Source organism: Perca flavescens, chromosome 9, assembly GCF_004354835.1.
Source record: "Perca flavescens isolate YP-PL-M2 chromosome 9, PFLA_1.0, whole genome shotgun sequence".
NCBI classification, from domain to species: Eukaryota; Metazoa; Chordata; class Actinopteri; order Perciformes; family Percidae; genus Perca; species Perca flavescens.
The window spans coordinates 13,262,101-13,406,279 of NC_041339.1; the positions used below are offsets into that span (position 1 = coordinate 13,262,101).

Genomic DNA, 144,179 nt, shown 5'->3' on the forward strand with positions numbered 1-144,179 from the left:
TTTTTTTATTTTAAATAAAAGCGATAACAAAAGGAAATGTTTACTGTTCATGTTTTTTTATTGTATGGAAAAATCTTTTTATATATGTCAATGGAAAAATCCCACTTAAAAAAACAGACCGCCATTACATTTTTCCTCTTGCGCACCCCCTGGTGGCAGCTCGCGTACCCCTGGGGGTGCGCGTACCACACTTTGGGAATCCCTGCCTTATCACATAGTATATTATACTAATATTTTGTCATAAAACAGTTGTATCATAATTTAAAAAAAACATTTACTTATGTAAATATTTTGTGCATTGTCATTACTATGAAGGTATGTTTACTTACAGTCATGTGGGCACTAAGTGCAGTATGACTCATTCTTCACATGATAGCAGCATGACAACATAACTGCCTGACAACAAGCTTTCAGCATCCAGCAGATGCAGCCCTCAGCTCCCTCTTGTGCAGTGACTGATTAGAATTAAACAGAAAAAAGGCAAAACCCTCATGCAATACCAATAAGATGGCTTCCATCAAAAACGATGATAAAATCTTTTAAATGTTCTTCCCTGGAGAAGTGAGGGGTTTACTGTTGGCCTGATCAGCAGAATATGAAATGCTCAAATTTACTTGATTTTTAGCTACACTGCACATTTTTAAATTGCAGCATTGCAGCAACATTTATCTTTTGTGAAAAGCCTATATATTTTTGTAATAAGCAGTTTAGTCACGCATACGTACTGTACGTATCTGTTATGTATCTGTAGCAATGTGTATGTAAATGCATGTATTTGTAATTTGCCTGTGTGTTCTGTGTCCTTCTCGTTTGCGTCCTTCTCTTTTGTTGTTACATCCTTTCCTCCAACACATTTCCTGATATATTTTCCCCCCACTCTGTTGCACTGTGTCCTGTTAGCTAACCAACTGTGACATCTGGAGCCAAATTGATGTAAACGCTGTAGACAGAGGCCCGCTGGAATTATAGACCCACCTAAAACACAGCAAAACATCATGTTATTCACTTCTGGCTGGTTTCAGTGGTGCTATCAATTCCCAGTCAACATTGGCCACATAATGATAGAGCACTGACACTGATTAAACGCTGTCTCGTGCTGCCACAGTAAAGCATTGTGGTCTTTTGGTTTACAGCCTTGGAGAAAAGCAATTATTTAGTCACAAACAGCAGAGAGTGGTAGGAAGACTGTCCTCTTCATGGCAGGGTTTTATTAGTCAGACTTGTTCCTTCGTATCTCAGCATTACCGGTGGCGGCGGTTCTAATTATGCCGTGTCGTTTTCTTCTCCTCTTTTCCTCTTGTCTGCAACCTCTCCACCTTCACCATCTATCCTTCACTTATTTTTGTTATGTTGCCATAATAGCTTCGACCTCTCTCTCTTACAGCTTATTTTCTCATTTTCACTTTTATTACAGCCCCACAGAGCGATAAAGGGTTTTCAACAATATCAATCTTGCTGCTTACTGTGTTCCACACATTTAAGACCCATTGTTCCAACGTTATTATGAATGCTTTGAACACCCAGTTACGGTTATGGAAATGCCTGTTTTTCTGCTAACATTCAAGACTCTAATTGAGTGGTTTGTTACAACAGCCAATACTCATGATGAATGCTCCATGTTGAGGTCGGATTCCTCCACATCATGATGCCCCTCAGCTACACAACTCCAGCTGAAAGACTAAACATGGATCTATGTGTTTACTACATAATTATATATTATATATAAATTATATAAATGCCTTGCCCATGCATTGTACAGAAACACATTTGTCCAATTTGTTTGGGCAGGTGAACTGACAGGCTTCTGTCTGCAAATCAAGCATTCATGCTTAGTGTTTAAAATTTCACACCTGTACTGTAAATCTGAAATTATCTAGACAGTACCCGGTGGAGCTGTATGTGAGAATGCAAATGTCCAAATCAGTTGGATCAGACATCCTCAGCTGTCTTTACAGCATGTGACCCTGAAGTGCAAACCACGACAACACTCACTCTTGTGTTATGTGGTGATTTGCTGTCGTGTTGTGTTATTTGCTGTCGTGTTGTGCAAATTGCTGCCGTGGTTTGCACTTCAGGGCCACCGTAATTTACCCTGCCAGCTCACTAGTACTAACTCCATGTAATCTCGGATTAAGCCTCTGTGTGAATAGAGCAGGTCATTGTGCAGAGTATTCAACTCGAAACCGGAAGAAAACTAACATCTGAGGGCGAAGAAGAAGGGTGATTTACACAAAGAAACATAGAAAATCGAAAAATCATAGAAAAATAAAAAAGTCTAACTGGAGAGACAATGAGATTTGGGAACTTCTCTTGGTAAAGGCCAACGCTGAAATCGTCAGATTCAAGGAACGGCAAGAGACTTTGTTGTTTATGACCAAACTGTGAACGGCTCCGTGCCGCAGTGCAATCTGCATCATGTCCTGCCTCTTGCAAGCTTTACCCAGGCGCCACCCCTCGCCTAAACCAAACCGTATTTATAATAAGTGAGAATGCCGTGAAATGTCCGCATCTGATTCTCATAACATTGTCCGGAGTTCATTTGAGAAAATGAAAAAATGCAATTGCAAATTTCTGGTAGCAATAGATTAATAGCCTTAGTTTTTTTTTTTTGGGTGGGAAGCCAATGAAGGATTGTGCCCTTGTCACTGTGCTTGGGTGTTGTGTTACAGGCATAACATAAGTCCTCTCTGTGAAACTTGTCAGTAACAGGTGAAAAACTGAGTAAGGAGGGAAGTCAATTCTTTTTAGATTAAAGCTTTTAAAGATTAAAGACAGGAAAACAATTGACAGTCCAACCAAACCAAACCCCAATCACTTTTAGAGGTGATTGTGGATGCATTCGATTGCATTGTTGATCTAAGGTGAACCACCAAAATTACAATTCCACTCATGGAAGCAAGCAAGTTGAACTGGTGGATGCTAAAATGGATGGTCTTTTTGTGGGTCAGTTACTGTTTGGATATAAAGGGGCATACTGAGCTCTTTTTCTCCAGCATGCTCATTATGGGCGGTCACATATCTCTTGGAGCGTTGTTGCTATGGCACCGGGGCTGTCCATAAGGGGCACACTGGGGGAGAAAATGAGGTTTACCTTTCAGTTAAACCATCATCAGCTGGCTGCAAAGAAACATTATGTTGACATTTGTTGATGCTGCGTGTGAATACGGTCAGTCACTCTGAGGTATATTATGGATCTATCTGGAGGTAGAGAGACAGACAGATTCAAATATAACCCCAGCCAGGCCACATCTCTCTCCAAAGACAAGCTGTTCCTCCTGAAGCACAAAGCACTGATACATTGTTGTCATTAAACTTCAGGTCACTTGGTAACACAGATAGGTCATCAGTCTGTCGTGTCCTGGCTGCCGGCCTTATAAATTGCTCTGCCTCCAGTAGCTGGAGGACAAGACCCTATCTCAGTGGAAATGTATCGGATGTGACAACATACGCCTCGCATTTTGTGTTGCTGATGGCCCCTGGCCCCCTGGTTTTATTGTGGATAGTCTGGATAACTGGGTCAAAGGATCAAAGAGCACTGGGTGGGTCACGGGATTATGTAACCTGTTATTACATGTGGGTGTGCCCCTCTCATGTATGTCTTGTGCATCTCTGTGTTTGAGCATGTGTGGGTGGGTGTGAGTGCTCCTCCATCTAGATAAAAGTCCTTCTCCTTTTGCAATGCATGCCATCTAAAACAGAATAATGGAATAGACCTGACTCATGGATGGACATTTTTAGCTCACAAGAACACACACTCACAGGAAATATAACACAGAAATGAGCTTGCCAACACCTGTGGCTTTAGGTAAATATGATCCATGTTCATGGCTGGGGGATGAAATGAGTTATGAGAGCAAGATGCAGGAGCCACTGATTGAGATTAGCTAAAGCATGTCTGTCTCATCGTACCGGATATGAGGAACATGAGCAGACAGCTAAACTGATTAAGCCTGATTTAAAAGAATGATGCGCCTGTAGATAGTCATATGGATGTGACTCTCTCTCTCTCTCTCTCTCTCTCTCTCTCTCTCAAACACACAGCCGCACCTAAATTATTGCCAAAGGAGACTTGAAACAAAGTGAATCATGCCATCCTGATTTGATAAGAACTGAGCAGCATGAAGGGGCTCATGCTGGGCAGTTAGAATGAGACCATATGGAGGCGCAAGGGCAGCTCCTATGTGCCAGCTAAGGCTGTTTTTCAGACACTCCTACTACTGTGGCACCTGATCCACCCGCTCATAATCAAATTGTGCAGAGGGAAACATAACACGTATCTTTATTGCTTCCAGCGATCTACAAATGTGACACCATAAACACCTCGTAATAACTCCTGCTCGTTCGTGTTTTGGGCCAGTAATGCTGTGATTATACTAATTATTCCAGGATTGTAGTAATCTCAGCTGGAACATGGTAATGCTGCACTATCCAAACTGCATATGCTATGTACTCAGATAGCAAAGACAGAAAAGAAACACTTACATAACCAACACATTCAGACATAAACTCATATACTGTAGGGCATTGTTCTTTTTATTTAAGATATGTTTTGTGTGGCCTGATGTTTCTTTTGTTTTGCTCGAGTAACTGCATTGTTTAAAGTGCACGCTCATGTCATTGCATGCATTTGTTCCCCTCTGATGTGTCGCTATTTGCTGGTATTCCCATTAATGCCTTTTTAAAAGTCATTTTCAATTTTATTCTCATTTTTACCAAAAAAGATAGATCTCTGTTCTCTAAACTTGAAGCAATTTGGATCTGAACCATCCTACATTTCTCTGTTGCACTCCCCTTTACATCGCCTCTTTACATCGCAGGACACACTCCAGGAGGTGTGACTGATGATGAAAGGTGTCTTGAGATGACACGTGTTAAATTAGATGATACACACACACACACACACACACACACACACACACACACACACACACACACACACACACACACACACACACACACACACACACACACACACACACACACACACACACCTACCTGGGAAAGCCTACTGCTAATCTTGTTTAATGGCAGGGGATCCATCCTTCAGCAACATAGTACAAGCTATAAGGCTTTGTAGGACATAAGCATCAGAATGATGCCAAAATTATGACCAAAACCTTTTAGCTGGAACAAAGCTGTCCACACAGACAGCGTGTCCATAACGAGATTATCTTCAGGGTACTGATGAAAGTGAGGCTTAAGATGAGTAATAATAGCTTTACCTCTCTGCTTATATAGTGGTAAAAAGCTACATTCTGCAATTGTCCTCTTAAGACATTCCTCAGATAAAAAATATGTAGGTAAAGAAGATGCAAAACACGGAACACACACAACAGATCAAATCAACCAGGGTGAGTCATCTCCCATGTGCTCTCTGTTTTCTTTTTCTCTGCGTGACTCTTGTTGCCACCCCTTCATCTGCCATCGCTCTGGTTCAGTGAAGTGCGAACCTAATAGAAAATGGTAAGCTAAGGTGAGTGAGAGATCAGAAGGACAGATCAGAAAAGTTGGAGATCAAAGGACAGGGCAATGGAGAGAAAGCATGAGTGAGGTGAATGAAAGGAGTATGCCGATATAAGAGAGGAGGAAATAGCAGAGTGAATATTTTCAGCATCTCTTGCTGCACTTTTTGTACCACAGAATGTTACACAGGTCAGAAAGCTCAGCCTAGGTATATATTTGCATCACCATGTAGAAGCTTCTTTTGATATTTATCATGGTTGAATGAGAAATCCTGTGTTTTGTGACCAACTTTTCTAAAAAAAGGTTTTGGTCAGTTTTACACCGTTCACACGGAACGTCACAGGCATAAAAATACAATTGACTGAGATTGTTGCAGAAAAGAAATACAGGAAAACAAATGAAAGAGACCCAGAGCAACCAAGAGCATTTATAGACAATCAACATTAAAAAAATGAAGATTGGGAAGAGAGGACGCCAACTGTTAAATATGAAAACTATGCAGGGGTTTCCATCTTACAATAATAATTCTCTTTGCTGCTGTAATGCCATAAAAAGGACCTTCTGTAGATATGATGACAGATTAAAGAGTGAATATCACGCAGAAACACAATGCTTCGTAAGCAATCTATGCAAACCAATAATTTATCTGATGTATTGATTACTTCTTTACACCAAAAATATATGCATAGATGTGCCAATAGATTTGTGGTTACAAAGGGAACATATTGGACTTTAACTGACACCTATAAGTTGATAAATAGTATCTATGAATCATTTTATACTGTAATAGTTGGCCAATGAGTACTTGGCAGTGTAATTAATAAAAATGTAAAAGATAAAGCAGGCAATTATTTCTTGTATATATTTAGTGACAAACAACACATGCAGAAACAGTTTTCCAATGAGATGTTAGTACTGAGACACTGGTTTCCTTAGATTTCATGTTGAAGGTTTTCCACAGATATTGGTTCTTCATCAAAAATTTAGAACACATCAATTACTGTATGCTGGCGGATTTATTCCTGAAAGAATCCTACAGCAGCAATTGTAGCAAACACAAAAGCTTTCACTACCTATTTAGGCTGAATTATCTCTGTGTTCTATTAACTGTAGACAGCAGCAAAATAGATGTTAATGAATATGGACATGTCACAGATTTGTATACTATAAAGAAGACAGAAACAGACATACAAAGATGTCCTTCTTATCAACATGTTGTTTGATGTGGTGCTTTATTTGCGATTAAGGGCCTGAAGTATCATTAAAAAGGGTTGAGTATGAGATAGAACGTGAAGTGGACAGTTACAGTAATGGGAGAGAGGACAGGCACAGAGTGGGATAGAGAAGAGGGTTGTGGACCTAATGGACACTGTGTTTTTATTCTGTCTGTCCTCTCCAACACAGGGATCTGACTAATATTACCTGCTCTTTATTTGGCCAGCACAGTTCCCATCACGCATGCACATGGCCTTCTACTAGTGGGGACAGTTTAGTTAATTACACAACAGTAAATCTGGAGTAGCCAGCAGCTGGGCTGTACCATCACTTTTAATGAGGCAAAGTGCAAACAACACATCCAACAACAAGATAAAAATAATGAATGTTAGACTACTGTCGTCCAGGAAAATTGTTTTCTTCTTCATGTCTTCATGAAAGTACCTCTTGCTTTGGCAGAGAACAGTTCCGTTTGTTGACGAGGCTAATTTTACATCCATGCTAGCAGCTCTGTGACGCTGTACCAAGGCACGGTGTAGTCCTATGAGCTAATGTTAAAGTTAGCATGCTAACATAATCACAATGACACTGCTGACAAACTTTTAGCAGGAATAACTTTTGTATTTTAACCCTCTCAGTGTGGTATGTTAGCTAACATTTGCTTGGCATGCCGCTAGCTTAGCTAAAACATAACTCAAAGATATTATCAAGTGTGACGAGAGGTAGGCTATGTTCATATGCTCTTAATTTATTTGCCAGAAGTTCTTTGGTATTTTTGTAAAACAAAATTATCCATTATCCATCTGTTTCTCTATAATTCTGCTTTGAAACATAGCGCTCCCCCTGCCAAGTGTAGTACAATGAGAGTTTGGAAAGATATCAACAGCAATATTTTACTTTCAGTTATTTTAATCACGCTGCTTATCTCACCAGCAGGTCATGCTGAAAAGGTGGAAATGAGGCAAATTGAGAGGGAGGGGGTGGGAATGTGGTTATTTCAGTCTTCCACTGTTAGAAAAGTAGAAGCCCTTCTGATATTTAGTGAAGAATTCATCTCTCATATGATACAAGGATGCACAACACATACCTTATGAGTGTTCTGTTGCAGGGCTGTTGCATTGGGTTACATTATATTTAACAGGTGTTTTTTTGTGTTCACCCATTGCGTTCATGTGGCATGTTGCTATATTTTCTCCAGATGAGAATGTTACATAGGCTACAACATATACCTCTAAATGCCTTATGTGAGTTATTTCTTTCAACAAATATGTTGGAAAGAATGAGAGCTGATGATGAAGGACTAGTGTTGCTCATTTTTTGTACACTTTGTAATTGTCACACTTTCATCCACACATTATAATTTATTCATGTGTTGAAATTTGCATTTTAATGTTTTTACGACCCCAAACTTTTCCATTATTGTTTAATATATATTTTTTATCTTTGCTGTATACACTCCCAGTATTTGCTACCGCAGTGTCCTCATTCCCCCATAGGAACCATTAACGTTTCATTTTAGCTTATCTCAGTGCTACAATGAAGATGACACACTGCTGGAGCACATCACACGCAGCATGGGGAACTCAACCCTCCCTCCAGGGGGAGAGGCTGCTGGCTGCTAATGTGCTGTGGCTACAGGTGCAACACAAGCTAATACTCATAAGACCCTATTTTCTCTGCAGCTGCTCTATGCACGCACGCACGCACGCACGCACGCACGCACGCACGCACAAAATTTTTTTGTTCTTTCTAAATCAAGGGCAGGGTTATATCTGCATACCTGCTTTTCTTTAGAAGCAATTTGGTTTTGAAGCTTTCAGCAAGGTTTTTACTCATTCATTCATAGTTACAGGTAAACAAATGGTTGAATTAATAATAATGATAAGCGCATATGCATATGATGAGCCAGCGCTGGTAATAATAAAAAAAAACATGCAGTATGTGGCATGAAACCATCTGCCATCTGTTTTGAGTCTATTGTGAATGCTGTGTGCTGCTCCCTTGTGGTAGAGCCTCTTGGCTAACGCAAGCCACTGAGCAGTACACCCACAACACTGTTCTGTCAGAAATGTTAAGGATCAAGAGTAAGTGCCTGTTCAGCACCACCACCATGTGATAGTATCAGTCCTGGGTTCAAAGTTCTCCACCAACCAGCATCAGCTCCGCAGATTTGGGATTTCTTTACATAATTTAGACAGTTACCCTTTTCGGTTTTAAAGGCAACAAAAGAAAATAGCCTATCCCCATGTAGAATCAATTTGGCTCAATTAAAACTGTAAGGAGCTCAGGTGCTGCCGGGTGCAGCAAACACAGAGCGAACCCTGTGGACTTAGGTGAACTTTCTAAAGATCAACTTGTCACAGTGACTCAGGAAACATCCCTGAGGTGAGCCATGGGTGACAGCTGCTGCCGCTCCACTGGCACAGGTAAATGCCAGAAACCCCACTTAGTCACAATGGCTTGCACACACACACACACACGCACACACACACACACACACACACACACACACACACACACACACACACACACACACACACACACACACACACACACACACACACACACACACAGCATAACCCAGAGATTCAGATGCAGCCCTTCAGTGTAATTGCTCAGCACAAACAGAACATAACAGAAGTGTTTTTTTCTGTTTCTTCCTGGAAATTGGAGCTGAAATTGGGCAGACAGTGGCATAATACAGCATTGTTACTACATAAATGCCAAAAGAATTTCCATCACACTTCTAATCATCTGTATGCCAATGTCTAATATTATGAATCCATTGTATGGGGTGGTTACATATTCTGTACACGTCAGTATCTAGTTATGTAAACACACAATGTAACAAGAAAAAGAAAAATGTAACCTAAAGAAAAAACTTATGCAGAGAGCTCTTCTCATCTTTTCTGAAAGGTAAAGATTTGAAGTGGAGCAGAGCGACCCTGTTGCGGCAGTGCTGATTAGAAGCATAATATGGATGATGTGCATCGACCCCTTTATCATGTGCTCTTATTGGTCTGTGTTAGTCTGATAAAATGAAGGGTAGACGCAAACATATAATCACTCTTTCATCCTATTTTAGCTGCTGCATTATTCCTTCTGCTGTAGGGTTTTCTCACGTCTCTCTGACATGTTTTAAAGTACAGCAAATGGGGAAAAAAAATGAACACAGCCAGTCTTGTTTCTAATTGAAAGTAATTGTTTCATCATCCAATATTTCTTATTGAGCTGCAGTACTGAGGAGGACCACCAGGTGTCTGTAGAGTAAAAGGAATATATATGACGTTACAGAATCAGATCCCTAATAAAGACCTGCACACACACACACACACACACACACACACACACACACACACACACACACACACACACACACACACACACACACACACACACACACACACACACACACACACACACACAGAGAGCAGCCAGAGGAAGCAAAGGGACAATCAGTTCAGAACCAAACAACCATGTGTGAACATTAAATTACAAATATCATAACTAATGCTGAAATCACATCGTCAGGTTGGGTTTACATATACACAGGCACAATTTGGCAAAGGCCACAATTCAGTTCATCACCCACTTGTTCTGTTTTGAGTTTCTTGACCGTGTTTTCCAGAAGCTGTGAAGGTTTGAGTAGACGTTGACATATAGAAAGTCTTAAATATTCACCTAAAGCAACACTTGCTGCTTATAACAGGCATGCGACAACCACTTAAGCATGTATGCCTGTAAGCAGACCAATTTTACTGTTTTAAAAACCTTTTTAGTGTCTCATGGGTCACTGTGTTATTCATACAACCACTCAATTATGTATCATTTCAAAGAAATGCTACCTTGTATACGCCTGCTATTACCTGTAGTGTAGCGCTGCCATTTGTGCAGCACATTCAGGCAAAAAGGACATTTCTTTCACACTACAGGCACTTTAAATTATGTGCGTTTCTGCTGGTGGGCTAAATGATGTGTGAAGCCATTTACAGAAATGAGGCTCAGAGCATACCAGTGACGACATGATTCTCTTTCTAAACACCTCCACTCAGTTATGCTGATTATCATTTTTATTGACGACGATGATTATGAACCATACCTCTCTCGTTAATACTATGTTGTGTCTTATTCTGTGTCTGACAGTAAAGGGGAGGCCGCAGCTATCGAGACAGAGCTACTGAGGGACTACAGGTTTGGACAACAGCAGCTGATAGAGATTTGGGGACAAGCATGCGCCCACGCCATCACTAAGGTCAGCAAACCTAATTTCCAGATCTCCTTTGTTTCTCAGTCTGCATGTCTTTGTTTCGGTCTTTCTTCTCTAAGTAGGAGGTAGAACACAACCCAAGGCAGACTCTTTTTATGTTTTTAATTTATTCATAATCCCCATCCATCCTTTTCCATCCAACCATCTAAACGTATGTATGTGGTCATGGGTTGATCCATCCGATACTATTGCTATAAATAAAAGCTCAGGCAAATAACATCATTCCAGTATGTTTTTATGTTTTAGTTTTTATTGCAAAATAGACCTTTGCTTTAATGGGATGTTTTGCTTTCAAAGCTCTTTCCTTTGGACCATTAACCCAATGGCACCAAACCCTGAACAGTCGTCATTTAATGTGATGTGATGTGATGTGTGTGTGTGTGTGTTGGGTCTGCATTTAAGTATGTTTAGCAGTACTCTTACAAACCAGCAATTACATTTTTCTTGCATATATTTTATATGTTTTCCATGAATTGAGGAGTTGTAGCTCCTCTTCTGCTCTGCTGTCTTTGTATTGAATAAAACAGGAAAATGTAATATTTAATAATTGTTTGTTTTTTAATAATTATTCTTTTTTTATCATCTGTCCTTTTACCAATATCGTAGCTGTAAGTATTAACACAAAAAAGAATGGTCAAATGGAAAAGGAAGTCATGCATATTTTCCAATTACTGTCACTTTCTGCATGAAGCCATTCAATCCAGAACCACCGTTACAAGTTCAGGTCCAATATAATCAAACTGTATAATTCTGTTTAATAGCCTACCTGTGTATCATTCAGCAAAACCTTATTTATTTATTTATTTTTTAGAAAAGCTGCACATTCTGTCCTTCTGGGCCTCAGTACTCATTAGAACCCTCAGAGAGACCCTGGTGTGACTGTGACGGTTGTACAAGAGGGCAAAAAGTCACAGCTGCTGCAACTTACACTTTCCTAATTTGCGTTGCATTCCTAAATTACAAAATGTATTATGTGGAAAGGAAATGTTCTAACTTTCAGTGACATTTACTTCCAAACATTTGAAGGGGCTCACCTCGAGGCGAAACACCTGAGCTCACTCTGTGGCAGCATTCCTAACCTCACCGGTCCAGAACCACAGCTCTTCTTCTCTGTGGTCTGGACTGTGTCAAGCCAAGAGTGTGTGTCAGTGTAGGGCTGTTAGGAACACATATGGTTCCCTTTGACCAGACCACTGGCTTGGTTTAACGCCACAATGGTTTCCTCAGCGGAGTCTTCAACAGGCTGTGATGAATAAGAGTCTGAGCTACAAGACACATGAAACCCTGCGTTGCTGTCAGAAGGAGGGATGAAGAGAAAAAGAAGGAAAGAGACAAAGACAGAAGCAGAGACACAAATGAGTGGTTTACAGTAACAAAGTTACAAAAAAACACATCAACAAAAGCGATAAAAGCAGTTTAATAGGATATATTTTACATCTCTCCTCAGAAAAAGCAAGGAAGAGACAGACACATGAAAGAGAAGAAGAGAGACAGTCAGGGAAGACGGACATATCAGAGATATCTGACCGGAGCACCATTATTAGACTGTGAAAATCTGAGTAGGGAGGAGATCGGGGTGATTCATGGGTCCCAAAACACAGGACTTTCAACCTGGGGAGAGGAGTTTGTGTCCTGGAAGAATCTACAGGAAAAAGACAAGACTTCACCCGGAAATGGATGTTCGTGTCCCGGAAGTACTACTTAAGGGGACTGAGGTTTTTACACAAGCCACAAACTATTTTTCTTTTCTTAACTAGTCATTTTAGTCCATCCATCCATCTATCTTCGTCCGCTTATCCGGTGTCGGGTCGCGGGGGGAGCAGCTCCAGCAGGGGACCCCAAACTTCCCCTTTCCCGAGCAACATTAACCAGCTCCGACTGGGGGATCCCGAGGCGTTCCCAGGCCAGGTTGGAGATATAATCCCTCCACCTAGTCCTGGGTCTTCCCCGAGGCCTCCTCCCAGCTGGACGTGCCTGGAACACCTCCCTAGGGAGGCACCCAGGGGGCATCCTTACCAGATGCCCGAACCACCTCAACTGGCTCCTTTCGACGCGAAGGAGCAGCGGCTCTACTCCGAGCTCCTCACGGTTGACTGAGCTTCTCACCCTATCTCTCTGAGGGAGACGCCAGCCACCCTCCTGGGAGTATGCCCAACCGGTCTACATGTGTTTTGTGGATTTGGAGAAGGCGTATGACCGGGTCCCCCAGGAGATACTGTTGGAGGTGCTGTGGGAGTATGGGGTGAGGGGGTCTCTACTCAGGGCCATCCAATCTCTGTATGACCAAAGTGAGAGCTGTGTCCGGGTTCTCGGCAGTAAGTCGGACTCGTTTCAGGTGAGGGTTGGCCTCCGCCAGGGCTGCGCTTTGTCACCAATCCTGTTTGTAATATTTATGGACAGGATATCGAGGTGTAGTCGGGGTGGGGAGGGGTTGCAGTTCGGTGGGCTGGGGATCTCATCGCTGCTCTTTGCAGATGATGTGGTCCTGATGGCATCATCGGCCTGTGACCTTCAGCACTCACTGGATCGGTTCGCAACCGAGTGTGAAGCGGTTGGGATGAGGATCAGCACCTCTAAATCTGAGGCCATGGTTCTCAGCAGGAAACCGATGGAATGCCTTCTCCAGGTAGGGAATGAGTCCTTACCCCAAGTGAAGGAGTTCAAGTACCTTGGGGTTTTGTTCGCGAGTGAGGGACAATGGAGCGGGAGATTGGTCGGAGAATCGGCGCAGTGGGTGCGGTATTACATTCAATCTATCGCACCGTTGTGACGAAAAGAGAGCTGAGCCAGAAGGCAAAGCTCTCAATCTACCGGTCAGTTTTCATTCCTATCCTCACCTATGGTCATGAAGGCTGGGTCATGACCGAAAGAACGAGATCCAGGGTACAAGCGGCCGAAATGGGTAGTCATTTTAGTGCCTAAACTTAACTGTCACGTTGCCTTTTACAGTCACCTTCTGTTTACTAAACGTAACTCTAACTAACGGCAATTTCATAAGATATCTTATGAATTGTTGTAAATTTTTGTACAATGTCATACGAATCCATTGAAGAAAATGCGTTGCAGTTAGCAGGATTATGGAAAAACTACTGGCCCAATTTCCATGTAAAGTGTCTCGGTGGAAGGGTGTAGCATGGGCCATGGAAGGATCCGAATCACAGGGCGGATACACAAATTATTTTTTACTTTCGTTAACATGGTGAGTTAGGGTGTTTGTGCTTCATTCATTGACAATCTAATTGAGCATTTAACAGCTAAAAAGCCAGATATTTCCCCTCAGGAATTGGTGGAGCCAAACCAGAGCTAAAAGGAGAGGTAATACATTCGCCAGGTGGTAAAAGCAACTACAAATTAATTGCTCCTTGTCTACTGGATGTATAAATAAATAACTATCTGCTAACATGTCAACTTTATAAGGTGATAAGTCAATATTGTGTTTGCAGCTTGTTGCGCTTCCCCCAAGTGGCCAAGAAAACAAAATCATTAATGCAGATTAAACTAGGGTTTGTTTTAGTGTGTCATTTGAGTCCTTATTGCATTCATGATTGGAGCTAATTTTATGCTTTTAATTTGTTTGATTATATAGGTATTTTTATTACAACACTACAACTGTATTATTGTTTAACCAAACAAAGCTATTACATTCTTGGGGGGTGAGAAACATGCAGACACAACAGCAACAGCTTAAAGAAAGTGAAATGGAAAAGAGAAGAAGTAGAGTCTGAGACAGGCAGAGTGGCAGCATCAGAGACTGTGTGTTCTCCCCTCAGAGTGTGTGATTTAACCCACCACATCCACTTCCCCTCTATTATCATCAGTCACCGCTGGCCCCAGGCCTGGCCCTCCACCAACAGCCCCAACAGCATAGCCTTACTAGACAAACATGGCCTGGACGCTGCGGATCGCTGCTGCCCACAGCACGCTACTGCTTACATGACATCACTGCTATTTAAGGAAAATTACAGTAGAAGGAGATGCAGACAGTCTGATTTCGCTGGTTTCACTGCTGGCCTACTGCTGTTGGCTTCCAAATGTACCACAAAGAAACACCTACGCTGGCTAGCTGACACACAAAGACACACACACACACACACACACACACACACACACACACACACACACACACACACACACACACACACACACACACAGGTCTTGTGTAAGTCATCCCTTTACTGTTCCAACAGCTGCAGCCACCAGACCAGTTTGTGTGTTTCTGTATCAGTCTGAGGCTTTTCAACACCTGAATGGAGACAGGAGATGTTTTTGTTACCACACAGCAATGCATTAGTCTATAGTTCACAGGAGCCACTAGACTGTAGTTTAGTCCTCTAGTACAAATATTAAAGACACTGTTTTTCTGCATTATGTGAGTTTATTTGGGTTTCTAGGACCATGGTTGTGTTTTCTCAGGCTTAGTGTATGTTTCAGGTTAATTAGTGGTGAAAGAACATGTGCCTTCAACATTTGTTTCAAAGAGACCCTTGGAGACCTTATTACAATCAAGACAGCCATATTTTTAGGTGTGTGTGTGTGTGTGTGTGTGTGTGTGTGTGTGTGTGTGTGTGTGTGTGTGTGTGTGTGTGTGTGTGTGTGTGTGTGTGTGTGTGTGTGTGTGTGTGTGTGTGTGTGTGTGAGTGTGAGGGGGGTCCTGTTAGTGCTCTGGACTATCCAAACCTTTCTTAATTTGGACCCTTCCTAAATCATCCTCCTAAAGCTCACAGTGTATTTCATTATTACAATTAATGTTTTGCAAAACTATTATGAGTATTGGTTTAGAAGCCTGTATTGGAGTGCCCTTTTCTATATAATTCATTTATTTTTTATTTTTGGAAATATAAGGAAAACTTAGCTGTAGACCTTAAACCTTAAACTGAGAAAATGTCAAAGGTTTTCCATATGAGCAGATAAAAAGAAGCAACCAGCGCACAAACCTGCTGAACAGATGCAACAAACCAGCTGTCTGCACTTGTAGTAACCTCCTCCACATCAAAAATATCATAAATATCTCAAACACTGGAAAACATTTCAACAAGTTTATTGGCCTAAAACGGAGTCGTAAAACCTTATTTTTTCTAAAATAATACTGTGTCATTTGTTGGCAAGGCAGTTTGAAATGTTTTTTAAAAGAAAATACATTGGTCCGGAATAAAGTACTTTTTTTCTGAGGCTCTAATACACCAGCGAGGTCATACTATATAATGACTAAAGAAGCTATCAAATTCAGTATCTACCTAAAGAGTGCCCCGGGAATCTCTCTGTTTTCATTCTACAAATAGACAAACAAAAAAAGCACTTTCAGCAGCACCAACACTTATCTTTTGCTAATTGCATTCTCCATTTCAGCGACCCATGTGGAGGCTCGATATCAGAATAAATGAGTTAGAATAGAGAGGTGTTAGAGTAAATCAAACTTCTTTTCCAAGCGAGATGAGACAAATGCTTCAAAACACATCAGAGCGCTGCCTGAATTGATTCAGCCTGCTCCCTTTATAGCTGCTTACCTTCAACAGTGTGTGGCTCTAATGGTTTCTCCAGCAGCATGAAATGGCTCCAGCATTGATATCAACGATCCTCCCGGGCTCTTAACATTTAGAGAAAAGGCCATTACCTGCTGATGTGCTCTTTTGGATGTCGCATGAAGGGAAGCAAGAAACAGAGAAAGAAAGAGTACAAATGAAGAAAGACTAAGCTACTGTAGTATTTATTTATTTTTTTGTATTTTAAAGGTGCATTATGGTTATAATGGCTAAAATGTTAGCAAACAATTGTCTATTTACACTTCCAGGAGAGACGGAGAAACTTTAGCATTCATTTGACTTTAAGTTGTGTTTCTGGCCACCTGGCAAATTCATGTCCAGTATTCACTCTCCTTTTAGCTTTGCTTTGTCCACCAACTCCTACTGTAAGAAAAAACTTTACCTTGAATAATGTTAACTGTGTTCACCAGCTAGTCGCTAACTTAGTCTGTCTGCCATTTTGAATTGAAAAAGTTGTATAGAGTGGGCTTATCAGAGGGATTTTGCTGAAAATAAACCAAAAGACAGTCTGTAAAATCTGTTAGGAACTACAGAGTAGGTTGATAATTAACGTCTTTCATAATCCACATAGTAATTTGATCCTTTATTAGCATAACAAATATTGATTGGTGCAGCTTTAACTCTACGTCTTTGTTCCTTTAATCCATAGATGTTTTATTTTAGTATACAGTAAGCAATCATGTGTTCGCACACCTGATGGCTGTGTTTCACAGAATGGCTCATAGGTGTGGTAATTTGACAGTCAGTGCTTTGGAATTGCAAGGAAGTGACATCATGATATACTTCTGTGTCTAATGTGTAAGTGTGTTTAGTGTTTTGCAAATCACTGTGTGTAGTGTTTTGCAGTGTGAGGCTGACATTATGTGCTTATAGTGGTGCACATCTGGGTCAATGTTTTGCTACTTGTGTGTAAGGTTTTGATAACTGTGTAATACTTTTGATTTCAGTGTGTAAGCAATCGGCAAAAACTGTAAACACCTACATGGGCGAATTCACAGTGGGCGACAGATGGCTAGCCTTTAATAGCTGGTTGCAGTAATTGTGTTTCAGCAGCACAGTATTGTTATCCAATTCTTGCGTACGACTTTCGGTCGCCTACTACGTCTGCATACTTTGTTGTACCATTTATACTTTTTCTACCATTTATACTTTTTAAAATTTTCAGCTTTTTTTTTTTTTTTTTTTTACATTGAAAGTCATGTGCGTGGCAGAAAAGACAAGAAGTTTTATGTTAAGTTTTTTGGTATCTGGTCCTTTGTTATGAACAATGGTGTCTTGTAAGCCCATTTGGGCTGGGGAAACTTTTATTGTATGCATGACACAATAAAAAAAAAAGTTCATTCATTCATTCACTTACTCTGACTTTTTATCACTATTTTCAACATACTATACTATGAATTTTTCCATTTACTATACAATTACTTTTTTATCACTTTTTTGACATACTATACTATGACTTTTTAATCACTTTTTTCGACATACTATACCATCACTTTTTATCACTTTTTTTGACGTACTAAACTATGTGTAACTTTTTAATGGCTTTTTTTCAACATACTATGCTATCACTTTTTTCGACATGATGAATTTTTTTATCACTTTTTTCGACATACTGTACTATGACTTTAATTTCTTTTTTTTTCCGACAGACCATACTATAACTTATTTTGACGAACTATACAATGACTTTTTTTTCGACATACTATAATATGACTTTGCATCCCTTTTTTTCAACATATTAGACTGTAACTTTTTAAGTTTGATTTTCAGTGGCACAATGGCTCAATGGTTAACAATTCTGCCAACAAGCAATCTGAAAGTTTTCACTACAGATTCATACCCAGGTTCAATACACATTCCCAGCTGTACTTTTTCATGATTTTTTTTTTCGACAAACTACACATGGAATTTCTAATGGCTTTTGTTTGACATACTATACTATGACTTTGTTATCACTTTTTTCAACATACTATACTGTAACTTTTTTATCACTTTTCTCAACATACTAAGCTATCACTGTTTCAAAATAAGTTCTTTGGTGGCCCAATGGCTCAATGGTTAACACTGCTGCCAGCAAGTAATCAGCATGGATTCTGACACAGGTTCAATACCCAGCCTATGCTTTGCCCTCTTATGATGTTTTTTTCAACATACATACTATGACTTTTTATCACTTTTTTGACATACTGTACCAAATATCCTTTATACTAAAGATGCATTTCAAGCATCGCCAATGGTATGAAACGGTACACACTTTCTGTCTCCAAAAGAGGTGTTGCCTCGTTTGAACGTGTAGTGAACTTCATGTGGATGAATGAAAAGTTATATTTGAATAATTATTAAAATATGGTCTTTTACTAACGTTAGATATTTACAAAGCTAAAAGACAAATTTAGCATCACGGAGATTAGTTTTGTTAGGGCGTTCACGAACGTTAGCTGATGTTAGCTTCTCTGTGTTGCCAGATCTCGCGAGACATTGGTCCTGAGATAGAAAAAGTGTCTCAAACTAAGTACATTTTTTCAATTTTAGTGTCAGAATGCTCTGGAGATATGTGGCTTGTGAGAAATGGGATCAATATCTACTTTGGTGACTATGGGGCGAAAGGATCACTCATAATCTGTGTTCAGGTCAATTCTCCCATTGGAATCAGCATACTCAGACCTGCCGCTAGTCTCCTTAAGAGGCGTGGCAGTGGTGGCGACCACGTGACAAAGATACAGGAAACTAGCTTGAGCTAGTCTCCTTAAGGATGCCCCGCCTCCCTGGGAGGTGTTGGCACGTCCAGCTGGGAGGAGGCCTCGGGAAGACCCAGGACTAGGTGGAGGAAAGATACAGGAAAGAAAGTTGAGTCGGGAAAGGGGAAGTTTGGGGTCCCCTGCTGGAGCTGCTCCCCCCGCGACCCGACACCGGATAAGCGGACGAAGATGGATGGATAGCTTGAGTTTCTCGGTTCTAAACCGTCTCTGACTCTTTTTAATCAATTTTTCCTACATACTATAGTATGACTTGTATATCACTTCTTTTGACTACTATACTATGACTTTTTTATCACTTTTTTCAATATACTATACTATTACTTTATCACTTTTTTCAAGATACTATACAATGAATTTTTTATCACTTTTTTCGACATACTGTACTATGACTTTTTCTAACTTTTTTAACATTCTACACTATGACTTTCTCGACATACTATTCTATGACTTTGTTATCACTTTTTTCGGCTTACCATACTATACATTTTTTCAACATACTATACTATGACTTTTTTCGACATACTATACTACGACTTTTTCATGACTTTTTTCAACATACTATAGGCTACTTTTACTTTTTAATCACTTTTTTCGACATACTATACTATGACTTTTTTTTTATCACTTTTTACAACACACTATACTATGACTTTTATCACTTTTTTCGACATACTCTACAATGACTTTTTAACAGACATGTATAAAGTACTAGACACCCAGACTTGAATAAAAGTACAAGTGCTCTATCAAAGAAGTGACTTGAGTAGAAGTTGAAGTGCTCCTTAAGCACCACACTTAAGTGGAAGTACTAAAGTCAACTTTTTTATGACTTATTTCGATATACTTTTCACTGTTAAGTTTTATTTTTAACATTCTATTCTATGACTTCATACAATATTGGTATTATTCAGCTTTTTTAAGACATTCTTATTAATTAGAACCATATCTACTTTTCCGTACAACTTCACCTTCTTACACATTTCAACCAGCAATTCAGTGTAGTGACAGCTTTTCAATAAAACCTTAAAATAATCCACTTTTGTTTGATACATTATTGGTATTATTCAACATTTCAATGCAAGTCATATTAATTGAAACCATTCCCACTTTCCCAACTATTTTCATTTCTTAACCTTCTTCTTACGCAATTATGCCTGCAATCCAGTTTAGCTTTAGCAATTTAGCTTTTCATCATTCGCAACCATTTTCTGCAGGAAATGCATTTTCTAGTTACAGTTAGCATTTCCCTCTATAGGGAGCAGCTTATAACGGAGAGCTTGACATTATGCCACGCACACTAATTAACTCGGTGCAATGTTTCATTAACATCAGATTAGACAGTGTGAAACTCAGTTAGAGCGTTTGTGTCATTGGATATAAAAATGAAAGATGCTGTCCTGTTTTACCGTCTTCCACTCCGTCTCTACTTTCTTTTCCTCTCAACACTCCCTGCTCCTCTCTCCTAATATTACCATCAGCCCCATGGCCCTCAGCGACTATAACACTCTCTCCTCCATCTCATCGAGTCTGTGTGAGGATTTCTCAGCTGAGCGGTTATGATGGAGGCTGCTGTCTCTTCTCCTGGATTCATCGCTCCAGTCAATGCACCTTGAGTATTGTTATTGGCAATTATACAATGTGGTAAATGACTTATTTCTCCATATGAACTTTCTCCTTTACTGAATAGATTAGTGGAAGTGGAAGTAAATGGATTTTATGTGCGTTGGCAGAATCTCTGCCAATTTTTGAGCTCATCTCCAAACTTTGGAGGCCAAGGATAAACAATGTAATTTCATATACTATAATCATTTTATGGGGGTACAATAAAACATTGACTGAAAGCCTTGTAATAAAGGGGTAACAACTCGTAAATTCTGGTGTAACTACTTTCTGATTATAGGATATTTATGAAATAATAACATGGTACAGTGATGTAGTTAAGATAAACCACTAAAAAGGAGCCCAGGAAACATTTTCTTTATTATGAGGAGCTCATAAATTCATTATTGGATACAGTCATGTACTTATGAATAGACAAAACAAAGATGTAGCTGGCCGACTGTAGGTAAATTATACAGCATAGATTTAAAGGCATTGTACCCCATAATCATATATGAAAAACATACATCATTATTAATTTAGTTCTGAGTACTTTTACCCTTTTATTTTCAGACTTCTTGTTTTGTTCCATTAATACGTTATCATGTACTTTCTTTTATATGAGCCCCACAATAACAAAATACTTGCACTGCCATTTATCCAAACCATTACTGTGAACTGCGGCCGTGGACTATTTATGGCGGTGACAGACCTTGGCTAATTGTTTTTACGGCTTGTGTTTTGACACACATTTAATTGGACAGGATTTCCAGAAGTCTGCGTCAACTGTCTCCCTCAGTTCAAGTTATTCTTCTATGAAAATTATGCTGTGGCCTTTACAATGATGAACAATCATTCCTGTATAATGTAATAATGCAGAAACTCTCCACTGAACAACTGTGGAAAATGAAGGCAGACACCTTCAGGGCTTTCAGTTAGTGAGTGCGCACGCACGCACACACACACACACACACACACACACACACACACACACACACACACACACACACACACACACACACACACACACACACACACAGCACTTCTGTTTAAGTGTTGGAGATGGAAGATTAGCCACTCAGGTTGACAGTTCCTCAGGCAAATACCTGTCTCGTTTAAGAAGGTGCAAGGTGATTTACAAGGGAATATGTGGCCAGCGAACGAGGCAAATGCCAGCAGCCTGTTGCAGCCGAGGCCGAGACGGAAAGTGTATTACACATATGGAAGCATCCCATGGCGAGGACACTGGTATTTTTTCCACTGCTGCCAGGGTTGTTTTAATTAGATTGGACCTTTCTCATAGACGGAAGAGACAATATAGCTGGGGCCATTTCCACCCTTGTCTGGCATGACTGGCATGATGCATTCAGGCCCTCTGAGTATGATGGAGAGGCAGAGGCACAGATCGTATGACCTGCGCTGAGTCTGAGGGATAAATACTGCATAGTGATGACCAGCTATCTGCCTCTTGCTTTTGTCTCACTATTGTTCTCTGTTAATAACCCCGTCTATTTTCCGTACATCTCTTCTATCTCTGTGTCTTATGCTTTCCTCTCAGTCATGATCTTCTGTTTCTAACTGCCTATACCTCTCATTCTGTCTCTCCATCAGGCCTACCCTCTCAGCTCCCTATCAAAGAAGCAGCCAACAGTGCTGGTGATCTGTGGTCCGGATCAAAACGGCTCCATCGGCTTGGTGTGTGCCCGGCACCTGCGCATATATGTAAGTAAACTACCGCAGTGCACAAAAGCAACTTTTCAGCATATCTCTTTTATATTTAACGACACCACACATGATCCATTGTAAAACACAGTCTGCTGCTTACCAAGTCATTTAGATGATATCACTATAAAAAAAAAACTAAATAAAAACTTAAACTCACGTCAGGACTAACAGGGTATCCCCTATACAGGCCCTCTGCGCTTTACAGAATTTCATTTTAGCTCCTGTAAATGGCTAAGAGCAGTTATCCCATTACCCTCCCCGCAAGGGCACACAGACAGTCATGATATCATGCTATTGTTACTCTCGTTAAAGCCGTCTGCCTCTTACGCTCCACAGCCACGATATGATGTCATGACCATGATGTCTGCCCCTTAGGCCACATACTGACTGACATTTTCAAGACTAATTGTTTTTGGAGGCCGGATTCATCCTCTCTAAACACATTACAGATCACGACTTTCCTTTTTCACAGTTTATTTCAGTACTCGCTGCTGTAGCCCTGTCCCAGAGATGACTTTATTGGAAGGGAAATATTGGATATGTGTTTTGGGGATCTTTGGTTTAGGATGGAATGCATCTATACACTTTACCATATGTGTCTGACACAGTAGATTTATAGTGCATTGATAGTTCTGATTAAAACCATGTTAGATGGACTCTGATGGCTCTCTGTGGAGTCTCTCTCTTCCCTAGCTTCCCACCCTGTCTTTTTCCTTCTTAAGGCCAAGGATGAGGTCAGAGGTCCGCTCAGAAGAAAATATTTGTTGCCCTGGCATTGCAGAAATAAATATAAAATAAAATATAACTCTCATGTTTTCACCTGCTGCTGCTGTCTCCTCCTGTGTATTTGTCGCCTCTTGTGAAACATTTGACTGCATCTTGAAATGTCCTATATCAAAACAGTTTTATTATTAATATTTTCAAAACAGTTTTATTATTAATATTTTCAAAGTGACTGCACTCTACAATAGGACGACTGGGACTACATTTGTCTGACTTTGCTCTAACTTGAGAAACTTGAGTACTTACTTTGGACTGTGAATCGCTCTCCTGGTGTAAGAGTGTGTGTTTTTCATGGTGCGATGTGATCCCTGTCAGCAGGAAGACATGCAAGCATACACGTGAGACGCGCACATTACAGTAACACACACACACACACACACACACACACACACACACACACACACACACACACACACACACACACACACACACACACACACACACACACACACACACACACACACACACCTTGAGCCCCTGATGCAGAGCTGTAAATGTGATTAGACAGAGCATAGAAATGAATGATCAGCTGCAGGCAAACAGGCCAACTTGCTTCTCACGTCACTCCAAGAAGTCCGTGTTCACAAAAGCAGGTTGTGTTTGAGTCTGTCGTGCATGTTTGATTGTTTCCACTGTTAGGTATGGGACAAAAAAAAACACAATGTTGCATACCGGAAGACACAGATATCCCTTGATCAAAGCTAATTTTGGATGAGAACAATAAACACGTCTTATGCACATTAGTTCCGCTGTATTGTTCGTATTACGACAACTGGACATGATGTTATGTTTGGCTCACTGAATTGTGCTCTATAGACAATCACTGAATGAAAAATTCATGTCTGATGTTAGTCACATTATAATGGCATGAATGGCATGAAGAAAATGCAAATATTCTTTATTATATAATAAAGGTGTCGCACCCAACCCATTGTCACCTTAATCTGCTAAAGTGCACACATAACTTGTGTGATGATGCGATTGTTTTGTTGATAACTCACTCTCTCTTTGATGTGCGCTCGTTGCATTGCTAAGGCTGGACTAGCGTCTTAATTTTTGCTTCAGACCTGGAACTGTCATAAGTAACTTTTGCAGTTCTTTAAGAGAGGACACAGTAAACTAGGCTGGTAGTTTTTTTTTCTTCTTCCCAACAAGATAAGGGGTGTTAGAGGGCCAAGGTTTAATTGTAAAGGTTCGCTTCTGAAAAAAATCCAAATACCACAAGACACCATCATCCCTCAGGGAGAAGAAGTGTAACCCTGGAAAAAGTCCTTGTTTGTAACCCTTTTCATGGTTCTGTCTCGCGCTTCATTTCTGCTCATGCTCAGTGACACTGACAGTCATTTCGAGCCCTTCTTTAATTTCACACGGTTAGATGGTGTAACTGCTGATGAGGTCAAGGGCATACCGGGGGCGGCTGGCTAACCCCAAGGGAAACACACACACACACACATACAGTGGATTGCATTTGGTCTGGTTGCTCGCTCTGCGGAGATCACAATGGAGATGACGTCAAGTGATGAGTGGCTGTGGTTGTTTGAGTGGTTTAGGATCCCCAAGGAAGCAGCAGTCTATCTCACCGACAGATCACTTCCTTTGTAGGCAGACTGTTTTTCACTAAAAGACACAAATCTCAACCTCTTTGTGGCACTAGAGAAAAAGACTAAAGATCACCAAATTCATTGGGATGCATCCTCTGGGGACCATGAATGGCTGTACAAAATTGCAGAATGGGCAATCCATCCAATAGTAATATTAAGATATTTCAGTCGGGACCAAAGTAATGGACCAACAGTCCAACCAACTGACCAGCATTTTCAAGCATAGAGCCATAGTGGTGGCAAGGCTAACAACTACGACAGCAATTCGATTGCAATGTGTCTTTCCAGAAACAATGACCCAGTTACTCTGCATAGGCCTCGCTATCAACAGTTTTCATTGGAATTACTTTCTACCGAAGAAATATTTCTTATGAATCCTGCTGACAGTGTGTGCTGTGGATTATCCAGAGTAATGGCACTTTGTTCTAAATAGATCTTACTTTTCTCTTTTTAAAGTAATGTTTAAAAGCTATGAGCACTCCATTGGTGCTTTGGGATGGATAAGTGGATGGATATCTCAGCCCTGGGCAAAATAAAACAAGACCTATTTGCATGGCTTGATACCATTAGGTCTAAGTGAGAGAAAAATGGGATATTAATTAATATTATTAGAATATTTAACAATGACCACACAAACACACGCACGCACGCACACGCACGCGCACGCACGCACGCACGCACGCACGCACGCACACACACACACACACACACACACACACACACACACACACACACACACACACACACACACACACACACATACACTTCTGACAGTGGTTCCTAGGTTTTAAGATTTATATTGGGACCGTGTAAAGGTCACAGGTGCTTCCTGCTGAGCATCACAGACTTTTCAGACTGCGGGTGTCTGGATTTCTACTCCTCTCAGCTTCCAGTTTATAAGGGAAGTATTCATTCAGGAAGCAGAAAACCACCAAAACTTCTGATCACTGGTCCACAGTATATTTACTTGTCATGAACTGAAGGCCAAATCTATCATACACATTCAATCATGTCAGTGTTGGCTGAAATAGAAGTGTTGATATTACGTAAACTTTTCTCTATTCTTGTTTATCTCCTCCTTTGTGCCCCCCCCACCACACACACACACCCCACCTTTGTTGTTTGTCTCTGTTGCCTCGTCTCACACAGGAATATGAGCCTACCATCTACCACCCTAAACGCTCCTCTCAAAGTCTACACCAGGACTTTACAGTTCAGTGTGAGAAGATGGACATCCCTTTCCTCTCCTATCTTCCCACAGAGGTCAGCAGCATTTTTTACAGAACAAAACAATTTACAAGAGCTTCAGTGGTCTTGTAGCTTGTTGCTATAAAGATACATTAAAACTGTATAATTTAATTTAAAGTATGAACTGTTGATTCATTTGTAAAATCGCTTTGATTAAAACATTTTGGGAAATGTGCTTATTCACTTTCTTTCGTGTCCAGAGTTAGATGAGAAGATTGACACCACTCTCCCATCTGAGAGTGGTATTAATATTCTCATCTGTCGCTCTGCAAGAGAGAAAACAAGCATATTGCCTAAAATGTCAAACTTTTTTAGGAATGCTTTGAATTGTGGCATTGGATTAGATCAATAAAAAAGTTAAGAAACACCTATTTTTTATGTGACCCTTTTGAATAAAAGTGAAATGTCTACTACTATTACTACTACTTGTGAACCCTTATTGATGATTATTTGAGTTGCTTTTCTATGCTGTTATTCATCTTGCAACCCCCAATTATTCATGCTGGGATGTGTTATGTTCAGGTGCAGCTCATAAATGATGCCTACAACCTAGTGATTGATGCCATGTTGGGCCCAGATGCAGACTGTGCCAACATTAAGGAGCCCTACCCTGGCATTCTGGTCACCCTGAAACAAGTCAAGATCCCCATTGCCAGTGTGGATGTGCCATCAGGTAAGTGTTTATACAAACTATAGATATCAGGCTGGAGGCTCAGAAACACAACTTGATAAATTGGCCTCCGGGCAGCTCCCTGGGAGCTTTGGCTCGGCAGGACTTTTCCAAAATCTGGAGGCCCACATGGAGGATAAATCTTACACTACAGTTGCCTCAGTGTGAGCTCATCATACCCCAAATGCACTCCCTGCTGAGTTTGAGCACAACAGGCAGAAAATTACCACAATCCTTCTCCCTTTAAATTCCTCTCCTCCTCCTTTCTGTCTTTTTCTTAGGATGGGACGTAGAAGAACCAAGTCAGGATGGCATTAACCCAGAAGTTCTCATCTCACTCACAGCACCAAAGAAGTGCGCCATGAGTTTCTCTGGGAAGCATTTCTTGGCCGGACGCTTCCTGCCCTATGACATCCAGAAAAAATATGAGCTTAACCTCCCAGACTACCCTGGCACAGACTGTCTTATAGAATTGTAACACATGGGAAACATAAGAGCCAGTGTGGCCGCTGCTCATTTTCAAAAACGTACAGTTGATCTATTCTCTTGTTTTGTATTTTATAGATTTAATGTTAACAGCTCAGTTGTGTAGATCAGGCTACACCTTAGCCAAATATGCTGTTGAGCTAAAGTAAAAGGATAATATTTAGAAGCTGTGGTTTGAGTCTTTTTAGGGAATGGCATGTGGAGTTTTTGTCAGTCTACTTGTAAAAGCTGTAGCATTACACTGTTTTCTGATTACTTTGCAAAAGACAGAAATATTTTTTTCCACAGTCAGAAAAGAGAGGTGATATTTCTATGATGCCAACCACTGGAAAGTTTTTTTTCTTCACAAAATGTTCATGTTCTAATGGTCTTATGTTTAACTTTCTACTGAAATGTGCTGCTGAGATGAGATGTTGTGTAGGTTGGCCATTTTGATTTTTCTGTTTATGTGTTTTTGGTTTGTTTTGTCAGCCTGCACTTCGGCATTACTTTTGTTTCAGTTACTTCATTAGCTGTTAAAAAAAGGCCCAGACAGTTGTTGTCTAATAAAAAAAAACGTCCTTTTTAAGGATTCAATTTCTGGTGTTCTGGTGTTTTCCTTCACGTGAAGCTGCATTGATCAATATCTTTTATATTAACAATGACTCATGGTTGTATGCCTCCGTTTTTGAAGAACATAATGATGATGATGTCACAGTGAAGTTGACCTTTAACCTTCTGGGTAAAAAATGTCACCACTTCATCATTTTATACTATTAGACATTTGTGTGAAATGTTGTCATAGTTAGCGTAGGAATTCTTGAGTTGTGGCCAAAAAGGTTGACACAATGATCTTTGAACGGCAAATTCTAATCACTTAATTTTTTAATTGAAGTGGACATTTGTGCAAATTCTGAATAAATTCTATCTAGGTGTTCCTGAGATATCGCGTTGACGAGACGGACAATCCAAAAACTTAATGCATCCAGCTATCATCGGCACGGAGGCATAAAAATGACTACATGTAATGTGAAAGGGGGTCGCTCCTAGAGACAAACCCGCCAAGAATCACCGACCAACTCTGCAGCTTCCATGGTGCCTTTTGCCTATTTTTAGATAATTGTTTTTGGTTTTCTTGCCCACAACTCTGCTCTCATCAAGCATGTGTCCAGCTGCGTGAGGCAGCTGTTTTCAGCAAAAAGTTCAGATAACCCCACTGTGACCCACCTGATCAACAATAAACATCAGACGGACACAGTTAGCAACTAGTTAGTGAACATAGTGGAGCAGTTAGCAGCTAAAATACCAGATATTTTTCTCAGGAGTTGGTGGAGACCAAAAACGTAGAGTAAACATTGGACTTACATATTCATAATGTGTACAAAAACATGACTCAATCAATTTTATTTGACACATGAAATTGTGCAAACTTGTTATCCCATAAGCTCTTCAACTCGTGCATGATTCATCATCAAGCAGAATGTGGCTGCCAGATTGGAACACGAAGAGTCACCCGGTTGAATGGCACCAGCACTCCAGGATCCAGCCAAGTCTCGGCAAAAGGACACTAACAGCTCCATGCCGCTGATGGCGGCATGGAGGCCACCCAGCTCACCGTCCGATGCCTGCACACTGGCTAGCAGGATCAGAGAAGTCATAATTGGTGTTTAATTCCTCCATGCTTGCATCTGTGCCCCCTCTGATGTACAGATGGAGATAGACGCAGAGATGGTCTTGCTTGTCCCCGTAGTCAGAATCGTGGCCATAGGTCTTAGCTGGTTACATGCTGCCAGTCCAACATGCTGCCACTCCGACATGCTTGTATTCAGACATGTCGCTATTCCGACATGCTGCTATTCCCTAATGGAAAGAGTGGTGGGACATTTAAAAACAATGGAAGTGCCGCCACTCCGACAATTAGACGTCAATGTCGGAGTGGGGGTATGTCGGAATGGATGGCGGAACCTGTCTCAGCTGATAGCCATCTTTACCTTTTCCTCTGTGCTTACTCTGGTGTTTACATTTGAAAAAAAACTTGACTGGCCAGGCTAGCAAAGGCAGCAGCAGACTGTTGAGTTGATTTCCCTATCCTGATGAGTGACTCGTAGTCATGAGATGGACGCAGAGAGTTGGTCTTGCTAGCTTGAGATTTTCTCCACCTTTTCCTCGTGTTTACTCTAATGTTTGCATTTGAAAACTTGACCGGTCAGCTGGCTAGCTAGCCCAGGCTAGCAGGACGTTAGCAGGGTCGGCAAGAGAGTGGCAAGTTGATTTGCCGATCCGGATGAGCGACATGCCATCCCCACTGATAATATAATTTCTTTAATGAATTATGTAAGTTTCAAGTTTATTTCATTTATATAGCACTTTAAAAGCAAACACGTTTTGCTTCACAAAGACAAAAAACATATTTACACCAGCATAAAACACACATAGATTTGATCTTCAAAGCTGGAGTAAAAAAATCCCCTGTGGCTGCTAGTGATGGTGTCCTCGGGTGTCTTCAGCAGGGTAGCTGCTTGCTAACACAGACCCTGAACACAGCTCGTTCTGTTAAATAACAGTCTCTAATCACGAGGCCACCTAGCTGTGTTACATGCACATCACATGCAATTAGTGTTGTGCTTCTTAGGTGAGCGCATGCTGTTACTTGTGTTTATCGGTTCCCAACTGGATTTGATTTGGTAATGAAAGCCACAAACACGTGTGATCATACTATAATCAGCTGGAGAGGAAGGCCTCTCATTATTGAGCTCAGGGCTGCGGGGCTTCAATAAGAATGACTAAGCGAGACTTCTGTGCTGTTTATGGATGAGGTAATGTGTATGTTCATGCAGGACAAGATAGTGTATTTATACGAAGTTAAGGAGCTTCTTCTGAATACTAATGCACTAATGCCCGGTGTGTGTGTGTGTGTGTGCACATGTGTGAGTGGGTGCAGAAAGTCAGTGAAAAGGAATGTCGATTCGGTTGTGCTCGGTGGTATTAAATCTGTCAGAGGCGAACAGACGAGGGTTGTAGAAATATGTCTGAGTGCTCAGTGGTCCTGTCTTTTAAGGCTGTCCAATCCCTGTCAGGAAACAACGACTTGTCACCACTCTGTCGTCTGTGCTTTTCACGAGAGCCGCTGAGTAATGAGCTTCAGAGTCGTCGGTGGCCCGTAGAATTGAACAATCATAACTGACAGCGGCACTTGTAATATCCAGTGAGAGTCTTACATGGAGAAGAAATGCAGTCCAATGATTTTGTGGAGTGAGGCAGAAAGTTTAAATTAGTGCTTGCGTTGTACAACACACACAATTTACAGGGTCTTGCAGGGCTTTAAAGACAAACAATCATGGCATGTGTCATATTCTTTAAATGTGTGTTCGTTTTACATATTGATCCCCTGAATAGAGAAAGATAGATATGTTTATTATCTAAAAAAATTAAAGACTTATTTCTGCTCTTGATAATTCTTAATTGTGACAGTGTTGGAGGAATATTCTTCACTTAAGTAAAAGTAATAATACAACAATGTAAAAAATAATCCATTACAAGATAAAACCCTGCATTCTATAACCTACGTAAGTAAAAGTACATAAGTATTATCAGCAAAATGTACTTAAAGTATCAACATTAAATCTACCCTGTGGCTGACATACAAAGTATTATGAGTGGGTAGGTAGCTTAGTCAAGATATATCTGAGGGGTCATGAGATAATTAATGGAAGAGAGAAGAAGAAACAAAAGTTCTGCGACATAAATTTATATCTACAGCTTGGACTTTTCACTAATCTTTATATTTGTGAAATAATAGACAACATATTTATTTATTATTATTTATTTGGCGGAACTGTTAACAACTCATAGACACCTGCATTGTCACAACAAGGAGCCAACAAGTTTGGAAACCACTGTGATCTTTAACAATGTAGGCTGTTAGTGTGTGTAAAATCATTCAAAGCTAACCAGTAACTATATCTGTCAGTACTGTAGTGGAATAAAAATTACAATATTTATTATAGTGGAGTAGAATTAAATGCTCAAGTAAAGTACAAGTACCTCAAAATTGTACTTAAGAACAGTACTTTAGTAAATGTACTTAGTTCCTTTCCACCGCTGAACTGTTTAAACTTTGTCAGGGCTTGAACGAAGAAATCCTGAACTTATTTCCATCCTTGTGCCACCAACCTTTATCAAGATGGAGACAGGCATCCAGTTTGTGACTCATGTTAATGTATGTGAACATCTTTCTCAAGACGTGCCTTTATTTTGAAAAGAAAAATTCTTTCAAACACCTTTTTCACATTTTGACCTGAGAGGGATTTGTAAGAGAATGTATGCAAAAATTTTTAATTTCCATGGATATATATATATACAGACACGAGAGGTGCTTATGACGTGCAATGTACTCAGGCTCCTTTGCATTATGTCAACTGTTTTTTACAAGCGTCATTGCTAAATTGCAACAGTTGACATTATGCAAAGGAGCCTTAGTACATTGCACCTCATAAGCACCTCTCGTGTCTGCATTCTGAGGAGTTTTTCCTGAATGGCATGCCATATGACGACACTTCCATTTTCTGGCAGTGCATCGCCCCGCAATCAGCGACTGTTAAAAAGTTACAAAACTAAACCAGAAGTCGAACCAGAGGCAGAGCAGCATCTGGCACTGTCCTGTGTCTGCTGGAGAGACAGATAAAAAAGAGTGAGACAGAGAAAGACAGATGGGAGGTAAGGGGCAATGAAGGACATGGCATTTTACAGAAAAAGATTGGAAGGAACCGCTTGCCTTATTTAACAAAGTCTTCAAGAAAATCATACATTTTGTTTCAAAACAATTTCCCATATTTCGAATGTTAAAAAAAAGCCCACAGCAAATAAAACATGATACAAAATAAAGTATCCAAAAGCTTCTCTGTATATTTTCACAGATGCACGCACACACCTGCTCTGTAGATAAAGACAACGACACTGGAGCTAAAGAGGATTACAAATCAATGAAATAGGAAAATATTGTTGCAAAACACACACACACACACACACACACACACACACACACACACACAGGTTTGTGGCACTATCTTTGTGGGTACCCGTCATTGACATAATGCATTCCCTAGCCCCTTTACCCTAACCTTAACCATCACAACTAAATGCCTGACCTTAACCCTTACCCTGACCCTAACCTAATTCTATCCGTAATCCTACAACCTCAAACAGCCCTTTAAACTTGTGGGGTCCAGCATTTTGGCCCCACAAAGCTGTTGGGACCCCACAAGTATACTGGACTCACGGTTTTTGGACCCCACGAATATAGTTAAACAAGCCCACACACACACACACACACACACACACACACACACACGCACACGCACACGCACACGCACACGCACACGCACACGCACACACACACACACACACACACACACACCCTCCCTCTGTGAGTGTCTCCCTCTCTCTCTACCCCCACCATACCCTCACCTTTTTTTGGAAGATGATATGGGGGACCCAGATGTTACATTTCACTGGCCAATGGTGAGCAGAGAGGGGCTGGATTGGTGTGCACTCCCGATGCCCCTTCTTTTAAAAACGCCTGAGCTCCTGTCTCCAACTCAGCAACTAAACTCACATGAGAAAAGGGCAGTGGCTCTGCTCTGCTCCACCAGCAGCATCTCCACTCACACCTGACAAACTGAAGCAGCTACTCTCAGCTCTATCTGAAGAATTAGCACTTTTTTCTTAAATGAATGTTATAGAGGATCTGAGAAATCTGTAACTGAAGGTGTGGTACCATGTTGGAATTAAATAAGGTGGCACTCCTGCTGTCTGTCCTGGCTTCAGTGGCTCTGGGCCAAGGTAAGTGAAGACTGAAAATTCAACTGTTATTATTGCTATTTAAAAAAGAAAAATGGATGCCAGAACAACACATACACAGGAAAAGTATTGATAATCTAAAGATTCCAGCAAAATGTTATCTGAAAGACAACCAATTTTAAGATGACTTTTGTTAGAAGTTTTTTATTTATTTTCCATCTCCCTTCTCATCATTTTTAGTAATCACATACTGTAAGATCAGAGGGCTGGTGTATGACTGCTCACACATACAGTATATGCACAACAACTAACATAACTGTAGAGTTTTCTAAGTTGACGGCATTTCCCTGAGGATGTCTGAGCAGGAGGACTCTGGTGGTGAGCTCATGTGATAAGAGTGTGTTTTTGGCTGTGTGTGTGTGTGTGTGTGTGTGTGTGTGTGTGTGTCTGTGTATGTGTCTGTGTGTTGTTTTTTAGACTGCCTGAGTAGTTCTTAATCTCTATAGTTAAGTAAGCAGCACATTTCCCCAGCCGGCTAATCAACAACACGTGGTGATAGAAGAGGAGGAGGTCCCCTTGTAAGTTCAATCATAAAAAAACGCTCTGTTGATGACAGTAAGAGTGCTGCTGGTGACTAAAGGTTTTGTATTCATAATGACAAACTGCAGCACAGTAGCCGCCACTATCAGCGAGCACACCGCTTCTCACAAAGAGCCAATTCAAACTTATGCTTTTCCCCCTAATTTAATTCACTGTTTAACTGTGGTGAACTGTAGGCCGTACCATAGTTTACGCTCTTATCACCCTTTAAACGCGCACTCTTCCTGAATGACAGGAGCAGCAGCACTTTTTCTAAAGCTGTCACTTTCTGTTTCGATGACAGCTGTTCCCCATTAACTTTTTTTTTTTAAGAAAAAGGAGCTGGCAGTTCATAAAAGCAAATGAGTGTCGCCTTAATAGTCTCCATATCTTGTCAAACTTAGAGGCCTCAGAGTCTTAAATGTCTTGCAGAGGCTTTGCGCCATCTACTGATGAGTATGTCTTAAAGTCGGTTTGGTGAGGAAAAATGGGGTAAATGCATAAATGGTGATTCAGACGAAAACTGTGGAACTGTGGAAAACTGTGTTACAGCTGCGATGGAAATGCCGGCCTTTAAATGGATTGTAACATTTAACACTCTGTGCCACGCTCCTTAAGCGGTACATCCACATCTTGCAGTAAGGTGTTGCATTTTGTCCTCACTTCACCCTCAAACGTCGTGCCAGCAGTCCCTCAAGACATAAACCCAGTCACCTTGGAAACAGGAAGCAATAATCACAAACCAAGCGACCCACTTTCCCACCTGCCGGGTTTGTGCTCGGCTAAATGAGAAAATGGAATAAAAGGGGGGATAAAGGGCGCAGGTAAAATTACTTTACCGTCCTCTTTTCCCCGGTCAACTCGGCCGGCATGTCACTCCCCCCTGCTGCATTCAGTCCACCACTAAAGTAATGTCTCCATCCGTCCTGTTCTTTCTAATCTGTCTCCCTCAGGACTTTCTTCACAAATACTTTCCCCACCTTTCTCCCCTCTGTCTCTCCCTCACTCCATCACACCACCTTTCTCCACCTATTTTTCTCTGCCCTACTTCATCAAACGCTCTCTCCTCGCCTTGTTCTCTGTCACTCTCTCCATACACTTCGGAGCTTACAGATTTATGAGCTGTTTTCCTATTTAGAGGCGGCAACTGTTGCTGAATGCCGGCTGTAAGTCAGAGGGGAACGCTGTGGCATTACCACCGCTTAGCATGAGTCTTGCTTTCAGCTCCAAGGTTGTTTTTTTTTTTTTTTTTTTTTAAGTTACTGTAATGTGCCCTCTTTAACCACAGGACCTACAATCTTCTCTTCTTCTCTTGTTGCATTAGCGCCAGGCAAAGCTAGTTGGTGTATGTGAGCAGCAGCTGGAAGGCCGTTCTCCAGATGCTGACCACTGTCTGCTCCAAACACAGAGCTGTCTGGCCAGCTGACTTTAATGACTGAGACAGGGATTACAATGGATCAAAGGAGAAGGCGCAAATTCCCATTAATGACAAGCTCCAAGCCATTTCACATCTTTCTTCTTTTCTTCTATTTATGTGTACATGCGTGTGTGGGTGTGCCAAGATATGATTTATTGCAGGACTAATCAGCTGCTCTCAATTGAGCTATTTCCAGCTCCTGGCTCTGTACCTGTGCACAGGTGCAGAGGTTCATGCAAGGACTAACAGATATTTTTGATGCAGAAATAATTCAACGTGGCCCAATTGTGTTTTTAATAGCATCAGGGATGAAATGCTTGAAAGCACAAAGCCTCTGTTATACCTTCGTAAATCCTTAAATCATGTGGATGATTTGCATCATTAGTTAATGTCAGGGACAGAATTGCCGATGTTAATGAGCAACAGATGTTTTAGGAATCAGATTTGGATTTTTTTAAAGAGAGAGATACATGCAGAGAGACAAAGCAGACTCCACTGCAACCACACACACCTAAGAAGCTAAGAAGCTAGCCAAACACATAAACAGCTTCCATATGACATGGCAAACAGATCATCACATACGCAGGACCACACACAGACACACACACACACACACACACACACACACACACACACACACACACACACACACACACACACACACACACACACACAACACACACAAACACACACAAACACACAGTGAATTCATGCATGAAATACTGCTGTTTTAGACTTCGTCAAGTCTTCACAAATACTGCATAACCTCGTTCTCTTAGCGAGCTTTACTTTGTCCAATAGGTTACATAACGTGGAGAGGAGGGAGGGATGGTTCTTTCACGTCTTCTCCCTCTTGTAAGGATCAGGAATATTATAAACAGGACCCAGACCTTCTATTTGAGCCCTGTCTCTCTGCCAACGTACATCTGGCACAACCATACCGCTCTAATCTGACTGAGACCATTCTTGGTGCAACTTCATAAAGTCCTGTATCCCCCCCCCCCCCTTTCCTCTATTCAGCAGACTTTTATTATTGGATTCTGGCGATGGCAGAAAACTCCCACTCAGAAAGTGAAGCAGAGAGTCCTGTGCAAAGGCACTGGTGATTATTAATAGAGGGTTTGCCTTTGTGTAGCCTGGCCTATAAGTACGTCATTTCAGAACGAACCTGTTTGACGTAAATCGTTATATACCAAAATAGTCCTCTAAAATAAGATTTGCAGTTGTTACCACCGACTTAAAGAGGGGAGAGATGACAATGAATGCAGTGTGGGATACAAAGTAATCCAGTAGCTATGTTTCCGACATGTTGTCTGGCATTCAGGTGCTTGCCACGGCTATATGTGGAACAGAAATTCTAACCAGCCCACAGCGGCAGGTCTCCTCTAGTATATTGGTGCCACTATAGTGTGTCTTGTTACCTTGTCCATGGTTTATGAGGGTCTTGGTGAGGCGGCTGAGGATTAGAATAACCGTCACATGGCAGGGTTCATGTCAAAGGTGAAACTGGGAGAGATAGAGACATCTATATGTGAATTCACGACATGGGCTGTGAAAAGTCAAAATCGTAAAGAGAATTTTATGGGCAAAGCACAAAACCAAGCCAGCGAAGGTGAGACCGTCCTCCAAAGAACAGCATCAGGCGTTTCAGTGAGGTTCAAGTGACAAAGACCTCTAGCGACCGTAGAAATGATGACGAGCACGAAGGAGGAAGTCAGGTGATGTTATAAACAAAGTCCGCACAGGGAGGAGGAGGTCAGTGTGGATGGATCGGTCAACCGAACATCGGACATTGACACAGGAGAACTATGTTCACTTCCATTTTTTAACAACATTATTTGGACCATTGATCGTTCCATAACCTTAACCACGTGTTTATTATTGTGTTCATGAAGAAGAAGGACGCCCAACCTGACTCATTGACTCACTCAAGTCCTCCAAATTACAAGACATGTTGTTTGCCTTCTAGAATGACATCATGATGGTTTGGTTAGGTTTAGGAACAAAAACAACTTGGTTATGTCTAGGGAAAGACCATAGTTTGGTTAAAATATGACTTTGTTAAGGTTAGGGGAGCTTCATCATCATTGTTACAATCATAACCATGTGGTTAAGGTTAAAGCTGTGGTAGGCTAAGGCACTTTATTTTTGGCGGTGTTGGGCAAAATCTCCATAGTAATCTTTCAGCATATTGTAATTCAAGTGGTCTGAGAGAAAACTAGACTTCGGCACCTCCTCTTGACTCCGTTTCCAGGCTTTAGGTAATGTAGCCGTGAAGGGAGACTTTGGCCAATCACAGGTCAAACAGCAGTTTCCTGTGTTAAAGACAAGTGTTTTGTTGACCTGTTCATCTGCCCCGATCTCCTCCCTACGCATCTCTAACATAGATTGTAAAAAAAAAGAAAAAAAGAAAAAAAGAGGGGCGGATATACACTTTCTCCCACTGAAGTGAAGCCAAAGTCTGCACAGTAGTTATCGCCCGATCAAACATCAGAGTGATAAAAACTACCTAAAATGACAGAAACCATCTTTGGGAAAAATGATTTAAAGTGATTTAAAGATGTTTTTAGTTTGGCCCATGTCCCATCCATTAACACGGAGGGGGAGAGGCTTATGACCTATACTGCAGCAAGTCACCTGGGACGATCCAGATGTTTTGGCTTCACTTTTAAAAACTGCTGGTCTCTAACAACGCCACCTTACTTCCTCCTTTGCTCTCGTCACAACGCCATGTCAAATAGAAGGCTCTGTCACTCATTTTGAGCCTCTTGCTCAAATGATGGTTGGGCAGTCTCTTATTTGAACCCAAACCACGTTTCCTGAAACCTAACCAAAAACCTTTACCAGAGACATGGTCACATCATAAAACAGATTCATTTTTCAACAGTGATTTTTAACAGACAAACAACGTCATCCTGCCAATAGGGGGGTCAGATCAGAAAACGCTTCTATGCGTCGTTCCAGAGGGCATGGACGACATGTTTTGTGGAGGACTTGTTGGTTCTATTACATTACATTGCTGCTGCAAGTTAAAAAAAAAAAAAGAGTTATGTGTCAGCAAAGCACGAAACTAAACCCACACAGAGCACATGAACAAGGACAAAGAAGATATACTGTACCAGCGAGCACTTTAAGGAGGGAACTAAAGAGGGAATCATAAGTTCTAACCTGTCTCCCTCTGGCTTGAAAAACTTACTTCTTGATGAGGTAAATTCTCTCACATACCAGCCGTATTAAGCAGCGCCCCAATAAAATCTCCCGGCTTTTAAAATTCATACAGTGTTAACATGCCACTCAAAAGCAAAATAAGCTCTGTAAGTCCGCCACGGGAACTCGGGCCAGTTCATTCCGGCCATAACTGAGGTCACTACTCCAACATTTGCCTCCTGTTAACGCTAATCTGGGTTTCCTCTGTTAACTTTCTAAAACCTTCACCTCATAAAACTCAAACAATCGTTTGCTGTTTTGTTTTCATTGTCAAACATCTTAAAATGATAATTGTGAGCCAAATGGTTGTGCTGTGAATTCCCTTTGTTTTGGTGTGAGCGAGGATGGAATGTGACAAGAGCAGGAAAACTTCTTTAAAATTTCTTACAAATAAATGGATGCACTTTAGAGTGGTGCGGGTAATTAATTAGCCACAAGTCAGTGAAACAAAGGGGTTGTTTACGTCCCTTTACCACATGCTTTCCGTAAGAAAAGTTTTCAGCGTGAACTTTAGAGCATGCTGATTGTAAACACACAGCAGAAATGCTCTGTCCAATGGCAGAAAAAATGTAATCAGGACAGACACGGAATTCAGGAGACTGAAGGAGAAGGGTGGAAAAACTATGTGATTTGATTTACTAAACTAAACCTGCAGGCAGAGCCACATCTGCCCAGCAGATCATTGTGAAAGCATTTGCTTCTGTTTATCCAGCTATTCCAGTGTATCAGAGAGTCAATACGTAAAACCATCAATGGTTTTTAAAGCCACGGGCATAAAAACACTAACAATCATGAGGGTCAGCTGACTGTCTGTGTTACCCTAAAACTTATATAATACATTTTTGGACAGTGGATCTTTGTTCTGTTGAGCTGCTCTCCTTCTTTGCTAAATCTATCAAAAGGGTTGAAAAGAAATGGGCTGGCATGACAACAAAGACTTGAAGTGAGCCGTTAAAACCTGTGGTGACTGGGATCGATACTGGCCTCTGTGCTGGGAGTCTCTGCTCGTAAAGTCAGCACTGTCTCCCCGAAAGTGCTAAGTGCTTGCACATATCACACACACATAACACACATACACACACACACACACACACACACACACACACAAAAACTGAGCTGAGGCTACTTTCTGTCACAGACCATGACAGTTATTTTTACCCGGTAGATGAAATGTCAAGCAAACAACATTTTTGTAAAACATAAAAAAAAAGAGTTCAAAATGAATCATTAAACTTCAAAGCATGAGGGAAAACGTGTCATGGTGCATGTTTCATAATTCAAAGAGTCAAATGTGCAATGAATGTCAGGTTTCTCTTTCTAACAAGGCGACATTTACCTTCGCCTGATCCTCACTGTGGGGCTGTTGTGGGTTCAAGCACATGCATGAAAGATGACGATGATGTAAGAATGACTCAGTGATACAGGCATGCTATGTGTGTGCATGATATGTGTATTATAATCATATATCTTTAAGATCAAAAAAGAAATCAGCAACAAAATGCTGCATAAAAGTATGTGTGTGTGTGTGTGTTTGTGTGTGTGTGTGTGTGTGTGTGTGTGTGTGTGTGTGTGTGTGTGTGTGTGTGTGTGTGTGTGTGTGTGTGAGAGAGGTGATGGAGCAAGTTAGAGTGAAGTTTTCTGGCTATGCCGCTGGTGAACAGATGAATGCGTGCACTGATTTGTCACAGCTGGAGCTTGATTAGCATCCTCAACATCGGCTGCCTGTTGATGGATCAAGAATGGAAGGGATGAGAGGAGGACAAGAAGACTGGGGGGCAATAAGGAAAGACGTATGACAAAGAGCATGGAGGGAGATGATGGATGGAAAGACAGAAAAGGGGGTGGAGGGTGGAGGTAGAGATGTTAGATTGATGAACGCTTGCAAGAGAGGAAAGAAATAATAAATGGACAAAAAAAGCAAACAATTTCTTGCCATTTTCTCCCTCTTAAGTCGTCCCAGAAGCCTATAACCTTTGTTCCGGCACATAAAAAGGACAGAAGGCCTGTGACTAAAATGAACAAAGTGAAAGAATGGAGAGAATAAAAAATTGAGGGCAGAGGGAAGGCGTGTAATTAGAAAAGCCTTTATGCCATGAAGAAAAAGCAAAACGTGCTTAGACTGAGTGAGCGTGTGTGCGTGCATACAAATGTTGGGCTCTGCTACTACCCTCATGTTATACTAGTTGAACTACATGTTGGAAATGCCTACATTTAAGGCCATAACCTGTAGGATTGAATAGCCTAATTTGCATATTTCTTGATATCCAGATGTTTTTCTTCCTGTCTGCAGGACCTGTGAGGACCAGGAGCCAGTCAGACAGGAGTAGTAGAGCGGCCTTCAACGCATTCACTGACACACAGACAACAGGTACTGAATCCATCAGCAGTGATCTTAAGAGCCGGTTGTATGACAAAATGTGAGAGTCGAAGGGCAGGCGCTGAGGGAGAGCCGTGAGGCAAACTTACACTGTGTGAGATGAAAGAGACAGGTGTATACTGGAGCTCACAAAACAACAGGAAATTGGTAATTGTAGTTTGACCCGCTGATTTGTCCCGTTTATCAACAGGGTCAGCAGTTGGAGCAGAGGTGTTGATGACTTAAAATCCTGCTTTTATTTGAAGAAAAGAGCAGCAGCATTACTGCATTTAGATTGTTGTCCCATCATTACTTTGTGAACGAAATAAATAATCAGCCGGTTGCTAATGCATTCGTTTATGTTGAATTCCTCATAATTCTCCTAAAGAAAATGTTTCAGAACATGCGGCAGACTAAAACCCTAGACAATTTGCCTCATCAGTGAATCCAGGGGGGTTGGAAAGAAACCGGACAATGCAAAGCTCCCTGGGGTGCATGAAGTCAGTTTCAAATGATGGTAGCAGACCTCCTCTTAAAGTTTGTAACCCATCCCTGCTCGTTTCCTCCCTCTTGCTTTTTCTTGGTTCTGACCCATATCTCCCCTCCATGTAAGACCAGCTCCAACCCCCTCCCCTCCTCCCCTCTCTTATTTTTGGATCCTGAGAATTGTTTTCTCTCTCTTCCATTCTTTTGACTTTCATCCATGTCTCCCCTCCACGTGGCTCCAGGCGTGACAGAGTGGACGTCTTGGTTCAACATCGACCATCCTGGAGGTAATGGAGACTACGAGCGCCTGGAGGCGATCCGATTCTATTACAGGGAGAGGGTCTGTGCTCGGCCCATGGCCATGGAGGCTCGCACCACAGACTGGGTTGCAGCGGCAGACACCGGGGAAGTGGTCCACTCCAGTCTGGAGAAGGGTTTCTGGTGCATCAACAGGGAACAGCCCCAGGGCCGCGTCTGCTCCAACTACCATGTCCGCTTTCAGTGTCCCCCAGGTAGCTCTGACGGCAGCAGCTAAGGCCCGTGCAAGCTGTCACTTTACAGATATGAACATTCAGCCACGCATGCATGTAATCACTTGCTCAAGGGAGGAATCACCCATTATGAATGCTCTTAAATAATGTTAAATAATGTGTTTGTTACTTCCTGTTCCTGAACCTGCTTCACAACAGCAGCGCATAATGCCAGCTTTCACACCCTGTTCTTCAATGTGTGTGTTTAGTGCAGAGCTACTGGAGTGACTGGAGCGAGTGGGGTCCCTGTTCAACCACGGTTTGTAATGACGTAGGCATCCAGGTCCGCCAGAGGAAATGTGTGAACACCCAGCCCATGCCTCTCCTGTTGGTGCCAGCGTGCCAGGGGCACCATTCAGAGAGAAGAGAGTGCTCTAACCCTCCATGTACAGGTGAGAATCCCAAGATTTCACCTACTTTGCCAGTACCTTAAGTTACACAATGTGAGACGTGAAACAACAAGTAAGTAAGCTGCTCTGTATTTGAGCTGCTAACCTCTGACTTCCCTTGTGAAGGGTTAATTAAAAATTAAATTGGCCCCGTCAGACACCGCCTACCAAGAGTCTGGGTCTGCCGAGGTTTCTTCCTAAAAGGGAGTTTTTCCTTGCCACTGTCGCAATAGCCACTGCTAATGCTTGCTCTTGAGGGAATTACTGTAATTGTTGGGGCTTTGTAAATTATAGAGTGTGGTCTAGACCTACTCTATCTGTAAAGTGTCTCGAGATAACTCTGTTATGATTTGATACTATAAATAAAATTGAATTGAATTGAATTTAATTAATTAGGGAGGTGGATAAAATACCATATTGCTTTATTCAGCTACTGTATGTTTAACAAATGTCGTGTAATGCCTACCCTCCAGAGAAGAACTTTGTAAACATTAGTTCAAGTGTTCTTGATTGAGCTCCTTGTAATCAGCAATCTTTCAACTGCAGCTATTTATTCAGCTTTTTCATACTTCTTATGCCCACAATACTGGATAATTGCACCATTTAATAACTAATAATTCTGACATGGGGCGCCTATGCACAAGAGAGGTAACAACTTTCATTAGACCACTCTGTATGATGTTTGAATAACAGAATTAATGAAAAGATTGATCACAAATTGAAGCCAAAATACTGGTATGTATTCCAAACTCACGTCAACCCTGTCTCTTTGTGTGATCAGCCAAGTGGAGTCCGTGGGGTCGGTGGGGGGCGTGTTCAGCGACCTGTGGCGGAGGCCGCAGGATTAGGAGGAGGACCTGTGCGAGGACCTCAGTGACGGTTCAGTGTACTGGACGGCCTGTTGAAATGCAGAAGTGTGGGAAGAGTCCATGCCCAGGTGTGCCGAGTCTACACTGTGAAAGTTGTGATATCTTGCTTTGTATTGGCGCCTTTGTCCGTCCGTGCTCACATCTCTGTGTCTTTGTTACACAGCCAAATGTCAGCTTGTGTGCGCCGAGGGTCGCCCCAGTGAGGACTGCAGCCGGTGTACATGTGACGACCACGTGCTGCGCGGAGAAGTCCACAGTGTGACTGGTGTCCCTGTGGCAGCAGCCTTGGTGGCACTGGCCAGCCAGCCCAAGGTGATCCGTGCCCGAACAGATGCCAAAGGTCAGTTCAGGCTCTTAGGAATCTGCTCCTCCAGCTCGACTTTGATCTCCATCAGGAAGGAGAAGTTCTCCCCGATCACCGTCTCCACCACCAGTAACACCACAGGGTTGTCATGGGTACGGGCTGTCCTCAAATCAGCTGGTGAGTGCTAATGAAAACAGATTAAGAATAAAAAAGCATATTGTTTTTATTGATGTCTGTTGCTTTCAATCGAACCAAACACAAAGCAAGTTTGTGGTATAATTTAGTATTAATTGAAGATATTGTTGGCAATTTCTTAAAAGAGCTACTTTCTTTTTCGAGTAAGAGTTTCCTGATTCTCATTATTATCCTTCCACAGGGCCAGTAAATCCTTCAATCATATTCTCGGACTGTAGAAAACAGGAAATTGACAAAGCTACAACATAAATAGTCTGGGCTATTGTAAGACTTCACATTGTCTGGAGCACCTACTTGCTTGGTTGCATGGAGACCAAATAAAAATAGGCCTGTGTCGCTTTTGAAAGATTAATCCCCTCAACAATCATTTTTCATAAGCACAGGGACCAATGTAAGAAAAAACGTTTGACTGGGTTTTATGAGGTCTCAAAACTCTGCGGCACCATTAACAACAGTAAGAGGAAGGTCTTGTTTGCTCTTTCTGCTTTCCACAGAAAAGCCGTACATTGTGAAGCACCCAGAGGACAAAATGCGTTATGAAGGAGGACGGGTGATGTTTTGCTGCAAGGCAACAGGATCACCAACACCTGACAAATACTACTGGTAAGAGGAATAGTGCTGGCACACATCATTAAACACAGAAATAACTAGCAACAGTGTGTGATTACTTTGACACATTTGGAAATTTATATTTCCAAAAGAGGTCCCTAAAAATCCAATCCAAGATGCATTAATCAGTTACTTGTAACATGTTTTGGTCTTTAACCCGCCGTGACAAAAATGTCTCTGTAGCTGCTAAATACTCCCTTATGTTCCCCAGTTAGGGGCTTTATCCCATCTGCTGCCTGGTGCTGCGCAGTTAGCATACAGTTGCTGAAAACATCTGCCTGCTGCAGCTGAAAAACAAAGCTGATGAGAGCAACAAGCCTGAATCAAAACAGTATCAGTATCAATCGCATAAAATAAGTTTGTAGGGAAAAAAAGAATTAGAATCTGTATGTATTTCTAAAGCAACTGTATGTGTTTCTAATGTATTTATTTTCTAGCCCTCCTTCCCTTTCCCTAAGTGGCTGTGCCATTGTAAATAAGAACCTGTTCTTAATGACTTGCCTGTAAAAATAAAGGTGAACTAAATAACTAAAACAGTGAGATGAAAGTTGCTCCATGTATTGCTCCATGTGTAAATCACTATAAGAAGCCCATTTCACATTACACAGTTATTTGGTCCATTGTTCAGCTCTAAATATCAAATCAGATTTCTAGAATAAATTGCATATTTATTAATTGAAGTGGTACCATCATCATTTTAAATACATTTGTACACATATTATACATTTTAGTATATTGTTGTATACATCTACCAACAAATAACTGAAGTAAAAGTAAAAAAAAAGAAAAAAGTCTTACTTCTATAACTATTTTTCAAGGTTCCACAATGGGACTCTGCTGGACAGGAAGGTGTACAAGTATGAGGAGGACCTTGTACTGTGGGGCCTGAAGCCGGAGCAGTCAGGGCAGTACTACTGCAAGACTAGCAGCTCTGCAGGCAGCATCAAGTCCTCTCCAGCCCTCCTCACTGTTATTGGTACGTACAGTATACTGTAGTCTTGGATCTGTTACTGAAAACAATTGTGTCTCACCATCACTCTAGTTTTTATGGTGTTTCGACTTTTGCATAAACCTGTGGTTAAAGATGCTACGTGTAGGCCACTATTTACCACATTAATGCTAAATAAACACATTAGTGCTAGTAAATGCATAAACATTGTGGAGAAAAATGTGGAACTATTTGGTCTAAGTTTGTTCTCAGTCAGAAGACACAAAAGCTCCCTTCTAGTCAGTGGCACAGTGATGTCATGTAAACTGTAATTCATCATCATCAGCTTGGAGAGAAAATAATTTGCTATGATGATAGCGGCACACAGGGATTATAGCTCAGGATGGCTGCTATCCCGGTGCATTTGTCATGACATGTTTAGTCAAAGTTCTACACAGTAAAACCACAAAAAGCAAACAACCACAATATATTTTACTTGATTTACTAGCAGCTGCGTCGGAGCTTGAATACACACTTTAAGAGGAATGTCAGCGCTAAGCTCCAAACGAGTCATCCATGATCCATGTCCATGCATAAAGAGGATTCAAACAAAACCACAGTGTCCTACAACTGAGGGAGGGAGACAAGTCAGTTAATAGACTCTCTGTCATTGGGAAAAAAACATTACAGGCAAAGTAAATAGGAAAATAAAATGATCAGGGCACACACAATCTGGCAGTGCTTGTAGCAGTACATTTTTATTATGTTGACATTGGTTGAAGCTACGGCTTCCTACGCTGCTTTATTGTGTGAAATGGCTCTGGACACTGTAAAACCTCAAATCCAATTTCTCCAGAACACCCGGTGTTAAAGTGAAATCCAAGATTGTCAATATCTTTTTTCTTTCTCAGAGTCAGACAAGTACACATTTTCACATCTGTGTGGGAGAGCTACACATTGCTTACAGTATATCCTTCAGGTGCTTGTTAGCTAAGAAACAGCTAAACGAACAAGGTTTTCATGGTAGAGTGCTAATGTAATTTATCCCAGGCCACAGACGAATCCCTTCACTCCAAAAGTCATAATGGCAGAAGACGCTGTATGTGTGCAGGACAACACCTGCGCCTCAGAGCAGGATGAAAAACCTACTCTTACTCCTCACAGTGCAGTTTCTTCTCACATTTTACATTATGCAGAAGTTTAACATCAAAGGAAACTCGAAGCCCTGTTGGTAAAGCCATCAGTAGTACCGTTATGGTTTTTCATACACATCACACTGCTCCATGTGTCTGCAATTATCAGCTTACTTGAGAGATTGGGAGCTTAACAAGGATGCTTGACTATAAGCTCAACCATGATATCATGCACATTGGTTATTCTGCCAATGTCTGGGTGAACAATAATTCTTTTTTTCCAACTCCCATCTGGATGGTTGGTAGATAAATGTTCTCCTCAACCTAATGTCTAATTACTCTTTCATGCACATTTCTCCGTCCAACTTGGCCACTCACTTTCCCTTTCAGGCCATGCAGACATTGCATGTGTGTATGAATAAATTATGTGCAACCATGTGTGAAAAAGAAAGGCAGAAAAAATTCCCTTTAAATACTCAATTGGCAAGTTCCAATTTATTCACTATACACTTTCCTATTCCACTCATGCAGTCATATACAATTATCTAGTACCCCACAATTTTATAATTAAAATCTAAAATATTTGACACACTTTGAAGATCTTTGAGAAAGTAGAACTTCAGCAGTTACATCTTCAACATGGCAAGCCTGTGTTCTGCTTTGCACTGAGAAAAAGCTTTTCGTGTTTTATGTATATTATGACAATTTTTTTTTGTGTCGTGTCAATACCGGCCTAATGTAATTTTTCGTCTAATTCACAGCAAAAGGAAAGACAGCATGCAATTCCACCCCTGAAACGCACCTCATCAGACTCCCGATGGACTGTGTTCAACCTGGGACCGACTCCATGCACTACAATGCTGGTCGCTGCCCTCACAACAAATGTGCTGGCTCCTTAGACTTTGATATGCGCTGCAGTGATGAAACTAGCTTCTGCTGCGGAGTCCAAACTATGGAAAGTCGAATTATTGACTGTGGGAGCTACAGCCTCCCTATCCGGGCTGTGACACAGTGCAGCTGTCAGAAGTGTTTGCAGCCCACTGTGCTGGTTCGTGGCAGAGTGGTCACAGCTGACAATGATGAGCCTTTGCGTTTTGGGCACATCTACATTGGTAAAGAGAGGGTAGGCACCACTGGATACCAAGGGGGTTTCACATTGCACATTACTCCTGATACACAGAGATTAGTGGTAAATTTTGTTGACCCTACTGAGAAATGTATTGACACTCCTAAGGTGTTCATCCTTGATAAGAAAGGTGGGTCCATTTACCATGATGTGAAGGTAATGAGAAAGCAGGCAGCAATTGATATCAATGCAGGAGAGACCAACTCTATTAACCTAGGGGAAATTAAAGGAGAAGACCCCATTGGTCACTTGGTCATTCCTCCCAACTCTTTCCACAAGGACAATGGAGAAATCTATGAGGGAACTGTGAAAGCCAGTGTCACATTCATTGACCCAAGAAATATCACCACGGCGGCCGCTGCCCCTGGCGATCTCAACTTTGTGGACGATGAGGGTGACATGCTCCCTTTGAGGACCTATGGCATGTTCTCTGTGGACTTCAGAGATGAGACCAACAAGGAGGTACTTGGAGCTGGAGCTGTTCAAGTCTTTCTCGACACACAGCACGTTAAAATGCAAGAGCACATTCCCAAAATGAAACTGTGGTCTTTAAACCCAGACACAGGAGTCTGGGAAGAAGAGAGTAACTTCTCCTACACCACAACTACTGGTGGTCATGGGCGGAGCAAACGAGAGGACCGCACCTTCCTCATAGGCAACATGGAGATCAGAGAACGTAGGCTCTTTAATTTAGACGTGCCTGAAAACAGACGGTGCTACGTCAAAGTCCGAGCCTACATGAGTGACAAGTTCCTACATAGTGAACAATTGGAGGGGGTTGTGATCAGCTTGATAAACTTGGAACCCAAACCTGGATTTTCCTCTAATCCTCGGGCATGGGGCCGTTTTGACAGTGTCATAACTGGATCCAACGGGGCCTGTTTACCAGCTTTCTGTGATGCCCAAATGCCCGATGCCTACACAGCTTATGTCACAGCAATGATAGGTGGGGAAGAACTGGAGGCAGCTCCATCCTCCCCCAAGATGAATCCAAACATCATTGGAGTGTCTCAGCCATATTTGGATAAAATAAACTACCAACGCTCAGACCACGACGATCCAGCTCTAAAGAAAACAGCCTTCAGAATCAACTTGGCAAAGCCAAACCAAAATAATCTTGATGAGACCAATGGGCCAATATATCCGTATCAGAGTTTAATAGGTTGTGAAAATGCCCCTATTGATGCTAATCATTTTAGATTCTTCAGAGTGGAAAAGGACAAGTATGAATACAATGTTGTCCCCTTTGAGGAGAATGATTTGACGACCTGGACAGGAGACTACCTCTCCTGGTGGCCTAACCCCCAGGAGTTCAGAGCATGTTTCATTAAGGTCAAGATCCACGGACAGAAGGAAGTGATGGTCAGGTCGAGGAATCTGGGAGGAACACACCGAGAAACGAAAGGCAAACTTTATGGCATAAGAGACATTCGCAGCACCCGGGACATGCGAGAGGCCAACGCTTCAGCAGCCTGTTTAGAGTTTAAATGCAGCGGCATGTTGTTTGATCAAGCTGAGGTGGACAGATCCATCATATCGGTCCTTCCACAGGGGAACTGCCGCAGAACTGGCACCAACAGCCTCCTACAAGAGTATCTCATCAAACATCCACCAGTCGCTCAAAATAACGAGTCCCATGGATTCACCATGCTAGCCCCTGTTGATCCTTTGGGACACAACTATGGCATCTACACAGTCACAGACCAGAACCCCAGGGTGGCCAAGGAGATTGCTATAGGCCGCTGTTTTGATGGCACCTCTGATGGTTTCTCCAGGGAGATGAAGTCAGACTCTGGAGTGGCGCTGACCTTCAGCTGTCCAGAGAGGAAAATTAACAGAGAAAGTCTATTCCAACGTCTGCAGACTAACCCGGGTCAGACTCTGTCTCAGATGGCGAGGAACATGAGGGAGTCGGAGGGTCTGCAAGGATTATCCACCCAGATGGTGGCCTATCCTTCAGAGCAGCGGGGCAGGACCCAGAGTCGCAGAGTCAGCTCTACAACAAGGAGGAGAGTGTCCATGCGCACACAGCAACGGCAATAGATGTTCCAAGGTAGGAAGGTTTAGATACGATAATTTGAGGTGTCTTCACATTGACAGTAATATCAGATAGATTTAAATGTTCTTTCCTTTGCATTTCTAGGTCTTCTGTCAAGACTGATATGATGTCATCAAATCGAGGAAGTAAAAGTTGCCCGTCTGTTGATGAGTATGAACTCCCTCTTCACTATGGAAACCACAAAACCGAAGCAGGCAGCAATTCAGCAAAATAAACGAGTGATTGAAGTTATACTTTTCCTATATACTTACTTGAAGGGTTTGGTACATTAATTTCTTCCTTCCCTCCTAAAAGACATGCATCATTTGACTTTATGGAAGGCAGAGACTGGCATTTACTTAATTAGCTTTGGTGTAATTGTATCTTTGAGAATTTTACTTTTATAGTTCAAATTTGTGGCATTCCACTTTTCTTTTGCTGACGTCTCTCAATGTTAGAGTTGAAACTAAACATTCACAACTTTAAATACTACGCCTGGCCCCAAACACCTCATAATTCGCCATTGCTTTCCACTGAACTTCTCTTCAAGATCAGAAAGAAACCAACTTGAGGTCCTTGTTGTCTGCAGCAGACACTGAGTTATTTTCTACAAACTAGGAAACTCTCTCCACAAAGGGGAGGCGAAAAAGACACATGCAGCAGGGTGAGGAATGCCACCCAGGGAACAGAGGATGTTTTCAGTCATGCTTCCTAATGTTTTACATTACCATGCCACATTGCCAACTGTGATCAAGCCAAACTTCCTTTCACACCTACTTAGAATGTGCAAGAGCAAGGCCTCCGCCAAGACAATCATGGATCTCACTAGTGGCAGGCAGTCTAAAATGAGGATAGTTGATTGAGAGCTATGACATAATTTCCTTTTGTCCTCTGCACGTTGCAAATTAGCATCACCATAGAAAATGATTCCCAAATATATTACTTTCTCATAAACCTTTACAAAGACCCATTAAGGGGTCTAAATTGTTTTTTTGTTATTACATTTTTGTAACATTGTTGTATCTTGAAGTGCAATAACTATATAATTTAACTTAAGATCAGCATGTAACAAACTATTAGAGTACATACAAAGTTCTGCTGGTGAATGAAGCAACAACTCCTTCAGTATGTGTGGCAGATTAAGGTGTTTGTACGAGATCCTACACAAGACTCATTTCAAGCAAATAATTTAACTGCAATGTATTCATTCTTCAATTCTCTGAACTGAGTACCTATTAACATTTTCATACTTTGATGCATGACTCAGTTTATTTTACAATGTGTACACCACAGTAATCTTTTCAATTTCAGAGAGCAATCTTGTTAAATGGAAGTCAAACTCTCAGCGGAGCCTTCTCTTCATTAACAAAACACACTTCATTATTCTTACTCGTGAGAGTGATAATTAAAAAGTGACACACTAATGAATTTACTTGCAATGCTTTCATAAATCTTGTCATTGTGACACTATAAGTACATTTAAAGTATACATCTTGATGCTGTAGATATTGAGACAGAATATTAGACTTAAATAACAAATATTATGCTATTTTAATTGAGGTTGGAGACAGCAAGAATCTTCCCTCTGTGATTAAAGCGCCAAGCTTGTTTATCTGCAAAATAGGCGGACCCATGGGAAAAGCTCTTCAAGCTGAACTTATCCAAAGCCATATACCGTATAAGGGGGCCGTGGTCCATGGAGAAACCAGGAGAGGCTTACAAGTAAATATATGACTGCTGTTAATTACAAAATAAATTACATATTCTCTTGAGAACTATTAAAACAGTTTGACCCTGACAGCCAAACAAGATAATATCCGGGATACACAGGATGAAGTAATCAACAACTGGGCCCTGGAAGAATATGGTCAAACATATTAACAATTAAAATGGCACCCAGCCTTCAGTACAGGCAACTCCATTTGAGCCTGATTACATTCTAATTCCTAATGTGCAACAGATTTATTGTTCAATATGTAGTAAAAGGCGCCAATGTGAAGTTGTACTTCATAAATGAAAACCATATATTGTAACCCAACACTTGTACTTGGCCCCACGTCGAAAAAACAATATGTTTCCATTATGTACTATATGAGCAGCCCACTCAGAAACAGAGTAATATATTGTGACAATCCGTGGTACCTTCGCCATTATCACTGACCTCTCTAACCACAGGCCTGTTGGCCGTCCACGACTCAACAGTTTAGATCGGCAGATGAAAACAAACATTTCCCCGCAGCAGACGCAGCATGCATCCCATAAAAAATAGCATGATTGAATCCAGGTGTGGGAAGAGATAAGCCCGGTACAAATACAATGGTTGTGTAAGGTCAGCTGAGGAGGCCCAACAGCTGTTGAGCAACTGGAGGAAATGTAAGACCAAAGACATCAAGAGAAATAACAGTGAGATTATCTAGTGGGGGATTTAATGTTTGGGAAACTGTTTGGTAAAGGGAAAAAAAGGAGGGGAAAATATTAGTGGTCTTTGGCCTCACAGTCCATCACTTACAGAATCTCAGGCTTTGAAAGTGGATGCACATGGAAGAATGCAGGTTTTTTGAGGAGAATGCTTTGACAGGAGAATTGGCTTATTCATGAGGAGAAGTTATCAAAGGAGTTTGAAGGACAAGGTAACAATAATAGGTTGAGTTAACCATTATGTAAGGCTTTGCATGGGAAAGTGAGCTGGAAACATTTACTTCAAAGGGAGATTAAAGAACCTCTGCAATGTTTGGTTTAGTGACTTACTGTGAGAAAAACTTTCCAAAGTCTTTAGAATCAAATAAAGTGAGTTTAAGATGGAATGGAAGATACAGATAAGACACATTGCATGGAAATACAATGTTATCTCATTGAATCTCAGTGGGAATGGCAGTAGAAGTAGCAACTGTTGTCTTTTACAGGGAGTCATTAAATGTTGATATCACGAATATGGCTTAATGGAGCTTTATGTAGTTTTGCTTTACACCTTTAAAAGAATAGTTCCACATTTTGGGAAATAAGCTTGTTGCTTTGTCGCCAAGAGTTAGATGAGGAGATCAACAGCACTCTCATTTCTGTCCATTAAATAGGAGGCCACAACCAGCAGCCTGTTAGCTAAGCTTAGCATAAAGACTGGAAACAGGGGAAACAGCTAGCCATGGTCTCCTGGAAACAATGATGGTAGCATGGCAAAAAAAACAACTTGTCATTACTATGCTTTAACTAGAAAAGACTCTCAATCAACCAGAAAATACCAAGACTTTATTAGTCACCTAATGGGTTCATCCATTTTCACTCCTGTACCATCCAGCTGATTTGAAGGAGATCATAATTTATTCAGGAGGTCATCTTTGACCCTTTCCACCACTTTCTGGAGTTTGCGAAGAGAGTTGTATATTTACCAATGTGCTCCAGAAAAAAAATGACAAAAATGAATTCCTGATAATACTCTGCAAACGCTTAACTATTGCATGGTGATGCCAATCTCGTTTTTCTCTGAGTTAAGTTTTTATGTGTAAATTGTGCATTGTATGAAATCTACTATTACTGTATGAACAAGAAACTGTAAATAAATGACTTTGTGTAAACTTTTGATTCCTACTATTTCCTGAGTTGCGTTCTATGTTTTGAGGAACCACTGAAAAATCACTTAAAACAAATTTGTCAATTTATAGTGTTCCTAACATACAATAATTTAATTTGTGAATTAAACAATACAGAAAAAATGTTTGGCTTTGCAAAGGTCACAACAATAAATATAGTTCAACATACAAAACAGCAACTGCTTACAGTACAAATGGTAGTGTTAAATAAGTAAATGTGCCAAAAGTTACAGTATTTGACAGATACATAATTCACATATTAAGAAATAAAATGCATTAAAATCAGCAGAGCATATGAAATAACTTTAAGGAAACATATAGCAATGGGATGCCAAGAATGATGGTTTTCTCAGTGAGACTCAGTGAGAATAAAAATATAATAAACCACTCCTTTTCTGTGCAGAATCTTGAACAATGTTTACTCTCCCTTTTCTACTGACAAAATAGCTGCATCTCCGTTGTGTATGCCCATTACCCTCCAGGTGAAGAGTTCTCCAGTGGAATAATAAAGTAGCACAGCAGGGAGGAAAATGAATGTTGGGCCTCACTGTCACTGACACCTTCATGACTGGGCTCTGTGCCTCTGCCAGAAAATGGAGCTGACAGAAAATATAGTGAGTGACTGCTCTCACCACCGAGTAACAAAGAAAACACTTGCATCAGTGCGCACACACACACACACACACACACACACATATAAAGCTAGAAAAACACATTTTTCTTGAGTCAATGGTGCATTTCAGGTCGTGAACCTCCCTCCGGCGCCTTACTAACCATTTCTTTTGAGTCCCATTGCGTCAGTAACAGACAAACTTGTCTGTGCACTGGCCAGGGACGGAGAGAAATGCTGATGGAGACGTCTTTACGCCGGGACTGCCACCAATCGTAATTGCAGTGCCCTTCATGTGTGTTCTACTTGATGGAACTCTATTTGGGTTAAAAAACTGTCCAGAAATACAAATTCTGAAAGGGAGTTTCTGTTGCGTGACATCACTGGAATAAATGTCTAAATTTATCCAAAGGCCACAACTCAGCAAGTGTGACTGCTCGTCTGAGAGTTTAAGAATTGCAGGCCTCAGGTAACGCTTGTTGGAGACATGGAAGAGGATTATTAGTAGTAATGACCATGAGACCGTTAAGTTTAGTTAGATATTAGCTGCTGAAAAAAAAACGTATGTTTCCACTGAGTGGAAGCTTTATACACAAAAACTGTACCACAACCGGTAATAGGAATCGACACGTTTTGTTAAATAAATCAAGATGATAATCTTCGTTTTCTGCACATCTGTATTATTCATTTTGTTCATGTTGTTTATTTGAACTGCAATTGCAGATCACTGCAGGTTGCATGTACTTTAATGACTCCTATTATATCTAACTAATTATTTCTACCTGCATGTGAATGTATCCTATCACTGCAATTATGGTTTTATTTCTGCAAATTATCATTGTGCATATACAGTACATTTGAGATAACATTACTTGCTTGGTAGTGCATACAAGTGCAACAAGACTAGCAAAAGATGGACAAGTAGAGAATCTGAGAATTGCGATGAAAAGTTTTAAAAGATTTGCACATCCACTTTGGTAGTTAGTGCGTTTCAACTAAATATGTATTAGCTTGTGCAAATTTCATTGCTCAAATGTAAAGAAAAAAACTCCAGAACATATCACTCTGTAATATTATTATAAGAAATTATATAATTATTATCTACAGGAATCCTTAAATATCTAGAAAATAATCATAAATACTGTATGTTAGTAACATGTGTTTTCATGTTGCATGTTTGCTACTGTCTGGTGTGTTATTGAGGTCAGCAGTGAGCTTGCAGCTCTCCATGTTCAGTGTCTGTGATGATGAGTCTCTACCTGGAATGGCAGCAAGAAAAACTCTGAAGTTATTTCATGATGTCATGTCCTCTTCAGACAATCCTCTTCATATCGTCCTGAGTTCACAGCAATCAAAGTAGAAACGGTGTGTGAAAATGACAGATAAGGCTAAGGAATGTTTCAGATGGCTTGGGTTTGTGGAACAAGTCTTAAAAATAGACCTCTAACAGCGGCATCACGAAGGGCTGGAAGATGAGGCTGTCATGCTGAGGCTGTTCTTCTGATCTGCAGGAAAAGGCTCCAAGGAGAGACGACTGCCGTGTTTCACGTACACGTTGCCATCCTCCAGCTTGACTTCATACACTTGTTGCTGTTAAAAATCAAAACAAAGAATACAAAACGACATAAGAGCTGGAAGAAACACGCCATCATGTGCTACCGTGGAACTCACACAGGTACAAGTAAGCTTACATATGTATTTAATGTTACTATTTACAAGTTAGAAATGTAGCAAACCGTCCTGTGAAAAGAAGAAATATAGAAAATATCTCAGAATATTTCTTTTCATATTTCTTCTACTGCTTGATAGTTGACATCACAGTGATATACCAGAGAAACAACAGTTTATACAAATGATTAATGGAAAAAAAGACTAGATGTTTATGGAAAGTGAAACTCTTGTTTTGACTGTTCATTGCATGCTAACACGGGGAGAAGAAATGTTTCACAAAACAAAAGGGGAACATAATCTTAACTCTGATTTCTTATGCCATGTCAATCAGTGAAACTTCCTACATCTAATAGTGGATGATTTGTCTACATATCACTGCAAATGTTCACGTTGACTTCCAGGTGAAGTCAGCAAGTGAAGATGGGGATACAATGACGTTCTCATATGATTTTTTGGGTATTATTTAGAGGTTTGACACACATAGCTGTGTGCACTAAGTACTAACTAATTATGACATATGTTTGGGGTCTTATTTATGTGTTTTACTAATATTGTATTTGTATACTGAGACATATAAGGAGATAAGGACATATTTTATCACTGACCTGTAAGGACGTCCCTGACTTCCCAGTTCTGAGGTCAAAGTCATAGTCGTGCCAGGGACAGAAGACCTGCAGGACTCCATCAGCCTCCTCGATGTCCCCCTCGCACAGAGGACCGCCTGGGAGACACAGGAAATTGTTAATCACAGTTTCTTCCTCTCAAAACAAATGACTGTTGCTGTCTTCCTTGTAGGAAAATGTGATTGTGAGGCTTGGAACTGATAAGCGGTGAAAGGTCTATGGCGGCAAGGGGGCTGTCATATAGACCTTTAAGTAGGCTACAGCTGAGAGAGAAATGGGCTAAATCATATCCTCATACATCATACTTTGTTGGAGGTAGCATAGCCTACAGTTAAAGTCTAAGCCACAGAAGTATACAGTACAGTACATTCTCCACATAACGGTGAATAGACGTATTATTATACATTTATTAAAACGGGATGCATTGTGCATTATTCTGCCTTTAGAGAGAGCTAAATGGTTCATATAAGCGATTGGTACTGAGGCTTTACCGGAATGTGAACAGCGAGCATCCATGGCAAAAAACTCCCCCTTCACGTAGAAGAGGCAGACATCAGAGTCGTAGCCGAGGGAGGAGTACATTAGTCGGCAGCGCTTCTTGGAGAGCCCCGCTGCCGGGCCTATGAGTCTCCAGGAAACGCCTTCCGCGTTTCCCTCTTCATCTCCGGAGCCAGAAGCCATAGGGGACGGCGAATTTACTGGTTTTCTAATTTGAGCTACTGCAGCGCAGCATTTTTCCGCCGGTGCAAATGCATTTGGCGGTTCGCTCGGTGAAAATATTCCAAATTAACCAGCAGGCCGAGCGGTGCGACGGTCTGCCGTCCGGGACTGGGCTGCCTTCATCCGGGCTGCAGCCTGCCAGCGAGCCGTCACACCGTCACACCGAGGCACGCTGTGCGCTTCAGCGTGTTAAGCTACATGCAAGTTAACAATGAATACACAGCACAGATATTCCTCACAAACCCAAAGATATATTATGCTATTGGCTTATCAGTTGCACACTAAAAATAATCGAGGCAGCCAGAACAAGCTTGCTAAAAATGGACCTTTCATCATTTCAGAGTTTAATGTGGGGACTGCTGTCCATCATAAATGCATGCTTCATTATGAATAGACCCAGACAAAACTTTCCTGTTCTTTGAGTAGGGTCAGTCTGTGACACCGTTTCATGTTCAAACAATGCAACTCTGCAACTATACCAATTATCTAGGCTTTCTTGGTTGCCCTGTTGGGTTTATTGAGAACACTTTAATAGAGTATTGGACTTGTTCCCAAAGAGTGTGGTAAATGTGGAACATTACTTTTTATGTGCTGTGCAAATAGTTAAAAACCATTTCTTGATTATCAGTTATAAAGCCTGCTATTGTTCTTTCATGGCAGACTCCATGTGTAGCCTACAGTGCTCCAGACAGGGATTTGGCTGATTTCTTGAGGTTAAGTTTTCCACAGTGCAGGTTCTTAACATTATAACTAATAGTTTGTGAGCTCTGTGTCTCTGCCAGTGTTTAAGTTGTTGAGCTTGCAGGTCAACTGTGTGATGTTGTCACTCGCTGCAAAAAAAAATCCATATCAGTCTGCAGTAGGCCTACTAAAAGTTAGCCTTAGAAAGATATGTCTTAAAACAGGATATCCAACTTCAGTCAATCAGCTTAACCTTAAAGAGACCTTTTATATGTGTGAATAAGTTGGCCATCTGTCTAAGATCAAAGAAGATTAGTGACTCATAATTACCACCAGTGTATAAAACTGACCTTTCCAGCAGTATTGAATTTGATAGTTTTGCCACCTACAAATTTGTCCAATTGGCAAATTGCAAAAAACAAAAACACATAAATGATGATCTGTATTTCCTCAACTTTGATTCACTTTGTCTCCATCGCTTTATTGTGCCAGTAACAATCCTGCAGGCAGTTTAGCCCAGAATGTGAGTTACTGTCTAGACTGGAGTGATGCATAACAGAAGCCACTTGTTCTGATTCCTGACTTTGAGAAACCGTCTCATGTAATGCTGCAGCGTGAGCGCAGAGGAGAGCTGTGAAAACGTGTCATGGGAAGGCAGAAAGAATGTGTACTGCGTCTTGTCAGAAGTAGGATCTCATTGAGAGTAAATATGAAGTAAAATCACTGAAGAATAAGGAGAGCCAGTGTAAAGAAACCTGAGCTAAGTGACTGAGTTCTCCAACATGTGCTCTAGGCTAACAGCCTAAGCAGATTGACAGGTTTTCATCATTATAACTCAATCTACATACATCTCCACCTGGGACCTTTAAAACCGTATGTAGATATATTAAGTGTGAATGCTGAAGCTACATACTGTATGCCCCAATGTTCAAAAAAATAATTCCCCCTTGGTAGAGAAAACATGATAAAGTGCCCTGCACAGTGCCCTTCCATTCTAGAAAACGCAATGTAGAGCCATATAGACAGAAAACATTCTGCATGCTGGGCGTTGCATGCAGCTGGTGCCCTTTTTATTATTTTTGCCCCTGCCCCTCAGACAGCCTGAGTCCATCACTAATGCCAATAGTTTTGATTAACATCTACATATTATGGACTAGCATGTCATATAATAGTATTGTAAAAATACTATATACTAGTGTTTCTTTTTTTTTTTTTTTTGCAGAGATTTCCCAATTATAGCATTTCTGTGAAAATACCTGGAATAAAACCCAAATAACCAGCAGCAGTAAAACACAGCTGGGAATATTTTGGCATGCTGATTAGCACAGGTACAGTAGGCTTGAATCATGCAGCCCCACTCATACAGCAGGGTTTGGAAAATCACCAAAGGTGTTTATTTTTAATAATGCTGCCAAGTATTACTAATTAGAGGGTGGGGTCCTGAGGTTAGGAAATGGTCCCTATGGGATTTCAGCCAAAAAGCTGTACAGTGAAGTGGACAGTCTGCAGGTTTGAGGTGGCACTGACAAACTGACAGACATTACCAACAGCTCCGCTGCTTGGCATGCTGGAAGGTGAGAAAACTGCCAGGTACATGCTGATATTAAATTAAATGAGCTCCAAATGATTTCAGTTTTTAGAGAGAAAAAAGGAGTAATTACAGCCATCAAAATGATGTATTGTGGAAAAAATGAATCAGAAGGCTGGATGAGATTAGTAAACAAAGATGCAGACAGTGAGAGACAGGCCAAAATGAGGATAGCACTGTCCATAAATTTCTTTGACTTCTCGTTGCAGTACCACTGGACAGTGTAACTATCTGTATAAGGCAAATTCAGTGTAGAGAAAGTAGAGAAAGTCTGGCTTGGATGATATTTTGAGTTGAGCCCAAAACTCATTTATCATTAGCCTTGTCTTGTCCACAACCCAGCAACCACCCTCAAATGTCTCCTAACTCATCCGCCAAGGATGGAGGGAAGACAAAATCTCCAGCCAATGTGGTTTTCATTAGCTAAGCAAAGGCTTCAGCCAAGCTCAAAACACCACTACCTGCTTGCTTTGCTCCGTGTTCCAAAAGATCTTGTCATTCAAGTGGTTCTCGTTTCATGTACCGATATGAGGAAAGCGTGATTTAAAGCTCCCGCAAGGAGCTCATACAAGGATAACACTATTGTTTGCTTGGTACTTGATGTCCTCTATAACTGTTGAACTTGAATAGCCATAATGTCACTTCAAATGCAAATCCAGACTCAACTTTGATGTTAAGTGGACAGGAAACTGAACCCACAACTGACTGCTGGGCCGAGTCCCAATGTCTGCCCCACAGACCTGCATTCCCAATAAGTCCCAAAGCTCTGCGCGGTCCCACTGTGAAAACGATAAGTACTTATAAGGGCTCTTTAATAAACGTTTGAGCTCTTTATGCACACTTTATGTAAGTTTGCAATGCAGCTGGCTTTGCTTGAGGGAACTGCCTAAAATTGATAGTGTTCTAATGTTAAAAATAGGGATAACAGGAGGCCCAGTGCATCAAGAGCATACAGCAGCAAGTACTGTGTCTAGTTATTTTATGAAGGCTCAATTCGCTACACTATTGACATGCTCTGATCAAACAAAAGAGCAGCAAACTTTTAATAAACTACATAAGAATTATAAGTCTTGCACTCAGGTGCCACAGATACACCTTTTTCCCCAGGTAACCCGTGATTTCATCAAGTGCCAGCCCATTCCCCGTGAAGCATTCAAGGAGTGGTTAAACATTTTAGGAAAATACGCCTATTTGCTTTCTTGCAGAGAGTTAGATGAGACGATCGGCACCACTCTTACACCGTGTCTACATGGGAGGCATAGCGTGAGCAGAACATTAGCACAGCGGCAGTTCCAGGAACCGTTCAGTCCTCCATCCGTGTTTACAGAGGATGCATTCATTCACAGTATTCAGTACAGGCCACCTGCACTTTAGCAGCACTCCAAACAAACAATTCCTGTAGTTACATGTGTTAAACCGGATGAAAATAGACTTGAGGCATAAGAATACTTTTGGCTCGCAGTTACACACCTATAGCGTGAGCTGTTACGTGGCATGTGTCAACTGGATTACTTTAAATAGAAGCGTATCTTTTCCATCAGACATGTGTGAGACAGACAACTAAAAGCATGTTACTGAAATGAAGCTACAACCAGCAGTTAGTTTAGCTCAGCACAGACACTGGAAACAGGGAGAAACAGCTCGCCCCGGCTCTGTTTTCAGTAGTAAGCTAAATCTGCTGAGTTATTTTTTGGCTGGTGGTTGCCTGGCAAGATCATGGATCGCGGTAACAACAAGACTCCAGGAAGTCACTGTGCCTGGCAAAGAAATAGTCTGGCACGTAATCCCTGAAGCCTGTGTCATATTTACACACCTACACACGTTTTTTGTGTGTTTTGTTTAAAACAATAAGATATACAGTAATACGTTAATTAGTGAACTGTAGACGTGCTGGTAGGCAGATTTTGTTACCCAAAATCAGAGCGAGGCTAGCTGTTTTATGCTTTGTGCTAAGCTAACTGACTGCTGGTAGATTCATATTTACCATACTGACATGAGAGTGGTGTCAATCTTCACATTTAAGCCGGTAACACTTTACTTGAAGGTATCTACATAAGAGTGACATGACACTGTCATGAACACATGACACTGTCATGACACATGAACCCTAACTCTAACCCTAACTATAACTTGTCATGACAAAAACAGAATGACACTTACTAAAAGAAGCGTTATGTCATTAATGTTTATGACTTGTTTATAATGTTTATGACACGTTCATGACAGTGTCATGTCACTCTTATGTAGATACCTTCAAGTAAAGTGTAACCTTTAAGTCTTATCAAGAAAGTAAGTGTGTCTCTTTAACCAAAGTTTGAAAAGTTCCAGTGCTTAGGTTGACAATAGAACTGGGCCTCCTGTTTTGCAGCAGGACTCCCGCCCCCCTCAAAAATAATATCAGAGCCTAAGAAGGGAGAACCCTGATTAGGGTCAACCTCAGTCCTTACCAAGTCTTAAATCCAGGGGGTGGACAATACAATAAAAACACCAAATAATAAGAGAATAGCCTAAACTTTCTTTTGAGAGTTGCCACATAAATACTGAAATAAGTGCGATGGGATCATTTGTCAAGAAGGAAATCCTCCAGTTCGGTGAGAAATGGGACGGAAGCAACCCCACACTCTGCTCCCGATCTCATATAAAGGTTCAGTGTTGTTTAAATCTGGTTTCTGGGGAGGACATGGAAGGATTTTGTTCTTAATAGTGTTCAAGAGACTACTCTTTGATTTGTTTAGCAGTGTTTATGGGCGCATTAGGATCTTGGAAAACACGATCGTAGTTGGGAATAGTGTTTGCACCAACTGAACCTGTAAAATATTCTCATTCTTTAGCTATTATATGACCACGCAGAGCAATAATCAGATCTAATGACACGAAATGGCTGCTCACACCATTAAAGAGTCACTGTATTAAACTGTTGGCAGCAGTCAACACAGCTGAAGGCATCCTTTGGCTTTTTCCAAACATAAAGCTGCCTGAGCAAAGGAAAAAGGGTGAATGGTGAGGTGACTCATCAGACCAAATTTTGGTCTCAATTACAGAAACTTGCAGAAAACAGGCCGAGCAGACCTCTTGCTGCTAATTGACAATCAAGTTATCTGACATCTGTGTAGCCTGATTTATTATTGGGATTTTGCTACTTCAAGGTCAGTCGTTCTTTATGTGTGGTGGTTATTTTTCCAACAACTTTCATTGTGTGGCTCAAAAATCAAACACAGATGAAGAACATTGACTTTGAAATGTTGATTAATGGCTATTGTTTGCTTCTCTTGAGATTGGACTGTGATCGATGGTGCTGAAATGTTACACAGACACTTCCTGCTCTCTACTCGGTCCACATTTTCACAGTCTACTTTCTCAACGTGTCAACATACATCTCTCCATCTCTCCACAAACTTACTTTGACATCCTTAATGTTCCTTAACAATGTTATTCTTCAAAGGTTAGTGCTGACATTTGGATATAGCATTTTGTTTTCCTAGAAATGTAATCTGACAGGATAAATGTGATCTGAAGTGATGTTATACTGCATCATTTCCTTACGTGTAATGTGAAGTAACGTTCTGACGATGGAAGGGGACAGAGAGCAAGATTGAAAGCATCGCTTTGTAAAGTTCACCTTTTTTAACCTGCAAGCATCTTAAACCTTAGAATGTTTTTCTTCAACCGTATTGCCAAGGAAAGACATCATTTAATTGTACCCATGAGACAGCAAGAGCATGACATCAAGCTGCTGAGTCACTCTCTGTAAAGTCTGACCCCACCTCTCCACCTCCCCTGCTGCAGGAGAGATCAGACTATGCAACATTCCTTCCTTCATGTCCTCAGTCCTGATTTTATCCAGACACAATACATCTTGTTCTTCAAGGTTCCCAGCTTAACAGGAGGACTGTTAGAGGACGTAGTGTCTGAATGGTGAGGAGGAGGCAGGAGTTCACCATCTAAAAATGCAGACGTGTAGTTGTCAATGACTTGCCTCTGATTATGGTTTTACAGTGGGCCATAGGGTTTATGTTGGATTGTGTTGATTGGAGGAAATAGGATCGGTTATATATGCTGTTGGTAATGCATTGTGTCATTTTCAGGAAGCCCAGAATCAGTTCATGGTATGTGGCTAAATGCGCATTATACACAACTATACTCAGTGTTGGGAAAGTTCACTTTCTACATGAACTAGTTCATGTAGTGAACTAGTGGTGATGGCACAGTGGATATGACACATGCCTTTGGTGTGGGAGACCTGGGTTAGATTCCCACTGCGATACATCGACCACTGTGTCCCTAAGCAAGACACTTAACCCCTAGTTGCTCAAGAGGCGTGTGACCTCTGATGTATATATAGTAAGTCGCTTTGGATAAAAAGCATCAGCTAAATGACATGTAATGTAAAAAGTTCAGTTTGCAAATTTTAAAATGAACTATTCAGTTCATAGTTCATACTTCAAAATTTTGAACTAAGTTCACAGTTCCAAAAATGAACTAGTTCATAGATCTTTTTTTTCCATATGTTGCTTCAAGCTATTATTTTTCAAAATGATTGCCACAGACAGCAATTATTTCATCAGTTTTAACACTGAAACTATGCATCAAATTTCATCTTCATATCCAATCAGTTAAATGCGCCATTTCAGGTTTGCTGTGGATGTGACTGAAGTGCGGATCTTCTTTTTGAAAGCCGGCGGGCAAAGTTTACACAGAAATGTAAAATTTTTCCCATCCTCACCGACCTTGTCATAAAACTTGTTTAAATGATAATACGACGCCTCCTTGCTGCTGTTGCCTCCATGCTGATTTTTGTTTTGATGACGCATGTGGTGGTGCGTCACTGGTGGCTGGTGTTGCCAGATTGGGTGTTTTTTCCGCTACATATTAAGGCCTGATCTATAGAAATCTGGCACCCTATTGAATGAAGTTACACTGCCGTTCGCAGATATCAGAATGAACGAGTTCACAGTAACTTTCATCAGGCAGTAATACAGTACGTTCAGTTCACGTTCGTCCAAAATATGAACGAGTTCTTGAACTATCGTTCAATGAACGCGTTCAGGCACAACACTGACTATACTACTTTAATTACTTTTGTGTTGAGGTTGTAAGGCCTCTGCATACATTGTTGAGCTGTATAATGGAACTGGGTGATGTAAGACGCAGAAAACATACATAGTGTTTATACAATGTAATCATCAAGGCCCCATCTGGCAAGCATGTATGATACATTTTCTTTCTGCTTTCTTTACTTCATACAACTTGCTACTTATAGCCATTTTGCTAATTATCAGTAAACAGAAAGTTCCGCCGAGGCTGACGGGTCATTAGTTCTGTAGGTATTTGGTCATAAACAAAAGAAATGGACAAAGTTAAACTTTTTAGTCATGCTAGATGAAAAGTCAGGTGTTCACCATTATTAGCATTCATTCTGTGGTAACCATGGATATCAAATTTAGTGGAAATCCAGCAAATAATTGCGGATATATTTCACTCAAAAGCAGAAAAGTCAAGCTCCTGGTAGCTCCAGAGGTAAAAACAGGGGATCACCAAAGTCATTCGGATTCTGCCTCTGTGGATTTTCTGTTTAACATTTCACAGCTTGTTTAGAGTTATTTAGATATTTAAGTCTGGACCAAAGTGGTGGACCTACAGACAGCCACGCATTAGCATGGCTAAAGGAAATAAGGGGTGCCCGGTTGGTCCAGGGATTTTGGGTGATTACAGTAAGCCGCAATATCATTGAGAGTGAGCGAGAGGGCAAAAAACACATTTTTGTCCTTATTTCACTTTATTGTTATTTGCTAGTTGCTCCAATTCCATGTGCCGCTTTTTATTACTTTTTTTGTGTGTATTCCCTGCATTCACTTTATGTATCTTATGCTGTTTATATGCATTGGCAACATTTTTCTGAGCAAAATGGATCTTAACTGACATATATAGATAATTTTTAATTTAAAACATAAACTACAACAAGCACAAAAAAAAACAATTAAAGAAACACCTATTTCAACCATGAAGCCAAAAATTAAATATGCAGATACTGAAGAGAGAGAGACCACCTCAGAAACCTGCGTACAATGTTAAAAATAATGAAAATGTGTGCACACACACACACAGAAATCACACTACGATGAGCAGTTTCTCCACTACACAGAACACAGTGTTCTCCTCACAGGCCTATAATCACTTGACCCTCCCTCAGTCTGCAGGCGTCACACACCAGACCTTCTGAAATACATCAAGCTCCTACAAATCAACATATTATTCATATTCAGCCCTGAGGTACACGGACCAGCAACTTAAACAATCATTTTGGCTCCACCAGGCCAACAACCCGCAATTAATTGTGCCTTGAGGCCAATTCCTAATTTAGCCTGATGAATTTAAAAAAAAACATGTCTTTGCCTGCAGAGAACACAACAGGTAGCAGGTAGTAAAGGAGGTGACATGAAATACATGATGCATGGATTCAGGTGTGTTAAAAATATTGGTAGCTAGGGCCTCATGACAGAGAGAAAAATAGTTGTAGGAACATTGCATTTGAAAGCGGCCCATGGAGACACGTTAAGCCTGTTCCCGTCTGTTGACCGACTGTTACTGTAGATTCCATCCCCGGCTCAAACTAAGTCTCACTTTTCGTCTCATGCAAACTACAAGCCTTACTGATCTGCATTTGTCCCACAAAAGCACTCTTGACTTAGTTTACTCCCTGGCCCTCGAAAAACAAAGAGAGTGCATTTTATGAATGAATATTACAGTCTGGAACAAGAAAGATCACAGATCGGATAATGGAGACCGCTTTCTCCCAAAGTAAACAACAATTTAATTCATGCGTGCATGTCCCTTGTTTTATTGGAGACAGATCATTAAAAAAGTCCACATACTGTATCTCCCAGGCTGTAAGCTTGTGAGACATATAACTCTCCATAGTTATTTTGCTCAAGAGATCAACAGAAGCAATCTGACTAAATTCAGCCCATATTACATTTCAGCATCAATAGATCTAACATGCTCCCCATTTTCCATCAGAGAGGAAGGTGTAATGACCAGATGATATGTAAAAGATCACAAAAAACAACACCAACCTAGACATGTCTATCAATCTTCTAGATAGGCTGGTCACACTGAATGTAAAGATTTAAGCAAAGAAAGCTCAGCTCTATAAAAGGCCATTTGATAGACCATGAAAGGGAACAATGAAATGTGCATTGGCCAACAGCTTCTAACCACATCACAGCACTCGGACAAAGAGCCTCTCCTGCCAGGGACCTATGGAGAAGGGATCGATTTGTAAAGGGGGGGACCTGTCCATCTGGGAAAGTGAACATTCAGAAACAAAGGTCTCATGGAGTGAAACCCAGCATGTTAGCTGTTTTTGTACCATCTTCAGGGAGACTCATAGGCTATCACCAGACCAAGCTCAATCTAGATCGGCCTGAGTTTACCCAGTCTAGGAGACTCATGCAATGTTTGCACATGTGGGGATACATTTGAAAACAACATTTCTGTGTCAAAGTGATCCCATCTGCATTAGGGATTAAGATTTCTGGACAAAACAATACAACATTTATGGAATCTCTCCCCCCCAGAATGTGCATTGCCTAATAAGCTATCTTGAGTGTTTGTATAAATTTAACTGGTGGGGGATGTTAAACAAAAGCTTAGTGTGCATGGAAGTCTAAAACAGAATGATAAAATATGTTTTAAAATGTTTCCACATTATAAAATTTAATTATTACAATATTCTGTCATAGTATTATTATAGCACTGTTGCATCTCTCTACAGCAGCAGCTCTATATTCAACCAGATTTTAACTTCATTTACTGTGTTGCATTTCTATCACAAAAGGCATCTACAACTCAAACTGATATCTTTCTGCAGGACGTGTTCTATTTGCAAAATGCACATATCTAGTCCACTTCCTAAAGTGCCTATCACCCACATCTTGTTGTGGTCTTGAAATGAGAACAACTGCAAAGGATCACAAACATGCATCTCAAGACAGTTCTCTCATTGAGAAAGAAAGTTGCACCAGATAAAACACTGATGCTGACAAATGCTCACTCTGACTATTGGGTCCAATTCTAAAGGCGATACTATTTGAACAGATACTTTTGCTGTAAACCCAACCACAAAAACACTCAAAAGAAATCTGAAGATAGCAGAAGGGGGTCCCTGGGCAAAATGAGCTGTGGGCCACCAGATCCCCGTTCTTTCCACTCTGCGTGTTTCTATGTGTAATATGTGTATTCAGTGGTGTAGTCTAATGTATTGTAGTGGGTATAGTGTACTGTATAAAAATATATTGGCCTTTATATATGGGCCAGAATCTGCCTTTGGGGAAGGCGGGCATATCATAGTGGGGGGTCTGGCTGTCCTCCCCCAGGGTTATTTTGAGCGTCAAAGACTTCATTTCCTGCATTCAGATAACTTTTATTCACCAATTTACGGTGGAAATACCTTTATTTAGCCTATGCGAAGAAGAAAAACACAGATGACAATTCAAAATATATCAAAAATATAATGAAAAGTATGTTGTTGCGTGCATTTTTAAGAGGGTATATGGAAATCCTGGATCTTTCTTAGTGGGTATCACCTGTGTATCACGTAGACTACACCACTGTGTGTATTCTCTGTGTTAGTGCCCCTCAATAGAGTGCGCACGCATCAGACTATACATGCAGCTTATTATATTTTGCCTCGTGCCCCAGATAGCAACAAGAACCAGTTTGAGGTCTCAGGCAGAAAAAGTGGTTAATGATATTCTATATTGTATGGTGATTATTATGATTATTATGATTATGATTATTATTATTGTTATATTATGTTATATAATATTCTAATTATATGTTAATATTCTTGTAAACTAAAACTAAAACACTAAAACTAAAAGAGGATTTTAAAATGAGGTCACCATAGCAGGGTTCTAGGAACTAGTTTCTGTTGTTGCGAGGGTTTCAGATGAAATGATAGATAATTGCAGCAGCTACTCTGACACTAAACATGACCTTGTTACATAGCCTTATACATACTCATTCTTATTTAGTTCCAGCTATCTGAAGGGTTAGGGAGGGACACGTGCTGAAGAATGGAAAAGAAGAACAAATGAGCTAAACACTGAAATTACTTCAACAAATGGGGATAATATGAAATTTCCACTTCCTCCACGTTAAAAATGAATTCTTGTATCAGTTTGCTGAATCCGTACTTATGGCAAAATGGCACATAGTTGTTTGAAATTGCAGTTATGAATATTTTTTTTAAAGAGGTGAATTAAAGCCGTCTCTTTTGCTCCAAATACCATTCCTCAATCCTGACTGCTTACTCTTCTTTTCCACAGGTTATACTGTTTGTGCAGCTAAAATACTTCTGCAGAAGTGGTAGGAAGTTCACTTCAGTCAATATTTTTGACCTCGTTATTTTTTTCTATAATAGGCGAGAATTGTGCAGCTGCCTTCACAGGTCACAAAGATCCTGTGTGATTAAATGGTATATAGTGTTGCAGTTGTGTCTGCGACACTTCACAAGGAGCTTAGAAAGATATGTTTATGATTGTTTAGAATGCTTACATCACTGCCATTGCATTTGACCCCTGCAATATTCTGCTTTATTTCATAATTTCTTTTCCCAGATCAATTTGTGGCCTGCAATATGAAAACTCAGAGACCTTGGAAGGAATATCGTATTGGAACTGCTGCTGAAGGCCAGACGCTTGAGCCATGAATCATTGTGACAAAACAGCTTAGTATTCATCCTTTAAGCATGTGAAACTAAAGAAGTATAAAGTGAAAAAAATGTCTTTCCGTGGCCGGGTTAGCTCACTTGGTAGAGCAGGCGCACATATATAGAGGTTTACTCCTTGACGGAGCGGCTGAAGGTTTGAATCTGACCTGCGGCCCTTTGCTGCATGTCATTCCCCCTCTCTCTCCACTTTCATGTCTTCATCTGTCCTGTGAAAATTAAAGGCCTAAAAATGCCCCAAAAAATAATCTTAAATACAAAATTTAAGTTATGCATCAAAATAATATTTGCACAAATATATGCTGAATTTGAGGGGGGCTATTATGTTCATATTCAGGTCCATACTTGTATTTTGGCTTTCTACCAAAACATGTTGACATGCTTTAATGTTCAAAAAACACTTTATTTTTCTCAATATTCCCTTGGCTGCTGCACCTGTGTCTGTCTCTCTAAGTCCGCCTACAGTCTAGTCCAGTCTCCTCTGATTGGTCAGCGTTTCTGGGTCTTCTGCTCTTTGCCCTTGTCGTCTCTGTCATTGCAGCCGGGGACTAACTGTAACAGAACATAGCAGCACTTTATAAAGTGAAGAATCATCAATAAAGGCTTCTAAACTAAAACTACACAACCAGACATGTTCTAGCAGAAATGCAATCCGAAATTGGGGAGAAATTAACAACATTGACCACCAAGATTACAGCTTTCTCTGACGTTAGCATGTAGCTACATGTATCAGTGGAATGACTGCAACGGAATGCATTATAGCAACACTTTCTACCGTGAAAATTCACCAATAAAATCTTCTAAACCCAAAAATACACAATCAAACATGTTCCAGCAGGAATATGATTCAAAGTTGGAAATAAATTAACAATATCGGCAACCAAGATTACAGGTGTCCCTGTGTTAGCGTGTAGCTACATGTATTGTAGCAGTGTATGTAATGTAAACACTGCAGTAACATGGCTGGAACAGATGACCATATAAAGAAATCCGGCAGAAGCTTGAGCTGAAAGTAGAAGCAACTGTTGGAAGTGAAGCGTTCATAACGGTCTGAAATCTGAGAGTTTGGCGCACAGGAATTACTTTTACATACGTTTACCGCATTATTTGAAGCTTTGGACATGTTTAACATGAACATCCAACATTGTAAAATTATATACAGTATCTCACAAAAGTGAGTACACCCCTCACATTTTAATAAATATTTCATTATATCTTTTAATGGGACAACACTGAAGAAATTACACTTTGCTACAATGTAAAATATTAGGTTTACAGCTTGTATAACAGTGTAAATGTGCAGTCCCCTCAAAATAACTCAACATACAGCCATTAATGTCTAAACCGCTGGCAACAAGAGTACACCCCTATGTTAAATGGAATTAAAATAGCCCCACATCATCACATACCCTTCACCATACCTAGAGATTGGCATGGTTTTATGTCAGTTAGCCTAATAGCTAGTTTGATTTGCATTGAGACATGATTTTATGGAAAGTACCCCATGCCAATCTCTAGGTATGGTGAAGGGTATGTGATGATGTGGGGCTATTTTAATTCCAAAGGCCAAGGGAACTTTATCAGGATGCATAGTATCCTGGATCCATGAAATAACTGGCCTTTAAAAATAAAAATCTGCCTGCCTCTATGGGAATTTAACATAGTGGTGTACTGACTTTTGTTGCCAGCGGTTTAGACATTAATGGCTGTATGTTGAGTTATTTTGATGGGACTGCACATTTACACTGTTATGCAAGCTGTACCCTTAATACTTTACATTGTAGCAATGTGTCATTTCTTCAGTGTTGTCCCATTAAAAGATATAATAACATTTTTACTAAAATGTGAGGGGTGTACTCACTTTTGTGAAATACTGTATATGACAGTTAATAAGGTAAAGCATAATAGGTCCTCTTTATGAATGAACGAATACTTACATCTGACCCCACAAACAATTCTTTAAGCTTTTGTTAGCTAAACTTACTACAGGTCATGCATAAGGTGCCGCGGTAAGCAAGTAGTTAAGGTGCTAAGGTGCACATCAGTTATGCAACATATCAGCTGTGACTAACATCAACAAGTTAACCTGAAGACATTCCATGGTCAATGCTTTTATCTTCTGCAACTAAATGTAATTTAAAGATTTGATTAATAAGGAGAAATTGAAACCACAATTTTGCTCCGAAGAGACTGAAAAAGGTGATCTACAATAATGAAATCATCAATATGTGTTTAAATACATACTGTGAGGGAACACAAACAGCCTTCTCAATTAGATAATAATGGGAATGAGATAACTAATGGAACAGACATCCCTCCATGAACTCAAGGTTCTACTTCACCATCTTTTTTTACCCAGCCATATGGAGTCAGAACTAGGTCAGTAAACACAAGTGTGACAGTGAAAAATAGCGGCTATTAAGAGAGTGACTGAACTGCTGATGTCATGCTACTCAACTACTAAATCATAAAAAAGGAAAAAACAACACAAGGAAGCCGAATAAAAAATATTCTGGAATTTGGCCAGAAAAATTAATCGCAGCTCAGCAATTAAATGACTGTTTTAAGATCATGGTGGGGAGTGTTATTGTTTTAACTCTGACCTTCAGCCCAACAGAAGAAAAAATATAACACATTTGCAGTGGTCTTTGGGAAGAAAAACAGAACATAAAAGGACATGGCAAGCATGTACCCACACAGACGCATACGCTGATCCCCCTCCTGTCTGATCACAGTTGTCTGGAATCATCAGATAAGAAGTGCTCATCTGTTTTCTACATTGAAAAACTCCTTTAATGACAAACACAGACTGTCTGACTCTTCTTCCACCCTAAGGCAGGCCACTCCACTGTCCTCACTCTCATCCTCTTTATCCACCTCCTGTCTGTCCACTATGTGTCCAAAGACCTCCAAATACCTGCCTATTCTTCCCCCACTGGCTGCCAAATACCCAGAATACCAGTGTCCTTTTACATCTGGTGGGACCAATCTACTCAAGGTTTCCTGTGTAAAAGTAAAGAAGGGAACTGGAAGCTTGGCCCCAATGAAAGGCCTCCATACTGCAGATATGCCTGCTAACAGATAATGGTAGATTTTTTTTTCTCTCACATCACTAATATCATTTTTAAAATTTCTGAAGAAGACGCCTTCAGTATAGGAGTGTGGCCTGATTCATTTCTCTACTAAAGAAATTGATAACACATCTAATATGTTGGGGACTTTTCTGACCTCACTTACAATAATGATGACTTTTTTATTTCTACCTCTATCACTACAACAAAGCTCTATGGTGGATACCATGACCCAATATGACATTGTCAGACTGAACTAGTTCTAAATTCCACATCTGGCACTCCAATCTCTAACGGGAATGTCTAAATATCAGTTTACCATTCCTATCTATTACATCCGACCCATACTTTGCCCTCCATGAAAAGGGCTGATGTATTAGTCTTCTGTTGCTACTTACAGACCTCTTTTGCACCACAATGAAAACCTATACAGCACCCTTTCAAAGGTCTGTTTTTGTTTCCACACTGTTTGACCGACACGTTTTTCTTTCAGCGGTGCTCTCTGTGGTCAGAACACTAGATCTGTGTGCTCAGACAGACTGATGAGGAGACACTGCAAAGGTATTTTGTGTGTGTGTGTGTGTATGCATATCTGTGTGTAGGAGAGAGAGGGGCTGTTGTCACCCTCTGTTATATCCCTTGAATTCTGGAGACTGTGTATGCCTCAGTCAGGCTTTACAAACTGTAAGAATGTCTATGTTGATGAGAATTTAGAATTACTGCAACTCTCTTGCAAATGTTAGCGTGTGCGGCTAACTAGCTTATAAATAATGGAGGAGGATGCTAGCGACCAAAGCCACACTGATCGGATAATCACACCAAAGAATCTGAGATGCAGTGTGTGTAAGTATTTTATTGATGGCAACACATATTAGCACAAATGACTTCTTACTCAAGACACCCAGTGCAATGATATGACACCAATGGGGGGTGGGGGGGCGGTATCTCAAGCTATACGAGTTGTGTTTGACCGTATTTTAACAAATTACGTATTGAATTTGTTCGAACTTGACTTTTTGAAAAAGTAACAGCCTGATCAGCAACTATTTAGGGCTTAGCGACAGGTCAATTATGTTGTAGGGAAGGGAACCTTTACTTAACTTCAACTCTACATTCTTATTTAGGAGCCTGTGATGAGACTTGAATAGGCCAACGCACAGGAACACGCTGTTAACTTTAGCAATCGCAAATGGGTTTATACAGTATCCTCATTTTTGACAGGTCCTCCTCAAAGGCCTGATGAATTGCATGACTTGAGACACAAAAAACTTTAGTTACTGGCAGTGGTGTAGTCTACGTGATACGCAGGTATACGCAGTATACTCACTAAGGAAAGCTCCATGATTTCCGTATACCCACTTAAAATGTCCAATGACACGCAACAACATACTTTCCATTACATTTTTGATATGTTGAATGTCATCTGTGTTCTTTTTCTTCGCATAGACAATGTAAAAGTATATTTCCACCGTAAATTGGTGCATTAAGTGTATCCAAATGCAGGAAATTAAGTTGTTGACGCTCAAATCTTCCCTGGGGGAGGACAGACCCCACACTATGATATGCCCCCCATTCCCCTAAAGGCAGATTCTGGTCCATATATATGCATATATATAGTACAGCATACATACTACAATACATTAGACTACACTGGTATCACTTTTCTTGCAAAAATGAGGCCTAACTGTTTTGTTGGGAAAGCTTCATTCTTTACCAAATGAAAAGAGGGTAAAAGAAGAAAGTTCCCATCATCTCATTATACTGGTTTAAATCTGATACATCTAAATATGAATCCCATGTCTAGAGCGCATATGTTTTTTGGATTGAAATGGTTCGAGCAGAACAGAAAAACACCCATAGAGCTGACATAATTTATGTCATTTGAGGCTTAGTCAAATGATTTGCCTCTTTTATGTCTGCTTTTTGCTGGCCATGTTACTTGAGTAGAGGTTACATTTTGGCGAGAAGTCACCTGTGGTTTTCTTAAGTAATTACATATTGTCATTAACTGTCTGCCTATTCATATTTTCATTGTTTAGGTCAATATTTTGACTGGGTTCTACTGCTTACACAACCACATTGCCCAGATTAGTGAATAAAACTGACGACAGAAAATTAAGGATGTGTCCCTGCCTAATGCAGTTTGTACGTGGTTGAGACAAAAACAAACAAAAAGCTACTACTGGAGCAAAGAAGCATGGAGATCTGCTGCTTGAGAATAGCAACATATTCCTCACAGAAAGCTGTCAAACAAGGAGAAGCAGCATGAGTCAGCATACGATAACATATGTAGGTTTGAATCACAAGATCTAATCTCCTGTAGCTTTATTCAGTGTGGTAGGACTATGCCAAATCTAAAACGTTTTTACAGAGAAATGTGAGTCCACAGTGGGAAACTGGAAGTGTTTTTGTTTTTTTGCCATGGAGATGAGATTTCATAAGATAGATTTTTCTGTGTGTCACAAAAGTGCTGTCACACATACACATTATGTATGAATACTTATTCTAAATTGACATGTTCACTACCAATAGCTTTCTCTTATAATGTTTTTAATCAGATACAATGCAGGTTAATATTGAAGATATTAGTTAGTCTCATGCGGAGTGGGAAATTAGTTTTAATTACTAGTATTACTTAATGGCACTTTTTGGGGTCTAAAAATAGATTTTGAATGGAACTCTCATGCATAACCAATCACAGCACTGTGCAGTAACATTGCAGAGTAAAATGAGGCACTTCAACTATGTCAGTCAAGTAAAAGCTGCACTTCACATAAAAACACACTCCCTGACAGTATGTCGGGTCAATGAAGCCCCTGGCAAAATCAAATAACTCCTCAATTCTACATCCTCTTGCAGTTTATGGGATGTTTTCATCATGCAATGTCTGTCAAAGTTCATTTGAACAGCACATATCTAACTTCAATTGAGTATAAACAAAGCCTGACTTGGAAGAAAAATCTCTTATTGAAATCACAGGTGCACTCGAGAATGCTTTCAATTCTCTCTCTTCTTGTGGACTCTCTGCACACATCAACCGCCAGCTCTGTCTATCGCTGTAGCATTACTTTTCCAGCTGTAAAAATAGTGCTTAGAAGAATTGAAAATAAATGCATGAATTATTATCTATGCAGGCTTAAAACAAGTGGCCGAGGTCTGATAACAAACATTTAGGAGATGTTCTCATCTGTTTGCCAGCTACTTTATTTCTTGTAGATAGGTATTGATAAGGCATTAAGTATTGAGTTATAAGGTCATTGTAATGAGTATTTTAGTGGAATAAAAAGTTATTTTCATAGTTTATTATGTAGTAGATTTAACAATCTTCAAATAAATGATTCATTAATTCTTACTTATGCATCAGCAAAACAAAATGCAGTTTATGTTCAATCTCTTCATCTAGAGGAAGGCAAGTTTCTGTACTGATTGCATGACACTCTTAGTAACCATATTCCTACGTGCCGCATTTTTTCTGTGGGTTCATAACATCAAGTTAGCAATAAAGATAACAGTTTAACGTGGTCTATGTCACATCCTTGGGTAAATTTGATTAAAATTTGTTCAAATCACACTCAGCTCTGTTGTCAACGATGGTGCTATAATAAAACTGAAAAAAAGTGCAAGGACATGCATCATCACAGTTTTGTAGTTAAAAGCAACTATTTAAATTTTTTTATTTTTATTTATGTCAATAAATTGAATCTAGTTTTGTGGAAGTACTGCTCACCCTCAACAGTGTGCTCCCTTGGGTCCTAAGAAATACACCTGCCATAACATAGTTGTGTCCCCTAGCAATGCTAAAGAATACGCATCATTTGCTAACAGCTAGCTATTTCTGACCAGGCTATTTCCGGAAACAAAAGCGCTCATTGCGAAAGATGCTGATGCTTGAAATGTTTGAGTTTGCTGCAATGTAACATTCTGCCTTTTGAAGAAAGATTTAAGATTAAACACCTTGGGTGGACCTGGGGTCTACCAGCCACAGGATATTGTTATAAACCAAACTGCTGGTAAAACTATTCATAGATTTATGTGTGATTGTGTGTGTGTGTGTGTGTTTAGCCCAATTGGGAAGGCTGTCTTACTTTTGTCTGGGAACAGTCTAATTTCTCCTGACAGTGGTTCCCTTCCCATCACAGAGGCTGAGCGACAGTCTTGGAATCCAGATCCGTCCTGTGTCCGCTCTTGCGGACAGGAAGTGCTTCCATCTCCAGAATGCTGGGCTGCAAGCATAGAAATAGAATTGGCCACAATGAAGTAAGAAAGAGCATATAAGAAATTCATGTACGTTTTTATAGTTGGTGTAGTTTGACTTGGGATGTCATATTTCTTAATTTTTATAAAAGAACTGAAATATTTTCTTATATTTGCATTTGGTGTGAGCACAGCATAAGACCGACATAGACATGAGTCAGCTTATATCAGGATAATTGTTGAACAGTGTCACATCAACATGGGATCGGGCCATAAACCTCCGGTTCCATATGTGATTTCGTTAAACCCACGGTTTGATCTATCACTGTTCTAGGAATATCTGTTTCTCTGTCTGTCGGCTTTTATTGTTGTCCTTTTCCTTTCTCCTTAATAAACATGTAATTTGCACTATGATTGATGGTTTTTCATGGCCGTTATTTCATTCCCCATTTCCTTGTTGCTGTGTCCAATGGCTAAACCAGCCAGCCCTCTTAGCCCCGGGGTCCCCATAAAAGTGACGGGCTTACCGTAAAGTCCCTGTTCCACCAAGCAAGTTCCTCTCTGCATCTCCTCCTGTAATTCCCATTACTGCCCTGGACTCCAGGAGCTCACATCCCGAAAACGTGTTCACTCCTTTTCCTCTCATCCTCCCCCACCTACTAATTTTCCCCCTTTCTTCAACACATGAAAACTTTATTGAGCATCATTCAAAACAATTACAATAAAGTTTGTGACTAAGATATAAGAGGAACATACTTGAGTCTAGACTAAGGAAGTGATGTAACAGACATATCTGTATTCTGTGGTCCATAAGCTGCATACTTTTAGGCTTGACTACACTGAAGGGGAATGGGTTATAGCCACCACTATTTTTAATGTGTTGCAAATCTCTTCATATCTTCAAATGACCTTCATTCCCATTTGATCCACATTGTTCTAAACTAATATCTAGCTTTCCTTTCCTTGTCATTGGTTACAAAAATAGAGCAGTCAGTATCTAGTAAGTGTGTTTTCCTTTATTTTTGCCAAACTGAAGCAAAACGGTTTGGAGAGCCCGCAAGCTATGAACACACATCATGAATTGCATTTGATTTATATTACACATACATTTTTCTAATAAAGAAATTGTTAAAGTGGCTCCTTGCTTAAAAGACAAAGACGGCCCCAAAATATTCTGTTACTATAATGCTGGTTTCATCTCATCTCACATCTCATTTTGCCTCCAACATAATCCTAATGACTTCTTCATTCCTCTGGTAGCTCAGTGGTCCCATTTCACTTTAAGTTCCACAAACCACACTTTCAAACAAATCCTATTTTTGTACACTGTCTTATGACGTGATAACATCAGAATAATGTTACCTTTGGGGCTGTGTGACAGACATAGAGGCTCCTTCCAGAAAGCCACATCTTTGAACATGAAATGCCAATAGAAATCTTCAAGGCTGTGAATGTTACCACAAAGGCATCAGTGGATAAATTATGACCATCACGGTTCACTACATTGGTCTGAAATCTACTCAAGCTTGCAACAGTTGACTCAATGACAAGTTAACATGCGGTCACAGGCATGTGTCTTTTCTATGTAAAAAGAGAATTCATAATAGATAGATAATTTGCGAATCAAAGAGTCTACTGTGAAAGGCATTACTTGCCTCGCAACATCAGTCTTGACTTAAAAAAATAATCAGTGTTTGTGTCATGGCTGCACATTACACTGTTACATTACATATTGTGTATGTAACACACACCGTATCTACTTAATAAAACATTGTCTAAAGAAGTTAGACCTGTACTACGAAAATCTTATGACAAGCATGACAAAGTACTTTGTGTCATGCTCTGGAGGTGACAGATGCCCTCTCATCAAAGCCACATCATTTGCATATGCAGACTCCCCACCCTAATACAAGGAAGCATTTAAAGACTGAACTTGTCAGTGATGTGAGCCACTGCTATTCAGGAGCTCAGCTGGACTGTGATCTAACCATGTCTATCCACTGTCAACTGCTAATACTGATACTTGTACTGACTCTTGATGATCAAGGTAAGTTAAGAAGCATTTTTACAGCTGTATTCCTTTTTTCATTGAGCTTGTTATGCACAGCACATGAGGAGCTACATTTTATTTATTTTATTGTATTGGTTTATTTGATAGGGACCATGCATATTTATGAACATTGTTGTATAAGTATGTAAATATACCAGAATTAGTAAAAATAACTACTTTTCATCTGCAGTCCTTAGGCAGGTGACATAGGACTAACTAACAGAGACAGCCAGTAGTCATACAGCACTCATTCACTATAAATTAAAAGGTACACATAATGGTGACATATACATTTACAAAAACAAACAAACAAAACAAAACTACATGATGACAAAGACATTATTCATCCACTTCTATAATGCATTCAATTTAACAGTGAAAGTGTATGGGTGATGAAATGTGTGACAGTTAAAAGTGAGTGCATCTCTGGTTTTCTAGAAGCAACTGTTTTAAGTGAGTTTTAAAGGTGTTACATGTAGGACACTCTCTTATTGGGAGGGGCAAGCTATTCCGAAGTTTACCTCCTTTTATTGACAATACATTTTGTCCAGAAGTGGTGCATCTAAATGGTATCACACAGTCCCCTTTAGCAGAGGCCTGTGTAATACCTCCGCTTTCAAGTCTTTGGAAAAAGCCATGCAGCGGAGGGGGGTGCAAGATTATGTAACACTTTATATACCAAACAAGCATACTTGAAATGTTTGAAATTGTCAACACTTAAAAATGTATGTCTCTCTAAGATATCGCAGTGGTGAAATGACAATGCCTTTTCACCATTTTCCACTTTCCCATTCAAATGAATGAGAAAGCGTGTCCAAACTTTTGACTGATACTGTACATTCCACACTGCAGGACATACAATGCACCAGGATGGGTCTGTTTCTTTCAAAGACATCAATAACATTAATGGCTGTCGATGGTCAGTTTAGTTTTGTGAGTTATATATATATATATATATATATATATATATATATATATATATATATATATATATATATATATATACATTTATCAGTTCATACAGGGGAAATCATTGGAGGTCGGGAGGCTGTGCCACATAGCAGACCCTACATGGTGCTTTTGGAGCGGAGCATGCAGGATGGTGAAACAAGACACTGCGGTGGCTTCCTTCTGAATGAGGATTTTGTGATGACTGCAGCCCACTGCCAAGCCAGGTCAGTTTAACACACTTTATGATTTGATGATGATGATTTTAGGCAAATATGCTTAATGATGGCTTTAATGACTTTGACAAATATGCAATTCTCTTAATAGTTCTATATTGTGAATAAAATTAATACTTTTATTCTTATATAATTGTTGTGCATATCATTTTGTCATTTCAGTTCCTACACAGTCGTACTAGGAGTTCACAATTTCCGTAACAGTAATGAATTACAGCGTATATCTGTGGAGCAAGCATTTCCACATAAAGAGTACAATGAAACTGATTTTAACAATGACATCATGCTTCTCAAGGTAAGTCAATTCTCGCAGTTTGAGCCAAAAATTAGCTATGGTCTATTTTAGTAATTACTTATGTTTCTCATAATGTTATTTGCAAATGCTATGCATTATTAAAGAGTAGGCTTGAAATACTTAATGTATGCATATCACTGAACAATAACTTATCAGGAAATATATTAGACAACAAGACTGAATTTATATTTCAACTTCGTTATGTGTATTTTTTTTCTCTCTCCCTGTTCCTCAAGTTGAGCGCCAAGGCAAAATTGAGCAAAAATGTGCAACCCATTGCTCTCGCAGGCCGAGGTGATGGCTCGCCAAAATCATGTATAGTGTCCGGCTGGGGAAGAACTGACGAGAATATACCTTATATGTCTGTTGTACTCATGGAAGTCAATGTAACACTGATTGAGAGTAAGCAGTGTCCTACTAACAACATGTACTGTTCTAAGGGAGTAACTGGACCTGGTAAGGTACGTATTTTTGGAACGTATAATTGGTAGGGGTGGCACGGGTCACAAAACCCACGGTTCGGTTTGTATCATGGTTTTAGGGTCATGGTTTTCGGTTCTGTATGGTTCTTGTGGTTATTTTTTCTTTTAATCTTTAAAACTCCAGAAATATACTTCAGCATAGATATATAGCTTAATTATCCACAATGTAGGATACAGTATTAAAAAATAGTTATATCATGTAATCATGCACAAACTGAATTTGACTTGACTTTAAGCACATTATTGGGACCATCTCTGAGGAAAGCCAGATGAGATTTTGATACAGTAAGAGGGAAGACATTAATGTTTTCAACATGCTTTTCATTTATTTGGCAAAAAAAGGAGAATTTGTATTGCTATCTACAGGAACTTATGTGCCTTTTTAGCACACAAAGATTGAAATATTACAGAATATCAATTGAAATAACTTAGCATTTTAGCATTTATGGTCTTGGTGATTCTGATTGGCTGCAAGGTGCATCTTCTGAACACCACGGGATGGCGCTAACGCACAAGCTGCAAGAAGTAAGTTATACTGCCCCTCTGAACTGACTTTGTTTCACAGCGAATAACTTTTGCTGTTCAGGTCGCTACTTCAGGCTGCGGCCGACAGTAACGTTACACATACAATTGTTCGTAAAAGTCTTCAATGACATGGCTGGATTACTAGCTTGTCTTGTTGTTCAACATACTGTCAAATTATTTTTACTGATTGCCAACTGTACACAATGTTATTGACTTTGGATCTTAGCGTTAGCTTTCTGGCTCGTAGCTAAGCTGAATGGTTCTACGAGCCGAGCGGACTATAAATATCTCTTGTTGCTAAGGGAGGAATGTCGTATCTAAGGTCTTTCTTATTTCCTGGAGGAGTGAACAACGTTTGCATTGCATAAGAACCTTATACGACGCTGGCTCATCCTCCAACTCCGGGCAGCCTTCCTTATCTCTCCCACTTGCCATTTCTACATGTGACATGACCTGCAGCACTCCACACTACATTTTTACTGTCTGTGTGCACACCTCTTCTTTCACGCAAAAGGGAAATAGACTGTCTGAGGCCACATACTGGCACAAGGCTACATTGCGCATGCCATGAACTGTCGAACTGTGCGACGCACACACACTCCGAACCGAGACAAGCGAACCGAGCGGTTCAGATGTTTTTTCATGAACCGTGCCACCCCTAATAATTGAACAGACAAACCTTGGTCAACAATAAAAATGAATTGACTGCATACTGTGTATGTACTTCCAGGGAGACTCTGGAGGTCCACTGGTCTGTGAAGATGGGAAGGCGTACGGTGTGGTGTCCCACGACTTTCGATCAGAATCAGGTGGCCCGGTAATCCATTGTTTCGCTAAGATTCCTGACTAGAGAAGCTGGATCCAATTGACCATGACAAATGCATGAAAAAACTTTGAAATGATCAAATCACAAGATTTGAATTTACTGTTTGTATAACACTGGAGAGCTGATAATTGAGATGCTAATATCACAACCTATTCCATAGCCATGACACTGTCAGACCAAAGAACTTGCTTGCTTTACACAGATTTATTTAAAATGTGCTTTACTTTGACGTTACCACATGATACAAATAAAATTTCTGTATGAGAATTGAAAATATATTATTGTGATTTGTTTCATTTAAATTTCATGTTTTAGATTTTTATGGTACAGTTATTTTCTTCTGTTGCAGGGGGCTAGCAACTGACAATAAAAAAAAAATTGTGAATAAACTTCAGAATATAAGCAAATGTAAACCAAGCACATGCTGGTATTTTTATTACTAGACTTTAACAAACATGGCACACAAATTAAGTATGTCTTATCCAATCTGAAAAACAAGAGTAGACTCAATGATGATTGATGTAGTTAGATATTTTAGTAATACATATCTTAAAATATTAGACCCTGTCATCCTGCTCTTAAATACAACATTATCTACATTATTACTGCTTTGTGCATCTTCTTTTTGAACACAGGATCTGTTCAGTTTTGTGTACTGTCTTTTTGAACAATAAACTGTTGTTCTCTCAGTGCCACTGTACACATCTCTGAGCGTAAATTAAATCAAGAAAAAGACAACACTGCCTCCTAGTGAACAAAGTGTATCCATGCAGCAAGAGGTCCACTTCTTGTATTCAGAGCTGAAACTCTCCTCATTTTTAAGCTCTAAAACAGACCCTTTGCTTTCTACTTCGCTTTTTTGTTTCCAATTTTCAAGCATTAAATCAAGCTTCCATGCTTTATCAACACTCCAGATTTAACTAGAATTCATTAACCATACAAATGTAAATGTTGCTATAAAAAAAATGCCCTCAGAGAACAAATAATCTAATTATTCTTAGATTGTTTGTTTTTTTTCCATACAATTTTGTGATTTCAGGTCCTACACACAGGTCTTACTAGGGGTTCACAATGTCCATAACATTAATGGAATACAGCGTATATCTGTGGAACAAGCACTTCCACATTAAGACTTCAGAGCAACTGATTTTCAAAATGATTTCATTGTCATTATGTTAGCAAATGCAAATGGATGTGTTGATCAACAGGAGCATTAACATACTTTACAGATTAACTCATGGAAGTCAATGTCAGACTATTCAGCAGTGAGAAGTGTGAAAAGTGCAAATACTGCTCTGAGGGTGAAACTGGACCTGGTACGGTATTATTATTATTATTATCTGTTTATTTAACAGGGACCATACAAGCAAACATAGTTACAATACAAAGCCCGTAACTGATGCGGAGCATATAGAGTTTATAGCTAGAGCTAATTCTCAACTCTTGTCCCTGGTTGGGCATTTCTAAGAACATTATAAAACAGATACATACATAAGAAAAAAAAACGAAATTTAAAGGAAAAATCATAGGCATTTCTTCATACACACACAACTTCACTCACTACACAAGGAAAATAAGGAAAAAAAAAATAGTACTAATAATAGTTAAAAATGGTTACAATTTTGATTTGCCTTAAGCCACAACTTAATGCTGGAAGTAAATTTTTTGAAGTCCGATATGACCTTAATGTCAGCTGGTAATGAATTCCATAGTCTACAGCTCTTAACTGAAAAGGTAGTCTGTGCAAAGCTTGTCCTACAGTATGGTATTGTGCAGTTATGATTTGTACTGCTTCTGGTAACTCTTTGGTTGCTCTGTATTTGAATAAATCTACTAAGTGGCTCAGGTGCTAAATTATTAATACACTTAAAAATTAATTTAAGAAAACATAAATTACTAAAGCTTTCAAAGCTTAATATATTATATTTTTCAAGGATGTAACAGTGATGGTAGCGGATGGCCTTTTTTCCATAATTTGTATTGCTCGATTGTAAAGTGAACCAATACGTTTTATTTCAGACGGAGCTGCTTGCGCCCAAACTGTCATGCAGTAGGTAGATATTTTTGTAGCAAAAAATTGGACAAACAAACGTTGGTCAACAATGATAACTAATTGACTGTTGTTGAAGCAATCACTACATACTGCACTTCCAGGGAGATGGTGGTATTCCATTAGTCTGTGAAGATGGAAAGGCATACGGGTTGGTGTCCCACAACTTCCATTCACCCTTAGGTAGCCCGGAAATTAAATGTTATACCAAAATTCCTGACTACAGAAGCTGGATCGATTTAACCATGGAAAATGCATTAAAAAGCTCTGATACATGTAAGATTTGGTTGATAAAACCATAAGAACAACTTGACAATTAACAAGCCAATCATGGCATGCGGATTAAGTACGGCTTCAAATCAGAAATTTAAGTGTAGACTCAATTCTGTTTAATAGATGTATTAGTATTTCTATTTGTAAGAGTTATATGTCAAGTTAAATTTGTTAAGTAAAATGAGGTAAAGTTTAGTTCCCCAAGTATAGTTTTTGTAGCAAGTACAGTATACTACTATAAATGTACTAATAGTAGTATACGTGTACTTTTTCAAGACTTCTTGGGACTAACTTGGCCTACTTTTTAGTTTATAAAAGAAAAAACAGTATGTGAACAGAAAGAAAGATGCAGCCAGAAGAGGTCCACTTCTTGTCACACCTGAAAACTCTCTTCTCATTTATAAACTCCAAACCTAATCAAGCCTGGACCTGTTGTTTAACAGAAACTTTGCATTTTGTTTCCAATTATTATATTGTTTAAGCATTACATCAGGCCACCATGATCTATTAACATTCCATATTTAGCTGAATTCTTTAACCATACAAATGTAAATGTTTCTATGAAGAAAACAAATCATGCTGTACTGTCAGTATACTTGTATCGAGACAAATGCAAAGGCAGAAAAGACTTGCTGTTGGTCATTAGTGATGTTTGTCATCCGTACCAGGGTCACATCAAAATTACACTCAACATTTCATCACTGAGTGGTGCAAATCAGATGGGACAGGCAGCTGTTTGCCGGACTAACAGAGGTCCACCGAGCCTGCTGATACTGTCTCATTATGGAGGAGAGGAAATCAAATAGATTACTCGGATTACATAGAAAGATGGGAGTTTTCACAGAGATATGCTTCTACTTAACACTTCTGTAGGTTGTCACCTGCTTATGGAAGCAAGACACCGTTTTGACCGGTGGTCAATATATATATATATATATATATATATATAATACATAATTACCCTTACTGATGAAGTGAAAACCCTATTTTGAAAGTTTTAAAACTTAAAAAATATATTATTTACATTAGCAACCAAATCAGCAAGCAACCACTATAAACAAATGTTGAAGCTCCTTTCCTTAAACGTCATTTTCTTTCTAAAGCTCCACTCCCACTTTTAATAAAACAGGCTTGTGGATTATCAGCAATATAAGAAAACAAGTATTTGTTATTTAATTTTCATCTAACTCCAATACTATGTAATTTAGCTTTGCACAATGTTATGTCTTACTCTCTTTCTTCTTTTTTTTTTAAACCACATTTATTGTACCGTATGTACTTAATTAAACATTGTCTAATGACTTTATACCAGTACTATGGATATCTAACTTTTGTCATGCTCTGGACAGACAGATAGACGTCCCCTCAATAAAGCCACATCATTTGCATATGCAGACTCCCCACCCTAATACAAGGAAGCATTTAAAGACTGAACCTGTCAGTGATGTGAGCCACTGCTTTTCAGGAGCTCAGCTGGACTGTGATCTCACCATGTCTATCCACTGTCAACTGCTAATACTGATACTTCCACTGACTCTTGGTATCCAAGGTAAGTTAAGAAGCCTTTCTACAGCTCCATACAATGCTTTTTTTTCGAGAACGCTAATGCACTCTAGACTACAGCACATGAGGAACTACATTCTACACTGCTGGACATACAATGCACCAGAATGGATCTGTTTATTTCAATCAGTTTCAAAGACATCAATAACATTAAGGGCACGATGGTCAGTTAAGTTTTGTGAGTTCATATACAGTATGTATATATATATATATATTTTTTTTTGTGCATAGAAGGTCAGGAGGCTGTGGCACATAGCAGACCCTACATGGTGCTTTTGGAGCAGCACATGCAGAATGGTAAAACAAAATACTGCGGTGGCTTCCTTCTGAATGAGGATTTTGTGATGACTGCAGCCCACTGCCAAGCCAGGTCAGTTTAACTTTATGATGGTTTTTGTGTTTATGTGGCGTGTTTTTGTGACTTTCTTGTGTGTTTTTTTTTTGTTAATCCCTCCCCAATGTTTCCTCCCTAAACCCAACCATTTATTAGCGTGTTTTTGTGGTTATGTGCCGTGTTTTTGTGACTTTCTTGTGTTACTAAAGCCTTTCCCTGCATTCTTTTCCTAAACCCAACCATTTTTTTTTGTTTTTGTGTGACGCTGTTCTCGCGATAACACACAACGTGGCGACGCGAGCCGCGTGCATATAAAACGCACCGGTCTTCCTTACTTCAATTGGAGCACTCCACGTGTATAATGCACGATGAATTTTACTTTGGTGTACACGTTGCACGTTTTTTCAAAGTGTAAACCCGTGTTATTTGTACGCTTTTGAGTGAGACCGGGTTGAAACGTGAGCAAAAATTTGAAAGATATTCACAGATTCAAACTTCTGGGATCAATTCTTTATAGCGAAATGTTATTAAATCACAAAAGACGCATCTTTCCTAATGTAGTAAGGTTAACAACGAGCTACAAACTAATTTTCATCAAAACGAGGCGTCCTCCGAACTGGAGAAATAACATTATTGGTCTCTATAAGCAGCCGGTGGTACATTCCACACTCCACACTGTGGGATATACTGTAAAATGCACAAGGATGGATCTGTTTATTTCAGTGAAATGCAAGGACATCAATAACATTAATGGGCATTGATGGTCAGTTTAGTTTAGTTTTTATATATATATATATATATGTATACATACACCAGTATATATTGTCCAGTAGTGGAATGTAATTAAGTACACTAAGTACAAATTTGTGGTACTTGTACTTTACTTGAGTCGTTTCTTTTCATGCCACTTTCTACTTCCACGCTACATTTCAGAGAGAAATATTGTACTTTTTACTCCACTACATTAATCTGACAGCTTAAGTTACTTTACAAATTAAGATTTCTGCACATAAAACCCATGTAGTTTATAAAATATGTTTTATTATAAATTAAACTACCCAATATAATGAACTACAAATCCAGCTGAAATTATGCAGATTAAACACTTGATTGATTGACAGAACAGTTTGGATCGTTTCCAGTTCCTAAAATGTGAGGATTTTACTGCATTGAGTACTTTTACTTTTAATATTTTAAGTACATTTTTCTGATGATACTTACATACTTTTACGTAAGTAACATTACCAATGTAGGACTTTTACTTGTAACAGAGTATTTTTTACAGTGTGACACAGGTACTTTTACTTAAGTAGAGGATCTCAATACTTCTTCCACCACTGATATTGTCCCAGTTCATACAGGGGAACTCATTGAATGTCAGGAGGCTGTGCCACATAGCAGACCCTACATGGTGCATATGGAGCGGAGCATGCAGGATGGTGAGACAAGACACTGCGGTGGCTTCCTTCTGAATGAGGATTTTGTGATGACTGCAGCCCACTGCCAAGCCAGGTCAGTTTAACATACTTTATGTTTATTTACTGGGAATTCTGGGACTCCTGATATCTGTTCTCCTGACTTCTCATTCCAACAACAACCTAAACTCAAAGATTCAGACTTCAATTTAAAATACATCAATATATGATATGTTTTTGGCAAATATGTTTCATGATGGATTCAATAATTTTGACATACATTCAAATCTCTTAATATTTCTATTTTGTGAATAAAATGCACTCAGAGAAAAACTAATAATTTTATTCTTGAATAATTGTTTTGCATTTCATTTTGTCATTTCAGTTCCTACACAGCCTTACTAGGAGTTCACAATGTCAGTAACAGTAATGGAGTACAGCGTATATCTGTGGAGCAAACATTTCCACATGAAGACTACAATGAAACCGATTTAAACAATGACATAATGCTTCTTAAGGTAAAAAGAAGAAGAATAGTATGTATACATCATTGTACTTAACAGCTGGCATTTGGGATTTCATACTTTTGGTTCTCATGTTATTAGCAAATGCTCTATTGAATGCAGTGATCAAAAGGGTCATTACAATACTTCACAGATTGATCTTTATATTTTTAAAATACACTTTATCTCTCCTTGTTCCTCAAGTTGAGCACCAAGGCAAAATTCAGCGCAAATGTGGGACACATTGCTCTCGCAGACCAAGGTGATGGCTCTCTGCCAAAATCATGTATACTCTCTGGTTGGGGAACAACAGTCAAGAATATAAGTTATATGTCTGCCGTACTCATGGAAGTCAATGTAACACTGAATGACAGTAAGCAGTGTCCTAATACCAACTTGTACTGCTCTGAGGGAGAAACTGGACCTGGTAAGGTACGTATTTTTGTAACATAACATGGATAAACAAAAATTGGTGAACAATAAAAATAAATTGACTGTTGTTGAAGCAATCACTGCATTACTATGTATGTACTTCCAGGGAGATTCTGGTATTCCACTGGTCTGTGAAAATGGAAAGGCGTACGGGTTGGTGTCCCACAACTTCCGACCACCCTCAGGTGGCCCGGAAATTAAAGGTTGTACCAAAATTCCTGAACACAGAAGCTGGATCGATTCAACCATTTAAAATGAATTAAAAGGCAATATCATGTTTTGTTTGGCAAGTTGAGTCAAAAGACTGAAAATATATGATTGTGATTTGGTTTATTTAAGAAAATTACTTTTTTTTTCCACTTTTAATGGTACGGCTGTTTTTGTTCTGCTGCCGGGGACTACAAACTTCTTTTTATCAAGTAACTTTTGATTATTCTAAGCAAATTACAAATTCAAACCAAGCTGATGCAGTTTTTTTCAAGCTAGACTTTAACAAGCAAAAAAGGAAGACAGACGCTTAAAATCTATATACATATACATGATCATACAGTAAATACACACTGATCTGGCAATTATATTTACTTGGCCTAGCCGGCCAGGGCAGGAGTCTGGTGTGCATGGTTCAATTAAGCTGTGCATTGCCCAGGGAATCCCCCATGTCTTCCCGACTGTCCTTTGAGTGTGAGCATTAGAGTCACAGTGTGCCACTTAACAAGACGCCTGAGTGTCTTTCCAGTCTAAAATCTGGAGGGTCAAAGGTCCAGTTATTGTCCAATTGAATACTTCCATAATAAGCTGAAAGGAATGGGATCCAGTGATTCTGGCTCCTAGACATGTACCATAAATAAAAATGAGAGATAATTAACGATAAATGCTTTTCTGCTGCTTCAAAACTCGAGGCAGAGGATGTGGTTAAAGATATTCATCTATACTTCCCTATACTGAACTCCAGCCAACCCTCAGCCCCAACCTGTTCCAGAGACTAGACGATAATGAAAGGTTAAAAGATAAGTTGGATTGCCTTTAAAATATAATATTTCAAGAGCAAATAACAAGGAAATAAACACGATAAGAGGGCAAAACAGCAGGAGGTATACTGAAGACGCAGGTCATGACACAACTGCCTGTCAGAAACTATAACTCTCTTCAAGTAGGCTCTGTCTGTTCATGGTGTGAGCCTCAAATTGCAAAGGAAGAGAAGGAACCATCTTAAGTCAGACCGACAGCATTGAGTTTTTTCAGGACAGCTACTTAACACTGTCCGAACTGAGCTTAAATAGACACATCTATCTATGGGCTGATCAGTCATTATAGTGACTGTCTGTCTGTGGAATAAAGGTACCCAAGGCCACAGATTACCTGTCACACGTGCAAGGGCATTTCATTTCACGTGACCAAAGTAGCATGCATGGTGGCCCAATGGTTAGCACTGTGGCCTCACAGCAAGAAGGTTCTGTGTTTGAATCCAGGTCGTTCCGGGGCCTTTCTGTGTGGAGTTTGCATGTTCTCCCCATGTTTGCGTGGGTTTCCTTCAGGTGCTCCGGTTTCCCCCACCATCAAAAACATGTACTAGGTTCTCCAGGCAGTGCCCTTGATCAAGGCACTGGCTCAGATCTGGAGTTGGTCCCCAGGCGCTGTCATTGGCTGCCCACTGCTCCCTTGAGGGATGGGTTAAATGCAGAGAATGAATTTTGCTACATGTACGTGTATATGACAAAAAAAGTACCTTTACCTTACGTCTCCCCCTTGGCCAACAGCTTTTTTCACTTTAGCCACTCTTTACACCCAACTCAGCTCATCTCACATACATGTTCCAGGGAACTCACCAGTGTTGGGCAGTAGCAGCAGCACTACATGTAGCAGCATTAGTTTAACTACATTTCTCAGTAGCGTGGTGGTACGCTAAGCTATTGAGTATAGCTTTTCAGTAGCTGGAAATAGCTTTTATTGATCAAGTGGTGCAGTAGCGTCCACACAAGCTTAATTTTGTTTTACTTTTTAAAGAAGTGCAGCGTGAAAGTATGCAAAGCCGAAAGAAGCACTTCTGTGTAACAGTAACATCACATACAAATCCTTGGGCTGATGCCTAGGACGTCTCTCTGCTGCAGGGGAAAACAGACACACAAGCTTGAGTTTACTTGATGGAAAGATGGCAAACTTTAATAAATAAACATATATGGTACATATAGAAGGGACGAGGTGGGGAAAAATGAGGGGAAAAGATGAAACGCTGAAAAGTTTAGCATTTTGCATTGTTTCATATTTGCAGCGCATTTATGTATTTGGTTGTGTTATGTGTATTTGCAGCACATTCGCTGAATGCTGCGCATGTGTTGTCAAATTAATGAAGTTGTTTTCTTAATTTGCTTGTGTTTTGTCTTTTTGCGTGTGTTTTCTTAAGTTGCAGGGTGTTTGCCCCTGTCGGTCACCGTAAGGTTGGGATCTCTCACCCCATTTTTCTCTTCTGCACAAATTTGTATCCAATCCTTTCGAACCCATGAGAAGTTCACTTCAGACTAACCCACCATGCTTCTCCCGGGGGCCTCTTTTTGTCACAGAGTCCACACCCCTCTTTGATCCCTCCATTACCAATCATTCATCCCCGTCACTGCAATAAACTGATTTGCATACTTAAATGGTCTTTATTACTGAATAAAGTGGAGAGCATGGGACCAATTTTGGCCTTTGAACATATATGACTCAAAATAAGACTTAAAAGAATGTCAGAACCAATGGGTGTTTAACTGCTGTTTCACAACTCAGGCAGAGGAAATGGTTTATATCAATCTATACATCCTGCAGATCACAAATAAGATACAATGCAAGAGCATTTCCAACGGATGTGACCAAGCAACACCTAGATAGACAAGACCCAGCATTAACTAGAATCAGACACTGCTGCACTAACAAATAAAGATTTTATTTCCAGTCAATTAAAATGGAAGAGACTTTTGATCAACTAGTACCAGGAATGGAAGGCTTACAGCTTATGCAGGCCAAAGAAAGGGGACACATTAAAAAAAAACAATGAATTGATAGATTAATTAATAACAAAAAACACTGGTCCCTGAGGGTAGTTGGTGTATTTATGTTAAATAGAGGTTATTTGTCACAAAAGATATGCAAAATAATAAATACACTGCCAGACAACCCACAATCCAATTAGGCGGTCGCTAAACCCCCTACCTCAAACAGGGATTTATTTGCATATATGTATGGTATATTATTTGTTTATTTGACAGGACAGTGCACAGCTTTTTAACTGTACCAGTTAGTTATAAGCTAACTTACATCTGTAGTCCCTGTTTGTCCGATCATAGATCAGCAAATAATAGTTTCTGTGAAACAGTGTTGCTCTTATGAGAGCAATAGTGTAAGGAATAGATTCAACTGTTAGTTTATCTGTTCTAACGGAAACTGCAAATTATCGCATGCCCGCCAAACTAGCTACCTACCTGCAGTTGTAGTAGTTCATGGCGTAGCAGGGCACTGCAGGGCGTTACAAGGTGTAGCAGCCCAACTACCAGCGATTGTTGGTATATTCAGCTAGAACTATTAAAAAGTCAGCTAAAGATGCTGAAGAGTTTTCAACCAAGTCACATGTTGTCATTGGCATTATCTAATACCAATGAGAATACTCCATGCCAGCAGCCAGCATGATAATCCTTGCTGTCATTGTTATTGGGGCAAAATGAGTGGAGAACTAGGGACAAGGCCATTTACATACAGTAATGTTTGAATGGTCTCTACCACTTCTGGATGTTCTTGTTACTGTTTTAGATACTTCCTCTAGGGGACTGCTAGTAGGAAGAGCCAAACTAATGGCTTCCTGTTGTTTTCTTCAGTGAACCACGAATATCTTACAACATCTCTGTCTCTCCCTATGACAGTGATGTTTGCTGAAATGCTATTTTGATGTCAGCCATGTCGGGGGTTTCATGGGTCCTGTTAATAGAAAAAACATTGAGAGAGTGACTGCAATCTGTATGATGAAGCATCAAGTATTTCTGTCTGTCTGAAGCCTGAAGTCTTTCTCTTGCATACCCTCGCAATATTTTTGGGTCCCAAGCATATAAAACTTATACAAATTATTTTGTATCAAGTCTTACTTGCTAGCATCAACCATGTGGTCTGTAAATCTCTTATGTTTATGTTCAGTATGGTCACAAAATAAACAGTTTTGTGCCCTCTGGCTAGCTGTGCATACTGTGGCTGCAGATGCCTAATTTGGCTCCTTTAAATTTGAATTTACTAGTAGAATATGGCTTACATGGGCTGTGACTAGATTGTAGGACCTTGTAATTGGGAAAGCTCTGAACTACCTTCTGTGGGAACTTGAAATATTAAGAACAACAAAAACAACACAGGACTTTCAGCCAAGAAACTGTGGTTCATAATCAATTTCAAATCAATGAGCCGCCATCTGGGGATGTAGCAACTTCTATCCCCTGCTGCTGGATTGTGCATGCGGGAGACACACAAACACGCACAAAGATCTATAGTTAGATAACTCTCTCAGAGGCTTGATCTCAGATGATTTTATTGCAGGGCTGGGGTTAAAAGTCTTGACTTACGTGCATTTTTTTTTAGATATGCATATTTCTTATTGTTGCAAAATTCATCATTATTATGAGCAGTTTTGTAGTGGCTCCCAAAAGCCTGCCAAAAAGAATCGCCACATAGGCCTATACTGTTACACAGTAGATTTCTACCTTTTTAAGTTTTACTGACTAACTGTGGCCTGTTTCACAATTCATAATTCATTGGGATGATATATATATATATATATATATATATATATATATATATATATATATATGTATATTATTTATATATAGCTCAGCGATCACATTTTCCAAGACCCATTTTATGTACTGTGTTATGACATCACAAAATTAGAATGTTTCATGTGGTGTTCTGTGACCTCTGAGCAAATAAGCATTGGCCACAAAATGCCAATAGAAATGTTCATGGCTGTGTGTGTTACCACAGAGGCATCAATACAATACTATGGTGTATGTACACCACATGCACCATACCGTATGTACTTAATTAAACATTGTCCCACTCATGCTCTGAAGGGGACAGAGACTTCCCCTCATGAATGTGGTTCAAAGCCACATCATTTGCATATGCAGACGACCCACCCTAATACAAGAAAGCATTTAAAGACTGAACCTGTCAGTGATGTGAGCCACTGCTTTTCAGGAGCTCAGCTGGACTGTGATCGCACCATGTCTATCCACTGTCAACTGCTAATACTGATACTTGCTCTGACTCTTGATGGTCAAGGTAAGTTAAGTTTGTGTGGCATTATATACCTTCCTGTTTATAGCTGTAGTTTAGCGTGCTGTTTATATCAGTACTGTGAGACATTTGGTGCATGACGATAGATAAACTTGTTTAATCACTTCTTTTTAATCACTTTTCTTTGGTCCATTTAGTTTTTAGTTTTGGTCACACCTGCACTTTTTGTCAGTTCGTACAGGGGAAATCATTGGAGGTCGGGAGGCTGCGGCACATAGCAGACCCTACATGGTGCTTTTGGAGGGGCGCATGCCGAGTGGTAAAACAAAACACTGCGGTGGCTTTCTTCTGAATGAGGATTTTGTGATGACTGCAGCCCACTGCATGGCCTGGTTAGTTTAACACACTTTATGATTATTTACTGGGAATTCCCAAACATTCTCAAACATTAAGTCTGGGAAATATGCTTCATGGATTTGTGAATTGTGACCTAAAGCTGAGTCTTTTAATATTTTTATTTTATAAATACAATGCTTTTTGCACTTCATTTTGTCATTTCAGTTCCTACATAGTCCTACTAGGAGTTCACAATTTCCATAACAATAATGGAATCCAGCGTATATCTGTGGTACAAACATTTCCACGTAAAGACTACAATGAAACTGATTTCAGGAATGACATAATGCTTCTTAAGGTAAAATAAAACACAATTGTACTTAGAAATCCTGGTACTTTATGGCAGAAATTTGTGATTTCCAATTTTTTTGTTTCTCATTACAAATGTTCTATTGAATGCATTGATCAAGAGGAGCGTTCAAATACTTTTAAAATATACTTTTATCTCTCCATGTTCCTCAAGTTGAGCTCCAAGGCAAAATTCAGCCCAAATGTGCAACCTATTGCTCTCGCAGGCCAAGGTGATGGCTCTCTGCCAACATCATGTATAGTCTCCGGCTGGGGAAGAACTGACAAGGACAAAAAATACATGTCTGTCGTACTCATGGAAGCCAATGTAACAATAAGTACGGAGTGTGAAAAGGAAAAATCATACTGCACTGAGGGAGAGACTGGACCTGGTAATGTACGTATTTTTGTAACATAAAATGGACAAAGAAATGTTGGGCAACAATGATAATTAATTGACTGTTGTTGAAGCAATCACTACATACTGTGTATGTACTTCCAGGGAGACTCCGGAGGTCCACTGGTCTGTGAAGATGGAAAGGCGTACGGTGTGGTGTCCTCAGGTTACCTAAACAAATATAGTTATGCTAAGATTCCTGACTACATAAGCTGGATCGATTTGATTATGAACAAACAATGAAAGCTCCAATTTATCTAACGATTGACCAAATCACAACGTTTGAATTGAATGTTTGTATAACATTGGAGAGCTGATAATTGAGATGCTAATATCACAACTTATTCCAAAGCTATGAGACTATACCAAAGACTGGACTTGCTTACTTTACAGAGATTTATGTAAAAGGTACTTCACTTTGACGTTATCAAATGATACAAAATAACTTTCTGTTTGAGAAACTGAGTCAAAAGAGTGAAAATATATGAATGTGATTCGGTTCATTTAGGTGACATGTTTTTTTTTTTCATCATACAGCTGTTTTTTTTCTGCTGCAGGGGGCTTTGAACTTGACATTTTATTTGAATAAACCTTACATTAATCCAAGAAAATTTGATCCAAACACATGCAGGCTATTTTAACAATCATGACACACATTAATTAGGCATATAATCGACTCAATACTGTTTAATAAATGTTCTTTAGACACTCTATGTCATCCTGCTCATAAATACAACAGTATCTGCATTATCTACTTTACTGCTTTGTGTATATTCTTTTTGACTTGATTAAATGAGAACACAGGATCCTTTAAGTTAGTTTTGTACCATCTTTTTGAACAATAAACTGTTGTTCTCTCAGTGCCACTGTACATGTTTCTGTTTGAGCGTAAATTAAATTAGAAAAAGACAACACTGCCTCCTAGTGAACAAAGTGTATCCATGCAGCTAAGAAACGCTTCACTTATTGAAGTCACAGCTGTAACTCTCTTCTCATTTCTAAGTTCTAAAACTAAACAAGTTTCTGCCTGTTGTTTAACAGAACCTGTAAATGCATTTGTAGCTATATCTGAGAGGTTAAGGATAGACTTTCCAATTAAGTACATTCTGTTCAAATTTTTAGATTTTTTAGGCATTAAATCAGTCCACCTTTTTACTACAACTCAAACACTCTTACTATTAAAGTTGTGGGTCAGTTATATCCAGTTATGTTTACTTGTAAGTTTAGACCTGTTTTAACAGACACCTTTACATATCTACATCTACGGTATGAAATTCATCTACACGTACTGTATGATGATTCCCATCTTATCTTTACATTCCTAATTTGTATGAAGGTGAAACCCGTTATATGGATACATAGGTTGTTTATCTGTGACCAGCATATCCCAAATAATAACTGTTTATTTTTACATTGTGCCTTGAACATATTGATGCTCAAAAGTGGAAGAAACCTTATGAAATTAGTAAAGCTTGCCATTAGCACCACCATCAGGCAGTTTCCATTGTTTATATGACCATATAATTGATCGCATTATTGAACATAACTGTACTATACATGCACATACATAATTCATGCTAAAAACACATTTTAGTAGTGAAAAATATCACATAAGCAACCACTATGACTCAATGTTTAAGCCACATTTGCAATCATCTTTAGATGTAGTTCTTCTAATGGCCACTAGATCCTCGCTCCACTGCTTTCTTCCCTGAATAATTCAGAGGCCCAGAGCTGGACAGAGGCCAGGACAAAGGGGTATATATATATATATATATATATATATATATATATATATATATATATAGAGCTGTTGTTAAGCTGCTATCAGGGTCCTTAAAAGTTGCAGCAGTGCTGCATCATCCCCATGAAATAGTTGATTGCCAATCACCAAATGCCCCATCTCATGCTTTTTACTCAGGAGCACCTTCAGTGTAGCTAAACCAGTATGATAACCTGATTCATAGAGTGCAGACTGTCCTAACCTGGTGCTGGACGTACTGTAAATGTATTGTAATGGTGGCTTTGACAAATCCTTGGATTTTGATGAAACCTTGGAGGCTAAAGGAAGAGTAATAAGTGCAAAAGAACTGAACAATCTGAATGTTTAATATGTCTTACTGAATTATTAGAAAGAACAATACAAACGTATTTGTTGCAGCAAAGGAGGATATTGCTTAAATGATTGAGTGGTGGTCCATAGTTAAGATATGGATAAGAACTGGTACGGACACTGATACGCAAGTATAAAAAGTCACTTAAGCTTAACACAAAATGTTTCATAACACAGCTCTATCAGTTGTTCTACATATTGAGTAATTGAGCATGTTCAACGACAATATAAGCATGCTTCTGACTGTATCAAGTGTAATTTAAGCTCTTGTACCACCAAATTAAAATGAGCGCTGCAAAATCCTAATCCTACTTTATTCTGTAACGGGTAGATGGGCAAATTTAAGGGGTTGTTGAAATATTTTTCAAGTGCTTTTAGAGTTTTCAGAAACAGTCATAGCAAGGCATGATGAGGAGTTTTTATATTCATATCTGCACATTTACAGTGGAAACACTACATAACAACCTAATTCACTTACATCACTGTGACAGTCACCATAGCTGCTCTGCTGGCTCTGTAGGAGATCTCCACATCATCCAGACTCCTGAAATGAAGGATGATGCCTTCTGCACCTACAAAAGAAGGGAGGCACAGAAAGGTGAAAAAGATGCAACTGCAAGGTTTTATTAATAATTAGTCTTGCTTTGCCAGACCTTCCTATACAGTGCTGCGGAGGAGGGTCTGGCTAGTCCACACAGCATTCCAGGATGGAAGAAAAACGTGCTCTGGTTTATTGGAATTTTTTTAAACCAATCAAAATTGTCTTGGACGAAGCCATTGTGCCGCTGCAAAATAGCCTCAGGAAGGAACATGTCTAGGTTCAAAAGTCGTGTGAGAGAAAACTCAGATTGGACAGATAGTCTACTAGCTGTCTGGATTTAACCTGCAGAGATCTGAGGAACAGCTAACCATACTCCTCATAAATCCACCGGGATTTAGAATTTCAACACAAAAAAACATTTAATAGACAGAAACAAATACATAAATTGTTGATTGCATTAGGAGTCTATTCCTCATCATCATCATCATCATCATCATCATCATCACCCTTATCTTCCCCTAACTTCTCCATGTCACTTGAATTGCCATCCATAATCATTTAAGGGCATCTTACACTGTACTTTTTTGCTATATGAAAATACACAAAAACAAATTAGGAAAGCCATAGATCCTCTGAATGACCTACGTCTTTAGTTTTTGGTTGTAAAGTTCCCTGAGGCTGTGATTATCCCAGGGGTCATAGCAGGTCATTTTATACAGTGAGGTCAAGTTTCAATACATGGTCTTATTACAATAAAATGGCCACTATGCATCACACTATCAGCACACAAATACAATCGGGCTCATTAAATCCACAAGTCTCAGCTTTCCAGTCATGACCAATTGATGCAGCTCCAAGACTCCAAGTTTAGGGAACCCAGTATTCAGAGATATCCAAAAACACCTTTTTGGAATAGGCAAACAAATCTGTATTGGATGCAAAAAGATGCATGGTTTTTGCTCCAAGCTGCATGGGATTAACATAAAGTGGACATGTCAGTAAAGAGGAGGCTCATGGGTAATCAAAGATTCTAATTTTATTTAGATATCTTGAGGTCAGAGGTCAAGAGACCCCTTGGAAAATTCTCTTGCCAAAGCATGAAGCAATATTTAGCCCACTTCCCAACTGGCATGGCATGGTACCACTGGACTTTTCAGATCATCTAGATTATATAATACCACTACCTTGGCTCTAGTCTAGTAGAAGAAATATCTGTGAATTAACAGTTGCATGACTGTATATTTTAACAGACAATGTCCATAGAACGTGATTCACAGTTGTATTTCTGTTTATTTACATTTGGAATTGCATTATGGGACGTATCTGTGCTCCAACAACTAACGTAGGCTTGTTATTAACATATGGCTAGTTAACGTAGCTAGCTAGCTATTCACAACACCGATATCGTAAATTATTAACCAGCACTTGGATTAGCGAGAATCAAAAGCGTCAAAAAAGCTTTACATCACGCTTATTAAAGAAAATATTTATTTTTCAGGAGTTTACTAATAGAGCAGCTTTGTCTGACAGAATTTTAAAAAAACGAACATTTTCTGTATTTTTACTGTAGCTACACACTAAATTTCTGTTTTTAATTATGGGACTAAGATGAGCTACCAGAAGTTTTCTGTTATTCTACGTTTTTTTTCCTTAGAGTGTGCATTTTCAACATAGTTTTACTAAGCCTATACAATATAAAGTATACCTAGGTATAGGTTGCTTCAATCCAATAAATATTCATATTGAAGTGTTAATAACAATATAAATGTTATTCTTACCGTAACTTCTTTTAAATGACCAAAGATTTCCATGCAAAACATTTACAGGTGAGGGCAGCCATTAATGGTTTTGTATAATAAGGACATCTACTGACTGCAGTGCATGGTTAGTCCACTAGGAGGCAGATAACATGTACCAGATGGTATCAGATTACATACAACAGGTTTTGCTGGAAAGTATTGATCGTGTGGATGACATCAAAGGAAGTTGTGTATCAAAAATGACACAAACAGCGTTACAGGGTCCATGTGGTGTTTTTTGTTGCTTAGGTCCAACTACAATATTGAAAAGTACACAACTGCTTCTCATCGACAATATTCAAAAGCAAATCTGTATTTTTCCCGAATTGGCTTAACAATAATATTATATTTGTAATGTGATTTCATTCAGAAGGATTTCTAATGAATTATTCTCTTGTCTATTTATAACATTCTTGTCGCCCAAAGACAATTTGTTGTTTCCCAAAAGGGTGATGATATTGCTTATATGACACCATATCAGGGAAAAACATCTTTTCTCCAGCCCATCAACCAAGAATAAATTAGGACACTCTTTCAGAAAGACTATATCATCCTCCCACATATGTCCATTACTGAGGAAGGTTTGTCTCAAATGTGCAGTGGAAAACAGTTTGGTCCTTAACTTCAAGATACTTGATTACAACCCTTAGTTGTTTTTTTTTTTTTTTTTTACAAACTTCTATCAATGATATCAGGAAAGCATTATTTGCAAAGCATAGGAAATGACATTGATATGAATTGCTCTTTCTGTGTACTTGATGGCAAAATAACCATAGCCTGTACACTTGTTTTTTTAAAGACATTGTACAGTATATTTGTTGTTCATTTTTCATTACTCTGCAAATATGTGCTGTTTGGTTTTTATGTCTGCATTTCAGAACAAAAACCTTCCTTCCATCCTTTTTTTAAGCATGATTTCATATTCACAAAAGTAATTTCTATAACAGAAAACTCTTATTCTAAATTTTAATGAATTACATGCAACAATATGAACAGCGGTGGCTTCCTTCTGAATGAGGATTTTGTGATGACTGCAGCCCACTGCAAAGCCAGGTCAGTTTAACTTTATGATGGTTTACTGTGAATTCTGGGACTCCTGATTTCTGTTCTCCTGATTTCTCATTCCAACAACAACCTAAACTGAAACATTCAGACTTCTATTTAAATACATCAATGTATGATATATTTTTGGCAAATATGTTTCATGATGGCTTCAATAATTTTGCAATACATTCAAATCTCTTAATACCATATTGGTCAGAATATAAGACAACCCTGATTATAAGACCAGCTGTTTGTAACATTAAAATATAATGGATTATGGATCATTTTATTTCTATAGTTTATAGCTGACTTATCTATTGGCTGTTGAAACAGGTGACGTTCCTTACGTTCTGCAACTTGAACAGCTGAAAGTCTAGACCCCGATTTTAAGATGACCCCACTTTTTTTTTGATTTTTTCTTATATTCGGACCAATACGGTATTTCCATTTTGTGAATGAAATGCACTCACAGAAAAACTAATAATTTTATTATTGAATAATTGTTTTGCATTTCATTTTGTCATTTCAGTTCCTACACACTCTTACTAGGAGTTCACAATGTCAGTAACAGTAATGGAGTAGGCTACAGCGTATATCTGTGGAGCAAGCATTTCCACAGACTACAATGAAACCGATTTAAACAATGACATAATGCTTCTTAAGGTAAAAAGAAGAAGAATAGTATGTATACATCCGTACTTAACAGCTGGCATTTGGGATTTCCTATTTTTGGTTCTCATGCTATCAGCAAATGCTCTATTGAATGCATTAATCAAAAGGGGCATTAAAATACTTTACAGATTGATGTTTATATTTCTTTTTAAATACTTTTATCTCTCCCTGTTCCTCAAGTTGAGCTCCAAGGCAAAATTCAGCACAAATGTGAGACCCATTGCTCTCGCAGGCCAAGGTGATGGCTCTCTGCCAAAATCACATACTCTCTGGCTGGGGAGGAACAGACAAGACTACAAGAAGTTATAGGTCTGTTGTACTCATGGAAGTCAGTGTAACACTGATTGACAGTAAGCAGTGTCCTAATACCAACTTGTACTGCTCTGAGAGAGATTCTGGACCTGGTAAGGTACATATTTTTGTAACATAACATGGATAAACAAACATTGGTGAACAATGAAAATAAATTGACTGTTGTTGAAGCAATCACTCCATACTCTGTATGTACTTCCAGGGAGATTCTGGTATTCCACTGGTCTGTGAAAATGGAAGGGCGTACGGGTTGGTGTCCCACAACTTCCGACCACCCTCAGGTGGCCCAGAAATGAAAGGTTATTCCAAAATTCCTGACTATAGAAGCTGGATCGATTCAACCATTGAAAATGCATTAACAGGCAATATCATGTTTTGTTTGGCAAGTTGAGTCAAAAGACTGAAAAAATATGATTGTGATTTGGTTTATTTAAGAAAATGACTTTTTTTCACTGTTAATGGTATGGCTGATCAGTCATTAGTGGCTGGCTGTCTGTGGAATAAAGGTTCCCAAGGCCAAAGATTACCTGTCACACGTGCAAGGGCATTTCATTTCACATGACCAGTGTCTCCCCCTTGGTCAACAGCTTTTTTCACTTTAGCCACTCTTTACACTCCTCCAGACATCAATCTGCAACCTTCCAAAGTCTTAGCCTCATGAGACCATCCTGATCTCGCAAGCTCCAGTTTTCAACTCGCAGATCAGTCTGGCATCTTGAGATAGAGAAAATTTGGAGCCGTTAGCCAAACGACCGGGCTAATCAGCGTTGGTTTTGAGGTGGGTTAGGTGGTGATAGACAGATGGTTTATCCAATCAGCTAACCAGTATTTTCAGACAGTGGTAGCCCTAATTCTGTTAGCCGCTCGCTAATGCTTTTTTTCTCTTGGATCCTTCTTTTGGAATATGGTCCGGGAACCTGAAATGGTGCCTTTTATTCCTAAATTCCCTTTACAGAAAGGCAAATATCCTTTATCGACATGTTGCTTGCATGCTAAGCTAACGAGCTATGCTGCAGCAGCAGGGGCGGGCTTGTGGTTGTATTTTCATACGATTCGTGGATCTGATTGATTGATTTGGCCCGTCTATCACCAACATGGTGATAGACTGATGGTTAATCCAATCAGCTAACCAGTATTTCCGCCCCTTCCCAAAAGTTCTGCAACAGAAAGTTCCCAGATGGATATGCCGAGCAAATGCGAAGCAATCCATCTGGCGGAGTCAGGTAACCAAAGTCTAGCCCAACTCAGCTCATCTCACATTTATGTTCCAGGGAACTCACCAGTGTTGGGCAGTAGCGGCGGCACTACAAGTAGCAGCATTCAAACTTTAATAAATACACATATATTGACATCTCTCCAGTAGTGCATGTATAGGTACTGAGCATGTGTGTGTAATTCAGGCCTGTGTGTAATGTGTGTAATAACAACAGAGTGAAAACATTGTAACATTAATAAATAAAGTATACATTACATTAGTTCGCTCGGAACATATGTAAATATAGCTACTAGAGTGGGCCTAATAAAAATACGACTCTTTAATGTGCCCATCATAAAGATAAATAAATGGATAGACTTTATCACTCTTTATCTCAAAGCAAAATTAAAGTGTTACAGCAGCCCCTTGACATAAATCCAAAAACAATGAGGTAGGTAAAAGACATACAATACAATTAAAGGCTGAATTATACAGAAACTAAATGGACTTAAATATAAAATAAATAAACAGAATAACTAAAACTATAATAGAGTTGAAATTAAGGTTTTGGTTCATTGTAAAAAATATCAGCAGCTTTGATGTGGTGCTGTAAACTACCTTTGCCATGTTGCTGTAGCTTAGCTTGCCACATTTCTCTGGGGGGGAGGGGGGTAGCTTTAGTCTAGTGAAGCTTTGTTTAATAAAGAATTCCTGTTAGCTTAACAAGCTACACTTTCCAGGTAGCTTGCTCAGCACTGGAACTCACACCAGTTCCACAGCACAATTTGCTTTGGCCTTTCTGGCATCAAACCACCTCATGCTATTTATGTCCCTTCCGAGAATTAAAACTCAGGTGCATGTTCCTCCTGGTGTTCTTGGGTTTCCTCTAATGCTCCGAATTCACAGTGCGGTGATTTCCACCTACAACAACCAGTCTCAGCATGCAAGTCTGGCTGACATCACCATTCTCACTGCTGTTTCTCTAATATTTAATTTCAACCAAAGTATCCCAGACCAGGTTGGCATCTCTCGCCCCATTTTTCTCTTCCACACAAATTTGTATCCAATCCTTTGGAACCCATGAGAAATTCACTTCAGACTAACCCACCATGCTTCTCCCGAGGGCCATGTTTTTGTCACACAGTCCACACCCCTCTTTGATCCCTCCATTACCAATCATTCATCCCCGTCTCTGCATTAAACTGATTTGCATAGGACCTATTTTGGCCTTTGAACATATATGACTCAAAATAAGACTTAAAAGAATGTCAGAACCAATGGGTGTTTACTTCCGTTTCACCACTCAGGCAGAGGAAATGGTTTATATTAATCTATACTTCCTGCAGGTCACAAACAAGATAAACAATGCAAGAGCATTTCAAACGGATGTGACCAAGCAACACCTAGATAGACACGTCCCAGAATAACTAGAATCAGACACTGCTGCACTAACAAATAAATATTTTATTTCCAATGAATTAAAATGGAAGAGACTTTTGATCAACTAGTACCAGGAATGGAAGGCTTACGGCTTATGCAGGCCAAAGAAAGGGGACGCATTAAAAAAGCACAATAAATCGATAGATTAATTAATAACAAAATAATAACCCTCAGGGTAGTTTGTGTATTTATGTCAAAAAGAGGTTATTTGTCACAAAATATATGCAAAATAATAAATACACTGCCACACAACCCACCATCCAATTAGGCGGTCGCTAAACCCCCTACCTCAAACAGGGATTTATTTGCATATATGTATGGTATATTATTTGTTTATTTGACAGGACAGTGCACAGCCTTTTAAATGTACCAGTTAGTTATAAGCTAACTTACATCTGTAGTCCCTGTTTGTCCGATCATAGATCAGCAAATAATAGTTTCTGTGAAACAGTGTTGCTCTTATGAGAGCAAAAGTGTAAGGAATAGATTCAACTGTTAGTTTATCTGTTCTAACGGTGCAAATGATAGCATGCCCGCCAAACTAGCTACCTACCTATAGTCAGCTGCAAATATGGCTTGATCCTAAAAAAATTCTAACAAAAGATTTTTCAGTGGTTTACAGTAGTATCAGATGTACTTAAAAACATACTAAAAGTTTACCAAAGTTTGACTTTAAGAAAGGCCCCATTTTCAAAATGGCGGCTGCCAGGTCCTTAAAAAGACCATTACTCCTTTGTATTCCTATTACACCATGAATACTGGTAGCTTATACATGTTTTAGCCATGTATTCTATATATATATAATTCTAATTAGCATATTTGTATGATAAATAACTGATTACAAGCACAATTATATATATTAAAGCAATTGGTTACAAGCATATTTATGCAAAAAATAAGGGCAAATACAATTACAATTTAATAATAAAATTTCCCTTAAGTAATTGCATATTTCTCATATTGTTTTGCCTAGTGTTGGTGGTTTCTGTCCATCAGCTTCCTTCTGATGAACCTCTACCACATCAAAGCCATCTCTTAAGTTTTTACAGCAAATGGGGCAAGTTTCTCGGTTTACAACAATATGACTCATGGTCAAAATTGCATTTGGAGTGTACTTTTTCCTCAAGCTAATCAAACAATATCATCCTCTCTTAATACACTCACATTGATGGCCTTTGTCATGTGTTAGACATCTTTCTAATGTTCTTTTGATACCCCCATAAAATGACACTGAGCATGTGTCTGAGAATAATTTGTTTTGTAATATACACCACCGGTCAAAGGTTTTAGAACACCCCAATCTTTTTAGTTTTTTATTGAAATTTTAGCAGTTCAAGTCCAATGAATAGCTAGAAATGGTACAAAGGTAAGTGGTGAACTGCCTGAGGTTAAAAAAAAGTAAGGTTACCCAAAACTGAAAAATAATGTACATTTCAGAATTTTACAAAAAGGCCTTTTTTCAGGGAACAAGAAATGGGTAAACAATGTAAAGCTGTTCTGCAGCAATGGAGGTTGATCAAGCTTTGAAATGCTTGATTGGTGCTACCAATTCCCATATAATTCATGAGTGTTCCAACTGGTCTAGGTTACTTACAAACCCCCTCTGTTTGTATAAAAGTATTGTTGGAACACACTATGGTACCGTACCCTCGTGAGCATTATTTGAACAGTATTGTACTGCAGAAAGTAGTGTGTTGCTATAAAAATGGCGGGAAAAAGGCAATTAACAATGGAAGAGAGACAGACCATCATAACACTTAAGAATGTTGGTATTTCCTACAGAGAAATTGCGAAGAAAGTCAAGCTGTCAGTGAGTACAGTATTCTTCACCATCAAAAGGCACTTAGAAACTGGGGGAAACTCTGACAGGAAGAGGTCTGGCAGACCCAAAGCCACAACAGAATCAGAAGACAAGTTTCTGAGAGTCAACAGCTTGCGTGATAGGCGGCTCACAGGACAACAGCTTCAAGCACAGCTTAATTGTGGTCGTAATAAGCAAGTCTCAGTTTCATCTGGAAAGAGAAGACTTGGAGCTGCAGGTTTGATAGGTCGAGTTGCAGCAAGAAAGCCATTGCTAAGACGTCAGAATAAGAAAAAGAGGCTTGCCTGGGCCAAGAAACATCATCAATGGACTATTGAAGACTGGAAGAAGGTGTTATGGACTGATGAATCAAAATTTGAAATCTTCGGTTCATCACACAGGATTTTTGTACGCTGTCGAGTAGGCGAAAGGATGGTTCCTCAGTGTGTGACATCAACTGTCAAACATGGAGGAGGAAGAGTGATGGTCTTGGGCTGTTTTGCTGGATCCAGGGTCGGTGATTTGTACAGAGTGAAAGGCACCAAGAACCAAAACGGCTACCACAGCATTTTGCTGCGCCATGCAGTACCCTCTGGTATGTGCCTAGTTGGTCAGGGGTTCATCCTACAGCAAGATAATGACCCAAAACTTAAGTCCAAGCTATGCCAGAACTACCTTAGGAAAAAAGAACAAGATGGTAAGCTTAAAAACAGTGACCAGCACAGTCCCCAGACTTAAACCCCATTGAGCTGGTTTGGGATGAACTGGACAGAAAAGTGCCACACATTTATGGGAACTTCTGCAACAGAGTTGGGAAGAACTTTCTGAAGAATATTTGATTTCCACTGTAGATAGAATGCCATGAGTCTGTTCAGCGGTTATATTGGCCAAAGGGGGCTACTTTGATGAGTCAAAAATGTAGAATACATTTTGGTTTATAAATTGATTTCATGATTTCTCTTTTAACTGAAATTGTTCATTTTTTCTATTCTTTCATTTCCGAGTACAATAAGACATTGAACTGCATGAATTTCAATAAAAACCTGGAAAAATTGGGGTGTTCTAAAACTTTTGACCGGTAGTGTATATTCTTTTCTTTTCTTTTGTTCTTGTTTTTTTTTGTTTTAAAAACAAAGAGTTCTGAAGGTTCAGTTACCATGGAGACAGGGGGCTGCACCTGTTGCCAGACTGAGGGAAAATAACTGTTCCCGGTGAGGAGGGGTGTGGTTAGGGCTGGGCAATATATCTATTATATCGATATCATGATATGAGACTAGGGCTGGGAAAAAAATCAATTTCGATTTAAAAAATCGAGTTGGTAGGTCAAATCGATTCATATTTTCCAAAAAAAAATTTTGGGATTTTTTTTAATCCAAATACATTATAAATAATTTGGATGTTTAACAATCTTTGTTGCACACTGCACAGTGACTTTTCACTTAGAGAAAGGGTTTGCCTTTGCAATTTTGTTTATGTTGATGCACTTTAAATACAATAAATATATATTTTTAAAATATATTTACAGTTCGCAGTTATTTTGTTTTAAATGGATTGGGGGAATCGAATCAAATCGTAAATCGAGTTTTTTATGGAAACAAATCGCCCAGCTCTATATGAGACTGGATATTGTCATAAATTTTGGATATCGTAATATGGCATAAGTGTTGTCTTTTCCTGGTTAGGCTGCATTACGGTAAAGTGATGTCATTTTTTGAACTTACCAGACTGTTGTAGCTGTTCTATTATTTGCCTTTTCCCCACTTAGACATTATGTCCACATTACTGATGATATTTATCTAAAATCTAAGTGTGAAGATATTTTGTTAAAGCACCAATTGTCAACCCTAGAATATTGCCTCAATATCGATATCGAGGTATTTGGTCAAGAATATCATGATATCTGATTTTCTCCATATTGCCCAGCCCAAGGTGTGGTGGTGATAAAAGTAATTTAAGTTACTTTTGGGTGGAAGAACTTTTACATTGAATGTTAAGTCTGTGTTTTAGCAAAGAAAGGGTATGTGTCCAAAAACGCGTTACATGACATGGTTCACCCCAAAAAAGGTGAACTGGTAAACTTTTAGTATGTTAAAGACACCTAATATTACAAAAAACAGCTGAGAAACCTTTTGTTAGAATTTTTTTGTTTTTTTTTTTCATATATGCAGCCGCCTACTACAATAGTAACCATTTCAAAAGGCAAGGGGTATTACAGCTACATGATATATTATACCATTATACTTTAATATCCACTAAGCTCAATTAAGTTTTATTTATAGTATCAAATCATAACAAGAGTTATTTCAATACACTTTCCAGAGAGCAGGTCTAGACAAAGACCCAACCATTGCAGTAATTCCCCCAAGAGCAAGTATTTAGTGGAACAGTGGTGAGGAAAAACTCCTGTTTAGGCAGAAACCTCGAGTGGTGAGGAAAACTTCCTTTTAGGGAGAAACCTTGGACAGACGCAGTCTATTGGTAGGTGGTGTCTGACGGTGCCGGTTGGGGGTGTGATGAACAGTGGCAATTATAGTCATAATAAAGATAATGAAACTATGACTAGAATAGTTGTAGTAGTTCATGGCGTAGCAGGGCACTGCAGGGCGTTACAGGGTGTAGCAGCCCAACTACCAGCGATTGTTGGTATATTCAGCTAGAACTATTAAAAAGTCAGCTAAAGATGCTGAAGAGTTTTCAACCAAGTCACATGTTGTCATTAGCATTATCTAATACCAATGAGAATACTCCATGCCAGCAGCCAGCATGATAATCCTTGCTGTCATTGTTATTGGGGCAAAATGAGTGGAGAACTAGGGACAAGGCCATTTACACACATTAACGTTGGAATGGTCTCTACCACTTCTGGATGTTCTTGTTACTGTTTTAGATACTTCCTCTAGGGGGCTGCTAGTAGGAAGAGCCAAACCAATGGCTTCCTGTTGTTGTCTTCAGTGAACCACAAATATCTTACAACATCTCTGTCTCTCCCTATGACAGTGATGTTTGCGGAAATGCTTTCTTGATGTCAGCCATGTCGGGGGTTTCATGGGTCCTGTTAATAGAAAAAACATTGAGAGAGTGAATGCAATCTGTATGATGAAGCACCAAGTATTTCTGTCTGTCTGAAGCCGGAAGTCTTTCTCTTGCATACCCTTGCAATATTTTTGGGTCCCAAGCATATAAAACTGTTGATCAATTCTTACTTGCTAGCATCAACCATGTGGTCTGTAAATCTTTTATGTTTGTGTTCAGTATGGTCACAAATAAACAGTTTTGTGACCAACCTGATCAACCTGATCAAAACCGGAATATAACAAAGCACTACGAGGGAAAGGGCTTACGGTTAAACTCCAAACCGTTGCATTACAACCATAACATCATGAAACTGTAACGTATTTCCCTTACTTTTTCGTGAGATCGTTTGGCGAAGCAAATTGAATCTTCTTGGTCTGTGTATCAAACGGAGGTCAGGAGGACAGGAGATGAATCGTTCACCTGAGAGCAGAGGCACAGTCTTCCCCTACTGGCGGGGGGGTGTAACGGTTGGATTTAAACATTGAACTGAGCCACTTGTTAGAAGTGAAATGAAAGTGAACTTTCTTAGTTATGAAAATCGATAGATTCTTGTTTTAAATATTTTCACCTAATACAGTTAAAACGACGAAATCCAGCACAAAAGTATAGTTTTTAGCAAAATTGATATCAGCCTAAAAATAAATATATCATCTTGCTATGTTGTTTATCTTACTTGGATTTTATAAGACCAATCATTTTTGAGTGAATCTAAATCAAGTGACTGCAAACCTTTTATATGCTACATCAAAAACTTAAATGGAGCTGGTTTAAATAAACATTTCAAAACCGCACTCAGAACAACCAAAAACAACCAAACGGGAACGTTGGGTGGAGGTACAGTGCAACCACAGGAGAACGTTTCAGTTGGTTGGTTCCCCTAACGTTTAGGGACCGTTATAACCCTGAGGGAACGTTCCCTAAACGTTAGTTTTTGGTTTGGTTCGAACTAACCTTTAGAGAACCAAAAACTAACGTTCCCCAACGTTCCCTAAACGTTCTCTGTTAGTGGGGAAGTAGGCTTCAATAAAACCGAAAAATAAATATGTATCAATACCCACTCACCTGTCTACAGGCATATACATGTAGGAAGCAATATATTTCAATCTCTGTCTGGGCGCAGTCCACTCTCGTCCACCGTTAACACAAACACAGCTCTTCTCTACTCTAAATAGAGATTTTTGATAAACAAGCTAAAACAAAAGCTGTCGGATTGTATTCTAACTGTTTATCTTAGTTTACCACAAATCTTGAAATGTGGACACATTCTTGTGAAGTTAACTGCTGGCTAAACTAACCATCCTCTCTGCAGAGCATCTATGAATGTATTATAAGATCAAAACAAACCAACGTGGCTACTTACGTGAATGACGGCATCTTTATGTTCATGTCTTCATTCTTGCAATGAGTCTAAATTAGTTTCTCATATCCAAGCAGAAGAACGTGCTTAATATGCATTAAAACATCAAAACACTCTCATGAAATACAGAAAAAAATTATTGATATATCATTTTCAGATGATGTTGATAAATGTGAAGCCATTTTTATCATAGTGAGTCCAATAGGATTAATATTGCTTACATTTAAAGTAAAAATTATCATTGTTATCATAACATTGTGCTATAAAATAGAAGTTAAGGTCTTTTGCCTTGGTATGACTGATTGTCATTTTGTAGGCAATGCTAAGGCAGAATACAGTAACTTCCGAAAAAGGGTCAAAGGTCAAATTTGAGTAAAGATTTTTTGGTCGATAGATTAATACAGGTATACACTACAAAATGTGAAAATTACAATATTATACCTATAACTCAATTGTCAGGACATTAAGATAACTTTAAAGTCATTTAAAGGTCTTTTGCCTTTGTAGGGCAGTGTAAATCTCTTATGTTTGTGTTCAGTATGGTCACAAAATAAACAGTTTGTGCCCTCTGACTAGCAGTGCATACTGTGGCTTAAGATGCCTAATTTGGCTTATTTAAATTTGAATTTACTGGTAGAATATGACTTACATGGTTTGTGACTAGACTGTAGGACCTTGTAATTGGGAAAGCTCTGAACTACCTTCTGTGGGAACATTAAATATTAAAGGGGTGATAGAATGCAAAACCAAGTTTATCTTGTCATAGTATAATAATAATATTATATAATATAGTATATAATAACGACAGTTTGGTGGGTAAATAGGACATACCTAGAACCTCAAAATCCCATTGACACCTATTTCCTCTGCAAATCTCACAATTTGAAACTGCCTCTGAAACGGGCAAATCTCAACGAACGGTGGCTCCTCCTTATTTGGCTCTAGTCTCTACCTTTGTCACTCCCCAACATTCACCTAGGCTACACCACTGATCTGAGATCAGGCAGTCTTCTGAATAGGTCGCGCAGATCTCAGAAATTTTATACATTGTTCGTCTGCTATTTCATCACTAAATACACTTACCATTTACGAATACACATTAAATTGAAACCGGACACAAGTTTTAGTTCTGTAAGACCTTGGGGTAGCTGTAAAATAAGTGGCGTGACGAAATGAAAGGTTTTATGTGTTTTTTTGTGTTAATTTGTTGTGTTGGCTACATGTTGTGAACCAAATTGCCCCTCGGGGACATTAAAGACATTTCAACTTCAACTTCAACTTCAAATTCCAACTGTAAATATACTATAGTTATGCTAGTAGCCAGCAGCCGGCCAGCTACGCGGAGCCCAGAGCCCCGGTAGTCCGGTAGTCCAGTAACCCAGAAACGGTGACTCAGAAGTGAATTTAATAACGAAATAGCAGACAAACAATGTATAACATTGCACTGTCTCGTCTCCAATGTATGTGTATGTGGTTTGCTCAACCAATCAGTGCACATCTCATCTAAATATTCATGAGGTAGCTCTTAATATTCAAACCTGTTATAGGCATTATTTTTTGTAAATGTGTTTGCTTGTAAACGTTTTCAATTCAGATTCCACTTTTTCACGCATTTCAAAATGTAACTACACGTTGCGGTAACGCATGTCTCTCAGCCGTGGCTTGCATTTCCTGGTTCACCTTCTCCATAAGCAACATGAAATCAAGGAGACGGTTAACTTTTCCTGCTACAGATGTCTCACCGTGGTCAGAAAGAACATGGGAGGCGCTTTGCTCCTCTCACTATGTCTCTAGAGTTGCTACTCGCTCTGAAGCTACCAGTAATCACCGTCACTCTCTCACTGTACACACACTCCCCACACACTCCCCACACACACACACACGCGCTGGCTCGACGCACACACCAGCGCACAAGTATAAACATCAGACCACTTACTTAGGCTACGGTGAAAGCTCCGAACTTCCTGTTGAAAGCATACTGTTTGTGTTTAATCCAGGGTCTGATTTCAAATAATATTAACAATTTTAATAATTGCGTTTTTCTTCTGAAAACATCGTCTGCCTATTTACATTGACTGATACACTGCCCTCTGGTGGACAGAACATATACAATTTAAGTTTGAAAAAAATATAGGTCTTACTGAAGGCATTTAATGATCAAAATATTATTAATAAATATTTGAATATATTTGAATATTAATATTAATAAACAAACAAACTTCGAATATGATTTTTGGGCAAAAGTCAAAGCGCTAATGTACACCACATGCACCATACCGTATGTACTTAATTAAACATTGTCTAAAGACTTTTAGACTTATACTACATAAATCTATCATTTTTCATGCTCTGGGGGTGAAAGAGACTTCCCCTCATGAATGTGGTTCAAAGCCACATCATTTGCATATGCAGACGACCCACCCTAATACAAGGAAGCATTTAAAGACTGAACCTGTCAGTGATGTGAGCCACTGCTTTTCAGGAGCTCAGCTGGACTGTGATCTCACCATGTCTATCCACTGTCAACTGCTAATACTGATACTTGCTCTGACTCTTGATGTTCAAGGTAAGTTAGGTTTGTGTGGCATTATGTACCTTCCTGTTTATAGCTGTAGTTTAGCGTGTGGTTTATACCACATTACATGAGAAACTACATTCCACTATCAGTACTGTGAGACATTTGGTGTATGACGATAGATAAACTTGTTTAATCACTTCTTCTTAATCACTTTTGTTTGGTCCATTTAGTTTTTAGTTTTGGTCACACCTGCACTTTTTGTCAGTTCATACAGGGGAAATCATTGGAGGTCGGGAGGCTGCGGCACATAGCAGACCCTACATGGTGCTTTTGCAGCGGCGCATGCCGAGTGGTAAAACAAAACGCTGCGGTGGCTTCCTTCTGAATGAGGATTTTGTGATGACTGCAGCCACCTGCATGGCCTGGTTAGTTTTACACACTTTATGATTATTTACTGGGAATTCTGGGACTCTTGATGAGATTTATTCTAACAACAACCTTCTCAAACATTAAGTCTGGGAAATATACTTCATGGATTTGTGAATTGTGAGCTACATCCGAGTCTTTTAATATTTTTATTTTATAAATACAATGCTCTGATAAAAAAAACGTACTCCCAGGTAACTTTTTTGCACTTCATTTTGTCATTTCAGTTCCTACACAGTCCTACTAGGAGTTCACAATGTCCGTAACAGTAATGGAATCCAGCGTATATCTGTGGTACAAACATTTCCAAACAAAGACTATGATAAAACTGATTTGAGCAATGACATAATGCTTCTTAAGGTAAAATAAAACACAATTGTATTTAGAAATCTTTGTACTTAATGGCAAAAATTTGTGATTTCCAATTTTTTTGTTTCTCATTACAAATGCTCTATTGAATGCATTGATCAAGATGAGCGTTCAGATACTTAACAGATTGCTGTTTATATTTTTAAAATATACTTTTATCTCTCCCTATTCCTCAAGTTGAGCTCCAAGGCAAATTTCAGTGCAAATGTGCAACCTATTGCTCTCGCAGATCAAGGTGATGGCTCTCTGCCCAAATCATGTATAGTCTCCGGCTGGGGAAGAACAGACAAGGACATAAAACACATGTCTCTTGTACTCATGGAAGCCAATGTAACAATAATTGACAGTAAGGAGTGTGAAAAGAAAAAATCATACTGCAGTAAGGGAGAGATTGGACCTGGTAAGGTACGTATTTTTGTAACATAAAATAGACAAAAAACAATGTTGGGCAACAATGATAATTAATTGACTGTTGTTGAAGCAATCACTTCATACTGTGTATGTACTTCCAGGGAGACTCCGGAGGTCCACTGGTCTGTGAAGATGGAAAGGCGTACGGTGTGGTGTCCTCAGGTTACCTAAACAAATATAGTTATGCTAAGATTCCTGACTACAGAAGCTGGATCGATTTGATTATGAACTAACATTGAAAGCTCCAATTCATCTAACGATTGACCAAATCACAACGTTTGAATGGAATGTTTGTAAAACATTGGAGAGCTGATAATTGAGATGCTAATATCACAACTTATTCCAAAGCTATGAGACTATACCAAAGACTGGACTTGCTTACTTTACACAGATTTATGTAAAATGTGCTTCACTTTGACGTTATCAAATGATACAAAATAACTTTCTGTTTGAGAAACTGAGTCAAAAGAGTGAAAATATATGAATGTGATTCGGTTCATTTAGGTGACATGTTTTTTTTTTTCATCATACAGCTGTTTTTTTTCTGCTGCAGGGGGCTTTGAACTTGACATTTTATTTGAATAAACCTTACATTAATCCAAGAAAATTTGATCCAAACACATGCAGGCTATTTTAACAATCATGACACACATTAATTAGGCTTATAATCGACTCAATACTGTTTAATAAATGTTCTTTAGACACTCTATGTCATCCTGCTCATAAATACAACAGTATCTGCATTATCTACATTACTGCTTTGTGTATCTTCTTTTTGACTTGATTAAATGATAACACAGGATCCTTTAAGTTTGTTTTGTACCATCTTTTTGAACAATAAACTGTTGTTCTCTCAGTGCCACTGTACATGTCTCTGTTTGAGCGTAAATTAAATCAACAAAATGACAACACTGCCTCCTAGTGAACAAAGTGTATCCATGCAGCTAGAAATGCTTCACTTATTGAAGTCACAGCTGTAACTGTCTTCTCATTTCTAAGTTCTAAAACTAAACAAGTCTCTGCCTGTTGTTTAACAGAACCTGTTAATGCATTTGTAGCTATATCTGACAGAGAGGTTAAGGATAGACTTTCCAATTATACAAGTACAGTACAGGCCAAAAGTTTGGACACACTTTCTCATTCAATGTGTTTCTTTATTTTCATGACTATTTACATTGTAGATTCTCACTGAAGGCATCAAAACTATGAATGAACACATATGGAATTATGTACTTAACAAAAAAGTGTGAAATAACTGAAAACATGTCTTATATTTTAGATTCTTCAAAGTAGCCACCCTTTGCTTTTTTTGATAGCGCTGCAAACCCTTGGTGTTCTCTCAATGAGCTTCATGATGTAGTCACCTGAAAGGGTTTTCACTTCACAGGTGTGCCTTGTCAGGGTTAATTAGTGGAATTGTTTCCCTTATTAATAAAAAAAGCAAAGGGTGGCTACTTTGAAGAATCTAAAATATAAGACATGTTTTCAGTTATTTCACACTTTTTTGTTAAGTACATAATTTCATATGTGTTCATTCATAGTTTTGATGCCTTCAGTGAGAATCTACAATGTAAATAGTCATGAAAATAAAAAGGAAACGCATTGAATGAGAAGATATGTCCAAACGTTTGGCCTGTACTGTACATTCTGTTCAACTTTTGAGATTCTTTAGTCATTATATCAGGCCACCTTTTTACTACTACTCAAACACCATGCTCTCTTACTGTTAAAAGGTGTGTGTCAGTTATATCCAGTTATGTTTACTTGTAAGTTTAGACCTGTTTTAACAGACACCTCTTCAGTAATTATGGGTGTTTTACATATCTACATCTAAAGTATGAGATTAATCTACACATACTGTATGATGATTCCCATCTTATCTTTACATTCCTAATTTGTATGAAGGTAAAATCATTAAACCCGTTATTTGGATACATAGCTGGTTTATCTGTGACCAGCATATCCCAAGTTTAATTTACATTGTGCCTTGAACATATTGATGCTCACAAGTGGAAGAAACCTTATGAAATTAGTAAAGCTTGCCATTAGCACCACCCTCAGGCAGTTTCCATTGTTTACATGACATAAACTTATTATTATTACATTATTATTGAACATAAACATACAGGCAACATGTACATGCACATACACAATTTGTGCTGAAATCCCATTTGGAAAATGTTATTAGTGAAAAATATCACATAAGCAACCACTATGACTCAACATTTAAGCCAATTTGCAATCATCTTTAGATGTAGTTCTTCTAATGGCCACTAGATCCTCGCTCCACTGCTTTCTTCCCTGAATAATTCAGAGGCCCAGAGCTGGACAGAGGCCAGGACAAAGGGGTGATGAATATATTTCAATCAGGAGCGACTCCGTTGCAGATATGCAAACATTTAATAAGAGAAACCAAGTACATACACATAAGTATTTGGAACATAAGTAGTTTTGGAGATTAGTCTCCATTGGAAGGGTATCTATACAATTCTTTGGTTTAGGAAAACCAAACACATCCCCCAATGGAAACCAGACACTGGTGGTGGCAAGGGAAGCCGAAGACGAAGACGAACAAGAGCCGACAACCGGGAGAAGACCGAGAACACCGTCCAAAGGCCGGGAGGAGAAAGGGGAGAAGGCGGGTCGCACTGAAGTCTGAAAACAACTGACAGAAGCAGGAGAGAAGACAGCTTTAAAACATGGTAGTCAGCTGTGATTGGTTAGAACATAAGTGCCAGACTCTAATTGGTTTACACCGTAACACCCACCGCCCAGCTGACAGTAAAAGGGGGAGAGACCGCGAATAGAAGTCTCCCTGACTGAATTTATGCTGAGCTCCATTTGTTGTCTCAGAGCTGTTGTTAAGCTGTTATTAGGGTCCTTAAAAGTTGTAGCAGTGCTGCATCATCCCCATGAAATAGTTGTTGCCAATCACCAAATTCCCCATCTCATGCTTTTTACTCAGGAGCACCTTCAGTGTAGCCAAACCAGTATGATAACCTGATTCATAGAGTGCAGACTGTCCTAACCTGGTGCTGGACGTACTGTCAATGTATCAGTGGCTTTGACGAAACCTTGGAGGCTAAAGGGAGAGCAATAAGTGCAAAATAAGTGAACAATCTGAATGTTTAATATGCCTTACTGAATTATTAGAAAGAACAATACAAACTTATTTGTTGCAGCAAAGGAGGATATTGCTTAAATTATCGTGTGGTGGTCCAATTGGTAGGAAAGGTGGTGACACTACTTCATAAACCACAAATTCACTCACCAGCAAACAAATTATATTTGATCAGTACACCACCTTTGAATATCACGCCAATGTTTTTAGCAGTCCCCCAATTTTATGTCACTGTCTATAGACCACCCAAAAAATGTCTTTTCAGAATTTTTTTCCATCATCTATACTACCTACGATAAGATAATTTTAGCCGGTGACTTTAATCTACACATCGATAATTTTTATCAAGGTTTTGTATAAATGTCCTCCTCTGATTTTACCTGCACCCAGTGATTTTATTATTGAACATTTTAACAGTAAACTGAAATTAAACCTTGATTCTGTTGCTCCACTAACAATGAAAAAGATATTCACCAAACCTACTCCCCCGTGGAGAAATAATGAAATAGAAGAGCTGAAAAGAAATTGCAGGGCTGCAGAAAGGAGATGGAGGAAAAATAAAATTACAATAAACTATCAAATATTATGTAAGCAACTGAAAATGTACAATAATGCCCTAAGGAACTCAAGAAAGACGCACTTTGCTAATATAATCAATAACAATAATCCCAAAGTCCTATTTTTCACTATTGATCATTTATTTAACCTTAATTTTAGTCTCTTACAGAGAACTCCTACAGACTCTTTGTGAAGAGTTTGCAGACCACTTCAGAGCCAAAATTCTCACTATCAGATGTAACATTGTATCTTCTCAAAATATGGTTTTAAATACATCTGAATGTGTGCTTTCACCTGAGGAAACACTGCACAGCTTTGACCTGGTTAATGCGGGGATGCTTGACAAAGTTTTCTCCACAGTGAAACCCACCACATGTGTCTTAGATCCAATCCCAACTTAATTTTTTAAAACATTTTATGGCTTTTTTTTAAAGAGGAGCTTTTAAACATGATGAATTGCTCTCTTCAGATGGGTGTCTTCCCTGCCACTTTTAAAATGGTGGTGGTGAAGCCCCTTCTGAAGAAGAGCAATTTAGATTAGGAGTGGGCAGAGTAATCAAGAAGGTGGGAAAACACAGGAAGTAAAACTAGACAAGACCAGGGGGAAAAACAGACTATCAAAATAAAAGAGGAAACATAAATATAAACAACCACAACCAAAATATACACAACGAAATATACACAACAGGGAACAGAAATATACACAATCCACAGAATCAATATACAAAACAGGAACATACAGAAGTATGCAATCAGGCAACAGAAATATAAACAACCCCAACAGAAATATCCATAACCACAACATTAGGTCTAACTTTGACTCACAAGTGAAAAACCTGGGCGTCGTTTTTGACTCTGAGCTTGGGTTTACCCCATATATTAAATACACAACTAAAACAGGTTTCTATCACCTCAAAAATATAGCCAGAGTATGCCCAATTCTCTCTCGGGCCAACACGGAGACGCTGATATTGCTTTTGTCACCAGTCACATTGACTACTGTAATGCCCTGCTTTCTGGTCTCCCCAAAACGAGTATCTTTCCTCTCCAACTGTTACAGAACTCAGCCGCTCATGTGCTGACGACGACAAGAAGGCAGATGCACATTACGCCGGTTTTAAGATCACTGCATTGGCTCCCCGTGTGTTTCAGGATCAATTTTAAGGTTATTTTACTGTTTTTTTAAATCTCTTAATGGTCTTGGGCCTTCTTATCTTTTGGAACTGCTTTTACTGTACTGGCCTTTTGATTATTCCCAAGGTTTGGACACACACTCACGGAGAGGCGTTGTTCCAGTACCACGGCCCCCATCTGTGGAATAGCCTGCTGGAGGGCCTCAGGGCTGCAAAGATTTTTAAGAGCAGGCTCAAGACCCATCTTTTTAACTTAGCTTTTCCGTGCTCAGTCACATGTTAGTTTTATTATGTGTATGAGATGGTGTGTGTGGATATTGGCGGTGGGTGTGTGTCTGGAGATTTATTTATGTGATGGTGGGTGGGGAGGGTCAATTGCTTTTAACTGTAAAGCACTTTGTGCTACATTTTACATGTATGAAAAGTGCTCTATAAATAAAGTTTGATTGATTCATTGATAGTTAAGCTATGGATAAGATTGGTATGGACACTGATAAGCAAGTATAAAAAGTCACTTAAGCTTAACACAAAATGTTTCATAACACAGCTCTATCAGTTGTTCTACATATTGAGTAATAGAGCATATGTTGAAGGACAATATAAGCATGCTTCTGACTGTATCAAGTGTAATTTAAGATCTTGTACTACTAAATTAAAATGAACACTGCAAAATCATAATCCTTTTTTATTTTGTAACGGATAGATGGGCGTATTTAACGGGTTGTTAAAACATTTTTCATACAAATAAATAAGGTGCTTTTAGAGTTTTCAGAAACAGCAAGGCATGATGAGGAGTTTTTATATTAATATCTGCACATTAACAGTGGAAACACTACATAACAACCTAATTCATTTACATCACTGTGAAACTCACCATAGCTGCTCCGATGGCTCTGTAGTAGATCTCCACATCATCAAATAAAAAAAAAATCAATCAAAAAAAAAAATCAAAATTTTCTTGGGCAGCGCCTAACACCGGACGGAGCCACGGTACCGCTGAAAAAGAAACGTGTAGGTTAAAAAGTTGTTTTAGTTGTGGAACAGAAAACTCAGATTGGACAGATAGTCTACTAGCTGTCTGGATTTACCCTGCAGAGATCTGAGGAGCAGCTAACCATACTCCTCATAAATCCACCGGAGTTTGCAATTTCAAGAAAAGAGACATTTGATAGACAGAAACAAATACATAAATTGTTGATTGCATTAGGAGTCTATTCCTCATCATCATCATCATCATCATCACCCTTATCTTCCCCTAACTGCTCCATGTCACTTGAATTGCCATCCATAATCATGCTAAGGGCATCTCACAATGTACTTTTTTACTATATGAAAATACACAAAAACAAAGTAGGAAATCCATAGATCCTCTGAATGCCCTACGTCTTTAGTTTTTGGTTGTAAAGTTCCCTGAGGCTGTGATTATCCCAGGGGTCATAGCAGGTCATTTTATACAGTGAGGTCAAGTTTAAATAAATGGTCTTACTACAATAAAATGGCCACTATGCATCACACTATCAGCAAAGATAAATACAATCGGGCTCATTAAATCCACAAGTCTCAGCTTTCCAGTCATGACCAATTCATGCAACTCCAACATTCCAAGTTTAGGGAGCCCAGTATTCAGAAATATCCCAAAACACATTTTTGGAATGGGCAAACAAATCTGTACTGCATGCAAAAAAATGCATGTTTTTTGCTCTAAGCTGCATGGGATTAGCATTAAAGTGGACACACTAAATTTCAGTTTTTAATTATGGGACTAAGTCCGGGTAATGTTAATGGGCTGCCAGAACTTTTCTGTTATTTTATGGATTTTTTTCTTAGAGTGTACATTTTCAACATGGTTTTACTAAGCCTATTACATGATAAAGTAGACCTAGTTATAGGTTGCTTCAATGCAATACATATTCATATTGAAGTGTTAATAACAATATAAATGTTATTCTCATCGTAACTTCTTTTAAATGACCAAAGATTTCCATGCAAAACATTTACAGGTGAGGGCAGCCATTAATGGTTTTGTATATAAAGAATGTCTACTGCCTGCAGTGCATGGTTAGTCCACTAGAGGGCAGATAACATGTAGCTACCAGATGGTATCAGATTGCAACAGGTTTTTCTAGAAAGTGGATGACATCAAAGAAAGTTGTATATCAAATATGACACAAATGGGGTTACAGCATGTGGTGTTTTTTGTTACTTTGTAACTACAATATTGAAAAAGTACAAAACTGCTTCTCATCGACACTATTCAAAAACAAATCTGTATTTTTCCCAAATTGGTTTAACATGATTTAATACAGAAGGATTTCTATTGAGTTATTCTCTTGTCAATTTATAACATTCTTGTCGCCCAAAGATAATTTGCTGTTTCCCAAAAGGGTGATGATATTGCTTATATGACACCATATCAGGGAAAAACATCTTTTCTCCAGCCCATCAACCCATAATAACAGGATCAGGACACTCTTTCAGAAAGACTATGTCACCCTCCCAGATATGTCCATTATGAGGAAGGTTTGTCTCAAATGTACAATGGAAAAAGTTTGGGCCTTAACTTCAAGATACTTGATTACAAGTAAAAAAAGTTTTTACAAACTTCTATCAATGCTATCAGCAAAACATTATTTGCAAAGCATATAAGCTTGTTGTTTTTTAACAACAGCCCACTGCCAAGCCAGGTCAGTTTAGCTTCATGATGATTTACTGAGAATTCTGGGACTCCTGATTTCTGTTCTCCTGATTTCTCATTCCAACAACAACCTAAACTCAAACATTCAGACTTCAATTTAAATACATCAATGTGTGATATATTTTGGCAAATATGTTTCATGATGGCTTCAATAATTTTGACATACATTCAAATCTCTTAATACCACATTGGTCCGAATATAAGACGACCCTGATTATAAGACCAGCAGTTTGTAACATTAAAATAAAATGGATTATGGATCATTTTATTTCTATAATTTATAGCTGACTTCACTATTGGCTGTAACAGGCTGAAACAGGTGACGTCCCTTATGTTCTGCGACTTGAACAGCTGAAAGTCTAGACCCCAATGTTAAGATGTCCCCACTTTTTCTGACTGTTTTCTAGGGGAAAAAAACCCTGTCTTATATTCGGACCAATACGGTATTTCTATTTTGTGAATAAAATGCACTCACAGAAAAACTAATAATGTTATTCTTAAATAAATGTTTTGCATTTCATTTTGTCATTTCAGTACAGTCTTACTAGGAGTTCACAATGTCAGTAACAGTAATGGAGTACAGCTTTAGCTGTTGAGCAAGCATTTCCACATGAAACCGATTTAGACAATGACATAATGCTTAAGGTAAAAAGAAGAATAGTATATATACATCTTTGTACTTAACAGCTGTCATTTGGGATTTCATATTTTTGGTTCTCATGTTATTAGCAACTAACCTGACTCTGTCAGATGGATTGCTTCGCATTTGCTCGGCATATCCATCTGGGAACTTTCTGTTGGAGAACTTTTGGGAAGGGGCGAAAATACTGGTTACCTGATTGGATAAACAATCTGTCTATCACCACCTCGCCTCAAAACCAACGCTGATTTGTCGGTCGTTTGGCGAACGGCTCCAAATTTTCTCTATCTCAAGATGCCAGACTGATCTGCAAGTGGAAAACTGGAGCTCGCGAGATCAGGATGGTCTCACAAGGCTAATTAGCAACTGCTCTATTGCAGTGGTTTTCAACCTTTTTTGAGCCACGGCACCACCAACCAAAAATGACACATTGTAGCCTAATAATCAGAATCTGCATTTTTCCTTTTTTAAAATGTATCCATCGCTTTTGCAGGCTTACATCGTTGATCTCGGCCCTACTGCTTACATCCTGTCACTGCGGGATGCGTGCGAAAGGTGGCAGCAAGGCTCCAGACTAACTTTCATTAGGAGAATAGTGGCCACCAAATGAAAATTTTAGGGGCACAACCAAAAGGTGCTGTAGAAATAAAGTTGCCTTGCCTTACAAACTCAGCCTATCAGTCAGTCCCCAGGGCACAGAAACCACTGCTGTGCCTGCTCGGATCCGAGGAAGTGAAACGTCAACAGCACCGCGACCGCTTTCGGCTCGCCATTAATATCATATCATAGCAAACGCTGCCTGCTTGAAGTTGTGAAAAACTGTAACCACACTTGAAACCACTTTATCGGCATTTCCGTGACTCACTGTGACTTCCACAAAGCTGCAGAGCCGACGTAGTTTGCATTGTCTGCAGCTCTGCGTGTGTGCGAGTGTGAACGTGTGCGCTCTCACGTACCGAAATGTCAACGTTTAACGTGTAAAAAAAGGGGGCAAATTTACTGGTTGCACAGTGGTTGAAAATCACTGCAGTGATCAAAAGGGGCATTAAAATACTTTACAGATTGATGTCTATATTTCTTTTTAAATACTTTTATCTCTTCCTGTTCCTCAAGTTGAGCTCCAAGGCAAAATTCAGCGCATGTGAGACCCATTGCTCTAACAATAACAGTAAGCAGTGTCCTAATACTAACTTGTATTGCTCTGAGAAAGATACTAGACCTGGTAAGTTAGGTAAGGTTAGGGTGACCAGACGTCCCGGACCGGGACGCAAAATTACGAATCCCACTATGGCCACACCAAGACCCGCCCTACGAAGCAGCTCGATTGGTTGGGGTTAGGCATTTCACCTCGAGTGGTTAAGATTAGGGTTAGGGGATTGGTCAGGGGATAGGACCTGTACATGTAAGCATGGACGCCTGGCCAATAGTAGTGTGTGAACGCTATTGAAGGGCGGGTCTTGGCGTGGCCATAGTGGGATTCGTAAAATCGCGACCGGGACAGTCCCGATTTTGAGTTGTTTGTCCCGAGTCCCGACAAAAGCCTGTCGGGACGCTAAAATGTCCCGGTTTACACGAGGAGCGGCGTCAGCCGATTTTGCCGTGTCTTCAGCCCCGAATGTTTTGAGTGTAGCCCCGAATGTAACTTTGTCCAGTTTATTTTTCCGAGGCGAATAGAACGGGCAGCTACGTGCGGGGTCCGACCATGCTGTATTTGTTGCTATCACCTAGCAACCGTCTCTCCGTGAGGAAAGCTGTGAAAGCCGGGTGAAGTTTTTGGAGGAATCATAGCCAAATCAGTCTAATACATTGATGCTATCAACACAAAGTTTAGGAGCGCAATATTAATGATTTAGTTCGAAGTTCCCGTGACGTGACGTTTCCAGTCTACGGTTCAGACTCAACCACACGGAGCTCTGAAGCAGACCTGTGGGTCTCTTAGTGTCCACTCTCTGTAAAATGCAGGGCAGCTTCAGGTTTATGGATGCGCTCAGCTGTGGACATGCTGCGGCAGATGTGTTGCGTTTGTGCTCCGTGTATTTCTGTAGTTTCGGGTTTCCACCTCCGACGTAGCGTGGCGTATAGCCACTTCCCTAGTTAAACTAGCTATTTGTGTCATTCAGAGACCAGAGACCCAAACGGGGCTCTGTGTCTGTCTGAGACCTACCGTATCAGCAGAGCAATCACGTAATGCACAGCAGACTATGGTGCAGGTATAGATTATTTTCTGAAATATAGCTTGTGACTTTATTCTTGTACTTTATTCCTATTATCACTTTATTTTTCTCAAAATATCATGACTCCTCCAAATCACAGAGAACACAGATATACTGTATTTTGAATGTGCACAATGTTTTGGACAAGAGCAGAAATCTTGCTCAAACATCTGAAATATTATAGTCCAGGGGTTTATTAATAAATTAAAATGAATGAATGTATCATTGAGGTGAATAATTGTCATATGCACATTAAGGAGGTTACTTCCCCAACAAAAGAAGCAAAACAGGAGGTAAGAGTAAATGATTACTATAGGCTACATTTGTGCCGACTCAGATATAATTAGAAAAGTCCATCCAAAGGAGAATAAATAGTTGAAAGCAATACAGAATGCCTGACAGCCTTACTGCAATATATTCCATTATGTTTTTTATATTTGGATTGTAATCTGTTTATCTTTAAATAAAGATATTTGCAGCATACATTGATTCAGAAAAATGTAGAAATAGGTGCATAAAAATTCACCAGAATGCAGGAAATTAAGTGTTTAATGCTCAAAATTTTCAATAAATCATTTTAATTACTTTGCTGTTATTGGAATAAATAACACTTCAAAAAATATTTTTTGGAAAAAAACATAAATCTCACATTAAACTGAAAAAGGCTGTTACTGCAATTTTGTTAATTTCACAGGAAAAAACACTTATTATTAGACGAGGAGCCTAGGATCAAAATAATGAAGTTACTGTCTGTGTCTGTGTCTGACCTGGGCTGGCACATGTTAACGTTAAAAAGCGTGTGCGTGCACAAACACACTACGGTCACGCGCAAAGTGTCCCAGTTTTAGTTCCGGGAAATCTGGTCACCCTAGGTAAGGTACATATTTTTGTAACATAACATGGATAAACAAATTGGTGAACAATGAAAATAAATTGACTAATGTTGAAGCATTGCATACTGTATCCAGGGAGTATTCCAGGGAGATTCTGGTATTCTACTGATCTGTGAAGATAGACAGGCGTAAGGGTTGGTGTCCCAGATCTTCCAACCAGTCAGGTGGGCCGGAAATTAAATTTTATACAAAAATTCCTGACTACAGAAGCTGGATTGATTCAACCACTGAAAATGCATTAAAAAGCAAGTTGAGTCAAACAACTGAAAATATATGATGTGTGATTTGGTTCATTTAAGAATCAATGAAAACATTATTTAATGGTACAACTGTTTTTGTCCTGCTGCCAGGGACTGCACACTTATTTTTGTCAATGAACTTTTGATTATTCTAAGCAAATTACAAATTCAAACCAAGCTGATACAGTTTTTTTCCAAGCTAGACTTACGCTTAAAATCTCTCTCTCTCTCTCTCTCTCTCTCTCTCTCTCTCTCTCTCTCTCTCTCTCTCTCTCTATATATATATATATATATATATATATATATATATATATATATATATATATATATAATTATAATTATAAAATTATAGGTCATCCAGGATTTTATATCTTTAATGCACGCTTGAAGTTTAGCTAGCTGGTTTGATTGACAAGTATAATTGGGTGTCATCCGCATAACAGTGAAAGTGAATTGAGTGTTTCCTAATAATATTACCAAGAGGAAGCATATATAAGGAGAATAGAATTGGTCCAAGCACTGAGCCTTGTGGAACGCCATAGCTAACTTTAGCGTACTTGGAGGATTTATCATTAACATTAACAAATTGAGATCGATCAGAGAAATAGGACTTAAACCATCTTAGAGTGATTCCTTTAATGCCAACTAAATGTTCCAATCTCTGTAACAGGATTGTATGGTCAATAGTGACAAATGCAGCACTAAGATCTAGTAAAACAAGAATGGAGACAAGTCCTTTGTCTGCAGCAGTTAGAAGGTCGTTAGTAATTTTCACCAGTCTGTGCTATGAGGCATTCTAAATCCTGACTGAAAGTCATCAAATAAACTATTGTTATGTAGAAAATCACTTAACTGATTAGCAACTACCTTCTCAAGGATCTTGGATAGAAAGGGAAGATTAGATATAGGTCTATAGTTTGCAAGACCTCAGGATCGATAGTGGGTTTTTTCAGAAGAGGTTTTATCACAGCTATTTTAAATGACTGGGTACATAACCTGTTAATAAGGACATATTGATCATATCTAGTAATGAAGTGTTAACCACGGGTAACGCTTCTTTGAGTAGTCTCGTTGGGATGGGGTCTAAGAGACAGGTAGATGGCTTAGCTGAGGATATCTTTAACATTAATTGTTGAAGGTCTATAGGATAAAAGCAGTCTAATATGTCGGGAATAGTCATTCTTTCTAGCGGTCCTGCATTTAAAGGTGAACTGTTAGAAGTTGAGGGCAAAAGGTGATACATTTTATCTCTAATTGTTATAATTTTATCATTAAAGAAGCTCATGAAGTCATCACTACTCAGAGGAATAGATGGCTCAGTAGAGCTGTGACTATCTGTCAGCCTGGCTACAGTGCTGAAAAGAAACCTTGGGTTGTTCTTATTTTCTTCTATTAGTGATGAGTAATAGTCTGATCTGGCCTTTCTTAGGGCCTTCCTATAGGTTTTGAGACTTTCTTGCCAATCCAAACTAGATTCTTCCACTTTGGTGGAACGCCATTTACTTTCGAGGTTTCGCGAGATTTGTTTTAATTTGCAAGTTTGGGAGTTATACCAAGGTGCTAGTTTCCTTTGCTTCATCATCTTCTTTTTGAGGGGAGCAACAGAGTCTAAAGTCGTCCGTAGGCAGGTCGTAGCACTGTCTACAAATGTATCAGTTTGAGAGGGACTGAGGTTAACATAAAGGTCCTCTGTTATGTTAAGGCATGACATAGAGTCAAATGCTGTTGGAATATCTTCCTTAAATTTAGCTATAGCACTGTCAGATAGGCATCTAGTGTAGAAGCTTTTATCTAATTTAGTATAGTCAGGTAGTAAGAATTCAAAAGTAATTAAAGAATGATCTGATAATACCGAATTGTGCGGAAATATTATTAAATCCTCAATTTCAATACCATATGCCAGCACAAGGTCGAGGGGTGTGGTTAAAACAGTGCGTCGCCTTGTGCACACTCTGACTGAAACCAATTGAAAGCAGTACTAAGGCTATCATTGTCAACGTCCACATGGATATTAAAATCACCTACAATAAGTACTTTGTCTGATTTAAGGACTAAACATGATAAAAACTCTGAGAATTCAGATAAGAATTCAGAATACGGACCTGGAGCCCTGTAAATAACAACGAATATAATTGGCTGTAATGTTTTCCATTTTGGATGTTGAAGATTAAGAACAAGACTCTCAAACGAGTTATAATTTAGTTTAGGTTTAGGATTAATTAACAGGCTTGAATCAAAGATGGCTGCAACTCCCCCTCCTCGGCCTGAGCCTCTAGGAATTTGATTATTAATATGACTGGGAGGAGTGGCTTCATTTAGACTAACATATTCTTCATGGCCCAGCCAGGTTTCAGTAAGACAAAATAAATACATTTTATTATCTGATATCAAATCGTTTACCAATACTGCTTTAGAAGACAGAGATCTAATATTTAATAGTCCACATCTAATTTTCCTATTTTGTTCTATCGTTGCAGTCGTTTTAATTCCAATTAGGTTGTTAAGTATAGCGCATCTTTTGTTTACCTTTGATTTAACCAATCTGAGCCGGGGGAAAGACACCGTGCTTATTAGACTATGACTGCGCGACTGCTCCAACAGAAGCACAGAGGGGCGCATTGCACTGCACCTCTGATTACTAATATCAAACTTGGGTTGTCATGGTCTTCAAAACTCGAGGAAGAGGATGTGGTTAGAGATATTCATCTTTACTTCTTGTAAATTGGAAATAAAATGAGTGCGCAAAGCTGGGCAAATGCCAAAAAGAATGTGTAGACAGTGTAGAGGAAGGAAGGCCCTGAACTCCAGCCAACCCTCAGCCCCTACCTGTTCCAGATACTAGATGATAATGAAGGGTTAAAAGAGAAGTTGGATTGCCTTTAATAAATAAAGATTACATTAGTTTTCTTGGAACTTATGTAAATATAGCTACTAGAGTGGGCCTAATAAAAATATGACTCTTTAAACTGCCTATCATAAAGATAAATAAATAGATAGACTTTATCACTCTTTATCTCAAAGTGAAATTAAAGTGTTACAGCAGCCATGAGGTAGGTAAAAGACAAATACAATTAAAGGCTGAATTATACAGAAACTAAATGGACTTAAATATAAAATAAATAAACAGAATAACTAAAACTATAATAGAGTTAAAATTAAGTTTGTTCAATGTAAAAAAAAAGAAGAAAAGAAACATTGGCAGCTTTGATGTGGTGCTGTAAACTACCTTTGCCATGTTGCTGTAGCTTAGCTTGCCACATTTCTCTGGGGGGGGGGGTAGCTTTAGTCTAGTGAAGCTTTGTTTAATATAGAATTCCTGTTAGCTTAACAAGCTACACATTCCAAGTAGCTTGCTCAGCACTGGAACTCATATCAGTTCCACAGCACAATTTGCTTTGGCCTTTCTGGCATCAAACCACCTCATGCTATTTATGTCCCTTCCTTGACTTAAAACTCATTCTTTGGTTTCCTCTAATGCTCTGAATTCACAGTGCGGTGATTTCCACCTACAACAACCAGTCTCAGCATGCAAGTCTGGCTGACATCACCATTCTCACTGCTGTTTCTCTAATATTCAATTTCAACCAAAGTATCCCAGACCAGGTTGGCATCTCTCGCCCCATTTTTCTCTTCCACATTTTTCTTTTCTCAGTCCACACTCCTCTTTGATCCCTCCATTGCCATTCATTCATCCCCGTCACTGCAACAAACTGATTTGTATACTTAAATGGTCTTTATTACTGAATAAAGTGGAGAGCATAGGACCTATTTTGGCCTTTGAACATGCATGACTCAAATTAAGACCTCAAAGAATGATAGACCAAAGGGGTGTTTTACTGCTGTTTTAAGCTAAAACTCAGGCAGAGGAAATGGTTTATATCAATCTATACTTCCTGCGGATCACAAACAAGATAAACAATGCAAGAGCATTTCAAACGGATGTGACCAAGCAACACCTAGATAGACAAGACCCAGCATTAACTAGAATCAGACACTGCTGCACTAACAAATAAAGATTTTATTTCCAATGAATGGAAGAGACTTTTGATCAACTAGTACCAGGAATGGAAGGCTTACGGCTTATGCAGGCCAAAGAAAGGGGACGCATTAAAAAAGCACAATAAATCGATAGATTAATCAATAACAAAAAAAAATACTGGTCCCTTGGGGAAGTTGGTGTATTTATGTCAAAAGAGGTTATTTGTCACAAAATATATGCAAAATAATAAATACACTGCCACACAACCCACCATCCAATTAGGCGGTCGCTAAACCCCCTACCTCAAACAGGGATTTATTTGCATATATGTATGGTATATTATTTGTTTATTTGACAGGACAGTGCACAGCCTTTTAACTGTACCAGTTAGTTATAAGCTAACTTACATCTGTAGTCCCTGTTTGTCCGATCATAGATCAGCAAACATAATTGTTTCTGTGAAACAGTGTTGCTCTTATGAGAGCAAAAGTGTAAGGAATAGATTCAACTGTTAGTTTATCTGTTCTAACGGAAGCTGCAAATTATCGCATGTTCGCCAAACTAGCTACCTACCTACAATAGTAACCATTTCAAAAGGCAAGGGGTATTTTATCAGCTACATAATATATTATACTATTAAACTTTAATATCAACTACACTCAATTCAGTTCAATTTTCTTTATAGTATCAAATCATAAAAAAAGTTATCTAAAGACACTTTACAGAGAGTAGGTCTAGACAAAGACCCAACAATTCCAGTATTTCCCCCAAGAGCAAGCATATAGTGCGACAGTCGTGAGGAAAAACTCCCGTTTAGGCAGAAACCTTGAGTGGTGAGGAAAACTTCCTTTTAGGAAGAAACAGACGCAGACTATTGGTAGGTGGTGTCTGACGGTGCTGGTTGGGGGTGTGATGAACAGTGGCAATTATAGTCACAATAAAGATAATGGAACTATGACTAGAAATAGTGGTTAGGCATATATAGTGGCATAGGTGTAGCAGGGCACTGAAGGGCGTTATAGGCTGTAGCAGGGCATAGCAGGGCCTAGCAGCTCAACTACCAGCGATTGTTGGTATATTCAGCTGGAACTATTAAAAAGTCAGCTAAAGATGCTGAAGAAGTCACCCGTGTCATTAGCATTATCTAATACCAATGAGACTACCCCATGCCAGCAGCTAGCATGATAATCCTTGCTGTCATTGTTATTGGGGCAAAATGAGTGGAGAACTAGGGACAAGGCCATTTACATACTGTATAGTAAAGTTTTAATGGTCTCTACCACTTTTGGATGTTCTTGTTACTGTTTTAGAAACTTTCTCTAGGGGGCTGCTAGTACGAAGAGCCAAACTAATGGCTTCCTGTTGTTGTCCTCAGTAGACCACAAATATCTTACAGATCTTACATCTCTGTCTCTCTCTATGACAGTGATGTTTGCAAAAATGCTTTCTTGATCTTATCAGTCTTTCTCTTGCATATCCTTGCAATATTTTTGGGTCCCAAGCATATAAAACACCTGCTAATTTTGATCAATTCTTACTTGCTAGCATCTACCATGTGGTCTGTAAAATCTTTTATGTTTGTGTTCAGTATGGTCACAAAATAAACAGTGTTGTGCCCTCTGGCTAGCTGTGCATGCTGTGGCTTCAGATGCCTAATTTGGCTTCTTTAAATTTTAATTTACTGGTAGAATATGACTTACTGTACATGGGCTGTGACTAGACTATAGGACCTTGTAATTGGGAAAGCTCTGAACTACCTTCTGTGGGAACTTGAAAGAACTTTTCATTCACCATTTGATTTCTTCTGTTGGCTATAGTCAAGAGCCATGTCATCTGGAACCTTCTGCAGTATTAGCAGTAGATAGTTTCTGTACTACAACCAGTGGCTCCAGACTACAGATCTGCATTTCACATTTATCAAAATAGTTCAGTGCCTGTTTGGAGTATGAGCCTGTTTGAATGGGCCAATTGCTTGGTTCCCAGGTTGTGACAGTGGATGGGTCAAACAAAACAGGACTTTCAGCCAGGAGACCGTGGTTCATAATCAATTTCAAATTAATGAGCCACCGTCGAGGGATGTAGCAACTAGAGCTGAAGATCTTTGAAGAGCCCATTAATTTTACACGGGCTCGGGCTTGCTCTCTGGATTGCGCTCAGGTTGGTGCGGTAAATGAGCGCTCAGGTGATGCGTTTCGATTAGCACGAAAATGCATGCTGAGGAGGTGAAACAGAGGCTGGCCTCTGGAGGACTTATTTTATTTCTTTGTTCCAACTTCTTTTTTCTTTCTCTCCCTTTTCCACTTCGCGGTGTGAAGTGCGTGTGTGCGCTATTCTCCAACATACACTCTAACAATCACTGCTGATAGACGGCCTTTTGTACAGTTGGGCTGTAAACAGGTTTTGTAGTAGCTCCAAAAAGCCTGCCAAAAAGAATCGCCACATAGGCCTATACTGTTACGCAGTAGATTTCTACCTTTTTCAGTTTTACTGACTAACTGTGGCCTATTTCACAATTCAGGATTCATTGGGATGATATATATGTATTTATATAGCTCACATTTCACAAGACCTATTTTATGTACTGTATTATGACATCATAAAATTAGAATACTGTTTCATGTGGGGTAGTGTGACCTCTGAGGGAGCCACAGCATTGGCCACAAAATGCCAATAGAAATGTTCATGGCTGTGTGTGTTACCACAGAGGCATCAATACAATACTATGGTGTATGTACACCACATGCACCATACCGTATGTACTTAATTAAACATTGTCTAAAGACTTAAGACTTGTACTACATAAATCCAACTTTTTTCATGCTCTGGGGGGGAAAGAGACGTCCCCTCATGAATGTGGTTCAAAGCCACATCATTTGCATATGCAGACGACCCACCCTAATACAAGGAAGCATTTAAAGACTGAACCTGTCAGTGATGTGAGCCACTGCTTTTCAGGAGCTCAGCTGGACTGTGATCTCACCATGTCTATCCACTGTCAACTGCTAATACTGATACTTGCTCTGACTCTTGATGGGCAAGGTATGTTAAGTTTCTGTGGCATTATATACCTTCCTGTTTATAGCTGTAGTTTAGCGTGCGGTTTATACCACATTACATGAGAAACTACATTCCACTATCAGTACTGTGAGACATTTAGTGCATGACGATAGATAAACTTGTTTAATCACTTCTTCTTTTAATCACTTTTGTTTGGTCCATTTAGTTTTTAGTTTTGGTCACACCTGCACTTTTTGTCAGTTCATACAGGGGAAGTAATTGGAGGTCGGGAGGCTGTGCCACATAGCAGACCCTACATGGTGCTTTTGGAGCAGCGCATGCCGAGTGGTAATAAAAAAAACTGCGGTGGCTTCCTTCTGAATGAGGATTTTGTGATGACTGCAGCCCACTGCCAAGCCAGGTCAGTTTAACACACTTTATGATTATTTACTGGGAATTCTGGGACTCTTGATAAGATTTATTCTAACAACAGCCATCTCAAACATTAAGTCTGGGAAATATGCTTCATGGATTAGTGAATTGTGAACTAAATCTGAGTCTTTTAATATTTCTATTTTATAAATACAATGCTCTGACAAAAAGAACTTACTCCCAGGTAACTTTTTTGCACTTCATTTTGTCGTTTCAGTTCCTACACAGTCATACTAGGAGTTCACAATGTCTATAGCAGTAATGGAATCCAGCGTTCATCTGTGGTACAAACATTTCCACACAAAGACTATGATGAAACTGATTTGAGCAATGACATAATGCTTCTTAAGGTAAAATAAAACATAATTATACTTAGAAATCATCTTATTGGCAGAAATTTGTTATTTCCAATTTACAATTACACATTACAAATGCTCTATTGAATGCAGTGATCAAGAAGAGTGTTTAAATACTTCACAGATTGATGTTTATATTTTTTAAATATACTTTTCTCTCTCCCTGTTCCTCAAGTTGAGCTCCAAGGCAAACTTCAGCACAAATGTGCAACCTATTGCTCTTGCAGGCCAAGGTGATGGCTCTCTGCCCAAATCATGTATAGTCTCTGGCTGGGGAAGAACAGACAAGCACATAAAACACATGTCTCTTGTACTCATGGAAGCCAATGTAACAATAAGTACGGAGTGTGAAAAGGAAAAATCATACTGCACTGAGGGAGAGACTGGACCTGGTAATGTACGTATTTTTGTAACATAAAATAGACAAAAAAAAATGTTGGGCAACAATGATAATTAATTGACTGTTGTTGAAGCAATCACTTCATACTGTGTATGTACTTCCAGGGAGACTCCGGAGGTCCACTGGTCTGTGAAGATGGAAAGGCGTACGGTGTGGTGTCCTCAGGTTACCTAAACAAATATAGTTATGCTAAGATTCCTGACTACAGAAGCTGGATTGATTTGATTATGAACTAACATTGAAAGCTCCAATTTATCTAACGATTGACCAAATCACAACGTTTGAATTGAATGTTTGTATAATATTGGAGAGCTGATAATTGAGATGCTAAAATTACAACTTATTCCAAAGCCATGAGACTATACCAAAGACTGGACTCGCTTACTTTACACAGATTTATTTAAAATTTGCTTCACTTTGATATTACCAAATGATACAAAATAACTTTCTGTTTGAGAAACTGAGTCAAAAGAGTCAAATATATGAATGTGATTCGGTTCATTTAGGTGACATGTTTGGCTTTTTTTCATCATACAGCTGTTTTCTTCTGCTGAAGGGGGCTTTGAATTTTATTATTATTAACTTTATTTGAATAAACCTTACATTAATCCAAGACAATCATGACACACATTAATTAGGCTTATAATCGACTCAATACTGTTTAATAAATGTAATATCTTTAGACACTCTATGTCATCCTGCTCATAAATACAACAGTATCTGCATTATCTACATTACTGCTTTGTGTATATTCTTTTTGACTTGATTAAATGAGAACACAGGATCCTTTAAGTTTGTTTTGTACCATCTTTTTGAACAATAAACTGTTGTTCTCTCAGTGCCATTGTACACATTTCTGTTTGAGCGTAAATTAAATCAACAAAAAGACAACACTGCCTCCTAGTGAACAAAGTGTATCCATGCAGCTAGAAAAAATGAGATCTACACGTACTGTATGATGATTCCCATATTATCTTATCATATCTTTACATTCCTAATTGTTATGAAGGTAAAATCATTAAACCTGTTAATTGGATACATAGGTTGTTTATCTGTGATATCCCAAATAATGACTTTTTAATTTGCATTGTGCCTTAAACATATTGATGCTCACAAGTGGAAGAAACCATAGCAACTAAGTAGAAGCTTGCCATTAGCACCACCATCAGGCAGTTTCCATTGTTTACATGACCTTATTAGTGATCGCATTATTGAACATAAACATACAGGCAACATGTGCATGCACATACATAATTCATGCTGAAATCCCATTTGGAAAATTTTAGTAGTGAAAAATATCACATAGCAACCACTATGACTCAATGTTTAAGCCAATTTGCAATCATCTTTAGATGTAGTTCTAATGGCCCCTAGATCCTCGCTCCACTGCTTTCTGGACTGAAGGAGGGCAGCGAGAAAGATGACCCAGTTGGATTTTTGCAAAAACAGTTGCCAAAAATGGATCCCATCGCTACAGAAAAGGGCTACCATCGAAATTGACAGGGCACACAGAATCTACGGTAAGGGTGCAGGAACATGCACGCTGATTCTCAGGTGTCTGAGATACCTGGGGCCTCATGTAAAACGTTGCGTACGCACGAAAAGCTTGCGTACGCTGGTTTTCACGGACACTTCGTGATGTATAAAAAATGAACTTGACGTGAGAATGGCCCTCATTTATGAAACGTGCGTACGACCTAAAACAGGCGTACGACGGGCGTACGCCGATTCCTACGCAAAGCTCGGCATTTATTAATTTGGACGTGAGCGTAGGCTGCGATCAAATCTCACGTCTGGTCTGAACTCGTGTTCGCAAGTTTCTGAGTCAGCGTGGCCTTGCAGTGCAGCATATAATCAGTTTAACAGGAGAAGGAGAAGTCATCAGTTGATCACTTATCAGCAATGGCAGATCTGGCTCTTTTAGAAGACCTCTATGAGCCGGTACAATAGTGCACACGTACGCACACGTGCCACGGTGGAGCGCTCCATCGGATTTTTTAAGGGCAGATGGCTCGCATCAGTGGGAGGGGGGGACGACGACCCTATACACGGCAGAAAAAGTCTGCAACATTGTTTTAGCCTGTGGGGTTCTGCACAACATCTCGCAGGGAAACTGGGTGGCATAAATGTAGCGATGGAGCCAGATGACCCGATGCCCAGAGAGCAGTGTCCAGAACAGCCCCCACTGAAGGAAACAGGATATTATTATTCCTCGCTTTTAAAAGGTAGCCTATAGTGTTATGTTTGGCAATGATATTCATAGGCTACAGGAAACATGACGATGCACAACATTTTTATTTATTATTCAGGTTTTCATCTGGTTCATTTGCACTAACGTGTGTACTATTTGGCAGCCTGAAAACTGGTATTAAAGGCTGTAAATAGTAATATACAGGCTTCTATTGTCATATCTTAGGCCTACATAGTGTACCTATATTTAAATAAACACACGGTATCGGAGTTTATGCAGTGTCTTTTATTTTACTCGTGTTTTTTTTCAATATGGCAGAATGAGGCAACAGCTGACGGAGAGTGCGTGTCCTCCGCCCCCTTTGCTGGACCACCACCACGACCCTGTCTCCTGACAGCAGAGGGGCTGGAAAAACAAGCCGAAATAACTCAGTCAATGGCAGAAATAAATCGTTCGTGACAGAGATATGAAAACCTGAATAATAAATAAAAATGTTGTGCATCGTCATGTTTCCTGTATTGAATATCATTGCCAAACATAACACCGGCTCATAGAGGTCTTCTAAAAGAGCCAGATCTGCCATTGCTGATAAGTGATCAACTGATGACTTCTCCTTCTCCTGTTAAAGGAACTTATTGGGAATTTAGCTTATTCACAGAACATGCAGGTGAATGGTTCCAGTAATCCTACTGCTCCGAATAAGTGACAAAATAACGCCAACATGTTCCTATTTACATGTTGTGATTTATAGTCACAGCGTGTACAAAAAACAACGTTACATGAGACACAGCCATCTTCTAACTGTAAACAAACCAGGAACTATATTCTTAGGCGGAAGAATATAGTACTTGGGCGGAGTGATATGCTCGCAGCAAGCCTGTCTGAGAATATAGTTTCCGGTTTGTTTGCTGTTAGAAGATGGCTGTGTCTCATGTTACGTTGTTTTTTGTACACACTGTGACTCTACAAATCACAACATGTAAATAGGAACATGTTGGCGTTATTTTGTCACTTTTGTCACAATTGGGAGCAGTAGGCTAGTTGGAACCAGTTACCTGCAGGATCTGTGCTGGGCTAAGCTAATGCTGGAGCCGTCAGGCAGCGTTACAGCACGCACGGAGATGAGAAGGGTATGTATCGACTTGTCTTACTCTGGGGGTTACGGTGAATAAGCAAAATTCCCAATAAGTCGGCGTGTTCCTTTAAACTGAGTATATCCTGCGCCGCAAGGCCACGCTGACTCGGAAACTTGCGTACACAAGTTCAGACCAGACGTGAGATTTTATCGCAGCCTACGCTCACGTTCAAATTGATAAATGCCGAGCTTTGCGTAGGAATCAGCGTACGCCCGCCCTAAGCCTGTTTTAGGTCGTACGCACGTTTCATAAATGAGGGCCAATGTGCGGTCTTCCACGCAAACTCTGAACCATGCATACGCACATTTTGGAGACAAAATAGGAATTGGCGACGCAGATGGTGAGGTGGTGAACTGAAGTCAGACTGCAGAAAGTAAATGGGAATAAGATTAGTCGTAATATTTTCTAGTATTGATGAGTCACGCACATTTTTTCACTCCATATCATCCACATTACCATGAAGATGAAATCCAGCAGTGTTATTTACGTTTGTACTGAGTGATAACTGTTCCATAAACACCTCCAACTCAATTCTTAAATAGAAATTTGTTCTTATTATTTAATCGACGCTGTCTCGCCGTCACATTGTCCGCTACGGAGCGCAGGAGGAGAAGATGGCCCGACTGCATGGAATATCAAATAACCTACCATTAGATAACGGCAGAGCACAGTGTAAATAACTAAATATCTGTCTTTAAAACTGTGCATATATCATCAAATGTCAAAGTCAGAAAATACAGCTGTTAAGCTCTCGTGCAATTGTTACCCTTAATTTCCTCGTTATCAGCCCGAACTTTAATACTGTTTGTAACAAAACCTGCATGAAGAAAAGTGTGTTTGCCTATTAGACTTTCTTTCGTCTTCAAATTGTATCTCAGAGTGGGGGATAACACTAGTTGATGCTGTGTTGGCAAGGTGTTAACAATCACAAATTGTTGTAAACATAAATACTGCGGTGAACCTGTGCGTAATGCTGCATGATGGCACTGCGGGCCCTGCAGGAGTACTACGCTAATGGAAGAAACAGGAGAAAAAGAGACGTCAGTGACCATGACGATGACTGGTTTATATGCCGATTTAGATTTTCTAAAGCTGAGCTCTTGGATCTATCTGAATTGGGGCCGTGACATCCCGGTCCAAATACAGATCCTTGCCACTCTGGGGGCAATGTCCAGAGGGAAATGTCAGACAGCTAAGTGTTTTAAAAAAAATAAATATTATATATAATCTTATATAATCTTAATGATAAATAACTTTATCACTAAGGCTTGTTTGGATATAATATATAGTTATGTTATTATATAGGTCTGGTATATTGAAGCTGTCCCTGTGCCTGCCGTTTTGGACGTATTATTAATATATGTAGTCTATAAATCATGGTTCCATACACTGTGCAAGAACAGGTCGAAATTATAATTCAATTTGCAGCAATTCCTGAACGTCTGAGAAGTTTTTTGCTTTTTCTCTGCCAGTCATCATGATTCAGTGTAACAACTGCCAGTGTCATTCATACACTGATCAGCATTCACAAGGTGCTTTGCATTGACTATTTATGAACAGGGCGGGATAAGAGGCTGATCCACATACGCACACTTGTAGGTAATCTCTGATTTATAAAGGGAACATTGCTTTCAGGTGTGCGTACACACGGTTTTATAAATCTGACTTTTTTTTGGCGTACGTCATTTTGGGCTTTTGGGCGTACATACACTTTTAGTAAGGATCCTAAACACAGTTTTATAAATGAGACCCCAGGACCTGACTACAGCGCTTTCACCACCCAGCGGCGCCAGGAATTTATAAGAGTGCAGCGCAAGCTGCATGCCAAAGGCATCCCAAACTTTCTTATTTATTCAGCAACTCTGAGAGTAAACCATGGAGGGAGAACGTTCACATTCACTGCACCTGAGGAAGCGGACAAGTTCTGTCGGGATTTGAATATGAAGGAAAGGGACGTGACGCCCGTGCTGGATGCTTCGCGACCGGATCGGGAGCTGTCATTGGGCCCGGAGGGCGGCGTGGGGACCTCTGGTGCGGGAGGCGAGCGGGCAGACCCGACGACTGTGGATTAAGGTGCTGACACACCAAGCAGACGGCCGACCGTTGACAGAAAAGCCAGTTGAGATGATCAGTCTCCTCGTGTTGGTCCAAAAAGTGCCACAGAACACACCAAAGAGACAAAACGAGACGAGACGTAATACGCCTCCATAACAGCAGGCGGCGCTAATCTGTATTGTTGCCCAAGAAATGAAAACCGGCAGCTGATTGGACAAACGCGTCACATGGGTTTGTTTTCTCCGGAAATTCAAAGCCAGACTGTTAAAATATGTGAAAATAGTTCACTGAAACATGTTTCTGAAAACATTTTAAGTGAGAAAAAGGCCATGCAGTTGCTGAATCTGTCTTCATTTCAGATCAACAAAGGTCAGTTTAAAAGATTTTCTTCAGATTTTGAGAGACTCTAGTCACGCTCATTCCGCTCGCCATTTCCGGGTGAGTGCCGACTGCCCTGCTGCCGACTGAACATGTCAGGTCGGCCAAAATGAACGCCGACAGCCCCTCAGACGGACGACGGTACGGGACACACCGAACAGATTTGAGTCACTGACCTCGCCAGACTGCCCAACGGCCAATAATCTCCTTGGTGTGTCAGCACCTTTAGTGTATCTGGAACACTGCAAGAATGCTTGATGAGGCTGAAAACATGACAGACATGGACTGCTCAATTTACACAGCCTAAGAACATGATAAACACTTATTTTATAATATATATTTACTACTCTTACATGGTTTGTTACCCACATAGGCTATTTCAGAGCGTAATAGCTGGTCAAATTATAATGTTTGAGCTTATGAGCCGAGTTATAAGGAGCATTTGATTTGACGGCATTTTATAATCTATGTCTATTACTCCTACATGGCTGATTTGTTTTTCATACAGTTTATTTCAGAACTTAATAGATGGTTGGGACTTAGTTTTAAGGTTTTTTTTCACGGAGATGCACATTCACCATAGACAAAAGTAGTAAAGACTCTTCAGGCAGGATATCATATATATGTACTACGATAAGGAGTAGGTAAATAGCCTTTGTCTCAGTATATGCACCGGCTACATATGATGAAAGCTTTTTTCCACGCCTAACCAAGTAATTGCTTTCTCTCAATGAATACTCACTAATTATAGGGGGAGACATGAATGCGGTACTAGACTTAAATCAGGATAGATCAAGGGTCAACCACACGAAAGCCACATGTTTAATGCAGTTGTGGAATCCCACAATCTTACAGATATATGGAGAATGCACAATCCTACTAGCAAGGATTACACCTTTTTTTCCACACGTCACCGCACCCACTCCCGCATTGATTATTGTTTGTCCTCCGCTGTACTTAAGGCAATGTTCCACACAATAGCAATGGAAACAGCAATCCTGTCTGACCACAATGCACTGATAACTACATTCCATTGTGATATGTCAGGAGAAAAATTTAGAAGGTGGCAATTCAATCGGTTTCTCCAAAACACAGCTTTAATACAGAATTTGTAGCCAAACTAGCAGAATTTATATCCAGTACCTACAGAAAAACGCAATTATGCGATTGCATAACTCAATGCATAATCAGCCAAAGTCCGCATATTTTTTCAAATGCGCTGCACTTTCGCCGCTTAAATTGCAGATTTCTGCGCAAAACATGCAGGGCTTGCATGATTTCATAATCCCCGCATTTTCGTTGCAAAAAAGTCACATATATCTTAAAAGAAAGTTGAAAAATATTGCATTTACTTCACACAACAGCATTTTCCCCTGTTGCCATGGGAACGTTATGAAGTGACGTAATTACGCGACGTGAACATCATCGAAAAGCAGGGTGTTGGGGGAATACATTTTTTTTTCCTCTTTTTCCTCAAACCGCAGTTTTTGCAAGTTCCCGCAATTTCATCGCATAAAATTGCAAATTCCATCGCATTTTTTAAGAAAATGTGCCGCATAATAAAGGAAAAGTTCCTAAAACTTGTGTTCAAATTACAGGCCCATCAGCCTCATTGGGATTGATATTAAGCTTTATTCCAAAGTCCAACGCTTCATCGAGAAGCTAGTCCACCCTGACCAATCAGGGTTTATACCAAAGCGTCAAGCTGCAGACAATATATGCAGATTACTCCATGTAATAGAAGAAGCCAAAAACCTCCCAACAACGGCAGCAGTTTTATCACTGGATGCGGAAAAGGCTTTTGACCGCCTAGAATGGAACTACCTGTGGCAAGTAATGCAGAGGCTTGGTTTGGGAGCCAAATTCATTCATCAGATGGTACGTACTTTGTATGCAAATCCCATGGTCATAGTCTCAACCAATGGCCTGCATTCTCAGCCATTCCCATCGCGTGGGGCTCGAGACAGGGAAAAAAAATATGTAATGTCCTGACTAAATCCAATAACAACTCAATATCGTTATTTCTAGATGATAGATGATTTACTGTACATATCTGACCTCAAGGACTCTGTTCCAAAAATCCATAAAATCTTTAACAAATTTGGCTCAATCTCCGGCTATAAAATCAATTGGAATAAATCTAATCTGCTTCTGTTGAACAACAAACAGGTGACATCAGCTATTAGTGATACAATACCAACCCAAAGCAAAATTACATATTTGGGCATCACCATCCATGCATCGCTACAGCGAGTTGTCCAGGACAACTATGAAACTATACTAAGTAGTGTTCAAAGGGATCTGACTAATTGGTCTGCGCTGCCAGCATCGCTACGGTCCAGGATTGCTGTTGTTAAAATGAACATAGTTCCTCGTGTGGACTTCTTAAGTACAATGATCCCCTTACCCCAACCAATACATTTCTGGAAGGAACATGGTGCTGTAATCCGGCAGTATATTTGGAAAAGTAAACAACACAGGCTAAAATACCTTGCAACATACCACGAACACTGGAGGCCTGGCCCTCCCCAACCTTAAAGTGTACCATAGAGCCTTTCAGCTACGGGCCCTCAGAGTGTGGATAGACCCCTCATCTAAAGTCCCATGGAGAGAAATAGAGCAAAACCTCACTGGAAGTCTAAGACTGCAAGACCTTGTCCAAAAAGGTGTATGCTAGCCTATGGCCCTATTATCACCAACACATTGACCAACTTTAAACAGATGGAGGAGCAACTTTGCGACACCAATAAGTGGCATTTGAGCACCCCAATTTGGCACAACAAGCACTTAATGTCTGGTAACAAACCTATTGTTTGTAACCAGTGGAGTGACAGAAGTATGTATACTCTAGACCAATTATTCAATGGGGAAGGTATGTTGAACTTTGAGGACCTGAGAACTAGCTTTGAGATCCCTAGGTCATCCTTTTTCCTTTATCTTCGCTTAAGGTCAGCCCTAAAACGTTATGCAGTACCATGGGGAAACAGTCTTGAGACCCACCCAATCATTAAATGGCTTGTTGATTTTCCTGTGAGAGGATTAGTGTCCAGGATTTATGCTAAATTGATGCAAGTATCCGTAGGAGAACTCCCAATAGTAAAGAAATGGGAGCGACAGCTGAGCCCGGAGGGAAACGTAATTAACTGGGAGACAGTTTGGGACAACATTTCCCACTGTTCCAAGAACCCAAATCACCAGCAGATCCACTTCAACATTAAATGTCATAGGACATATTGGACACCTCAGAAGAGATACGTCTCCAAAGGCATACTCCCTATTGTACGTTCTGTCAACCTGAACTAACTGGAACTTTCCTGCACATGGTCTGTGAGTGTGAACAGGTGAATGAGTTTTGGAATAAAACAACACCAATACTATCTGATGTGATAGGATGTTGAATTCCTACTGACCTGATTGTTTTGTTACTTAATGACGACTCTAAATTACATCTGCTTGGGAGACAAAAGAAAGTTTGGTTAGCTGGCTCAACCGCGACCAAGAAAATGATAGCTCAGCGCTGGCTCCTCCCCCACTAGCTTTGTATAAAACAGTGGTTGGCGTATTTTCTGGACATAGTTATGCTTGAGCTCTTTACACCAAGGATTAAGAAAGCCAAATCATCTACTATAGACCTATGGAAAGGTGCAGCAGCACAGGTATCAGTCCTAATGACCTCAGCATCACAAGAAGTAGAGGAGGGCGACTAGGCAAAGTGTGATTTCTGTTTTTGTTTTTTCTTTCTTTTCCTCGAGACCGCAGAGGGTGGGGGTGGGAGAGGGGGGTTGTTCTTGTTCAAGTGTGTTTGTCTGTTCTGTTGTTGTTGTTTAAAATGAAAAAAATAAATAAAAAATGTATCTTAAATAAAAAAAAGTTGTAGCATCATCCCCATGAAATAGTGGTTTGCCAATCACCAAATGCTCCATCTCATGCTTTTTAGTCAGGAGTGCCTTCAGTGTTGCCAATCTAGTATAATAACCTGATTCATAGAGTGCAGACTGTCCTAACCTGGTGCTGGACATACTGTAAATGTATCAGTGGCTTTGACGAAACCTTGGAGGCTAAAGGAAGAGTAATAAGTACAAAAGAACTGAACAATCTGAATGTTTAATATGCATTTCTGAATTATTAGAAAGAACAATACAAACATAGTTGTTGTAGCAAAGGAGGATATTGCTTAAATGATTGTGTAGTGGTCCAAAGTTAAGATATGGATACGATTGGTACGGACACTGATACGCAAGTATGAAAAGTCATTTTGTATATTAATATCTGCACGCTACATAGCAACCTACTTCACTTAACATTACTGTGATACTAACCATAGCTGCTCTGCTGGCTCTGTAGTAGATCTCCACATCATCCTGACTCCCGAAATTAAGGATGATGCCTTCTGCACCTACAAAAGAAGGGAGGCACAGAAAAGTGAAAAAGATGCAACTGCAAGGTTTTATTAATAATTTCTCACTTTGCCAGACCAAGGGTCTGGCTAGTCCACACAGCATTCCGGGATGCGAGAAAAACATGCTCTGGTTTATTGGCATTTTTTTAAACCAACAAAATTATCTTGGGCGTAGCCACGGTGCCGCTGCAAAATATTCTCGGGAACATGTGTAGGTTCAAAAGTTGTTTTGGTCGGGCAAAAGAAAACTCAGATTGGACAGATAGTCTACTAGCTGTCTGGATTTACCCTGCAGAGATCTGAGGAGCAGCTAACCATAGTCCTCATGAATCCACCGGAGTTTACAATTTCAACACAAAGAAACATTTAATAGACAGAAACAAATACATACATTATTTATTATATTAAATCCACGAGTCTCAGCTTTCCAGTCATGACCAATTGATTCAACTCCAAGACTCCAAGTTTAGGGAGCCCAGTATTCAGAATTATCCAAAAACACCTTTTTGGAATAGGCAAATAAATCTGTACTGCATTCAAAAAGATGCATGTTTTTTGCTCTAAACTGCATGGGATTAGCATAAAGTGGACATGTCTGTAAAGAGGAGGCTCATGGGTACCAAAAACTTCTAATTTTATTTAGATATCTTGAGGTCAGAGGTCAAGGGACCCTTTGAAACTTCCCTTGCCAAAGCATGGAGCAATATTTAGCCCCTTTCCCAGTAACCTGGCATGGCATGGTACCACTGGAATTTTCAGATTGTCAAGATTATATAATACCACTACCTTGGCTCTAGTTAAAAAAAAAAAAAAGAATATGAAAGTGAATAAAAAGGATCGCCAAGATCGCCAAATACCCACAGCAGTATTTGATACATAAAAAATATCTGTGAATTAACAGTTACATGACTGTATATTTTAACAGACATTGTTCATATAACGTGTTTCACAGTTGTATTTCTGTTTATTTACATTTGGAATTGCATTATGGGACATGTATCTGTGCTCCGGCATCTAATGTAGTTATTAACATATGGCTAGTTAACGTAGCTAGCTAGCTATTCACAACATAGATATCGTAAATTATTAACCAGCACTTGAATTACCAAGAGTCAAAAGCGTAAAAAAAGCTTTAAATTAGGCTAATTAAAGAAAAGATTTCTTTTTCAGGAGTTTCCTAACTGAGCAGCTTTGTCTGAGAGAATTTAAATGGACCTCTACTGCCTGCAGTGCATGGTTAGTCCACTAGGAGCCAGATA

General features: G+C 39.5%; 8 protein-coding genes, 1 long non-coding RNA gene and 1 pseudogene across 11 annotated transcripts; 8 read left to right on the forward strand and 2 right to left on the reverse strand.

Annotated features, from left to right (window-relative positions):
* The first annotated feature begins 8,569 nt into the window (after positions 1-8,569).
* Positions 8,570-27,680, forward strand: yjefn3 (YjeF N-terminal domain containing 3). Its single transcript, XM_028587687.1, has 6 exons — positions 8,570-8,592; positions 10,822-10,930; positions 22,455-22,565; positions 26,102-26,215; positions 26,723-26,873; positions 27,152-27,680. Exons 1-6 carry the CDS (start codon positions 8,570-8,572, stop codon positions 27,346-27,348), a joined length of 705 nt encoding a protein of 234 aa, XP_028443488.1. The 3' UTR covers positions 27,349-27,680.
* Positions 27,681-32,959: 5,279 nt separating this feature from the next.
* Positions 32,960-52,863, forward strand: cilp2 (cartilage intermediate layer protein 2). Its single transcript, XM_028587753.1, has 10 exons — positions 32,960-33,176; positions 40,628-40,705; positions 41,422-41,691; positions 41,919-42,101; positions 42,880-43,035; positions 43,131-43,448; positions 43,961-44,069; positions 44,894-45,051; positions 46,898-49,315; positions 49,406-52,863. The coding sequence occupies exons 1-9, from the start codon at positions 33,113-33,115 to the stop codon at positions 49,303-49,305; spliced, it is 3,744 nt and encodes a 1,247-aa protein (XP_028443554.1). The 5' UTR covers positions 32,960-33,112; the 3' UTR covers positions 49,306-49,315; positions 49,406-52,863.
* si:ch211-212d10.2 (Rieske domain-containing protein) lies at positions 43,090-56,762 on the reverse strand. Of its 3 annotated transcripts, none has more exons than XR_003693383.1 (4): positions 56,280-56,762; positions 55,771-55,886; positions 54,754-55,084; positions 43,090-43,455 (listed from the first exon to the last, which is right to left on the reverse strand). XR_003693383.1 is itself a non-coding variant. In XM_028587755.1 (4 exons), exons 1-3 carry the CDS (start codon positions 56,467-56,469, stop codon positions 54,950-54,952), a joined length of 441 nt encoding a protein of 146 aa, XP_028443556.1. In that variant the 5' UTR covers positions 56,470-56,762; the 3' UTR covers positions 52,515-54,830; positions 54,936-54,949. The 3 variants fall into 3 exon arrangements, 2 of the variants coding, with proteins under 2 accessions (XP_028443556.1, XP_028443555.1); XM_028587755.1 differs by lacking the exon at positions 43,090-43,455 and having other exon boundaries at positions 52,515-54,830; positions 54,936-55,084; XM_028587754.1 differs by lacking the exon at positions 43,090-43,455 and having other exon boundaries at positions 52,515-55,084.
* Positions 56,763-77,738: 20,976 nt separating this feature from the next.
* On the forward strand, positions 77,739-81,358 carry LOC114561852 (granzyme G-like). Its single transcript, XM_028587980.1, has 5 exons — positions 77,739-77,819; positions 78,838-78,997; positions 79,169-79,301; positions 79,538-79,762; positions 81,039-81,358. Exons 1-5 carry the CDS (start codon positions 77,762-77,764, stop codon positions 81,156-81,158), a joined length of 696 nt encoding a protein of 231 aa, XP_028443781.1. The 5' UTR covers positions 77,739-77,761; the 3' UTR covers positions 81,159-81,358.
* Positions 81,359-84,948: 3,590 nt separating this feature from the next.
* On the forward strand, positions 84,949-87,957 carry LOC114561853 (granzyme B-like). Its single transcript, XM_028587981.1, has 5 exons — positions 84,949-85,006; positions 86,707-86,866; positions 87,155-87,287; positions 87,477-87,704; positions 87,811-87,957. Exons 1-5 carry the CDS (start codon positions 84,949-84,951, stop codon positions 87,955-87,957), a joined length of 726 nt encoding a protein of 241 aa, XP_028443782.1.
* A 4,783-nt stretch (positions 87,958-92,740) lies between these two features.
* On the forward strand, positions 92,741-94,895 carry LOC114561849 (granzyme B(G,H)-like). The gene is made up of 5 exons (XM_028587977.1): positions 92,741-92,996; positions 93,184-93,343; positions 93,513-93,645; positions 93,811-94,032; positions 94,138-94,895. Exons 1-5 carry the CDS (start codon positions 92,747-92,749, stop codon positions 94,273-94,275), a joined length of 903 nt encoding a protein of 300 aa, XP_028443778.1. The 5' UTR covers positions 92,741-92,746; the 3' UTR covers positions 94,276-94,895.
* Positions 93,514-98,616, reverse strand: LOC114561854 (uncharacterized). The gene is made up of 4 exons (XR_003693397.1): positions 98,465-98,616; positions 96,624-96,717; positions 94,121-94,203; positions 93,514-93,916 (listed from the first exon to the last, which is right to left on the reverse strand). It is a non-coding gene; the product is annotated as an uncharacterized LOC114561854 (long non-coding RNA).
* Positions 98,617-99,473: 857 nt separating this feature from the next.
* LOC114561622 (granzyme B(G,H)-like) lies at positions 99,474-100,904 on the forward strand (annotated as a pseudogene).
* Positions 100,905-111,854: 10,950 nt separating this feature from the next.
* On the forward strand, positions 111,855-113,961 carry LOC114561850 (granzyme B-like). The gene is made up of 5 exons (XM_028587978.1): positions 111,855-111,947; positions 112,165-112,324; positions 112,553-112,685; positions 112,872-113,099; positions 113,207-113,961. The coding sequence occupies exons 1-5, from the start codon at positions 111,890-111,892 to the stop codon at positions 113,336-113,338; spliced, it is 711 nt and encodes a 236-aa protein (XP_028443779.1). The 5' UTR covers positions 111,855-111,889; the 3' UTR covers positions 113,339-113,961.
* Positions 113,962-131,526: 17,565 nt separating this feature from the next.
* Positions 131,527-133,553, forward strand: LOC114561851 (granzyme B-like). Its single transcript, XM_028587979.1, has 5 exons — positions 131,527-131,615; positions 131,835-131,994; positions 132,223-132,355; positions 132,537-132,758; positions 132,866-133,553. The coding sequence occupies exons 1-5, from the start codon at positions 131,558-131,560 to the stop codon at positions 132,995-132,997; spliced, it is 705 nt and encodes a 234-aa protein (XP_028443780.1). The 5' UTR covers positions 131,527-131,557; the 3' UTR covers positions 132,998-133,553.
* The last annotated feature ends 10,626 nt before the right edge of the window (positions 133,554-144,179 follow it).

Bases quoted from the DNA above. Each gene is read 5' to 3' on its own strand.
- yjefn3 (XM_028587687.1), top strand. From the start codon at position 8,570: ATGCATATGATGAGCCAGCGCTG. The intron at 10,931-22,454 runs GTCAGCAAACCT...TCTCTCCATCAG, and splicing joins GCGCCCACGCCATCACTAAG to GCCTACCCTCTCAGCTCCCT. The intron at 26,874-27,151 runs GTAAGTGTTTAT...TCTTTTTCTTAG, and splicing joins CAGTGTGGATGTGCCATCAG to GATGGGACGTAGAAGAACCA.
- cilp2 (XM_028587753.1), top strand. From the start codon at position 33,113: ATGTTGGAATTAAATAAGGTGGCACTCCTGCTGTCTGTCCTGGCTTCA. The intron at 41,692-41,918 runs GTAGCTCTGACG...GTGTGTGTTTAG, and splicing joins CCGCTTTCAGTGTCCCCCAG to TGCAGAGCTACTGGAGTGAC. The intron at 42,102-42,879 runs GTGAGAATCCCA...TTGTGTGATCAG, and splicing joins CTCTAACCCTCCATGTACAG to CCAAGTGGAGTCCGTGGGGT.
- si:ch211-212d10.2 (XM_028587755.1), bottom strand. From the start codon at position 56,469: ATGGCTTCTGGCTCCGGAGATGAAGAGGGAAACGCGGAAGGCGTTTCC. The intron at 55,887-56,279 runs GTAAAGCCTCAG...TGTGTCTCCCAG, and splicing joins TGCTCGCTGTTCACATTCCG to GCGGTCCTCTGTGCGAGGGG. The intron at 55,085-55,770 runs GTCAGTGATAAA...GATTTTTAACAG, and splicing joins AGTCAGGGACGTCCTTACAG to CAACAAGTGTATGAAGTCAA.
- LOC114561852 (XM_028587980.1), top strand. From the start codon at position 77,762: ATGTCTATCCACTGTCAACTGCTAATACTGATACTTGTACTGACTCTT. The intron at 77,820-78,837 runs GTAAGTTAAGAA...TACATTTATCAG, and splicing joins ACTGACTCTTGATGATCAAG to TTCATACAGGGGAAATCATT. The intron at 78,998-79,168 runs GTCAGTTTAACA...TTGTCATTTCAG, and splicing joins GCAGCCCACTGCCAAGCCAG to TTCCTACACAGTCGTACTAG.
- LOC114561853 (XM_028587981.1), top strand. From the start codon at position 84,949: ATGTCTATCCACTGTCAACTGCTAATACTGATACTTCCACTGACTCTT. The intron at 87,288-87,476 runs GTAAAAAGAAGA...TTGTTCCTCAAG, and splicing joins ATGACATAATGCTTCTTAAG to TTGAGCACCAAGGCAAAATT. The intron at 87,705-87,810 runs GTACGTATTTTT...ATGTACTTCCAG, and splicing joins GAGAAACTGGACCTGGTAAG to GGAGATTCTGGTATTCCACT.
- LOC114561849 (XM_028587977.1), top strand. From the start codon at position 92,747: ATGTACTTAATTAAACATTGTCCCACTCATGCTCTGAAGGGGACAGAG. The intron at 92,997-93,183 runs GTAAGTTAAGTT...ACTTTTTGTCAG, and splicing joins TCTGACTCTTGATGGTCAAG to TTCGTACAGGGGAAATCATT. The intron at 93,344-93,512 runs GTTAGTTTAACA...TTGTCATTTCAG, and splicing joins GCAGCCCACTGCATGGCCTG to TTCCTACATAGTCCTACTAG.
- LOC114561850 (XM_028587978.1), top strand. From the start codon at position 111,890: ATGTCTATCCACTGTCAACTGCTAATACTGATACTTGCTCTGACTCTT. The intron at 111,948-112,164 runs GTAAGTTAGGTT...ACTTTTTGTCAG, and splicing joins TCTGACTCTTGATGTTCAAG to TTCATACAGGGGAAATCATT. The intron at 113,100-113,206 runs GTACGTATTTTT...ATGTACTTCCAG, and splicing joins GAGAGATTGGACCTGGTAAG to GGAGACTCCGGAGGTCCACT.
- LOC114561851 (XM_028587979.1), top strand. From the start codon at position 131,558: ATGTCTATCCACTGTCAACTGCTAATACTGATACTTGCTCTGACTCTT. The intron at 131,616-131,834 runs GTATGTTAAGTT...ACTTTTTGTCAG, and splicing joins TCTGACTCTTGATGGGCAAG to TTCATACAGGGGAAGTAATT. The intron at 132,759-132,865 runs GTACGTATTTTT...ATGTACTTCCAG, and splicing joins GAGAGACTGGACCTGGTAAT to GGAGACTCCGGAGGTCCACT.